This window comes from Gavia stellata, chromosome 33 (assembly GCF_030936135.1).
Source record: "Gavia stellata isolate bGavSte3 chromosome 33, bGavSte3.hap2, whole genome shotgun sequence".
NCBI classification, from domain to species: Eukaryota; Metazoa; Chordata; class Aves; order Gaviiformes; family Gaviidae; genus Gavia; species Gavia stellata.
In genome coordinates, this window is record NC_082626.1 from 3,846,728 (window position 1) to 3,989,494 (window position 142,767).

General features: G+C 46.2%; 5 protein-coding genes across 5 annotated transcripts; all 5 read right to left on the reverse strand.

The window, feature by feature from the left end:
• Positions 1–21,535: 21,535 nt before the first annotated feature.
• Positions 21,536–26,182, reverse strand: LOC132320033 (E3 ubiquitin-protein ligase RBBP6-like). The gene is made up of 7 exons (XM_059832132.1): positions 26,103–26,182; positions 25,025–25,194; positions 24,167–24,270; positions 23,671–23,793; positions 23,449–23,527; positions 23,297–23,354; positions 21,536–22,349 (listed from the first exon to the last, which is right to left on the reverse strand). Exons 1-7 carry the CDS (start codon positions 26,180–26,182, stop codon positions 21,536–21,538), a joined length of 1,428 nt encoding a protein of 475 aa, XP_059688115.1.
• Positions 26,183–26,694: 512 nt separating this feature from the next.
• LOC132320034 (E3 ubiquitin-protein ligase RBBP6-like) lies at positions 26,695–39,100 on the reverse strand. The gene is made up of 6 exons (XM_059832133.1): positions 38,935–39,100; positions 35,206–35,305; positions 32,518–32,554; positions 29,433–29,477; positions 27,111–27,199; positions 26,695–26,701 (listed from the first exon to the last, which is right to left on the reverse strand). Exons 1-6 carry the CDS (start codon positions 39,098–39,100, stop codon positions 26,695–26,697), a joined length of 444 nt encoding a protein of 147 aa, XP_059688116.1.
• Positions 39,101–62,647: 23,547 nt separating this feature from the next.
• Positions 62,648–82,302, reverse strand: LOC132320035 (E3 ubiquitin-protein ligase RBBP6-like). Its single transcript, XM_059832134.1, has 10 exons — positions 82,137–82,302; positions 78,475–78,515; positions 68,615–68,703; positions 67,608–67,721; positions 66,530–66,699; positions 65,672–65,775; positions 65,176–65,298; positions 64,954–65,032; positions 64,802–64,859; positions 62,648–63,461 (listed from the first exon to the last, which is right to left on the reverse strand). The coding sequence occupies exons 1-10, from the start codon at positions 82,300–82,302 to the stop codon at positions 62,648–62,650; spliced, it is 1,758 nt and encodes a 585-aa protein (XP_059688117.1).
• A 30,047-nt stretch (positions 82,303–112,349) lies between these two features.
• LOC132320036 (E3 ubiquitin-protein ligase RBBP6-like) lies at positions 112,350–117,004 on the reverse strand. The gene is made up of 7 exons (XM_059832136.1): positions 116,925–117,004; positions 115,847–116,016; positions 114,989–115,092; positions 114,493–114,615; positions 114,271–114,349; positions 114,119–114,176; positions 112,350–113,163 (listed from the first exon to the last, which is right to left on the reverse strand). The coding sequence occupies exons 1-7, from the start codon at positions 117,002–117,004 to the stop codon at positions 112,350–112,352; spliced, it is 1,428 nt and encodes a 475-aa protein (XP_059688119.1).
• A 512-nt stretch (positions 117,005–117,516) lies between these two features.
• Positions 117,517–130,180, reverse strand: LOC132320037 (E3 ubiquitin-protein ligase RBBP6-like). Its single transcript, XM_059832137.1, has 6 exons — positions 130,015–130,180; positions 126,307–126,406; positions 123,968–124,004; positions 120,255–120,299; positions 117,932–118,020; positions 117,517–117,523 (listed from the first exon to the last, which is right to left on the reverse strand). Exons 1-6 carry the CDS (start codon positions 130,178–130,180, stop codon positions 117,517–117,519), a joined length of 444 nt encoding a protein of 147 aa, XP_059688120.1.
• Between the last annotated feature and the right edge of the window lie 12,587 nt (positions 130,181–142,767).

Consider the following 142,767-nt stretch of genomic DNA (forward strand, 5'->3'; position numbering starts at 1 on the left):
CCACCAGGCAGATGACCCTGTCCTCCCTGTGAGACCCCTCAGGGCAGCTGTACCCAGCTCCAGGCGGCTGGATACGGCCTCTGCTCTATGGGGAGGCGCTTCCCAGGAGCAGGATCTCTCACGAGGGCACTGGGAAACCCTCCTCAGGCCTGGAAGCCTGCAAAACATCTCTGCGCTGCTCCATCTCTCACCAAAACCATGGGTGGAGAGAAGGCTGCTTTGCTGGCCTCCAAGAGAACCAGCTCACCCGGGCTGCTCTGCGGCCACCGGGCGACTTTGCTGTCAGGCGGGTCTCAGCGTTACTCTGCAGCTGGCTCTCACCTCCCTGCAGGACGCTCTCCAGCACACGGTACATCTCCACTTGGTCACCCTGGGGACAAAGATTCGAAGGGAGGGATGGGATAGGGGTTGCTTTGTCCCCATTCCCAGGGTGCCACAAGAGAGACCTGCCACGCTGAAATCAGCTGTGTGTCGTGGACACCACGTACGAGCTGCAGACGTGGGTCAGGACAGCTGTGGGGAGGGGGCAAGACATTCTGTGGTGCCCCCGGCAATAGCAGAAAGCAGAGCTGGAGACAATGGGGGGCAGCCCAGGGCAGCCGGCAGCCGGCGGTGGAGCCCGGCAGGGTGCAGCGCCCCCAGAAATGCCCAGCTCCTTGAGCTTTGGCACCGCACCGGGGCTGCAGCACGCGGCCGGCATCAGCTGGGGATTTGCTGGGGAAACGCAGGAAGGGCTGACCTTGACGCCCCACACACGTACTCGGCCCCAGGATTTGATCACCTGTCTCTCTGCCCACCGCCACCACAGGATCCAGAAAGCAGCACCGCTGGCCCTGCTGCCATCCTGGGCCATCTCTTGACGTTGACTCTTTAACCAGCAGGCCTAAGAAGAGGGAAAAGTGCCCAGAATTAAGCTGGTAGTGCTCGAGGTAGTGCAGGCAGGATGATTTTTGGAGCTGCCTGGTGCTGCCGTGCCAGTATTCTTCCTTCCTCCACTCCCTGCCCTCCTTGTCCCTCTGTCATTCTCCTCCCCTATGGCCATCTCCCATCCCTCTGTCTGTCTCCAGTTCCTCTCCTGCCACCCCACCGCCCTGCCCCACCCCTCTCCGCTGCTCTGTCCACCTCTTCTCCTCCTCTCGACTCCACCGGGGCTCAGGGGCCTGGGCCTGGGCCTGGGCCTGGGCTGGGGCAGCCCCGGGGCAGGCGGCCATGGGCCCTGCGGAGGGGCGGGGCTGGGCAAGGGGACGGTGTCCCTGAGAGGCAGCCAGCAGGAAGGGGTGCCCCGGGGCATGCTGGGAGCCGTAGTCCTGGAGCATGGGGTGGCCAGGCGGCCATGTTCCTTCCCAGCCCATGCTGGGAGCTGCCACTTCCCCACACTTGGCTTCCCCGCAGCCGTGTTCTCTCGGGAGGCACAGCCTCTGCTCCAGCTGTGGCCCGGCTGAGGTGAGGGCTGGGGGCGCCCAGGGCTGGTGGTGGGGAGCTTCAAACCGCCCGGTGCGATAGGGTCCCGGTCAGCTGGAGCCAGGCCCCGCAGGTCAGCCTCGGGAGTGACCGGAGAGCTGGGGAGGGGAAGGAGACGGAGACAGACCCCTCCGGCCACAGTCACCAGGCACCCTGACTCCCAGAACCCCCGGGAGTGGCCCCAGCATGTTTAGTGACTACAAGAATAGGAGCACTGTGGTCCTCTGTTAACTCTTACAGGGCTTTCACTGCAACTGCCCTCTTGCGGGACTGGGAATAGTCAGCTGCCTTGGAAAATTACCAGCCAGATTATTCTTGCTCGAGCCTTCTCTCCCCTGCTAGAAAAGACTTCATTTTGAAATACGTCCTTGCATCAGCAAGATCCAGGAAGTCGGGATCGTTTCCTGATGAATCCAGGCTGCTGCCGTTCAGTGGCAGAGCTGAACACTTCTCCCCACAAGCGCTCGGCCAGTGGTTTTGCAGGGGTGTGTGTTTCCGCGTGTGTTTCTGAGCAGGCATGTGCATGAAACATCAGTGTTTCTCTGTGCTGTAGCTGGGACTGGTGACAGCCGGGTGGGTGGGAACATGTGCCATCAGGGAAGACACTTCCTGCAGCTGCCCTGCCATGTACTGCAGGAGAAAAGAGCTCTTCTGGTCGTGTCCTGCCATCGAGAGCTGCTGAGTGCCTGGGAAGGTGTTGGGTTCCTCCTGCCTGCGGTCGGCACTGGTCCGTACTGGGTAGCCTCCCACAGCAGCCAGTGCTGTACGCCCCTACCAGTTGTCAGGCAAACATCTGCAGCTGGAATGTGTGGCACGTTCCTCTGATTCGTCCATTCTCCACCTCGCGCAGCAGCGCATTTAAGACACTGAACTGTGCTCTTTTTTTGCTGTTAACGTTCAAAAATCTTGCTTTGGGCTGGTCAGCAAGGGTTTTGGAAAACATCGCTGTTGCATTTTGAGAATAAAATAGGTTCCCATGCTTCCCCGTACCTCCCAAACTGTGTAGGATCCAGACCTTTTCCCCCTACCCCACCATGTGTAGCCTGGCTTTGTTCGTTTTGCTGCCTCATACCGAGAATATAGCAAACAGCTGAGAAGCGTGCTGTGTGCTCCAGGCCAAAGAAAGTTTGAAAGGGTCCCAGTTTATTTTATGCAGCCATGCAGCATGGTACATTTTGGCAGGAGCACTGGGATGATGTATCAGCAGTTAGTGAAAATGAGGTGAGACTGGTAGGGGTTTATTTTCAGTGCCCGGTTTGGGAAAGAATATACTCCAATATTCTGAGATACGGAACTATTAGAACAAAGTGAGTGCAAGGTAAGGAGCATTATGCCGCATTTATTCCTAAATGTATGTTTTCATTTCATTCGAACGAGAAAGTAAACCAAGCTTGTAGCTGCAAAAGAATTCAAATAGCTGTCTTTGTTTCCCAGAGTGAGTGTACAAGCGCTGGGGAGCAGTTTGCAGGATTAGAACTTCAGCCTGCTCTGGGTGATAAACCCTCAGGAAAGGAAAGAGAAACCCCACTTTTTTAAATACAGCTCTACTTATCCTAATCTTTCTTCTTGTTAGCTTGTGTTGGCGGTCAGACTCTAAGCACGCGATGGAACCGTTAAGAAATGAAGATATTTAAGGATTATTTCCCATAGGAAATCCTCTTACAAGCATGCACTCTATGGCCCTGTGGATAGTACCATGTCATGACTGGTAATTTTCCTTTTCTTTTCTGGTACAAGGATGTATTTATGAAGGCAAATCCAGGGTACAAGTGGTGCCCCCCCAGCAAACCAACCTGTGAAAACCCAGACATCCGCTGTTACAAAGAGGAAAAAGCTGTAGGCCTTTGCTTCAGATTCCGCAAAAGATTTACCAAGCCCGAGGAAAGTGACAAAAAGTGAAGAAAAGCCACAGCGTGCGTTTGAGATGGCAGGTGAGATTTCCATCCACATTCCTCAAACATAGCAGCCTCATTTTGTTTGAGGACGCAGCGTTGGAATCGAACTGCAAGAGCCCTTTTTTTTTTACTGCACATGGTATACTGTAGTGCAAATACCTTTCACGTCCCAAATTAAATTGCCAAGACTCAAATGAAACCTCTGCATAACAGCCCAGAATTTTCCTTAGTGCGTGATTGCTTTCAAGAGTCGAGTCCAGATAGGTGGCATTTCATAAGCCATATGCCACCTGGGGTCCAGGCTTATCTGCTGTTAGAGATTTTCATTTTCTAGTGAAAAAGGGAAATGCTGATTGTGTGCATGCTTTTTCTCTTTCCTAGATTGTTGTGCTATGTTTAGTAATGTGCTGTTTACAAAAATAATTTATGGGTGTCTATGAAGTTGGAGTTGTTAAGGTTCTTGTGGATGAATGTACCAGTGGAGCTAACTTTGTATTTAAATCAAGGGAAGCGTAATGTAAATTCACTTAAAATGTGCTCTTATACCTTGGAGGGGCAGATTCTGACCTTTTAAACATTAAAAAAAAAAAAATCAAATCGGGGAAGAAGTGGAGGTGGAACGTCTGAACTGGTGAAAGGCAAATAATCTCTCACTGATGTCCACAAATAGCAGAACTGATGCAGTCATGACCTTGAAATACAGAGACATTAATGTTAAATACCGGCAGCTTAAGAACCTAACAGTCAAGGTAGAAAATAATTTTTCCCCCACCACCCTTTTTCTTTTTTTTTTTTTCTTTTTTGCATTTTAAAGTTTCTACTTGTATAAATACTGATGTATTTGAAAGGTTGCCATATCCTATGTAGCTGATGAAGTGTGGCAGATAGGACTTTTCTGCATAGAGAGATGGTAAGCTGGAGAGTGGAAAATGGTTTTATGGAACAAGTGTAAAAGTATAAAATAGGATAAAAAGGCTTGTAAAGCTTTCTGACATGTTAGTGGTATAAAAATCCCTGAATTTACTAAAATCAGAAGAGTAGCTTGATTACAGATTTGAAATGGTAATACTATACTGGCTATCGAGTCCGCACGTTGATTCACAGACACACACGCACGGACACAAAGGTACAGCTGTATGTACAAAGGTACCTGTTAAAAATTCCCCTCAAGTTCCGTGAAATACTCACTTCATACGTCTCAGCATTTCTCAGCTGGCGAGGGTTGAGCCTCGAGGAGGAGAGGGTTTCAGGCCAGGTCCCATCGCCAGCTTTCAGCGGCGGTGCTCCGAACTTTGCAAGCTAGCGAGTGTGTGATTCCAACACTGTTTCCGATGCCATGAGTACCTTAGATGGGCTGTAGGAAATCACCATAGAAGTTGGCAGTCACCATCACTCGTGGTAATACTAGTGTCTCCCACTGTATGTTGAGGACGCGTTTTTCTGTGCAGCTCAGTGAGAAACCTGAAGAAATGCTGCTGCCAGCTTGTACTGTGTGATGGAGCACGGGAGAGAGAGGTGCAGGCTGACCAGGCGCAGCGCAGCTCCTGCTATGTCTTTTAGGCCAGTTTCAACAAATGTAGAGCTGCCTAGACTCGGGAGCAAGCTTTTGTGCATACGGTCTGCCTTTCTGCAGTCCCTTAATTGCCCCAGTAATGTTGCTTTCAATTGAGAGGGCAGACCGGGATGCTCTTCCCTGAGGAGTAACATGCTCCGGTGCCTCCCGTAAACATGTCCCGAGTCTCCTGTGTTGAGATGCACCTGAGAATTGCAGTGTTTCCTCAAGACATATTTGGAAGGAGTCCGGCCCTGTCTGTCTCAAGACCCGGTCCAATTTCTAATTGAAATTGTGTCAGTTGCTCCTGCTTGTGTCTGAAGTCAGTTAGTGAGTTTGGTCAGATTTGCATACTCAAACCTGCCCATGAGATCCTGAATTCCTAAGCTGCTGCTTTGAGGGCCATTAGTTAATGCAAATGGCCTGAAAGCTGTAGTCAGTAAGAATAAGACAATGTTGAGTTGTGCAAATTGCCTTCTAAAGGTGAGCAAATGGATGCCATTTTCTCCTGAAAGTGCTGAAGAAGGGCAGTTTTCACTTGGGGCTGCTCTGCTCCGCTCCGCTCCGCTCCGAAAAGTGACTGGATGGGAAGAGCTGCGCAAGTGCTGCAGCCCTGCTGCCTCTGTGTCTGTGTATATGTGTGTCTGTGTGTGTGTCTGTGTGTGTGTGTGTCTGTGTCTGTGTGTGTCTGTGTGTCTGTGTGTGTCTGTGTGTGTGTTCAGAACTGCCTTTCTCCACCTCGTTGCTTCTCAGTCTGTTGAGCTGCAACTCATCTGTGAATGAACGCGTGCTCTTTCATTCGAGCCCATGTTGCCACATGGCTGAACGGGGTTTCATCTTGTGTCTCTGTGCAGAGTAAAGCTGGGCAAGTGTTAAACCAGGGTGAACTGGAAGGACATGAAAATTCATGAGCAAGCGATGGAAGATGGAAGATGGAAGAAGCCTGGGATCTCTCCAGCCCATGCCAAGGGAATCACAGCACCTTCCGCTTCTTGAGGTATCTTTTCCTTCTTGGGATCTATATCCTGTAACAACAAGGCTGCCGCCTCCACATATTTAGCTTCTGGAATTAAAATCTCTATTTCACCTCCCTTAAATTTAATTTCTGCTTCTAGTTTTTCAAGTAAAACCCTCCCCAGTAACAGTTTTGGAGAATCTGGCAAGTATAAAAATGGGTGGGTGACCCATTGTTTTCCTAATTTCGTTTGTAGGGGTTTAAAGAGTGGCCGAGTTTCAGGAATCCCAGTTGCGCCAATAACATTTCTGGGTTTAATACTTAATTCTCTCTCTGGTGTATTTAAAACAGAGTAAGTAGCCCCCGTGTCCACCAAAAATTGAGTTTTCTCGTTCGCTAGCTTTGCTTTAACCCGAGGTTCCTCTGGGAGAGATTCCTGCGGTTCCCTTCAGTCTTCACTGATTGAGAATAGAGGGTTCGGAGGGGAATTTTGTTTCCGGAAAGGGCGCTCCCGTTTCCAATGCCCCTGCTTTTTTTCAGTTGGCACACTGATTCCTTCCCAAACGGGGTCTAGCCTGCAAAACGTCCCCGGGAGATTCTCCTCGTCCTTGTCCCCTTCTTTGGTATAATCCTTTTTCTTTACCCCGAGCATTTTCTTCTAACAGTGCTATTAATCTGCTGTTTGTTCTTTCCTTCTGACTATCCCTGTTTCTGTATGCAACCCAAGCCACGTCTAATAATTTTCCCAAATGACAGGCATCATTTCCTTGTCATTTTTGTAATTTTCTTCTTACGTCATCCGCGGACTGCCCTATAAACAGGGGAGCTAACTGATTTCTACCTTCCTCTGACTCAGGATCAATAGTAGTATATTTACGGGCGGCTTCCTTTAGTTTATGCATCAAATCAGTGGGGGATTCTTTCCGATCCTGTTTAATTTCGTATAATTTAGACCAACTGATAGCTTTTGGTGATGCCTTTTGAATACTAAACAAGATCCATTTCCGAGACTTTGTCAGAAGCTGTCTATGCCCATCCATGTTTGGATCCCAGTTCGGGTCTGTGGAGGGGAGGTGATTTTCCACCATTCCCTGCAGATTCCCGGAAGCAACTTGTGCTTCTACCTGGGCCCTATCCGCTTTGCGAATCATTTCCCTTTCAGTACTATCAAACAATACTTGCATAATGGCCTCAATATCTTTCCAATCAGGATCCTGTGTCTTAATCGTAATTTCAAAGGCGTTAGCCACCTTATCTGGATCGTCTCTGTAATTCCCAGCTGCCAGCTTCCAATTATTAAGGTCAGTGATCAAAAAGGGAACTCTTTTAAAAGACTTACCTCTTTTTAAAGACTTGGATTTTTTTTCTTGAGTCAAGGTGCTTAATAAATCACTCAGGACAATTACCCGTGGAGTGAATTAACTTTGGTTCTTCATGAACTTCTTTTATGAACACAAAACTGGGTTTGAATCATTGGGAGTAAAGGAGAAGAAGATATTGCAGAACTGCCAGGGGGATCTCTGACTTTAGAATCCCACCGGTAACCCTGGAAGGGAGAGCTGAATTTGCCTGCCTCTTTCCCATATGTCAATCAGACTAATATTTAAAAAGCCTATGAATTCATCGCTGTACTTGTGCACAGTTTCACAGCAATGTGTAGACATTTGAAAGTAGTGCAGCCTCACCTCTTCCCTCATTTATCCCATTCCTTTGCCTTGTGGAGTCCTTTGCAAAGAGGAAAGCATGGTCTGAAAATGAATGGGCTACCAGTTTTTTTTCAAGTGTAACTCAAAACATAGTTCTTAGCTGTTTTTCATCATGTCTCTTATGAATCAAAAAACCCCCCCACAAACTTCCTTTGTGTCGGAATAGTGGCATCAGCAATCTCATCACCCCAACATTCTCAGGTGGTCGTATTAAAAGCAAAATCTTCAGTCCTTTGCGGCTATCTTCCAGGCACGTAGGGGCTCTTAAAGAGAGGTAGTTGCCTTTTAGTGTCCGATGGCCTCCTGGTCAGCCAACTCCTTACCCACATCAGCTTCATCAGCAACAGCCTTCCTCTTCACTAAATGCCTGCAGAATTCATTTAAAAAGTCATCAGCGACCTTTACTCACAGTCCTGAAGAGTAAAGCTGATCCCCACAGGCAGCAGTGCCACGAACTGCATCGCACTGACCCACCAGCACTTCATTTGTTGCAGCTTTTTCAACGTCTGGGCTGATTTGGCTCTTTCTCCAAGGAAACTGCCAAAATGGAAGCTCAGTTAATGCCAGCTGTGGTTATTTTCTTCCCTAGGAGGCAGACACGCATTTTGAAAGTGGCTGGACAGACACCACCAGCCTCATGCTCAGAGCCCACCCACAGAGCCCGTCCTGCTGGAGGGCTGGATCTGCTGGTCGTGACTGCGTGGAGCTTGACTCCAGCAAGCTACCGATGGCTGAAAGCCTCCTTAACATATCTCTCAGGCTCCACCCTTCATGCTTTGATGCCATCAGATGTATGAAACAGCAAAGTTCATGGTCAGGTCTTTTAAATTTAGATTGCAGAAAACCATCATTCAAGATATGTAGGCTTCCTGCCTACTTCAGCTTGGGAAGGGAAAAAAATAAAGACACGTTCTCTGCTCTAGCCCGGGCAGACACTGTTCTTGTAGGCTCCCAAGACGATTGTGGTCTCTCACTTGCTCATAGTCCCGCGGCTGCCAGCACATGACAGGACACCAGGAGGAAAGGTTGTGGCCACGTGGCAGGAAGCAGTGACCCACATGCTTCAGCAAAACCTGTGAGTGGCTGCTTGCAGTGGCACTGCATTCAGGAGCTGGCAGGTTGGGTCACTCCGGCCTCCATTCTGCAGGGCCTTTCCCCTCGGTAGCAAAACCTGCGAGCGGCTGGTGAAGCTGGGAGGGAGCAGCCGGGGCTGTGATGGAAGGTGGCTGTGGGGTCAGCAGGGATAGGGCTTTGGAGACAAAATGACTGGCTACGACATTGCTAGACGGAGCCCACGGGATGGGGTGCAACCTGCAGCGGGTCCATGGGGACAGCATCGCTTGGGATGGGGACAGGGGTGCACGGGGCAGTGGGGCCACCAGAGATGGGAGCATGGGGAGTGCGGGAGACCGGGGCCGTGGGGCTACGGGGAGGGAGAAGGGCACTGGCTGGGCAGCTGTGGTGTGAGAGGAGGGGTGTGGGGGCCATAGGGGCTGTGGGACTCTAGAGTAGGCGGGCAGCTGTGGGGTCATGGGGATCTGCAGGGAGGAAGGGAGGGGGTTTGGGATGGGTCTAGGGGGCTGTGGGTGCTAAGATTTGCCGGCCTGCGTGTAAATGTATCCCCAGCTGCTGGAGCTGGAGTAGTTTCAGACACGCTTACAGGGGTTGGCCCGCACGTAGCTAAATGTTTGCCGAAAAGGTGGAGTAAAAAAACTACCATGGCCTGAGAAGACGGTGGTTCCAGCTGATTACACAGCATCATAAATACTGCGGGGACAGAGGGCGGGAGGGCAGGTGAGGCTGGCACGCAAGGCCCTGGCTTGCATCAGGCAGGCTGGCAGTGCCCAGTGCCTAGCAGATGAGACTGGGCCTGGCCTCCAGGGGCTGCAGGGACTGGCACGCAGGGCAAGCCCCTGTCCCTGCACCCCAACAAAGACGCCCGAGCACATGGAGGTGGAGATAGAAAAGGCTTTATTGGGGGGGGCTGTCAAAAGGGCAGCAGCCCCTCACTGACCGTGGGGAGGATCTTTGCCAGTACATATGCCAGGTGGGTGTAGGTCTCCTCACACAGCACACGCAACAACAGGTGGTAGAAGAGCTCAGGGTCATATGAGGAGATGCAGAACTGGCCCTTGACAGTTCTTCTGTCAAGCTGAAAGCCTGGAGAGGCATCAGCTCAGGTTTGGCCCTTTTGTCCTGGGCTTTCGCTGTACTGGTCAAGTCTGCAGGCAGCAGACGTCTGCCATGCTCCTGCAGAGGCTCACTGCTGAGGAGGGCTGCAGACTCCTCCAGGGCATCCGTGCCTGATAAGATCATGGAGCACATCCTCCTGGAAGACTTATGAAGACATATTGAAGACAGGGAGGTGCTTACAGACAGCCAACATGGCTTCACCAGGGGCAAATTGGGCAGACAGGAGCCAAAATGGACTGAGAGCAGCCGTGCGGAGAAAGACTTGGGAATCCTGGTGGACGAAACCTTGGACTTGAGCCGGCCATGTGCACTTGCAGCCCACAAAGCCAATCGTAACCTGGGCTGCATCCAAAGAAGCGTGGCCAGCAGGTGGAGGGAGGGGATTCTCCGACCTCCGCTCCACTCTCGTGAGACCCCACCTGCAGTACTGCATCCAGCTCTGGGGTCCCCAGTACAAGAAAGACATGGTCCTGTTAGAGCGGATCCAGAGGAGGGCCACAAAAATCATCCAAGGTCTGGAAGACCTCTGCTGTGAAGAAAGGCTGAGAGAGTTGGGGTTGTTCAGCCTGGAGAAGAGAAGGCTCTGGGCAGATTTTCCTGTGTCTTTTCAATATCTAAAGGGGGCTTGGAAGAAAGATGGAGGGAGACTTTTTACCAAGGCCTGTAGTGACAGGACAAGGGGCAATGGTTTTGAACTGAAAGAGCGTAGGTTTAGCTTGGACATAGGGAAGCAATGTTTTACGATGAGGGTGGTGAGAGACTGGAACAGGTTGCCCAGAGGAGTTTTGGCTGCCCCATCACTGGAAGTGTTCAAGGCCAGGTTGGATGGGGCTTTGAGCAACCTGATCTAGTGAAAGATGTCTCTGCCCATGTCAGGAGGGTTGGACTAGATGATCTTTAAAGGTCCCTTCCAAGGCAAACCATTCTATGGTTCGATGACCTGGAGCAGCCCCTACCCAGCTGCTTGCCAGGAGTAGCACACTCCCTTGGTGCCCAGACAGCCATGGGCTAAGGAACATCCCTGGGCAGCCAGGAAGGCAGAGGAGGTGGCGCAGGGCTCATCTGATAAAAGGTGATTGAAATATGGCTTGAGTTGGAAACGTCTGAGAAAGTTCTTACTGCCATGAGTACAATACCGCACTGTTCATCCCAAGTCATCAGTAATTCTTGATTTAAAAATTAGAGCTCTGAAGACAGATGGCATAGCTGACCTGGTTCCATTCACCTTCACTCACATCATGTGGAGCTAACTCACTCATGCCTCTGCGTGCAGTATTTTGTGAAGGCAGTTAGCGCTTGCCAATAAATCTCTCAAGCATGAAAGCAGAGGAGTTTCCTTTGAACCACAGAAGGGCGAGAAATGTATCCTCACCTTGTTGTAAATATTCTGATTCTTTTTAAATCAAAATATGATTATATAGAAAAGGTTAAATATAATTAATAGATAAATAAGATAGGATTGTTAAGTTAGAAACAATAACCATAGGAACCTCACCAGGGAGTCGCCGTTCCATACTGAGGAACTAACAGTAACGAGATGGAACGATGAAGAATTGAATAGAAAAGTTTTGTTTGAGTCTTGTAACAGTGTGACCTGATATGCACCAGTGATGCTGCTTGAAAAGTCCCCCTTTACCCTCCCATCTTGATATGAATATGAAGAATGCCAATCGATAGATACTAATAGAAATAAACATTGATTATTCATAGGCCTGGAAATTGACAGAAACTTATAAGCTAGAAAAGTGATTATTAAAAGATTAAGATTTTATATATATATATATATATTTTCTGTATAAGGGTAACTAGGTATGAGCTATCCCTGATTTAATCATAAACTAGCTATGAACAATGTAGCATTGTGAAGAGGTAGAATTTGCTTGTCAAGAGAATGATCAAGTTGTAGGCCTGGTCAGTAAACCGGGGAAAACTTAAGAAGATTCCAAGAATAGGATTTTGCAACCAACCTGAGCATGCGCAAAGATTGGGTTCAACTAAAGGACACCATGAGGAAGACTATGGACGACCACCAGAGGACCTTAGATGACCACCTGTGTACCTGAAGGCGCATGCGTCACGAGCATTTACATATATTAATGAGTTCTCGGAAATTGTATGAATATGTTAATTGTTTCTTAGAAAATATGATGAATATGTATATTTTGATTGTATATAACTTTGGTAGCGGAGAAGCTAGGCACGCACACTAGGTGGAGCGATCCCCTGTGCGTCCAGCGCTGCAATAAAGAAGTGCCTGCTCACCTACATACATTGTGTAGATGAGTTTTTATATTACAGATTTGTAACAACCTCAGCGTTTTGTTTTCGATTAGGTTTCAAATCCCTGAATTATAAATCAATGTGTTTTGACAGGTTTTAACTGTGATTTTTATCAGTGGCAGGAACAGAGGCGATCATCTCCCTATCTGCTTACAGGAACCTGCATGGGTAAATAACCGGAATACTTCACAGAGTAGCGATCTTCAAATGGTTAATTAAGCCATCATAACAGCTATCTCTATATGTTAGTTTAAATATATATAAATGGCATCCGAATGTCAGGTATACTAATTCTGTTTATTGATATTTCTAAGTACTTGAGTTTGGGGGTTTGCTATCCGAGGCAGTGGCAGGTTTTAAAGACTGCTGTTTTATTCCCTGTGAAACAAATATAACAGCCTTTCTCCTGAGTACTGTAGGGGCACTCCGTTCTTCACGAAGAATAGTTGTTGCCTAAGTAATGTATCTGTAGCTTCTTAGTCTTGGAAAGAACTAGGGAGTGCCCAGCAAGAGGGATCCAGGTCAGGTGAGATGATCCCCACCAGGACTTGGATGTGCCTCATTTTCATGTTAAGAATCATGAAATAATTGCATACACGAGAGTCATCAATGCTATATTTAGACAACGAAAGCCTTGATGCTTGTACATTGTTCAATGGTACTTTTACTCCGCTTTGAACTATGCTCTGTCCATTTGCCATTCTGCTCCTTGGCCCTCAGGAGTGACTCATGGTAGAGGTTTAAGCAAGTCAGGAGAATGCTCATGCCGTTAGAAGACGGAAGCATATGTGAATACGGTAATGCCTGCACCGTGTTTAGCATTTCATTTAAAAGCATGTAAACCAGGATATCCTTAGAGGAGAATTTCCCCCTTTTTTGTCCATTTCCTGTTTCTGTGGTCCTTCTGAAGCAGTGAATTACCAGGAACTAAATGTATGCTTCATGACATGTCCTTTACTTGTCCCTGTGGTGATACCTGCAGAAGGTCTTTACCCTGAGGAAGGAACAAAGAGCAGCATAGAAGCAGAACTATTCCCTGGAGGTTAAAAAGATGTCAAAATCCAATGGCTTGGTTTTAGAAAGGAAACCCACTAAAAGCATACGAAAGAAATGGCCGAGACCATGAAAGCCTCTGTATCTGCTGAGTCTCAGGGAAGGGAAGAAATTCTATTCCAGTATTCGTCAACTGAGCCATGACCCAGTCAGGAATAACCGCCTTTGCCCACTGATGCAGGTTAATGGGCTGAAAACCCCTCACAGCAAATAAAGCTGAGAGTTGATTTGCAACAATAGCTGTGTATTGGACCTGCATAGGTGTTTAAATGCAGGCTGGTTTTAAGTTAAATAGCAAAGTGAAAGTCCTGGCCGCCTCTGGGGCTTCCTGAGGAGCCCTGACATTGGCAAGCAGTACCTCTTAGCTGCCTTGCGAGACGGCACTGACTTTGTGGGTTTGGGGAGATCACTTCTGAGTAGACACCGCCGACCCCCTCAGTTGCCCTCAGACTCCCCCGACCCCCTCAGTTCCCAGCCAGGCACCACCGATTACCTCAGCTCTCCCACATACACCCTTGCTCCCCGCGGTTCCCCTCACCAACAGCCCTGACGCCCTCACTTCCCCCGCAGACACTCCCATCCCCTCCCTTCTCCCAGACTCCTCCGACCCCCTCAGGCACCCAGGTACCCGCTCCCTTGCTGCCCCTCCAGAGACCCTGGCCCTGGCCTGCTCCCCGGCTCAGGGGAATACAGCGATGACTCTTCTGGCAGTAATGCAAGAAATGAACCTTTCAGGAACGTGTAAAGACAATGAGGCCACTCAGAACTTTTGCAAGGTGTATTTGCTATCGGTGGCGGTGAGTTTGTGTTTCTTGATGGAAATACATGAAGTCTTGTAGCTTCTGGGATTGTGTGACTGTGTTGGGGCGGTGCTTAGGGCACTGTGGATGAATCCAAAGCCAATACTTAACAGCCTGGGTTTTTTTCAAGCAAATCATGATGCAAGCGACACTCTCCCATTCTGATAATTTTGATGTTAAAAGAAGTCTTTGACAGAAAGAATGAGCAAGCACAAGGCCCAGAAATTGCAGACTGACCGGGAAAAGGAATGCTTAAACCAGCCTTTGAAGAAGATGTTAAAGCAGGGTAATGTTCACCATTTTGTTACTAATAATGAAGCAAAATCCTCTGCCAGGGAGTGTCTTAACGGGATGCTCAAAACCAAGATGTGGAGCTATTTTACAGCCCAGAACACCTTTTGCTACATTGACGTGCTGTCAGAGTTTATAAAGAGCTTGTCATGCTTTAACCCCAGTGGGCAACTAAGCACCACACAGCCATTCACTCACTCCCCCCACAACGGGATGGGGGAAGAGAGTTGGAAGGGTAAAAGTGAGAAAACTCATGGGTTGAGATAAAAGCAGTTTAATAATGGAAATAAATAAATACAGAAGTTGTAATGAAAAGGAAAATAACAGAGAGAAACAGACCCCAGGAAAGCCAAGTGATGCAAATGAAAACAATTGCTCAGCACCAAAAGACCGATGCCCAGCCAGTCCCTGAGCAGTGGCCCCCCTGCCACCCTCCCCCCTAGTTTTATTGCTGAGCATTATGTCATGTGGTGTGGAATATCCCTTTGGTCAGTTGGGGTCAGCTTTCCTGGCTGTGTCCCTTCCCAATTTCTTGCGCACCCCCAGCCTACTCGCTGGTGGGGTGGTGTGAGAAACAGAAAAAGCCTTGACTCCGTGTAAGCACTGCTCAGTGCTTACTCAGGAAAACATCCCTGTGTTATCAACACTGTTTCCCGCACAAATCCAAAACATAGCCCCATACTAGCTACTACAAAGAAATTTAACTCTATCCCAGTCAAAGCCAGCACAGAGCTGTAACTAGAGTTACCCCAGAGCTGTCAGAGCCAGGCCTGTGGACGTGAACACTTCAGACTCGGCAAGGGTTTGGAAAACTGGAGATGGGGGTGTGTTTGAAATGAAAGGATCTGCGCCTCTGCTCCAAAAGGGAGGCCACGTCAGGGTGTCTAGAACCAACGAGAGATTTGACAAAGGTTATGAACACACGTTCGCAAGGGAAATTTTCATAGTAGCGGAAAATGAGAGAAGGGGACAGATGCCTGCGTATCGCTTAAGAGACGATGGTTGGGAAGCAAGGGGGGGGACATTTTTCTCTAAAGAACTTCAAAAAGTGGATCCTGACAAGGACAAGAGCTGCAAAATTGAGAAGACCATTAGAGCAAAAGGGAAAGGAGGAAAGAAACAGTTGCTGGTGAAGTGGCATGTCTGGCCCCAGAAATTTAGGGTAGGAGCTTCCCAGGTATAGGACATCTCGTGACTGGCAGTGGAGTGGGGGAAGAAGAAGGGTGGCAGACGGGATTTCTACATGATGCTCCCCAGCAATGCCAGAAGCTGCCTGCAAAACACCGGCTCACACTTTCCCCTACAGCTGGTGAGGCCCCGTGGAGCTCTGTGGGAAGTGGAAGGTGAGGCTGGTAGAAACACCATAGCCAAACAGCTGGAATAGCATCAAGCAGGACACCATCTTTGAAATAGCACCGCAGGGCAAGCTGGGAATGGGGAAGATTGCATAGATCCGAACAATACCCTTCTGTACCTGTGCTGCAAGATTGTAAAAGCTGCCAGTCAAACCTTGGAGCTGGTGAGGCTGTGGGTCTCATGAATTACCCACTGGCCTCTATTTTCAGCCAGCTGGATGTTATGCTGGGGGACAGACTGAGAAGGCAGAGCAAAAACTGCTGCCCCTCCTGCACCTTCATTGAGCTGCCTGTCAATCACAGCCCTGATGCGCTGTCCACGCACTTCTCCACAAAGACCCAGCTGGGCAGCAGGAAGATTAGGGGACTGAGGCATCGCTCAGCTCTGACAGCCCAGAGTAGGAGGACTGAAGTATTCGGACCTCTCCGCAGCCATCTGTTCTTTCAAGACAAGATTTTGGTGAATGGTGTGGATGTAAAAAACTTGGGCTGACGTGCAGCAAAGACAGCTTTTTTTTGATGAGCTCTCTGGCAGTTTGTCATAATTTATTCATTTATTCATAAATTAAATAATGCGATTGCTATTCCATCCCTGGGATAAGGACGTTCCCCATTATTGTAATTACTAGCTATAATCCAGTCTTTGCTTCTTTTTCTTTTTCAACTCTGCTATTCCCGGTTGCTCATGACATTTTATCTTTTTTCTTTCCAAAACCATTTGTTTCAACTCATTTTATTTCTCTTGCTCTCTTCTTCCTCGTTCCATCCTCTCACATACCAGTTTCACTACAACATAGTATCAGCTGAACATAACCACCAAAGTTCGTAATCCAAACAATCCCCCAACAAAATATACTTTAATGCTGTGTTAAGTTACATCCACCCCTATTTTCTGTTGCAATTTGACTTTCCCCTTCATTTCGCCCTTTTGTGAGTGGTTATGACTCACATCCATTCCTCACTGCAAGTTGTCAAATTCCTCAATATGCATGGGACCAAGGATCCCAGGAAGATAATCTGAGTTCCCAGTTGGCCATGTTGCAGTTAGGGTAGGTAACCTGAAAGAAAAGACAAATCCAGCTTCATTCCCTTTGGCTATTAGATATTTTGGATATCCACTGCTCGGAAACGAGATGTTCATTACCCTGGTGGTCAAAGCACCTTCCACATGGCACTTCGAAGGAGTGTTTGTAATAAGCAAGGAAAACTTCCTTTTTGCAGGTGGTTAACCTGGACAGTTTGTCCTACAGATAATTGATGATTATCTTTTTTGCCCAAAGTGAAAGTTACACAGGGGCTGCTATCAAAAGCTTTCCAGATCGGACTGCCAGTCATGGTCCGTCAATTGTTTCAGGCAGTGACTGCGTTGTTAAGGTGACGTGGCCACCCGTGAAATGAGGAGGTACTAGTCGAGGCTTTGGACTGACCGGTCCAAGTGCAAAGTGGTACTTGAGTCTTACGAAGTCCATTGCTGTGTTCAATAATACCATTAGACTGGGGATGGTATGGAATGTGGAAAATGCATCAAATTCCTTGGGCTTCAGACAACCTGTGTATATTTTTATTTTTGCAAGTCGGATGGGGGTGGTGCACACTGAATGGGTGAGGGCAGCATATCAGGGGGTGGCATGGCACCCCGTTGCCATTGGATATTGTACTCTGTCAAGCTCCCTGTAAGCCCCGTTCCCACCACGATCCAGGCCTGACATCACAGAATCACAGAATCGCAGAATCACTAAGGTTGGAAAAGACCTGTAAGACCATCAAGTCCAACCATCAACCCAAGACCACCATGCCCACTAAACCATGTCCCACAGTGCCTCATCCACACGTTCCTTGAACGTCTCCAGGGATGGTGACTCCACCATCTCCCTGGGCAGCCTGTTCCAGTGCTTCACCACTCTCAGTAAAGCAATTTTTCCTAATATCCAGCCTAAACCTCCCCTGGCGCAACTTGAGGCCATTTCCTCTTGTCCTGTCGCTGTCACTTGGGAGAAGAGACCAACACCCCCCTCACCACAACCCCCTTTCAGGTAACTGGAGAGAGCTATAAGGTCTCCCCTCAGCCTCCTCTTCTCCAGACTGAACAACTCCAGTTCCCTCAGCCACTCCTCATCAGGCTTGTGCTCCAGATCCCTCACCAGCTTCGCCGCCCTTCTCTGGACACGCTCCAGCACCTCAATGTCCTTCTTGTAGTGAGGGGCCCAAAACTGGACACAGCATTCGAGGTGCGGCCTCACCAGAGCCAAGTACAGGGGCACGATCACCTCCCTACTCCTGCTGGCCACACTGCTTCTGATACAGGCCAGGATGCCGTTGGCCTTCTTGGCCACCTGGGCACACTGCCGGCTCATATTCAGCTGTGCCGGCTCATATTCACATTTTATGTACATTGTCATCTCCTGAATTGTACTGGAGTGTGCCATTCCCTGGGTAAGGGGAGCAGGCTCCCTCATTATTTTGAGGACAGGCAACGGGGTCTGAATTTCAAAGGTTGTGTCTGATGCCATGGGTTCAGTATCTAATAGGGCTGTGTAAGTAGCCAGTAGTGATTTTTCCAAGAGTATATACCATGACCGGGAACCTTGCCACCCCTTTGATCCAAACCCTGCGGGAGTTATTTGGGCATTAGTGGACCACAGTCTCCATTGGCTCAGCACTTGCCTAGCCACCGAAAGGTCCCAACACACTCTCGATCTCTCTCGCCAGAGTCCATCACCGAAATTCAAAATGTCCAGCGACTGCTCCAACACAGAAGGTGCCAGCTCTGCAAGCGGTTTCTGGCCTTCACCTTCCCTTGGCAGACCAGTCTGTCACCTAAATTGAAAATGTTTATAATGTTCCCAACATTCTCTCGCACTCTCTCCAGACCCCATCAACTTCAAACCCCAACAAATTCAAAAAGTCCAGCGACTGTCCTGTCACGGATGGTGCCAGGACAGAAAGCTGTTGCTGGCCCTCACCTTCCCTGGGTAGCCCTTTCACAGCCAACCAACACTGCGGTTCAGCGCTTGCTTTGCCTCCTAACAGTCACAAGGTGCTCTCTCTCTCTCTCTCTCAATCTTATAAGAGCCCAGCCCTGAAACTGAAAATGTCCAGCAACTGCTCCCACGTAGAAGGTGCCAGCACTGAAAGCTGTTGCTGGCCCTCACCTTCCTCTGGTAACCTCTTAAATGAACCACCAACTCTTGGGCTCCGTGCTTGCCTGGACTCTTAAAGGTCCCAATATCCTCTCGCTCTCCTGCTCACTCTCTCCAGAGCCCATCACTGAAATTGCAAAAGTCCAGCCATTGCTCCTACTCTAAAGGTGCCAGCACTGAAAGCTGTTGCTGGCCCTCAGCTTTGTTGCGTTTAAGGGAATGTACTTTCAAAATTTGTCTGTCAGAGTCCCAGGACTTTCACTGAGCAGATCCACAAATATTGAAATCAGTTACTTTATTGAGAGCGACAGAAACAGATTCAAAATTGCCGTTGACAAATTCACTAACTACAATAGTGCTCCTAGTTAAGGTTAATATTGCTAGAAAACTTGATAGTGATACAACAACCCGGGGATAACTTTCACCCAGAGGGTGAGAGGCGTAGCGTGTACCCAGAGAGGCGTCCCTGCCTGGGGTGGAGGAAGAGAATGCAGTCCGTCGACTGGTCCGTCAGGTATCGAGGTTCTTCTCTCCCACTTTAACAATCATTTTCTCTGTCTTTTGTCCCCAAAACTACAAGGTTCCCACCCCACCCCCCCCGCATATGTGACGTGTAGCATGATGTGGGTGGAGAGACGAGTGCTATAGTCATACATACGTTTAGCATGACCTCTATAATCTTCACTAGCATATGCAGGGGGGTGAGTTGTAATGTGCATTTCACCGGTAATGAGGCAAAAGTCAGTTATCGGACACGAAGCCTTTTGAAGAAACAAAGAACCATTCATGTTTTTCTTATCTTGCTATCTTTGCTGACCACAAGCAGGGCTGTCCTGGCTCCACAGGGCCCCCTCCTTATCTGCACCCTCTGTTAGCCAGGGTGCAACAACACACAAGGCTAAACAACAATTACTATGACCCATGCAGTTTTCTACAGCCCAGCTGCAGGTCACTTGAGCGTGTTTACAATCCTCCTCGCCAATCTTCCGTTATTTTCCCATGCTGCCCATGCTAACTTTTAGCAAATTGAGCTCAGGAAACCAGCTGGCATGGAGCTCTAGATGTTTTCTCTCAAAGCCATTTTTGTGACTGTGGTGTAAGCATGCCAAAAGGCCCACATCTTCATATCGTATTCTGCTGCTTGCAAAAATAGCCCTGTAGTTCTGTGTGTGCTACTGTCATGCAGAAAGCTAACCACGTAAATACCTGTTTGCAGGACTGCACAGTAGCTGCAGAACCTCATTTCATTTCTAGCCAGCGTTCTCCTGAAAATGAGCTGAGCGTTACCTGGGACAGCTCTTGAACACAGGACTGGGAGGAAACAGAAGGGATATGAAATGAATTAAAGGTATTATTAAAGACAAATGCAGGGAATTAAACTAGTTTAGCCCTGTCCCTTTGCACAGCAGAACCAAGGCCTGGTTTGGAGCATCCGTATGGCTATACCTTGTCAGTGGAAGCAATGGGGTGCTGTTCCTCTTGAAGGAGGTGCAGGAGGACCCCTATCAGCACCCAGCTGAGCTATATGGTTGTTGAAGCATGGACTCCGTTCTCCTCTGGAGTTCAGTGCAACGGGTCGCATGGGTGAAGCCTTTGTATGATTTCCTCCAAGTTAGGTTTTATGTCAGCTTCAATAATAACCCATAAAGAAGTCAATGAAAGGATTTCTCCTGCCAACGTCCGCTAAGACTGCTGGAGAAGAAAAAAGAAGCTCTTCCCTTCAACACCCACCCTCCACTCCCAACTCCCCCCTCCCCCCCCCCAAAAAAAAAAAAGAAAATTCTCATTCACTCTTCACCCTTAATCCTTCCTTCTTCAAAGCTGTACGGCAGCCATGTTACGATGAAGTGATAAAGAGCTTACTTTGGAGCTAGAGGAGGAAAAAACCATAGAGGACTCTCAAGTCTCATTCCAAGGATTGAGAAACCTTAAAACATGGAGAGGGAACATCCTTGCTGCGCCCTGAGTTTGTCAGCCACCTTCTGCTCTTTCTTAGTCAAACACGCCAATATGCTATACTCCTGCAACTAAACTGTTGCATATTTTCGGAGGTTTATGTCTTGAATAACTATTGTTTCTTTTGATTTTTACCTTCCCAGCTTTTTTCTGATCTTTACCTTCTGGAGCTCTTTGATGCATTCAATACGAGAGAGAAAGCAAATGTAAAAGGGGGCTGTCTACTGTATTGACCAATCAAGTTCATTTCCAGTGACCTGACATGCCTTGTAATAGACAACACATCTAACTCAAAACATAACAAATCAGGTTTCTTTCTATTGTATGTTGTTTTATTGTTTGAAATCATGTCTGAGTATTTTTATTACATGTAAAAACCAAAGTGACTTGTATTACTAAGATTAAAGGCATTCTAAACTCAGTCAAACTAGAATTAAACGGCACTGTCAAAGTACTATCTAATACAGCAAATCCCCAGATGAGAATTAACAAATAGTGTTGGACTACAACTAAACCATTCCATTAATCCATAATCAACGCTTATGGATTCCCAAATAAGAAATCTGGAGAGAAAGCTGCCCTTTTAATTATACATGGTCTCAGTCAGCGCAGTAAGCTTATCTGAACATCTTGCTGTTAGCCCAGCTGAGCTACTTGAAAGTCACAGTTGCAGTCCTTGGTGCTTCTACTTAATTGGACTGTTACGGGGCAGATGTTTTTGTGTGATTTCTCTTGCTCTCTTTACAAAAAATAAGTTTTACAGCAGAGCGCTGCTCTGGAAAGGCTGGCAGCTCTAGCTAAACACTGAGAAAAACTAATTGATGCTGTGTGCTTTTTTCCAACATGAAGAGCATGCACAAGTTCAAAAATGTTTTGCAAGAGATAATATGAAGATGAATTAAGAACAGAAACGCATTAAGGTTGGCTGCTCCTCCTTCACTTTTTTCACAGCAGGTTCCATTGGAGGGGATTTGTCACCATCGGTGTTCACCTTCTCCTGGGAGGCTTTTGCTGGTTTTCTTATATTGTCTGTCTTAGGAGGAACAGCCACCTCTACTTTCCGCTTTGTCTTGTCAGTTTTTGCTTCTGGCCTATCATTCTCTTTTTTCTCCTTTTCAGGTGCTGCTTTGAAAGCCATAGAACCTGCTTCCATAGGCTCACCTCGCACAGGGGTGGTATCATCTCTGCTTGGGAGCATGAACAGAGAGTCCATTTTCACGTCTTCTGCTGTAAGTGGCTCTCTTGGTTTTCTCATTCCTTCTAACCACTCAGCATTGGGAAATCCTCCATTCTCATCCCCTTTTCTTCTCTTCCGGTGCTTTTTGTCTTTATTTCCTTTGTCACCTCCCAGTCGATGTTCCACCTCCTTCTCTTTTGATTTTGTAGGATCTTTGATGCCATGCCTCTCTCTTCCAGAAGTTTTTCCAGGGTAACTTCCAGCTGTATTACACTTTTGGTGGCTCTGCCCACCAGGATAATCCTGCCTCCGTCCCTGAGCATATGGTGAATTCTCTCGTCTGGTCCCAGGTGGACCAAACCTGTCTGGAGAAAAGTAGCCTCTTCTTGCATACGGCGGCGATCGTGAGTAGGAGCGAGAAGGGGAACGACTAAATGACCGAGAGTAGGAGCGAGAGCGGGAAGAACCGGATCTTGACTTGGAGTAGGTATACAAACTTGTAGAGGAAGATGAAGCACTACAGGGAGACTTGGGCCTTAAAAACACACACAGACAAAAAAGATAAGTTAATTCAAAACAGTCACTCTCCCCATTTTTTTTCCTCCCAAATTTGGTTTGTTTTCTTTTTTCCTCTCCACATGCTTACGTCAAAGGTTCTTTCAGCTGCTGGCATAACGCTACTGCAAATTGCAGAACTTGCAAAAGTTTCTGCTTACAAGACAGAGCAGCTGCTGCTTTGTTAATGTAAAATCATACAGGAAGGGTAAGTCTATTTCCACTCACTTCTATCACATGATCACTCTCCCACAGCTATTGATTGATTTACGGTGGTGTAGCCGGGCCTCTACTGGCACGTGAACGCGCACATTTTTCACTACTCCGCAGCTACATGCAGTGCAAATCATTTTTGTTGCAGTAAGATGCAACTTGACACTGCAATAATAGATACCACAGACTCCTCTCTCTCCAACTGAGAGAAAGCAGCTTGGCTATTTGAGATGACTAAATAGAAGAAATTCAAAATTGCCATAAAACGACAGCGTTGACTCTTCCAGTACTTTGCTCAATCAGTATCAACTAAGTTGTTAAAAAAAAGAATGTTGGAGGTTGACTTCTATTGGGAAATCAAGTTCTTCATCCCTGTTCAGCTAGTAATCAAAAGGCTGGCTTTCCACCTGACCCTTTAATTGTATTTCATTTTCATATGTAATTATGGTTTCCTCAAAAAGCGTTGATTTTTCAGAATCCTCTTTTCGGTCATGTACTGGAGTTCTATTTTCAATAATCTTACCGCAAGCACAGATCCCCTTTGTTAAAGCCAATTCAAATGAAGCCATTTAAAAATGAATTACCACTTGTACTCTCCACAACGACCTGTGCATACGTTTTGCATTATAAACCAGCTGTTGTGTAAGCTATGTTTTACGGCCTCATTTAACAGGTTACAAGTCGTAATATATTGAATTTCTGTGGAATACTTACAGTTCCCAGCCCGGTCTGCCACCTGCTGAGCGAATTGTACTGGCACTCATTGGGCGACCTTTTGGAGTGGGGAGAGGGAAAAGAAAAAAAATCCCACTCAGTTTCTCTGAAGATCATCTTTTTAAAGAAATTCTACAGTTATAGTTACTTACCGGTGGTGGGTATTGATTGTCCTTGGGGGCCCAGAAGGCTTGGTAATGCTGGTTGTCTTGGTACAGGAACCTGATAGCCCTTGTGAATCAATGCAAACAGTCGGAAAATAAGCTCTACTAAAATACAAGAATCACTGCATATCTTGAAATAAAACTCACGTTCTCTTCCAACAAACTGCTGGCTGACAGAGAGGAAGATTTAGAAAGTTCAGCGGCACTCACCAGAGCAGAAGGAGGTGTAACAGTCAGGAGCGGTGGTGGAGGTGGTGGCGGCTGCTGTGGCTCCTGAATCTGCTGACGGAGCCTCTTTGTGTAGCCAGTTCCATTTTTGAAGTTGTTCACAGCCTAGAGGCAGAAAAACATTGACAAAAAGGTAATAGGAAACTTCAGTAGAGGGACGAACAAAGGCCTGCACAGAGTAAAATTGCTTGTGTCTTCCTGTAAATGCTATCAAGCCTAAAAGAAATGGACGTACAGATATATGAACACATCACATTAAACCCTGATACTAATGATTGGTAACTCGGAGTATCTGTATTTAAAGTACTTCAGTGTTAGCTCCAAACTTGAAAGTGAGGCAATCATGTTAAACAAAAGTGGGACCTGAACTTGCCAGATTGTCTCTTCCCTTTCAGCTTTTAAGCTCTTTTTCTTCCCTTTCAGCTTTTTACAAATAGCCTTTTCTTACAAACAGTTTCTGTGAAAGGCATCGTGTTACCTTGCGTAGGAACAGGTTGGCAATTAAAGCGTCAGGAGAAACATCGGTTTGATGACACGCTGGGCAGGTATGCTCCTCAGAGTCCAGTAATGCTGTTCTAATACCTGTGAATCATTAGAATCATCAGAATAGTTTTAGCCAAACTAAGGCAATTTGGGGGGTTCTAGCCAAGTATAAAAACACGTATATGATTAATGGGTGAATATGGTCTTGAATTGAGAGCATGAAGCTCTCCATGTTCAGTAATGTAAATAACTTCTAGTATGCAGCAAATCACTCCAGAGTTTTGAAATTTCACTGTTGTAACATTTGAAGTCGTAGAGTAGGCTGTGTCTTGATGTTTCGACTAGTCTTTGTTCCGCTACCTAGTACAATGAGAAGTCACCAACCTCAAGGCTCCTGAATAAAACACATCTCAAAAAAGCATTAGGAGGTTTGAGTTCTGAAGGTCTTAAGCAACTGTCCCGTGGAGAAGAATGTGGATTAAATGCCTAACTAAATGCCCTTTGTGGCAGACCACAGTGAGTCACCAGAGTTGGCTATCTAATTTTGTATGAGAGAAAGGGCTGTCGACAAACTAAATGCATTCGATATCTAATACTGTAACCACCTGCACAATTACGCACTCTTCTCATACTCGTCCTTCCACATGTAAAGAGGATTTACCTGGATATGTAAAAAGGGAAAAAAGGTTTCTGCCTTTTTTTTTCCCTTTATGCAAGAGGAGTCCTTTCCTATTCAGGGGATACTCAAGTATTAAGTAGAACTGGCAACAAAGTAATGGCGTTATCTCCTACTTCTGCTTTCAGAAGATCAGACGTGATGTTTTGAAATAACAAACATGGGAGTAACACTTACATTCGTCACAAAAACTGTTTCCACAGCAGGGAATAACAGCTGCATCAGTCATTAGCTCTTTACAAATGGGACATGACAACTCATCTGGAATGGGATCATCGGAGGAGGAGGAGGAGGGCTCCTCTGGTGAAAAGGGAGGCTTTTCCTTCTTTCCTCTAGCATAAGCTTCCCTAGAGGGCAGGTGGGGAAGGAAAAAGAAACCAGTCAGAGATGGGTAAAGGAAAACTCTTCCAAGCTTTTATCAAAGGGCAGATAATAGATGGAACTCTGCTCACTCCACATTTGGCTTCTAAAAAGTTGGCATTTAGTTTAAACTACTTTCCTATAGCCACAATACTGGAAGAGGGAGGGGGGAACACTTTTCCTTCTGCAGAACTCTCCCATTCATTGGGATCAACTAAGAGATGAGCTCAGACTAGAAAAATCATTTTTTGACAGCTAGAAATCAGGTGAAGTGAATCCCACCACTCCTTTGCCAGAGGCTACATGTAAATGGCAGGCTCAGGATGAAGTTAGTCTCCGAATAATTACGTTTTATAAATGGAAGAAGTCTACGGTGCAGCTTCTACAAAAGGAGATCCACGACAGAAAAGCAGAAGTGCGACCAAGTGCATTTTCAAACAGCCACTCTTGTCAGCACACAGTAGTATTTTCTTAGTTTAGAGCAACAGGAAAACCTCAGTCTGTTTCACACATGGCATTTGACAAGAGTCAGAGGGGGAGGAAATCTCAGTCCAGCAGCTCTGTGTTAAATTTTGCAAGAAGCCTTTGAAACATAAAAGAGAAGCAAAACGAGCTTTCCAAGAGAATGACTCCTCTGTGAACACGACTGAAACGTTTTGCAGAAATACAGATTCTTAGCACACCACAAGTTGAACCAACTTCCAGGGGCACGAACAGTAGGACCACCCTATGTGAGTACTAGAAAGTATCACCGATTTTAAGGTTAAGACACAATGACAATGCTTCCTCCCCCCTAACTACAGAGGCTGGCCAACTTGGTTGCATTGCCACTCAGGCATTTACGCATGGTTTCACTCGTTCACTTTTTGGTCAGTCCAACTAATGCCATACTTACGCATTAATAGTTGGTATTGCGTATTTCCCAGTGCTTGTCAGCATAGCACCCTTTGTGTTGGGATCTTGCACCTCCATCATGAAACTCCTTGGAATTCCTGTGCTCTTTTTAAGTCTGGGAGCAGACTCAAAATTTTTGTTCTGTTAAGAAAAGCCATGCAGACATATCTCATCTGATGACCCGCACTTAAAATGACATTTCAGTGATTATTTTACGCAGCAAAGCCTTTCATCCTCTCCTTTTGCCTAGCGTAAGGGTTGCTCAGCTGAAATACTGATTTTCCTAAAGGAGTATCGTCAGCATGTTCCAAAGGCTGGAGCAGTGTTTTGAACTCAGTCGACATTCTTTGGCTTAACTTCAGGTTCCTTCAGGGTGAAATATCCCTCAGCTCAACCAGAGACTCATGCAGTTAACACACGCAAATATTCAATAGATGGGGTCAACAGAAACATCTTGGTTTTATACAAAATACAGAAAATGATGAACTGTCATTAAAACCACAGTTAAAACCACAAAAATTCCCTGTAATATTGAAATACATAAAAATATGCATGAAAGTTCACAGAGAAAGATCTATGGACATATTTAATGTCTATGACCTAGAAAAAAGAAAATTTCACATTTGTAATTCCAGGTCTCCCTTGAATTTTGAAGGGCTTTGCAACATTGCCATATAAAGTGCATTTCACCCCAAGAGAAACAACTCTTCATATGCGTGTTCATGTATTTGTTACCTAACTGCCAAGGTAAAAAAAAAAACAAAACTAAGACCAGAAGTCCCCCACAATCTTACCCCATTTGTCGGGCAGTCCTTTATATAGTGGCCAGGGTTTCCACAACGAAAGCAAGTATATGACGGTGGAGGTGGACCCAAGGGTTTCTTCATGTAACTAAACGTTTTTGGGGAGAAAAAGAAGAAGATATGCATGTGTCTCTTGTGTTAAAACAAACATCTCTACCATTTTCCCATCAGCTTCAAAGAACAGATTTGACATTATCAGCACTTACCTGGTTGGTTCATATCCACAGCAAGACTGCATCATCATAGCTTTTATTTTGTCTTCTTCGGAAGCATTGGCTTCAGCCAGATTGGTGGTCTGTTTAAGAGGTAATTATTGGATGCACACATTAGAACCACATTTAAGCCCACACAGCCAAAGACAGCACCACTCACCCAGTCCTGTAAAGAGCAGCACAACGCTCGCTGAGGTCGCATGAAAACAGCTGCTTAGGCTCTGTTTGGACCTTACCTAAAGACCTGTCTAATCGATCCCATTTTCTTCCAAGTGGACTGAAGCTATGTGTAGAAAAAATTAGACTATCCACTGCCTTTAAACTGATTTTTAAGCTCCAGACTATTTGAAGGAGAAGATGTCCACTGTACATTTAATTGAGAAAGATGTACGCAAATATCACTAGTTACATTTTGCAGCATTAAAAGGACACACAACTGAAGAGCCGGAGAGGTTGTTTCTCCTTGCTGAAAGCCAGCTTCAGACACAGAAGCCTTAGAAGGAATCAAACTTTTTATAACCCCTCAGCAAGACAAAAGATTCTTCTCTAACTTCTCTATGTTAAATGATTAAACTACAGTAAGCAGAACCTGCAGTTTTTTCCAGCTGACTGTGTCCTTTTAACGTACAAATTGTAATCCAAACCTTATGCAGAACTAGATCTTCCAATTATTGATGGCAGCTGATTGTTTTTAAGTAGTATTTGTTCAAATGTTTTTATCACACACTAGTCCAGGTACAAGCAGGCTCTAAGGGAGTGACTGTAAATGATGTGGACTTTCAAGCACCTATCATTCCGACCAACCACTCATGTTTTTCTTCTTCTATGCATGCATTCACAAAAGCAACCAACTACTTTCAACATTTTATTAAATGGGTGTTTCATACAGACAGTAACATTGACCAGATCGACATCTCTGAACGCGCTTCCATTAACGTTTATAAAAACTTTACAGATACTTGACTAGTTTGTGTGAACCCAAACGGTTTACAAAACACATCCAAACCCCACAAAACGTTCCCAGGAATAGAGCAAAAGTCAAAGATGGCATTTAATACATACTAAGAGTCAAAAAGAAAAGTTTTTACAACACATTGCCTCCATGCTAAGCCAGTCTGCACAAAAGAGGTTAGAGGAAGTAACAGTCTGGAGCTGCTTTATGCTATGTCCCTGCATTTTTCTGATATACTTAAATTTTCTCGAAAGCTTACATGTGTACACCACTTGGACAGTTTTCCACATTTTAGAGTAAAACTTCACAGGAGTTTACGGAAACAAGGACACGTTTAGGGACAGCACTAATGGAGACCAATTTCTTTTGCTGGCTACCTTCCCAAGGAATTTTCTTGTTTGTGTTTGGTTTGTTGTTTTTTTTTGCCAAATGGACCCAACTTAATTTCTGCAGTGAGAGATGGAAGAAGGTAGCAGTGGGAAGAGCTTTCTCCTTCTCGGAAATGAACTCCAGCCTTTCTTTTCAGAACAAAGAACTAGCTCCTCTGCATTAGGCCCTGCCTTCTCTCATCTTTGTAACTTTAAAGACTAGTCATTTCATTGGCTAGCACTGTGCCTTTTCACAAAGTGCCACCACTAGTGCTTTCCCAGAGAAAGTTACACATTGTTGAGCAAAAAATGCAGGCAGTTCCATGGCAAAACATGGCATTACAACAGTTTCAGAAGGTCACATCTGCTAATATGCCACACGTACCCCTTGGTCTAGTCCTATAAACAGTTAGGTATATTTACACAATTGACACAGCCTGCGTTCAAAGTAAGTCTATTGTGTTGTCCACTCTCTAGCTACTCTGATTTATGAAATCGTGCAGCATTCAAAGAATGGATCTATAACTATAATGACTAGAAATTGAAAAATAGCCATGCAATTGTCCACGTTCCGGAAACGCCTCTAATTTGGCTGCTGCAAACCCCCTGAAATGTCCGTAACTCAGAGCCAACTAAACTCTTCTGTGAAAATTGTGTGAGTTTCCAGTGCAAAATTAACGAAAGGCATGAAAAATGGTAAACAGCTTCTGAAGTGCTGCTTCTTTGTGTCTTGAAGACGAGTAATACTGCAACATTACGTTGAGGCTGCTAAGGTACTCCCCTTCTATCTTCCCAAACTGGCGACTACTCTTCACAGGATAGTATCAAAATACACACACACTTTAAAGTTAAAAGAAATACTTTAAATTCTTAAAAACTACATTCAAGCTTTGCTCACATTACAACAGTTATCCAGCTACAGATCACAGTATAAGATTTAAAAAGACGAAGCAAACCCTTTTTTTTTTAAAGTATTTGACAAGACTCTCGAGATACCTTAATAAGCTGGGCCAGAGGAATCGGTGCGGAAGAGTCATCAATCTGTTCAGAAAAAATTAAACACACGTTCAAGTTCTACAATCAAAACATAGCAATAGTTAACCTCTACTGTAGCCTGAAAGTCTGCACTATATCCTCTGAGTGTCACGGAAAGAGGCATTTCCAACCTAGTGTAATTTGTATTTGTTCCAAACAAAGTCCAAACCTATGACAGCTTAAGAGTGCCTATGTGGTTAATGAGGAGAAACAACAATAACCAAACCTGCTGGAGATCAACTTACTGCTCCAGAGTATCTCAGAGAGGGACCCTTGTCAAATGCTTACAACTGCTGAGAAGTCAAAGGGCTAAGGAAGCTGCCAATTTTCAGCAAAAAAAAGGATTTGAAAAAAAATTTAAGTTTATTTGAGAAGGAAGCATCACTACAGGAAACTTATTTTCAGGGTAGTTTGTAAATTAATCAGTGAACGTCTCCTCATTTAGAAATGCACATGGTTATGCTTTTTATGAACACAGTCTAGTTGCCGGTGAAAATGAAGCACAGGCAGATCAGCCCTGAAACACGAACTCTGCCCCTCCTGTCAGTAAGTTTAGAAACGCCAAACTCACCATACCCCACAAAACCCCAATAAAAATGCCAACCCAAAACATCAGCCATAGCAGTAACCCACCACTTTGTCTAGAAAAAAAAGAAACTGCTCAAAGTATTGAAATAAAGGTGTTTACCATGACAGAGTAGCCTATAAAAACTGATTTCTTGTATTTTATTAGACCACAGGCCATACTCTCCAAATTGGTTATGGAACTGTAAGAATTTAATATTATTCTCCTTGCTACCAGTCCAAAAGCAATTTCTAAGGATGATGAAAACATGGACTCAGAGTACAATCCTCTAATTTTTTTCTCCATTGCAGCCACACTCCTCCCTCCCTGCTGCCTACTGGAACAGCTTGCAGGAATGAAGTCCTCAGGCCACGGGGTAGTAATGGACTGCAGTGTCTAGTGAGAACTAATACCAAAGGGCAGTTTTGCCACAAGTGAAAAGGGTAACTCTTCTCTTGTTCCTTTTCCAGCATATTGAATTACATTCTGCCACCAACAGCACTTCAGCTTACACTAGTAAAACATTATCAGAAAGACACGGGAATCACTGCTTACGATGTCTGAAGTTGTTCAAAAACATGGAAAAAATTTCACCATGTAAACTGAAGAGCTCCGCACGCCACTCTTCTTTACTTGTGGGAAAACAGGCCTATGTTCTCTCCTGGCAGGCACAACCACTGTCACGTGGTGCTTTTTCAGCAGCAAACAAGAAATGAGGAAAGCTCTCGACTGGAGTCTAGCATTAAACAGTCTAATATTGACCAGTAACTGAAACAGAGCAGTTAATAAACTATTAATTAGTTCTTCTGGTTTTTAGGAAGCGGTTATTATATGGCCTGCAGGCAACAGTCTCATTTCTTAACGGAGGTGATAGCACTCCTTTCTACTAAACAGCTATCAAAAGCAGCAAATAGATAATTAATGTACTATTTAGTACGTTTGCCCAACGGCCACCTTCCAATCAGCCGACATTCTTGTGTCTTTTTTTTTTCCCTTTAAATGTCTACTGGAGTATTTCCTGCCAGTCCCTCCAGTCAGTCAAGTAGAAACAACATCTCCATGAAACGTGTATACAGCCCTAAGGTAATACTGCAGAAGAACTGGGGGGGAAAAAACCCCAAACACCAAAAACTAAACCCAAAACCCCAGACTCGACAGTCAATGTATTAACTCCCATTTCAAACAGAAGACTAAACAGAAACTAACACAAAGCAAGTGGGAAAGGGGACAGAACAGAGGACAAAAAGGCTAATTTCACTGCTGGGGTGCTACATTTAAATTACAGTGGTTTCCTAAAACCCGACAGCTTGGCTAAACTAAAAATTCAGCCAGGAAGGATCCCAGTTGTGCTCAACAGCGCTAAAACGATGGGCACGACTCTCTGCATTTCTGCAGCCTCTAAGGACAAATACCAACTAGAGATCCTTGCAGCTACTGACATAGTAATGCTAAACCAAAAAGGATCCCCTTTCTTGCCTTGGCTGTAGTAACAGTAGGCCAGCAGCACAAATTTGGAAGTGTACAACAACAACAGCTAACAAAACAGCAAGACAATGAAGGAAGAGTTAAAGTATCAGCTTTTGTGCAGCCTTTTTAAAAATACCTTAACTAAACTTCATTTTGCTGCCTTACTGTTCAACAGTAATTGGCAAGCTTTCCAGTGATTTATTCCCACCACAGTAAGATCCAGGTTCTGCTTTGAAATACCTACAGAAATACGTGTATTAAAAAACCAACCAAACAAAACAAACCCCCCACCCTTCAGACCAAGACCTGAGCTAGCTTTAAGAATAAAGCTCATTGTGCCTCCAAGCCTAGAAGCACCTGAGGCTGCCGTGCTTTGACAGTGAGAGAGAGAGAGAGGACTTGTAAAGAGAGATGCAAGGCTTCCACCCTCCCTGTGGCTACCCACAACCCATGTCAGGTACAGTCAGAGCAAACAAGAAGGGAATGTTTTTGCCTGGTCTTTCATTTACTTTAATTAGTTCTAACAAACACTAAGTCTTCCCTCCCACTCCAGGAGTCTTCCTTTTTCTGTGGTTTTTTGGTGGTTTTTTTTTTTTTTTTTTTTTGAGACATCTATGTTAGCTTATGGTAAGATGCTACTTAGAAAGGTAACACAGACATGCCAGGGAGCACACGAGGCACCATGTTCAACTGTGCAAACCTTGAGCCTACACGATCTAAAAATTATCCTACGTTACCTGCACAGTACACAGTCATTCAGGAAATATTCTGGCATATTCAATGTGAAACACAATGCATTACTAGGCACAAAGACCAAGATTCACATTAGAACTGTGCAAACGATGGCATGACTCAGTTATTACTATGCTGAATCCAATACATGGTATTCACAACATATACTATGGTTTACTGGAAAATATATTAAGTTAATGTTTGGAAAATTAATACAAGGCTACATTGTTGAGAATTAAGTGCAGTGTGGAGAAAAAAGTCTGAGATGGTGTTTTTACATACTGCTTTTGGTGTTCCACTCACTGGCTCAGTTCGACTTCTAGAAGAAGAAATCAAGGAGATGAGAACTTAAAGCACTTGTACCCAACATCAAGCAGTGAAAACACGTTATAAAACCTGAACATCAAAACATTCTGTTCTGATAGGCTAGTGAATGGGGAAATTTCTTCCTATACATAAACTCGTCTCTCTCTTTTGATAACATTCAATGCATTAAACACCACCCCCCCACCCCCCAAATCCCACGTCTACTTTGTCTGAAATCACTCGAAGACTTAGAGATCGAGAACACAACAGTGCAAGAGGAAGTCTTCAGACATTTTGTCTCTGCTGCGTTAAGTTTTGTGTTCTTAAATGCTCAACCCTCAAGATAATGAAGGTAACTTTAGCCAATCCCTATATCCCGCCCTAGTCTTACAAATAGCTACCAGAGAGAGTACTTTAGTTTCTAAGAAAGAACAGCGGTAGTCGAGACCCTTTGAAGCGCTAGTTTACTTAAGAGAAAAAAATCAGTCATCTGACAAAGAAATAACAACAGTGTCAGCAGCACAGTCTTCAGAACAGTGTTTCTTTGTGGCAGCCCAAGCACTGTGTTCAGATATCTACCGTACTTAGCCATGAAAGTGCCAAAATACTACATGGGTTACATATGCTACATTGACTAAAAATAGTAGTAGAAATGTCACCTGAAAGCAGTTCCTAGGGTTTTGTGTGCTTTAGGAGCCCTGTGACAAAAAAAAAAAAAAGGTCTTAATTGCCAGAATTTGCTTTAAGAAAATCTTGTAAATGCTACAATATCTTAGGAAATACTTATTACATTTGAAACCTTGCTGAGCTTCCACATACTCCTTGATCTGTATCTGCATGCTGCTCATCAGGAATCAGACATGCAACCACTGATATCGTTAACAAACCATTCACACATCATCCAAAGTGTCCCATGAGCAGAGGCAATTCAAAGGCTGCTGTGGAACTGATGTCCAAATAGAAAGGCTCATGCTTCCTGCCACTGCTAGACCACCACCGGGCTCGCAGTTAGAGCCATGTACCTCCTGAAGATGAGCAAGTTCGAGGAGATACTTTAGATTGCCACACAAGGGTTTCTTCATCCACTGACCCTGAAGAACATACTCCAAGGCGAGTAACGCATTTTGAAGGCCTCGCCACCATTACAGCACACATTCATCATTCCCAAACGTTAACCACTCTACCAGTTGTTTCTGCAATGTTTCCAGCTGAAGGAATAGAAAGCTAATCTGCCTGGTTAATTTTCAACGTTAGAACAGCAGTGCCATTCCTTCCTTACCCCCACATCCAGCTACTTCTTTGATCTTTGAGGCTAGCAGCACCTATCCTCTCGTTTTAGGGCAGCGTTACAATAGCAGGAGAGGGTGACATCCAACCAGTAAGGGAGGATGCACTGACAAGACAGCACTAAGCATCCGTATTTCGATTAACCCCCCCCAAACAAGGCCACGTTTATAAGCACAACGCTGTGGCGTCCCGAATTACTAGGCAGTGCCTGAAAGCACTGCAGCAGCTACTGCAGTAATATGCCCAAAGTTTACATGCAGAGCCACATAAAATCAGGGGTTTTTGCTTGCAAATGCTTCATGGGCACCAGCACGCTGCTGCAGTGTTTCTTCAAGACACACTGTAACTCATCAGTCTACTTGATTTATGAGAACCAACGTTAGAAAGACATGGCAAAACCACAAGCTAATAATAGCTACTGATTGTGGTGGAGAGGCGTACCTTTAAGGCGGCTGGAAAACATGGCCATTCAAACAATGCTAATGTAGCTGATACAGAACGGGACTGTATGAATACATACATGACATGCATTTGAAGAGCTGTAATTTTAATCAGTACACCCGATTCTCTGTCCTCCGTAAATCTTAGGAACACAGAATTAAAACCTGGAGCACAGATACCAGCTTAGGGTAAAAACAGACAAAGAAAGACAACCAGTAACATTTAGGAACGTGCGGAACTGCTTACTGAGTTTCAAGTTTGGAAAGGATTAACTGTTCCTTCATCGTGCTCGCACAAAAGGCAATACACTTTAGGATATTGTTGTTCTTCTCTTGCCTGAAACAGGCACTGTCTTTAGGAAACGAATAGGAATCACTTGTGAACGGAAATTCTTGTTTGCCTGGCTGGCCAGCTGGCAACCCTTGGTCTTTCCTCTATAGCTAGTATGCAGAACCCCCAGATTTGGGGCGTAAGAATACCTGCCATATCCCGCCCCCCTCCCCCAAATGCAAGAAATAGTTAAACACTCAGAATCAGACTCTTCTGAGACGGGAACAAATTACAAGTTTACACTACAGTGCGTATCTCTCTTTACTATAAAAGCAATAAAAGCAAACACATATAATAAGGAATCTCTCCACCTAGAGGGAACAGGATCTACAACTTGGATCTCAGAACAGTCAACCCCAGGAACAAACCCCACAGAATCATCTTACAAGTTACCATTGTTGGAGTTCGAACCCCGTGCCCCAGCAGGCCAACAAATGTAAGTCTACTTTGGGACAGATGCGCTAAAATCTACCCCCTGACAACAAAACTTAACAGCAGCTTTAACAAGAAAGATACAAGCGGAATGCCTCTGTAAACTAGTATCTGTAAAAAAAGTCAACACACTGAAACCCCTAACAAAGAATACAATGCTTTATGGATACTTACAGAACAAAGGTTTTGCTGGTAGCTTTAACTCCTCCCACAGGGATTCTTCTAACAATTACCGATGAGTTCTTAGGAATCAGGGCATGATCATCTGTGTATTCTGAAAACAACATAAAGACAGACATAAACCAACATAAATTCAGGTTTGAGACTCAAACACAAGCAGCAAAATCTCCCTCATTTTTTAAAATAGTTTGAATGCCAACAGCAAAATGGTCTCAAAGGTCACTAAAGGAGAGTCTGCTAATGCACGAGGTTCTTTCCTCATCTAGCTTAGGTTGCTTGGGCTTCCGTTAGGCTACAAAACCAATAGACCTCTGGAGAAAAACAAACCACAGCAAAGTCTCACCTGCATAAACCAGATTCTAAAGCCTGCCTAGCTTGCCCTGCAGCAAACCAGGCACTTAGCTAAAGCACGAAAACTCTGCGCCGTCGCTTTCATAGCTCTTAACTGAAAACGCTTCACCTGTGCTGCTAGTGCTCCAGACTGACAGAACACAGAAGAGAGCCTGCCATGGCTGCCTATTTCTTGGGGCTTAATCCATCAACAACCACACTTCTCAGCTGCTCAGTGCTTTGCATTTCAATGGAAACAGCACTGACGCCCAGACAAACAATGGTAGATCACGCCAGCTGCAGTTCTGGAAGCAGAAAGCAGCTGTTTCTACCTGCTGAACGGAGTCATACGGAGTATTCCTTCTGGTCCAGACCACAAATCACCAGATTAAGACCAGTCCAGAGTCTCATGTTTGTTTTGTTTGGGTTTTAATTTTGCCTGATAAGCAGAATAGCAGAAAAGCAGAATAGCACATTCTCCAAGTGTTTGGAGTCAGAATGTTACAGGGCAGGCAAGAGTACTCAAGAAACCTGAGTTCTGGAGTTTGCAGTTCTTCCACTATAATGTGAGAACATCTATTGTAAAAGACAGGTCAAGAAATCCAGATCAAATTAAAAGGAGGCAAGTTTAAATGCATCATTCTTGAGTATAGGCTTTTTGAAGGGAATTCTGCCTTTATAGAACTTGCCTCTGCAGTAAGCATGGAAGAGGACACCCCCCCACACCCCCCCGCACCTTTTAAAATAGGTCCCAACCATCCATTTTGCCTCCCCAGCATCTTAAAGAGAGTCCATCACATCAGTTTTTTCCACTGGTATTTAAAATCCTGTTTCCTTTTAGCTTATATTAGCATTGCTTCTATTACTAGATTGCCATGATGAAAAGTAACAATTAGGGAACTGTAAAAGCTTAGAGTGCTCGGCAAAATCTGAACAAGTAGGCCACCTTCACTCAAGGTTCACTTTGTTCTTTCCATGATCATTTCAGCCTTTAGTCAGGACTCCTGCACAGGCAACGTTATAAAACCCCAATACTTTATGTCCACGTGCAAGAATGCCAAACATCCCATTTAGGCAGAATATCCGGGTCTAGTGTTTCCCTTTATCTTCTGAAGGTGAGTTTAAGCATCTACATCTGCTTAACAAAAACTGAAATTCACGGTCACGCAGAGAAACCAGAAATTGGGCATACATATACATGGCACTGAAATGTATTCTCTAGCTTTGCTCTGAAAACCACTGGGGGATTTTTGCCTTTTCACATGGAAAACACCCTTAGGAAAGCTTCAATAAGCATCAGTGTCACTCATATACGCAGTGTTAAGATTTTATACTCATTTTACAACGGCCAAAGGGCAACACAACCTGCCTAGAGGAGGATCTTGTCACTGTCAAACAAGAGGGATGCTCTTTAAAGCAGGGAAGATACTCCTGCTTTAACTTCACCTTTAGGCAACACCACATTTAACAGAACCTAGTGAGGCAGATACTTTTCCTTCAGTGGATTCGGATTACGTATGAAAACAAAGCAACAGACTTTGTAAAACTGGTATTATGGATATAGAGTAACACTTTGGGGGGGAACATACTTACGAGCATAAGTTTTTGTTCTAAAACTTTATAACAGAATGCTATATGACTTGGTAACAGTTTCTGCTATAACAGAATCCACATGTTTGGCCTATTTCGAAACATTTCTCCTTCTGGTGATAATAATTGGTCTCCATCACAGTTTATTACCATCCACCATTCTGGTTTTAAGGCTCTGTTTGACACAGACCCAGCTATTACAGGAGTGACGTCAGCCAGTTGGCCATTCAGCCCGCTAGCATTTGTGAAGCTGAAAGGACATCAGCATCTGAAGACAAAATTCAGAGACCCTCTGCAGCAAAGCCCTTCAAGCCAATTAAACACTGTTCAAAAGCTCTTGACAATTGTATTCAATGCTACTAGAGAAATTCAAGACTTCTGAAACATATCACTACCTACGCATGTCATGCAATCCAATGGCATCCCTAAGACCCCTAACATTGTGCTGTGAAGTCTCTTCGCAACCATTCTCCTGAAAATAGTTTTAATGTCTGTAGATACACAGCGAGCTTTCGGTCCAACCACTCTAAAGGGTAGGGCTGAAGTTACGGTCCCCACAGCATACATATTATCCTGTTTAAGCTTTAATACATCACACAGGAAGAGGAAAAAACCACCTGTACACATTTTAAAGAAAAGACGGTTGTAAGAGTGTCACAGAACCAGAGGAAAAAGACAAGAAATTTCATGTTTAAGGAATGAAAACACTTGACAAGTCTTTTTGTTTCCGAAAAGTCACAACCCAAGGTATTTAATCCCATTCAAACTCACCAAGATGGCAGACTACCAAACTGAAATGTCATACTAAGTAATACAAAACCATTATCACCTCCGAGAATCAAGCACCATTTACTAGATTTAAAAGAATATATGCCTTCTCTAAGAACATTTCTTATGTATATTGACCATAAATGTTCTGCCATAAAACTTCAGTACTGCCCTGATGTGGTTAACACGTAGTAGCAGGAGAAAAAGACACGGGTAGAAAGGGATGATGAAAATGATGCTCAGTAGCATCTGAATGGCAATGTCTTTGGCGTAGAAAAGAAGGTATATTAACAAGAAATTCCAAAGCATAATTTAGATACAGAGAACACTCATGGGCAAGTGTCCTCAAGGCTTTAAAGGCTCTGTATAGCTTATAACTCACAGATTCACTCTTGATCCAAAACGTGGCAGGGAGCAGTTTCTGTAACAGCCACAAAACCAGTTTTCCAATGTAGTGGAGTAAAACAAGTCGAAGACAAAATTAAGTCACCAAACCCACTTTTTGTCTTCCAATTAGCCATCTGTTCCATTTCTATCACTTTCAGCTTCCTCCACCAGATTTCAAAGAAATCTGGCAAGTTTGTTATTACAAGTTATCCTCCCACATTTCCTTATCATTCTACCTAGAAGAATTCCAGGAAACCAAAACGTTTGTAAGCACTACATGTCGCACATCAAGCACACATTCTTTGCCGCCTAGCTCCGCCTCTAAAACACAGATCTGAAGGTTGTTGTCAGAACAGCAACTACGAAAGAACAGCAACTATGAAAGAACAGCTCTGTGAGGCCCCCAACACAAGTCACAGCTACCGATCGTGGCCGAATCGCATTATGGCTTCCCGGCCCACTTAAACCCCGGTGCCGCTTGCCCTCCTGGTCCCCCTGCACGCCGGCGGGATGGGTCCCAGGCTGAGACACGCTACGTGGGGACGAGCCACAAAGTGTGGGTCCCGCAGGCCACGGCCGCCGTGGGGCCATCTGCGACGATGCCAGCCGCACGGTCCCCAAGGCCCCACGCCCGCTGCCTCCACGCACCTTCTTCGGTCTGGGCGTTGGTGATCTGCAGGTCGCAGTTGGCCGCCTTCAGCTTTTCACGGCCCATGATCCGGCGCTTGAGGTCGCACAGGGAGATGTGGAAGCCGCCAAAGGTGACTGTGTCATAGCTCAACTTGGAGAAGAACTTGTAGTGGACACAAGACATGGTCAGGGCCAGGCGGTGCCCGCTCCGCGACGGCGTCTACCACGGCAGATGGCGTTGCGACCTCTGCGCCCGTTAGGGCCCACGGCGGCTCGGGGAAGGGCCCACCCAGGGGGTCGGAGCAAGCAACACAGGCTGAGCTTGAGCTCCTCCTCGCAGCCCAGGCAGACAACAGGGAGAGGACCCTGCAGCCCCCGGCTTGTCCTCCGCTCCCTCCCTCGCACACAGCGCTTCCAGGCCTGACCGCTCGCTATGGCGACGCCGGAGCCCCTGCCTCAACATTCCGCAGAGGGGTTTCCCGGCCGACAACTGCACGGGGCGTGGCTAGCACATCACTGCGCATGCACAATGGCACACCGCGCCCACCCACACCCCCCTCCTCATGCGACCCAGCGCATTATGACTAAAGGCCCACCTAAGGTGACCGAGGCGGCCCCGCCATCTTCTTCCTAACGCCAAGCACCCCGAGGGGAGAGCTATCACCGGTCGGGGTCACCGCCTGTCAGCCCCGGGCCTGTCACTGCCCCAGCCCGCTGGTGTCCCTGCTGTCCCCCGGCCTGTCACCGCCTGGTGTCCTGTAACCCCCCAGGCCTGTCACCGCCTGGTCTCCCTCCTGTCACCCCCCAGGCTGTCACCACCCGCTGTCCCCTCCTCTCAGCAGCCAGCCAGGGCAAGACAGCCTGGGGGAGATGCAGCGGGCTTTGCTCAGTCATCACAGCTGCTGCTGCCACAGCCCTAGCGGTGGAATATGGAGTATACGTATTCTTTCCATCATTCGGCCATAGCCACAGTCCAAACTACAGCAGCAGAGGCAAATAAGCCCGACTGTTGCATATGCACTAAAAGCACATGCTTTACCAGAAATCAACTCTCCTGGGCATCAGTCCCACTGAATTCTCAGTGGTACAAGGATGGGCATCTACGTTACGAATTTTCCCTGAAGAAAGGAAGCATACCGCCCTTCCGCCAAGAAGGGTTTGTTGCTGGATCTGTTCCATAGATCTGTTCCTATGCCTAAAGGCTATTGGTATTCCCCCACAGATTCTTCCAAAACCTTACTATATTCCACATCCAGTGAGTGTGGAAGGGAGATGCTGCAGAAGCCCTTACAGAAATCCTATTGCAATAAGCCATCACGCTGTAGAGTTCTTCCTGGAGGGAGTTTATCAGGCCCTGCAGACTCCGAGACAATGTGGATATTCGCAGATAGAGTAACTTGGTATTCGGCAGGAAGCCATAATATTAAAAGTTTGGTTGTCGCTACAGGCCGATAGGCTCAGAGTCATCTACCCTGCATCTGAACCTTACAGCATTACCTATCAACCAAATCCGGCACAGGCTAACCCTTTAACAGGAAATAATTTACACGATTCAGATTTATTTGAAGATTCTACTACCCTATTTGCACAACGACCAGGGCAATATTAGATAGGTGGAGAAAGGGCATTCGAGGATTTACCCTCAACCTGAGCTGAAAAGTGTATTCTAAGTGCATTAACACCCCCCGCACAGGTTAGAACCAGTATCTCTTCTGCCTCTGTAGCTCCTGGCTACTGCTATCTAGGGGAAAAAGTGTTACAGCCCTCTGATAGAATGTGGCACCGAGTTCCACCCATCTGTAACAGCTTTTATCCCACGGTTAGGGGGTGCAGAACTAGAAAGAGCTACTGCAAATGCATCAAGAGAATTAGAAAAAGCCACTAATGAAAGCGCAGGTAGTATTACAGCCCTACAGGAAGAAAGCAAATTATTATCACCAGTGGTAACATAGACTCGATTAGCCCTAGACCACCTTTTAGAAGTCCAGGACAGAGTATGTGCATTATTGCCTAACAGCTGCTGGAGTTTTATGTAAATCAAGACCAGAAAAGGGAAACTGACAGAAACAAGATAAAGACTCATTTAAAAATATTACATGAAGTAAGGCAGGGATCTCCCCTAAATCTATTTGGGTGGCTAACCTCTTGGCTCCCAGGCTTAGGTGGAGGACTGTGAACTAAAAGGATTTGGGTTGTGTATCCACTCTCCTGTTTTGCTTTGTAATTATACATGTGTGTTTACACTGTTGTGTTACCTTATGAACTCGACTTACGACTTAATGAATAGTGTAGTGTGTCCCTGATGGTCAAAAGAAAAGGAGGGACTGTTAGGGAAATCTCATTGCCTAACTATTGTACAAAATAGTCTTTAGAGTATGAAATTGTATGACCTTTCTTAAGATGTATCTAGTCGACATTGTGTACTGCACAGCCATGGTTCCGTCAGCATGACTGAAGGACCCCAGCTCATTGCGTGGAGGAGAAGGAGAGCCCCCACCCTGAAGAAGAAAGGGTATCCCTGGACTGCCCAGATGACGCCAGCATCCCAGCCCCTCCGACACCTCTGGGAAACCCTCCCATGATGTGGCATCAGAGATAAGGAACTGCAGCGAGACCGACTTCAGGGATGTCTCGATTGAGGAAGAAGCAGGTGGATGATGATGCGATAGATTTAGAGTTGCTTTGCAAAACAACAGTATATGGGTGTGTTCAGTAGCCATTGGTCAAATCATGTTGTACCTGAATCCTTGAAATAGCATAAGAACCAGGTGTAAAACCACATTCGGGGTGCCCCAATTTGACTGGGACACCTCATGTGCATGAATTGAGAATGCCTCTTGCAATTCTAAACTTTGTGTCCTAGCCTCTCTCCTCGGACGGCACGGGCCAGTTGCAAACTTTTCGTGACAACATCCCTCTCTCCATTCTGACAATTATCCTCCAAGGCCAAGAATTGCCCCTGGGGTTGGCCCAGAAGCCCACCGTTCAGCAGTGGACCCTTTACCTCCATCATCGCGCTGTCCTCCCAGGAAATGATTGTTCACAAAGGGCTCCCACTGAAACCATACCTCAAATAGGACTGCCGCAAGAATATGAGAGCGATGCACCATCCTCTCCTATGCAAGACGCTCCCTCTTTCGACCCCAGTCATACTTTCAGAGTGTGGTTTACAGACAGAAGTGCCCACTTGAAAAATGGTCTTTGGTTCGGTAAAGCCACAGCCATTTCTGCGGATGGAAAAGCAGAGTTAACTGAGGAAATAAAAGGTTCCGCCCAATGAGCTGAGTCCCCGGCCATCACCCGAGCCTTTGAAGCTGGAGCCAGCACAGTTTATACTGACTCCGACGCTGTATGGGCTGGAGCCACCCAGTGCCTTGGGAATGGGCAAGAGCTGCTGCACTCCCTTCAGAGAAGATGCAGGCAGGGATACATCTCTGCTTGTGCCTTGCCTGGGAGAACCAGGATAACAGCAGTGGCCTGGAGCCTAACCTGGTATTTGGGCCCTGCGTTGCTGCTGTCCAAGTACTTAAGAAAGGTGATTAACAATTGAACTTGTGACCGGTAACCCCTGCTCCTGACTCCTGGTAATATGGTTAGCATAACGAAGGCCATTTCATGAGGCAAACGGCCATGCTCTGTGACCGTGCTGGTCACCTAGCAGTCCCCCTTCCCCTCCTCAACAGGCCCTGAAGGTCCTGTGCACCAGGCAGACTTCTTCTCCCCCTCCCTATCTGCCTCAAGGTTCCTGGGCGCCAGGCTGACTTCTTCCTTCCTTACGGGCCTTGAAGGTCCCAGGCACCCGGCCAACCAGGTTGTGATGACCCCGTCACAACCCAGGGAGGCGCAGCAGCACACAGAGCACCATCTAGAAAATCAAGCAGCACTTCTTCCCTCTTCTCCTCCAAGGGCTAATTTGTGGAGGAAATGACAAATGCCCCCTTCCCCTCCTGTGGGGCAGAGGTTTTCTGCCTTGATACAACACATAAAATTCTACGGGAATGGCGTGAACCTCACCGAGTTGCCTGGCTCTTCCACCTGCCCTACACACCCAAAACTAACAGCGCTTAAATAACAATGCTTTAATAATGGGCAGGTACCCACCAGATGCCCAGTGGCATGAGCTCATTCTCCTGCTCTCTCCAACCCACAAACCCTTTAAAACCCCCAATGGCAGCCTGTCGTTTTTCCCACGCTGACATGAGAAAAGGGCATATGGCAACCCATTTCTAAACGGGGAATCCCTTTCTCTATCACTGAGTCCCAGGCACCCAACCAACCAGCTTGTGATCATCCCGTGACAGAGAATTAAGAGGAGGACAAACAGGAGGAGGAGAAAAAGAAGGAAGACAAAACAGGATGAAGCAGAGGACGGCAGAAGGAGGACGAACGGGATGAAGAGGGTGAGGAACATAGAAAGACAATGAGAACAAGGAGGAAGAAGAGAAAGAAAAGAAGGAAGAGGAAGCACATGAGGAGGAGGAAGAGGAGGGGAAAGAAGAGGTGGAGGAGGAACACAAGGAACACTCAGAAGAGGAACAGGTGGCACAACAGGTGACACAAGAGCAGGAGGAAGAATAGGAAGAGAAAAGGATGAGCCGGAGGAGGAACCAAAGACAGAAGAACATGCTATAGAAAAGGAGGAGGGGACAAACATGATAAGGAAGTTAAAAAAGGAGGAGAAAAAGGAGGAGGAGGAGGAGGAGGAGGAGGAGGAGGTAGAGGGGCAGCAGGAGGAGAAGGAGGAGGGAAAAGGAGAAGGAGAATGAAGAGGAACGGGAATATGAGGAGGAGGAAGACGAAAAAAAAGAAGGGGAGGATGACATACGGGGTGAAAAGGAACAGAACAAAGAGGAGGCGGTGGAGGAGGAGGTGGGGAAAGACAAGAAGGAGGAGGAGAAACAAGAAGAGGATGAGCAACGTTTTAGGTTGGACTCGATGATCTTACAGGTCTTTTCCAACCGTACTGATTCTGTGATTCTGTGAAGAGGATGAATAGGAGAATAAAGACGACTAACAGGAGAAGAAGGATTAGGATGAAGTTGTGGAGGAGGAGTGGGAGGAAGGGGGAGGAAGGGGAGGAGGATGAGGACAACTACAGCAAGAACAAGCAGTAGGAGAGACAGAAGGAGGACAGGAAGGCTAAAAGAATGACAATGAAGAGGAGTAGGAACAGGAGGTGGAGGAAGATGATCAGGAAGAGGAAGAGGGGGAGGAGAAGAGGAAGCACTGCAAGCTAAACGCTCCAAGGCGCACAGACAGCAATGTACAAGGGCATGCAGTGAAAGGACAAGGGGTAATGGCTTTAAGCTGAAAGAAGGTAGATTTAGATTAGCTATTAGGAAGAAATTCTTTACCATGAGGGTGGTGAGACACTGAACCAGGTTTCCCAGAGAAGTTGTGGATGCCCCAACCTTCGACATGTTCAAGGCCAGGTTGGACGGGGCTTTGAGCAACCTGGTCTAGGGGAAGGTGTCTCTGCCCATGGCAGGGGGTTGGAGCTAGATGATCTCAAGGTCCCTTCCAACCTAAAGCATTCTATGATTCTCTGATTCTATGAAATGACAAATAAACATACCTGGGAACAAGTCCCCATGGTCACCTTTTTTCTCCTTTTTCCCTTCCAGGTGATGCTGGTCAAGCCCAGGCACCTGCAGCCACTCGCTCTACACAAGTCCCCTGATGCTGGATAGCCGATACACGTTTAATAAAACAAGGTACTGCCAGAGGTTTTGTCTGTTCACCTTGAGCTGGGGAGAAGGTGTGTAAGTGGGTGAGGACAATCTGCGTTATCCCTTTAATTTTTATACCTCAGCAAAAACACTGCAAGATTTGGACTGCAGGAGAACACTGAAATCAAAGGGTGAGTGACCAAGAAGGCTCCAACCACACATTTCCACCCGACTGCCCTAAACAAAACAGAGTTTGGATCCTGATTGCTCACTGCGGCCTGGAATAGTCCCATGCCTCATGTGAAAACTCCTGCGTGCGTGGCTGAGGACAGACACAATCCACACAGAGAGCGATCGGAGCTCAACCCTGCACTTTCTTTGGTCCTATGGCTGGCAACAAAAAGGGGTTTTAGCTAGTGTGTACGTCTGCTGCCGTCTTTCGTGATCCAACACATGAACTGCAAGACAAGAAAAGTGCAAGCAAATCCATTCAGCCAAACCTCTGAATAGTTACGCTGACCTTTACTTAGCTATATATTTTCTCTTCCTTTGATATATAACTAAACACATTCCCTCCTACCCACAGTCTTTCCTCCCAGCCTCACAGCTCTCCTACAGAAGAAACATGAGCTATAGAAGCTACAAAAGAAAAAAACCCCTGATTTGGTGAACACCAAAACACCCATGACTTCCTCAAACCCTTCATTGCCCCATCTGAGAGTCAAGGGACAGGATCTCCTAATAGCTCTTTCACAGGCACTGCCCTGAAACCCCTCCACACTGCTTCTCTATTAGTGCACAAGGAAGACTTTCATTTTTAAGTGTATGTTGACAGATTCTCAAATTACACAAGTACTTTTGAACAAGGACAAGCCCTGTGCCTCGCATCTGGCAACCAACAGGGATGGGGACCCAGCAGCACAGACCAGTGCCATGCACAAAGCACCACCCTACGCACAGGGAAAGCACGACAAGCCAGGTGCCCAAGAATGCCGAAAAAGGGCTCCTCACATCAGTCCTCTGTATGACCCGGTTAGTTCTTTTAGTCACACACAGAAATCGGAAGGGATTTCTTCTTCTTTTGCTGAGGTACCCTTTTAAGTAGATATTGCCAAAGAATGCAAAGAACACCCCAAGAAGTGAAAGTGGGTACTTACATCCTCACTAGATGCGTATCACTGAAATGTTTCTCACATTCTCTTCTCTACTCTAGAGGGTCCCCACTTAAGATGCATTCCAGTTAGGTTACCGTGAAGCATACACCACTGCCAGACCTTTCTCTAGGCTGAAGGCTGACAGCAGGGTACAAGGACAGTCCTTTCTGGACATCTCCCTCCTGGGTAGAAATACTAGAGACTTCCTGTAAGGACAGAAACACAAAGAGCTACAATAAGCTTTTTAAATCAAACACAGCAAATAAAAAGCAAGCAAAAAAAAAAAAAAAATTGACAGAAAAACCTCTGAGGCACTCATGAGGAATAAAAGGTCTCCTGTTAATTCCACTACCCCTCACTAAACAGACAAGTGGCTTAAAGAGATGCCTGCAAAGAAACTGGGGATGGGAGATAACCATGATAACTCTAGTACAAGTGACCAACGTGGAAAAAGCAGCACTGACCCTTCTCCTGCTCCCCCTACGAGCTCCTCACTGGCCCCGTGAAGAAAAGGCCAAACCACGGATGATTGAACCAGACCTCAGAAGAAGCTGCCCCCCCCAAATTCAAAATGATCAAGAAATCCATTTGAAATACGGATTCACATCCACTATCATGGATGATGAACCTTGCCCTAAGCACACGTGGTGCCTTCAGAGGGGAGCTAAGGACTGCATGAAGTCACCGCCACGAGCAGATGTTCAAACCCAAAGCACCCAGAACATGCAGACAAACCTCCACCATCTTTTCAGCAACGTTTCAAGTCATGCGATACTCGGTCCAGGACTTCACAAAATGTCTCTAAACTTAACAATAGCAGCCTCTTTGCAGCTTTCTTACTCAAAAGCAAAAACCAAAGAGCCACGGACCCTTGGGGATACTCTTGTCCTTCCGTGTGGCTGGTGTCTTCCCATGGCTCTTCCTCACGGCAGGAGAAATGACCATGCATTTGGAAGTCCACATAAATTCAGAAGTACACGTAGCCCTCTGGCAGTCATTCCCTATGGGCCAGAAGTCCTCTCACCCCTCCCCAGAACTGCCTGTTAGTCGTCTGGCAGTCATTCTCCATGGACCGCAAGTCCTCCATACCTACCTACCTACCTGCCTACCTACCTACCTACCAACTCGCAAGAAATGAGTCGAACTGCACCAGAAGTGACACTGCCCGACCTGCAGTAGATATATTAGACCAGAAATGATGGTTTCAAGACAGAAAACACAGCACAATCCACCAGAACAACGAAAACACAACCAGAAGAAACATGGTACACAAACCAAAGGCCCCTATCCAAACCCTAAATGTCAAACAAACTGAAAAAAGGACTCGCCGCAAAAAAAGACCGTGCAGAATAACCTAACCCCAGGAACCCAGGGCCAACAAACCCAGATTCTGTCCGTAATTATAACACGCTTTAATCCTAACTCACTTAAAATCTGGAACCGCATAATCCTGTCACCCCATAACCATGGCACATTGTAGCCAAAGCCACCAGGACATCCCCAGCGTCCATCTTCTCCCCCTGAAAAATGCTCCCGGGAAGAAAGCTTGAGGCACTCAGAAGCTTTGAACTGGCCAGCCATGGCCACGGCGCTTCAGCTCATCATTTCTGTGCCACAGCCACCAGGCAGATGACCCTGTCCTCCCTGTGAGACCCCTCAGGGCAGCTGTACCCAGCTCCAGGCGGCTGGATACGGCCTCTGCTCTATGGGGAGGCGCTTCCCAGGAGCAGGATCTCTCACGAGGGCACTGGGAAACCCTCCTCAGGCCTGGAAGCCTGCAAAACATCTCTGCGCTGCTCCATCTCTCACCAAAACCATGGGTGGAGAGAAGGCTGCTTTGCTGGCCTCCAAGAGAACCAGCTCACCTGGGCTGCTCCGCGGCCACCGGGCGACTTTGCTGTCAGGCGGGTCTCAGCGTTACTCTGCAGCTGGCTCTCACCTCCCTGCAGGACGCTCTCCAGCACACGGTACATCTCCACTTGCTCACCCTGGGGACAAAGATTCGAAGGGAGGGATGGGATAGGGGTTGCTTTGTCCCCATTCCCAGGGTGCCACAAGAGAGACCTGCCACGCTGAAATCAGCTGTGTGTCGTGGACACCACGTACGAGCTGCAGACGTGGGTCAGGACAGCTGTGGGGAGGGGGCAAGACATTCTGTGGTGCCCCCGGCAATAGCAGAAAGCAGAGCTGGAGACAATGGGGGGCAGCCCAGGGCAGCCGGCAGCCGGCGGTGGAGCCCGGCAGGGTGCAGCGCCCCCAGAAATGCCCAGCTCCTTGAGCTTTGGCACCGCACCGGGGCTGCAGCACGCGGCCGGCATCAGCTGGGGATTTGCTGGGGAAACGCAGGAAGGGCTGACCTTGACGCCCCACACACGTACTCGGCCCCAGGATTTGATCACCTGTCTCTCTGCCCACCGCCACCACAGGATCCAGAAAGCAGCACCGCTGGCCCTGCTGCCATCCTGGGCCATCTCTTGACGTTGACTCTTTAACCAGCAGGCCTAAGAAGAGGGAAAAGTGCCCAGAATTAAGCTGGTAGTGCTCGAGGTAGTGCAGGCAGGATGGTTTTTGGAGCTGCCTGGTGCTGCCGTGCCAGTATTCTTCCTTCCTCCACTCCCTGCCCTCCTTGTCCCTCTGTCATTCTCCTCCCCTATGGCCATCTCCCATCCCTCTGTCTGTCTCCAGTTCCTCTCCTGCCACCCCACCGCCCTGCCCCACCCCTCTCCGCTGCTCTGTCCACCTCTTCTCCTCCTCTCGACTCCACCGGGGCTCAGGGGCCTGGGCCTGGGCCTGGGCCTGGGCTGGGGCAGCCCCGGGGCAGGCGGCCATGGGCCCTGCGGAGGGGCGGGGCTGGGCAAGGGGACGGTGTCCCTGAGAGGCAGCCAGCAGGAAGGGGTGCCCCGGGGCATGCTGGGAGCCGTAGTCCTGGAGCATGGGGTGGCCAGGCGGCCATGTTCCTTCCCAGCCCATGCTGGGAGCTGCCACTTCCCCACACTTGGCTTCCCCGCAGCCGTGTTCTCTCGGGAGGCACAGCCTCTGCTCCAGCTGTGGCCCGGCTGAGGTGAGGGCTGGGGGCGCCCAGGGCTGGTGGTGGGGAGCTTCAAACCGCCCGGTGCGATAGGGTCCCGGTCAGCTGGAGCCAGGCCCCGCAGGTCAGCCTCGGGAGTGACCGGAGAGCTGGGGAGGGGAAGGAGACGGAGACAGACCCCTCCGGCCACAGTCACCAGGCACCCTGACTCCCAGAACCCCCGGGAGTGGCCCCAGCATGTTTAGTGACTACAAGAATAGGAGCAGTGTGGTCCTCTGTTAACTCTTACAGGGCTTTCACTGCAACTGCCCTCTTGAGGGACTGGGAATAGTCAGCTGCCTTGGAAAATTACCAGCCAGATTATTCTTGCTCGAGCCTTCTCTCCCCTGCTAGAAAAGACTTCATTTTGAAATACGTCCTTGCATCAGCAAGATCCAGGAAGTCGGGATCGTTTCCTGATGAATTCAGGCTGCTGCCGTTCAGTGGCAGAGCTGAACACTTCTCCCCACAAGCGCTCGGCCAGTGGTTTTGCAGGGGTGTGTGTTTCCGCGTGTGTTTCTGAGCAGGCATGTGCATGAAACATCAGTGTTTCTCTGTGCTGTAGCTGGGACTGGTGACAGCCGGGTGGGTGGGAACATGTACCATCAGGGAAGACACTTCCTGCAGCTGCCCTGCCATGTACTGCAGGAGAAAAGAGCTCTTCTGGTCGTGTCCTGCCATCGAGAGCTGCTGAGTGCCTGGGAAGGTGTTGGGTTCCTCCTGCCTGCGGTCGGCACTGGTCCGTACTGGGTAGCCTCCCACAGCAGCCAGTGCTGTACGCCCCTACCAGTTGTCAGGCAAACATCTGCAGCTGGAATGTGTGGCACGTTCCTCTGATTCGTCCATTCTCCACCTCGCGCAGCAGCGCATTTAAGACACTGAACTGTGCTCTTTTTTTGCTGTTAACGTTCAAAAATCTTGCTTTGGGCTGGTCAGCAAGGGTTTTGGAAAACATCGCTGTTGCATTTTGAGAATAAAATAGGTTCCCATGGGATTATTTCCCATAGGAAATCCTCTTACAAGCATGCACTCTATGGCCCTGTGGATAGTACCATGTCATGACTGGTAATTTTCCTTTTCTTTTCTGGTACAAGGATGTATTTATGAAGGCAAATCCAGGGTACAAGTGGTGCCCCCCCAGCAAACCAACCTGTGAAAACCCAGACATCCGCTGTTACAAAGAGGAAAAAGCTGTAGGCCTTTGCTTCAGACTCCGCAAAAGATTTACCAAGCCCGAGGAAAGTGACAAAAAGTGAAGAAAAGCCACAGCGTGCGTTTGAGATGGCAGGTGAGATTTCCATCCACATTCCTCAAACATAGCAGCCTCATTTTGTTTGAGGACGCAGCGTTGGAATCGAACTGCAAGAGCCCTTTTTTTTTTACTGCACATGGTATACTGTAGTGCAAATACCTTTCACGTCCCAAATTAAATTGCCAAGACTCTAGTGAAACCTCTGCATAACAGCCCAGAATTTTCCTTAGTGCGTGATTGCTTGCAAGAGTCGAGTCCAGATAGGTGGCATTTCATAAGCCATATGCCACCTGGGGTCCAGGCTTATCTGCTGTTAGAGATTTTCATTTTCTAGTGAAAAAGGGAAATGCTGATTGTGTGTATGCTTTTTCTCTTTCCTAGATTGTTGCGCTATGTTTAGTAATGTGCTGTTTACAAAAATAATTTATGGGTGTCTATGAAGTTGGAGTTGTTAAGGTTCTTGTGGATGAATGTACCAGTGGAGCTAACTTTGTATTTAAATCAAGGGAAGCGTAATGTAATTTCACTTAAAATGTGCTCTTATACCTTGGAGGGGCAGATTCTGACCTTTTAAACATTAAAAAAAAAAAAATCAAATCGGGGAAGAAGTGGAGGTGGAACGTCTGAACTGGTGAAAGGCAAATAATCTCTCACTGATGTCCACAAATAGCAGAACTGATGCAGTCATGACCTTGAAATACAGAGACATTAATGTTAAATACCGGCAGCTTAAGAACCTAACAGTCAAGGTAGAAAGTAATTTTTTCCCCACCACCCTTTTTCTTTTTTTTTTTTTCTTTTTTGCATTTTAAAGTTTCTACTTGTATAAATACTGATGTATTTGAAAGGTTGCCATATCCTATGTAGCTGATGAAGTGTGGCAGATAGGACTTTTCTGCATAGAGAGATGGTAAGCTGGAGAGTGGAAAATGGTTTTATGGAACAAGTGTAAAAGTATAAAATAGGATAAAAAGGCTTGTAAAGCTTTCTGACATTTTAGTGGTATAAAAATCCCTGAATTTACTAAAATCAGAAGAGTAGCTTGATTACAGATTTGAAATGGTAATACTATACTGGCTATCGAGTCCGCATGTTGATTCACAGACGCACACGCACGGACACAAAGGTACAGCTGTATGTACAAAGGTACCTGTTAAAAATTCCCCTCAAGTTCCGTGAAATACTCACTTCATACGTCTCAGCATTTCTCAGCTGGTGAGGGTTGAGCCTCGAGGAGGAGAGGGTTTCAGGCCAGGTCCCATCGCCAGCTTTCAGTGGCGGTGCTCCGAACTTTGCAAGCTAGCGAGTGTGTGATTCCAACACTGTTTCCGATGCCATGAGTACCTTAGATGGGCTGTAGGAAATCACCATAGAAGTTGGCAGTCACCATCACTCGTGGTAATACTAGTGTCTCCCACTGTATGTTGAGGATGCGTTTTTCTGTGCAGCTCAGTGAGAAACCTGCAGAAATGCTGCTGCCAGCTTGTACTGTGTGATGGAGCACGGGAGAGAGAGGTGCAGGCTGACCAGGCGCAGCGCAGCTCCTGCTATGTCTTTTAGGCCAGTTTCAACAACTGTAGAGCTGCCTAGACTCGGGAGCAAGCTTTTGTGCATACGGTCTGCCTTTCTGCAGTCCCTTAATTGCCCCAGTAATGTTGCTTTCAATTGCGAGGGCAGACCGGGATGCTCTTCCCTGAGGAGTAACATGCTCCGGTGCCTCCCGTAAACATGTCCCGAGTCTCCTGTGTTGAGATGCACCTGAGAATTGCAGTGTTTCCTCAAGACATATTTGGAAGGAGTCAGGCCCTGTCTGTCTCAAGACCCGGTCCAGACTGCCCAGATCTAATTGAAATTGTGTCAGTTGCTCCTGCTTGTGTCTGAAGTCAGTTAGTGAGTTTGGTCAGATTTGCATACTCAAACCTGCCCATGAGATCCTGAATTCCTAAGCTGCTGCTTTGAGGGCCATTAGTTAATGCAAATGGCCTGAAAGCTGTAGTCAGTAAGAATAAGACAATGTTGAGTTGTGCAAATTGCCTTCTAAAGGTGAGCAAATGGATGCCATTTTCTCCTGAAAGTGCTGAAGAAGGGCAGTTTTCACTTGGGGCTGCTCTGCTCCGCTCCGCTCCGCTCCGAAAAGTGACTGGATGGGAAGAGCTGCCCAAGTGCTGCAGCCCTGCTGCCTCTGTGTCTGTGTATATGTGTGTCTGTGTGTGTGTCTGTGTGTGTGTGTGTCTGTGTCTGTGTGTGTCTGTGTGTCTGTGTGTGTGTGTGTGTGTGTTCAGAACTGCCTTTCTCCACCTCGTTGCTTCTCAGTCTGTTGAGCTGCAACTCATCTGTGAATGAACGCGTGCTCTTTCATTCGAGCCCATGTTGCCACATGGCTGAACGGGGTTTCATCTTGTGTCTCTGTGCAGAGTAAAGCTGGGCAAGTGTTAAACCAGGGAGAACTGGAAGGACATGAAAATTCATGAGCAAGCGATGGAAGATGGAAGATGGAAGAAGCCTGGGATCTCTCCAGCCCATGCCAAGGGAATCACAGCACCTTCCGCTTCTCGAGGTATCTTTTCCTTCTTGGGATCTATATCCTGTAACAACAAGGCTGCCGCCTCCACATATTTAGCTTCTGGAATTAAAATCTCTATTTCACCTCCCTTAAATTTAATTTCTGCTTCTAGTTTTTCAAGTAAAACCCTCCCCAGTAACAGTTTTGGAGAATCTGGCAAGTATAAAAATGGGTGGGTGACCCATTGTTTTCCTAATTTCGTTTGTAGGGGTTTAAAGAGTGGCCGAGTTTCAGGAATCCCAGTTGCGCCAATAACATTTCTGGTTTTAATACTTAATTCTCTCTCTAGTGTATTTAAAACAGAGTAAGTAGCCCCCGTGTCCACCAAAAATTGAGTTTTCTCGTTCGCTAGCTTTGCTTTAACCCGAGGTTCCTCTGGGAGAGATTCCTGCGGTTCCCTTCAGTCTTCACTGATTGAGAAGAGAGGGTTCGGAGGGGAATTTTGTTTCCGGAAAGGGCGCTCCCGTTTCCAATGCCCCTGCTTTTTTTCAGTTGGCACACTGATTCCTTCCCAAACGGGGTCTAGCCTGCAAAACGTCCCCGGGAGATTCTCCTCATCCTTGTCCCCTTCTTTGGTATAATCCTTTTTCTTTACCCCGAGCATTTTCTTCTAACACTGCTATTAATCTGCTGTTTGTTCTTTCCTTCTGACTATCCCTGTTTCTGTATGCAACCCAAGCCACGTCTAATAATTTTCCCAAATGACAGGCATCATTTCCTTGTCGTTTTTGTAATTTTCTTCTTACGTCATCCGCGGACTGCCCTATAAACAGGGGAGCTAACTGATTTCTACCTTCCTCTGACTCGGGATCAATAGTAGTATATTTACGGGCAGCTTGAACTATGCTCTGTCCATTTGCCATTCTGCTCCTCGGCCCTCAGGAGTGACTCATGGTAGAGGTTTAAGCAAGTCAGGAAAATGCTCATGCCGTTAGAAGACGGAAGCATATGTGAATACGGTAATGCCTGCACCATGTTTAGCATTTCATTTAAAAGCATGTAAACCAGGATATCCTTAGAGGAGAATTTCCCCCTTTTTTGTCCATTTCCTGTTTCTGTGGTCCTTCTGAAGCAGTGAATTACCAGGAACTAAATGTATGCTTCATGACATGTCCTTTACTTGTCCCTGTGGTGATACCTGCAGAAGGTCTTTACCCTGAGGAAGGAACAAAGAGCAGCATAGAAGCAGAACTATTCCCTGGAGGTTAAAAAGATGTCAAAATCCAATGGCTTGGTTTTAGAAAGGAAACCCACTAAAAGCATACGAAAGAAATGGCCGAGACCATGAAAGCCTCTGTATCTGCTGAGTCTCAGGGAAGGGAAGAAATTCTATTCCAGTATTCGTCAACTGAGCCATGACCCAGTCAGGAATAACCGCCTTCGCCCACTGACGCAGGTTCATGGGCTGAAAACCCCTCACAGCAAATAAAGCTGAGAGTTGATTTGCAACAATAGCTGTGTATTGGACCTGCATAGGTGTTTAAATGCAGGCTGGTTTTAAGTTAAATAGCAAAGTGAAAGTCCTGGCCGCCTCTGGGGCTTCCTGAGGAGCCCTGACATTGGCAAGCAGTACCTCTTAGCTGCCTTGCGAGACGGCACTGACTTTGTGGGTTTGGGGAGATCACTTCTGAGTAGACACCGCCGACCCCCTCAGTTGCCCTCAGACTCCCCCGACCCCCTCAGTTCCCAGCCAGGCACCACCGATTACCTCAGCTCTCCCACATACACCCTTGCTCCCCGCGGTTCCCCTCACCAACAGCCCTGACGCCCTCACTTCCCCCGCAGACACTCCCATCCCCTCCCTTCTCCCAGACTCCTCCGACCCCCTCAGGCACCCAGGTACCCGCTCCCTTGCTGCCCCTCCAGAGACCCTGGCCCTGGCCTGCTCCCCGGCTCAGGGGAATACAGCGATGACTCTTCTGGCAGTAATGCAAGAAATGAACCTTTCAGGAACGTGTAAAGACAATGAGGCCACTCAGAACTTTTGCAAGGTGTATTTGCTATCGGTGGCGGTGAGTTTGTGTTTCTTGATGGAAATACATGAAGTCTTGTAGCTTCTGGGATTGTGTGACTGTGTTGGGGCGGTGCTTAGGGCACTGTGAATGAATCCAAAGCCAATACTTAACAGCCTGGGTCTTTTTCAAGCAAATCATGATGCAAGCGACACTCTCCCATTCTGATAATTTTGATGTTAAAAGAAGTCTTTGACAGAAAGAATGAGCAAGCACAAGGCCCAGAAATTGCAGACTGACTGGGAAAAGGAATGCTTAAACCAGCCTTTGAAGAAGATGTTAAAGCAGGGTAATGTTCACCATTTTGTTACTAATAATGAAGCAAAATCCTCTGCCAGGGAGTGTCTTAACGGGGTGCTCAAAACCAAGATGTGGAGCTATTTTACAGCCCAGAACACCTTTTGCTACATTGACGTGCTGTCAGAGTTTATAAAGAGCTTGTCATGCTTTAACCCCAGTGGGCAACTAAGCACCACACAGCCATTCACTCACTCCCCCCACAACGGGATGGGGGAAGAGAGTTGGAAGGGTAAAAGTGAGAAAACTCATGGGTTGAGATAAAAGCAGTTTAATAATGGAAATAAATAAATAAATAAATTGTAATGAAAAGGAAAATAACAGAGAGAAACAGACCCCAGGAAAGCCAAGTGATGCAAATGAAAACAATTGCTCAGCACCAAAAGACCGATGCCCAGCCAGTCCCCGAGCAGTGGCCCCCCTGCCACCCTCCCCCCTAGTTTTATTGCTGAGCATTATGTCATGTGGTGTGGAATATCCCTTTGGTCAGTTGGGGTCAGCTTTCCTGGCTGTGTCCCTTCCCAATTTCTTGCGCACCCCCAGCCTACTCGCTGGTGGGGTGGTGTGAGAAACAGAAAAAGCCTTGACTCCGTGTAAGCACTGCTCAGTGCTTACTCAGGAAAACATCCCTGTGTTATCAACACTGTTTCCCGCACAAATCCAAAACATAGCCCCATACTAGCTACTACAAAGAAATTTAACTCTATCCCAGTCAAAGCCAGCACAGAGCTGTAACTAGAGTTACCCCAGAGCTGTCAGAGCCAGGCCTGTGGACGTGAACACTTCAGACTCGGCAAGGGTTTGGAAAACTGGAGATGGGGGTGTGTTTGAAATGAAAGGATCTGCGCCTCTGCTCCAAAAGGGAGGCCACGTCAGGGTGTCTAGAACCAACGAGAGATTTGACAAAGGTTATGAACACACGTTCGCAAGGGAAATTTTCATAGTAGCGGAAAATGAGAGAAGGGGACAGATGCCTGCGTATCGCTTAAGAGACGATGGTTGGGAAGCAACGGGGGGGACATTTTTCTCTAAAGAACTTCAAAAAGTGGATCCTGACAAGGACAAGAGCTGCAAAATTGAGAAGACCATTAGAGCAAAAGGGAAAGGAGGAAAGAAACAGTTGCTGGTGAAGTGGCATGTCTGGCCCCAGAAATTTAGGGTAGGAGCTTCCCAGGTATAGGACATCTCGTGACTGGCAGTGGAGTGGGGGAAGAAGAAGGGTGGCAGACGGGATTTCTACATGATGCTCCCCAGCAATGCCAGAAGCTGCCTGCAAAACACCGGCTCACACTTTCCCCTACAGCTGGTGAGGCCCCGTGGAGCTCTGTGGGAAGTGGAAGGTGAGGCTGGTAGAAACACCATAGCCAAACAGCTGGAATAGCATCAAGCAGGACACCATCTTTGAAATAGCACCGCAGGGCAAGACAGGGCAGTAGACTTTGCAGAAAGGCTATTATCCGTCCCTCTCCATGTTGATGGAAGGTATGATCCATCTCATTAACCCCCACCACAAAGCTCCAGCTGTCAACTCTCCGGCAGTGAGTCTGGCCTATGATCCCATCACAAGGAAAGGAAAGCTCAAAATGGATCAGAAACCTTACACTTTTTCTACGACTGGGCATCTGGCACATCTGGTGTCTTCTCCGGGTGTTGCTGCTAAGAAATTATCCTTTGTGGCAGACACCACTGGAGGGTTTAACTCACTCTACTTCTACGTGGATCTTGTAGAGCACCAGCTTGTCGAGGGCTCTGCGGTTCCTGTATTGTGCTGGGTTCCGACCAGCCATAATAATGGCCAGATCATGACAGTGATGTAGGGTAAGCCACACTAACTTGCTGATAAATTGCCAGCACATTGGCACAATCAGCCTTGAAATAAAGACTGGCCAGAACAAGCACGCCTTATTTCACTTTCGGAAGGTGACCGTGGAGTTGCATCTCTGTGCCCCGGTACTTTTTCATAGCTGGGAATGGGGAAGATTGCATAGATCCGAACAATACCCTTCTGTACCTCTGCTGCAAGATTGTAAAAGCTGCCAGTCAAACCTTGGAGCTGGTGAGGCTGTGGGTCTCATGAATTACCCACTGGCCTCTATTTTCAGCCAGCTGGATGTTATGCTGGGGGACAGACTGAGAAGGCAGAGCAAAAACTGCTGCCCCTCCTGCACCTTCATTGAGCTGCCTGTCAATCACAGCCCTGATGCGCTGTCCACGCACTTCTCCACAAAGACCCAGCTGGGCAGCAGGAAGATTAGGGGACTGAGGCATCGCTCAGCTCTGACAGCCCAGAGTAGGAGGACTGAAGTATTCGGACCTCTCCGCAGCCATCTGTTCTTTCAAGACAAGATTTTGGTGAATGGTGTGGATGTAAAAAACTTGGGCTGACGTGCAGCAAAGACAGCTTTTTTTGATGAGCTCTCTGGCAGTTTGTCATAATTTATTCATTTATTCATAAATTAAATAATGCGATTGCTATTCCATCCCTGGGATAAGGACGTTCCCCATTATTGTAATTACTAGCTATAATCCAGTCTTTGCTTCTTTTTCTTTTTCAACTCTGCTATTCCCGGTTGCTCATGACATTTTATCTTTTTTCTTTCCAAAACCATTTGTTTCAACTCATTTTATTTCTCTTGCTCTCTTCTTCCTCGTTCCATCCTCTCACATACCAGTTTCACTACAACATAGTATCAGCTGAACATAACCACCAAAGTTCGTAATCCAAACAATCCCCCAACAAAATATACTTTAATGCTGTGTTAAGTTACATCCACCTCTATTTCCTGTTGCAATTTGACTTTCCCCTTCATTTCGCCCTTTTGTGAGTGGTTATGACTCACATCCATTCCTCACTGCAAGTTGTCAAATTCCTCAATATGCATGGGACCAAGGATCCCAGGAAGATTATCTGAGTTGGCCATGTTGCAGTTAGGGTAGGTAACCTGAAAGAAAAGACAAATCCAGCTTCATTCCCTTTGGCTATTAGATATTTTGGATATCCACTGCTCGGAAACGAGATGTTCATTACCCTGGTGGTCAAAGCACCTTCCACATGGCACTTCGAAGGAGTGTTTGTAATAAGCAAGGAAAACTTCCTTTTTGCAGGTGGTTAACCTGGACAGTTTGTCCTACAGATAATTGATGATTATCTTTTTTGCCCAAAGTGAAAGTTACACAGGGGCTGCTATCAAAAGCTTTCCAGATCGGACTGCCAGTCATGGTCCGTCAATTGTTTCAGGCAGTGACTGCGTTGTTAAGGTGACGTGGCCACCCGTGAAATGAGGAGGTACTAGTCGAGGCTTTGGACTCACCGGTCCAAGTGCAAAGTGGTACTTGAGTCTTACGAAGTCCATTGCTGTGTTCAATAATACCATTAGACTGGGGATGGTACGGAATGTGGAAAAGGCATCAAATTCCTTGGGCTTCAGACAACCTGTGTATATTTTTATTTTTGCAAGTCGGATGGGGGTGGTGCACACTGAATGGGTGAGGGCAGCATATCAGGGGGTGGCATGGCACCCCGTTGCCATTGGATATTGTACTCTGTCAAGCTCCCTGTAAGCCCCGTTCCCACCACGATCCAGGCCTGACATCACAGAATCACAGAATCGCAGAATCACTAAGGTTGGAAAAGACCTGTAAGACCATCAAGTCCAACCATCAACCCAAGACCACCATGCCCACTAAACCATGTCCCACAGTGCCTCATCCACACGTTCCTTGAACGTCTCCAGGGATGGTGACTCCACCATCTCCCTGGGCAGCCTGTTCCAGTGCTTCACCACTCTCAGTAAGGAAATTTTTCCTAATATCCAGCCTAAACCTCCCCTGGCGCAACTTGAGGCCATTTCATCTTGTCCTGTCGCTAGTCACTTGGGAGAAGAGACCAACACCCCCCTCACCACAACCCCCATTCAGGTAACTGGAGAGAGCTATAAGGTCTCCCCTCAGCCTCCTCTTCTCCAGACTGAACAACTCCAGTTCCCTCAGCCACTCCTCATCAGGCTTGTGCTCCAGATCCCTCACAAGCTTCGCCGCCCTTCTCTGGACACGCTCCAGCACCTCAATGTCCTTGTAGTGAGGGGCCCAAAACTGAACACAGCATTCGAGGTGCGACCTCACCAGCGCTGAGTACAGGGGCACGATCACCTCTCTACTCCTGCTGGCCACACTATTTCTGATACAGGCCAGGATGCCGTTGGCCTTCTTGGCCACCTGGGCACACTGCCGGCTCATATTCAGCTGTGCCGGCTCATATTCACATGCTATGTACATTGTCATCTCCTGAATTGTACTGGAGTGTGCCATTCCCTGGGTAAGGGGAGCAGGCTCCCTCATTATTTTGAGGACAGGCAACGGGGTCTGAATTTCAAAGGTTGTGTCTGATGCCATGGGTTCAGTATCTAATAGGGCTGTGTAAGTAGCCAGTAGTGATTTTTCCAAGAGTATATACCGTGACCGGGAACCTTGCCACCCCTTTGACCCAAACCCTGCGGGAGTTATTTGGGCATTAGTGGACCACAGTCTCCATTGGCTCAGCACTTGCCTAGCCACCGAAAGGTCCCAACACACTCTCGATCTCTCTCGCCAGAGTCCATCACCGAAATTCATAATGTCCAGCGACTGCTCCAACACAGAAGGTGCCAGCTCTGCAAGCGGTTTCTGGCCTTCATCTTCCCTTGGCAGACCAGTCTGTCACCTAAATTGAAAATGTTTATAATGTTCCCAACATTCTCTCGCACTCTCTCCAGACCCCATCAACTAAATTCAAAAAGTCCAGCGACTGTCCTGTCACGGATGGTGCCAGGACTGAAAAGCTGTTGCTGGCCCTCACCTTCCCTGGGTAGGCCTTTCACAGCCAACCAACACTGCGGTTCAGCGCTTGCTTTGCCTCCTAACAGTCACAAGGTGCTCTCTCTCTCTCTCTCTCAATCTTGTAAGAGCCCAGCCCTGAAACTGAAAATGTCCAGCAACTGCTCCCACGTAGAAGGTGCCAGCACTGAAAGCTGTTGCTGGCCCTCACCTTCCTCTGGTAACCTCTTAAATGAACCACCAACTCTTGGGCTCCGTGCTTGCCTGGACTCTTAAAGGTCCCAATATCCTCTCGCTCTCCTGCTCACTCCTACCCCCTCCGTATCTGCACCCTGTGTTAGCCAGGCGAGTCTCCACTCCCCCGGGTCGCACAAGAGATAGCAAGGGCAGTCTTAACAGCTCTTTGTGTACAGGAATCCCACCTCATTATCCAAATTCCACACGCCCTATAGACTTCTTTTGCTTAATACTATGTGGTTAGCAACAAAACTGATTTTGGAATGTTTGTCAGGCAACCCTTGCAAGATACAAGAACTATATACATTAACCACTCTGTGTTTCTTAGGCTTATGGGAACTATATACATTAACCATTCTGTTTTTCTTAGGCTTATGGTTAACAAGGGTATGTAGGACAGGTCGTCACATTTCATCATGAGAACCTAGCATTGTTCCATATTGACACGAATCAGATGAACACATTTCACATATGTTTAGCATGACCTCTATAATCTTCACTAGCATATGCAGGGGGGTGAGTTGTAGTGTGCATTTCACCGGTAATGAGGCAAAAGTCAGTTATCGGACACGAAGCCTTTTGAAGAAACAAAGAACCATTCAGGTTTTTGTTATCTTGCTATCTTTGCTGACCACAAGCAGGGCTGTCCTGGCTCCACAGGGCCCCCTCCTTATCTGCACCCTCTGTTAGCCAGGGTGCAACAACACACAAGGCTAAACAACAATTACTATGACCCATGCAGTTTTCTACAGCCCAGCTGCAGGTCACTTGAGCGTATTTACAATCCTCCTCGCCAATATTCCGTTATTTTCCCATGCTGCCCATGCTAACTTTTAGCAAATTGAGCTCAGGAAACCAGCTGGCACAGAGCTCTAGATGTTTTCTCTCAAAGCCATTTTTGTGACTGTGGTGTAAGCATGCCAAAAGGCCCACATCTTCATATCGTATTCTGCTGCTTGCAAAAATAGCCCTGTAGTTCTGTGTGTGCTACTGTCATGCAGAAAGCTAACCACGTAAATACCTGTTTGCAGGACTGCACAGTAGCTGCAGAACCTCATTTCATTTCTAGCCAGCGTTCTCCTGAAAATGAGCTGAGCGTTACCTGGGACAGCTCTTGAACACAGGACTGGGAGGAAACAGAAGGGATATGAAATGAATTAAAGGTATTATTAAAGACAAATGCAGGGAATTAAACTAGTTTAGCCCTGTCCCTTTGCACAGCAGAACCAAGGCCTGGTTTGGAGCACCCGTATGGCTATACCTTGTCAGTGGAAGCAATGGGGTGCTGTTCCTCTTGAAGGAGGTGCAGGAGGACCCCTATCAGCACCCAGCTGAGCTATATGGTTGTTGAAGCATGGACTCCGTTCTCCTCTGGAGTTCAGTGCAACGGGTCGCGTGGGTGAAGCCTTTGTATGATTTCCTCCAAGTTAGGTTTTATGTCAGCTTCAATAATAACCCATAAAGAAGTCAATGAAAGGATTTCTCCTGCCAACATCCGCTAAGACTGCTGGAGAAGAAAAAAGAAGCTCTTCCCTTCAACACCCACCCTCCACTCCCAACTCCCCCCTCCCCCCCCCAAAAAAAAAAAAGAAAATTCTCATTCACTCTTCACCCTTAATCCTTCCTTCTTCAAAGCTGTACGGCAGCCATGTTACGATGAAGTGATAAAGAGCTTACTTTGGAGCTAGAGGAGGAAAAAACCATAGAGGACTCTCAAGTCTCATTCCAAGGATTGAGAAACCTTAAAACATGGAGAGGGAACATCCTTGCTGCGCCCTGAGTTTGTCAGCCACCTTCTGCTCTTTCTTAGTCAAACACGCCAATATGCTATACTCCTGCAACTAAACTGTTGCATATTTTCGGAGGCTTATGTCTTGAATAACTATTGTTTCTTTTTATTTTTACCTTCCCAGCTTTTTTCTGATCTTTACTTTCTGGAGCTCTTTGATGCATTCAATACAAGAGAGAAAGCAAATGTAAAAGGGGGCTGTCTACTGTATTGACCAATCAAGTTCATTTCCAGTGACCTGGCATGCCTTGTAATAGACAACACATCTAACTCAAAACATAACAAATCAGGTTTCTTTCTATTGTATGTTGTTTTATTGTTTGAAATCATGTCTGAGTATTTTTATTACATGTAAAAACCAAAGTGACTTGTATTACTAAGATTAAAGCCATTCTAAACTCAGTCAAACTAGAATTAAACGGCACTGTCAAAGTACTATCTAATACAGCAAATCCCCAGATGAGAATTAACAAATAGTGTTGGACTACAACTAAACCATTCCATTAATCCATAATCAACGCTTATGGATTCCCAAATAAGAAATCTGGAGAGAAAGCTGCCCTTTTAATTATACATGGTCTCAGTCAGCGCACTAAGCTTATCTGAACATCTCGCTGTTAGCCCAGCTCAGCTACTTGAAAGTCACAGCTGCAGTCCTTGGTGCTTCTACTTAATTGGGCTGTTATGGGGCAGATGTTTTCGTGTGATTTCTCTTGCTCTCTTTACAAAAAATAAGTTTTACAGCAGAGCGCTGCTCTGGAAAGGCTGGCAGCTCTAGCTAAACACTGAGAAAAGCTAATTGATGCTGTGTGCTTTTTTCCAACATGAAGAGCATGCACAAGTTCAAAACTGTTTTGCAAGAGAGAATATGAAGATGAATTAAGAACAGAAACGCATTAAGGTTGGCTGCTCCTCCTTCACTTTTTTCACAGCAGGTTCCATTGGAGGGGATTTGTCACCATCGGTGTTCACCTTCTCCTGGGAGGCTTTTGCTGGTTTTCTTATATTGTCTGTCTTAGGAGGAACAGCCACCTCTACTTTCCGCTTTGTCTTGTCAGTTTTTGCTTCTGGCCTATCCTTCTCTTTTTTCTCCTTTTCAGGTGCTGCTTTGAAAGCCATAGAACCTGCTTCCATAGGCTCACCTCGCACAGGGGTGGCATCATCTCTGCTTGGGAGCATGAACAGAGAGTCCATTTTCACGTCTTCTGCTGTAAGTGGCTCTCTTGGTTTTCTCATTCCTTCTAACCACTCAGCATTGGGAAATCCTCCATTCTCATCCCCTTTTCTTCTCTTCCGGTGCTTTTTGTCTTTATTTCCTTTGTCACCTCCCAGTCGATGTTCCACCTCCTTCTCTTTTGATTTTGTAGGATCTTTGATGCCATGCCTCTCTCTTCCAGAAGTTTTTCCAGGGTAATTTCCAGCTGTATTACACTTTTGGTGGCTCTGCCCACCATGATAATCCTGCCTCCGTCCCCGAGCATATGGTGAATTCTCTCGTCTGGTCCCAGGTGGACCAAACCTGTCTGGAGAAAAGTAGCCTCTTCTTGCATACAGCGGCGATCGTGAGTAGGAGCGAGAAGGGGACCGACTAAATGACCGAGAGTAGGAGCGAGAGCGGGAAGAACCGGATCTTGACTTGGAGTAGGTATACAAACTTGTAGAGGAAGATGAAGCACTACAGGGAGACTTGGGCCTTAAAAACACCACAACACACACAGACAAAAAAGATAAGTTAATTCAAAACAGTCACTCTCCCCATTTTTTTTCCTCCCAAATTTGGTTTGTTTTCTTTTTTCCTCTCCACATGCTTACGTCAAAGGTTCTTTCAGCTGCTGGCATAACGCTACTGCAAATTGCAGAACTTGCAAAAGTTTCTGCTTACAAGACAGAGCAGCTGCTGCTTTGTTACTGTAAAATCATACAGGAAGGGTAAGTCTATTTCCACTCACTTCTATCACATGATCGATCTCCCACAGCTATTGATTGATTTACGGTGGTGTAGCCGGGCCTCTACTGGCACGTGAACGCGCACATTTTTCACTACTCCGCAGCTACATGCAGTGCAAATCATTTTTGTTGCAGTAAGATGCAAAAAGAGCAAGTCTTAATGGCTACAGTGCACTATCACTATCACTTCCATCTCCCATGTGCCGAGTGCCCACCGCTCCTCTGCGGTGATATACTCCTTGATATGCTTAATACTTCCCACTTCTGATCTTCAAAGTACTGCACAGATATGAACTAATCTTCTCTCAAACTTCTTTTAACTTCTTCCACATACGCTTCCTCTGTTGTTGGCTCATGATGATGTGTTTGGCCTGTTCTTGTCCCTGACTTGTTCTTTGCTTGCTTACGGAATGTGAGATTTCAGACAGTCTGTGGGATGGATCCTGGTTTTTGTTTTATCTTTCAGATTTTATAAACACAATACACCCTGACCAGCTATCTATAACAAATATATACCAAAAGGAAGGACTAACTTGACACTGCAATAATAGATACCACAGACTCCTCTCTCTCCAACTGAGAGAAAGCAGCTTGGCTATTTGAGATGACTAAATAGAAGAAATTCAAAATTGCCATAAAATGACAGCGTTGACTCTTCCAGTACTTTGCTCAATCAGTATCAACTAAGTTGTTAAAAAAAAGAATGTTGGAGGGTGACTTCTATTGGGAAATCAAGTTCTTCATCCCTGTTCAGCTAGTAATCAAAAGGCTGGCTTTCCACCTGACCCTTTAATTGTATTTCATTTTCATATGTAATTATGGTTTCCTCACAAAGCGTTGATTTTTCAGAGTCCTCTTTTCGGTCACGTACTGGAGTTCTATTTTCAATCATCTTACCGCAAGCACAGATCCCCTTTGTTAAAGCCAATTCAAATGAAGCCATTTAAAAATGAATTACCACTTGTACTCTCCACAACGACCTGTGCATACGTTTTGCATTATAAACCAGCTGTTGTGTAAGCTGTTTTACGGCCTCATTTAACAGGTTACAAGTCGTAATATATTGAATTTCTGTGGAATACTTACAGCTCCCAGCCCGGTCTGCCACCTGCTGAGCGAATTGTACTGGCACTCATTGGGCGACCTTTTGGAGTGGGGAGAGGGAAAAGAAAAAAAATCCCACTCAGTTTCTCTGAAGATCATCTTTTTAAAGAAATTCTACAGTTATAGTTACTTACCGGTGGTGGGTATTGATTGTCCTTGGGGGCCCAGAAGGCTTGGTAATGCTGGTTGTCTTGGTACAGGAACCTGATAGCCCTTGTGAATCAATGCAAACAGTCGGAAAATAAGCTCTACTAAAATACAAGAATCACTGCATATCTTGAAATAAAACTCACGTTCTCTTCCAACAAACTGCTGGCTGACAGAGAGGAAGATTTAGAAAGTTCAGCGGCACTCACCAGAGCAGCAGGAGGTGTAACAGTCAGGAGCGGTGGTGGAGGTGGCGGCGGCTGCTGTGGCTCCTGAATCTGCTGACGGAGCCTCTTTGTGTAGCCAGTTCCATTTTTGAAGTTGTTCACAGCCTAGAGGCAGAAAAACATTGACAAAAAGCTAATAGGAAACTTCAGTAGAGGGACGAACAAAGGCCTGCACAGAGTAAAATTGCTTGTGTCTTCCTGTAAATGCTATCAAGCCTAAAAGAAATGGATGTACAGATATATGAACACATCACATTAAACCCTGATACTAATGATTGGTAACTCGGAGTATCTGTATTTAAAGTACTTCAGTGTTAGCTCCAAACTTGAAAGTGAGGCAATCACGTTAAACAAAAGTGGGACCTGAACTTGCCAGATTGTCTCTTCCCTTTCAGCTTTTAAGCTCTTTTTCTTCCCTTTCAGCTTTTTACAAATTGCCTTTTCTTACAAACAGTTTCTGTGAAAGGCATCGTGTTACCTTGCGTAGGAACAGGTTGGCAATTAAAGCGTCAGGAGAAACATCGGTTTGATAACACGCTGGGCAGGTATGCTCCTCAGAGTCCAGTAATGCTGTTCTAATACCTGTGAATCATTAGAATCATCAGAATAGTTTTAGCCAAACTAAGGCAATTTGGGGGGTTCTAGCCAAGTATAAAAACACGTATATGATTAATGGGTGAATATGGTCTTGAATTGAGAGCATGAAGCTCTCCATGTTCAGTAATGTAAATAACTTCTAGTATGCAGCAAATCACTCCAGAGTTTTGAAATTTCACTGTTGTAACATTTGAAGTCGTAGAGTAGGCTGTGTCTTGATGTTTCGACTAGTCTTTGTTCCGCTACCTAGTACAATGAGAAGTCCCCAACCTCAAGGCTCCTGAATAAAACACATCTCAAAAAAGCATTAGTAGGTTTGAGTTCTGAAGGTCTTAAGCAACTGTCCCATGGAGAAGAATGTGGATTAAATGCCTAACTAAATGCCCTTTGTGGCAGACCACAGTGAGTCACCAGAGTTGGCTATCTAATTTTGTATGAGAGAAAGGGCTGTCGACAAACTAAATGCATTCGATATCTAATACTGTAACCACCTGCACAATTACGCACTCTTCTCATACTCGTCCTTCCACATGTAAAGAGGATTTACCTGGATATGTAAAAAGGGAAAAAAGGTTTCTGCCTTTTTTTTTCCCTTTATGCAAGAGGAGTCCTTTCCTATTCAGGGGATACTCAAGTATTAAGTAGAACTGGCAACAAAGTAATGGCGTTATCTCCTACTTCTGCTTTCAGAAGATCAGACGTGATGTTTTGAAATAACAAACATGGGAGTAACACTTACATTCGTCACAAAAACTGTTTCCACAGCAGGGAATAACAGCTGCATCAGTCATTAGCTCTTTACAAATGGGACATGACAACTCATCTGGAATGGGATCATCGGAGGAGGAGGAGGAGGGCTCCTCTGGTGAAAAGGGAGGCTTTTCCTTCTTTCCTCTAGCATAAGCTTCCCTAGAGGGCAGGTGGGGAAGGAAAAAGAAACCAGTCAGAGATGGGTAAAGGAAAACTCTTCCAAGCTTTTATCAAAGGGCAGATAATAGATGGAACTCTGCTCACTCCACATTTGGCTTCTAAAAAGTCGGCATTTAGTTTAAACTACTTTCCTATAGCCACAATACTGGAAGAGGGAGGGGGGAACACTTTTCCTTCTGCAGAACTCTCCCATTCATTGGGATCAACTAAGAGATGAGCTCAGACTACAAAAATCATTTTTTGACAGCTAGAAATCAGGTGAAGTGAATCCCACCACTCCTTTGCCAGAGGCTAAATGTAAATGGCAGGCTCAGGATGAAGTTAGTCTCCGAATAATTACGTTTTATAAATGGAAGAAGTCTACGGTGCAGCTTCTACAAAAGGAGATCCACGACAGAAAAGCAGAAGTGCGGCCAAGTGCATTTTCAAACAGCCACTCTTGTCAGCACACAGTAGTATTTTCTTAGTTTAGAGCAACAGGAAAACCTCAGTCTGTTTCACACATGGCATTTGACAAGAGTCTGAGGGGGAGGAAATCTCAGTCCAGCAGCTCTGTGTTAAATTTTGCAAGAAGCCTTTGAAACATAAAAGAGAAGCAAAACGAGCTTTCCAAGAGAACGACTCCTCTGTGAACACGACTGAAATGTTTTGCAGAAATACAGATTCTTAGCACACCACAAGTTGAACCAACTTTCAGGGGCACGAACAGTAGGACCACTCTATGTGAGTTCTAGAAAGTATCACCGATTTTAAGGTTAAGACACAATGACAATGCTTCCTCCCCCGTAACTACAGAGGCTGGCCAACTTGGTTGCATTGCCACTCAGGCATTCACGCATGGTTTCGCTCGTTCACTTTTTGGTCAGTCCAACTAATGCCATACTTACGCATTAATAGTTGGTATTGCGTATTTTCCAGTGCTTGTCAGCATAGCACCCTTTGTGTTGGGATCTTGCACCTCCATCATGAAACTCCTTGGAATTCCTGTGCTCTTTTTAAGTCTGGGAGCAGACTCAAAATTTTTGTTCTGTTAAGAAAAGCCATGCAGACATATCTCATCTGATGACCCGCACTTAAAATGACATTTCAGTGATTATTTTACGCAGCAAAGCCTTTCATCCTCTCCTTTTGCCTAGCGTAAGGGTTGCTCAGCTGAAATACTGATTTTCCTAAATGAGTATCGTCAGGATGTTCCAAAGGCTGGAGCAGTGTTTTGAACTCAGTCGACATTCTTTGGCTTAACTTCAGGTTCCTCCAGGGTGAAATATCCCTCAGCTCAACCAGAGACTCGTGCAGTTAACACACGCAAATATTCAATAGATGGGGTCAACAGAAACATCTTGGTTTTATACAAAATACAGAAAATGGTGAACTGTCATTAAAACCACAGTTAAAACCACAAAAATTCCCAGTAATATTGAAATACATAAAAATATGCATGAAAGTTCACAGAGAAAGATCTATGGACATATTTAATGTCTATGACCTAGAAAAAAGAAAATTTCACATTTGTAATTCCAAGTCTCCCTTGAATTTTGAAGGGCTTTGCAACATTGCCATATAAAGTGCATTTCACCCCAAGAGAAACAACTCTTCATATGCGTGTTCATTTATTTGTTACCTAACTGCCAAGGTAAAAAAAAAACAAAACTAAGACCAGAAGTCCCCCACAATCTTACCCCATTTGTCGGGCAGTCCTTTATATAGTGGCCAGGGTTTCCACAACGAAAGCAAGTATATGACGGTGGAGGTGGACCCAAGGGTTTCTTCATGTAACTAAACGGTTTTGGGGAGAAAAAGAAGAAGATATGCATGTGTCTCTTGTGTTAAAACAAACATCTCTACCATTTTCCCATCAGCTTCAAAGAACAGATTTGACATTATCAGCACTTACCTGGTTGGATCATATCCACAGCAAGACTGCATCATCATAGCTTTTATTTTGTCTTCTTCGGAAGCATTGGCTTCAGCCAGATTGGTGGTCTGTTTAAGAGGTAATTATTGGATGCACACATTAGAACCACATTTAAGCCCACACAGCCAAAGACAGCACCACTCACCCAGTCCTGTAAAGAGCAGCACAACGCTCGCTGAGGTCGCATGAAAACAGCTGCTTAGGCTCTGTTTGGACCTTACCTAAAGACCTGTCTAATCGATCCCATTTTCTTCCAAGCGGACTGAAGCTATGTGTAGAAAAAATTAGACTATCCACTGCCTTTAAACTGATTTTTAAGCTCCAGACTATTTGAAGGAGAAGATGTCCACTGTACATTTAATTGAGAAAGATGTATGCAAATATCACTAGTTACATTTTGCAGCATTAAAAGGACACACAACTGAAGAGCCGGAGAGGTTGTTTCTCCTTGCTGAAAGCCAGCTTCAGACACAGAAGCCTTAGAAGGAATCAAGCTTTTTATAACCCCTCAGCAAGACAAAAGATTCTTCTCTAACTTCTCTATGTTAAATGATTAATCTACAGTAAGCAGAACCTGCAGTTTTTTCCAGCTGACTGTGTCCTTTTAACGTACAAATTGTAATCCAAACCTTATGCAGAACTAGATCTTCCAATTATTGACGGCAGCTGATTGTTTTTAAGTAGTATTTGTTCAAATGTTTTTATCACACACTAGTCCAGGTACAAGCAGGCTCTAAGGGAGTGACTGTAAATGATGTGGACTTTCAAGCACCTATCATTCCGACCAACCACTCATGTTTTTCTTCTTCTATGCATGCATTCACAAAAGCAACCAACTACTTTCAACATTTTATTAAATGGGTGTTTCATACAGACAGTAACATTGTCCAGATCGACATCTCTGAGAGCGCTTCCATTAACGTTTACAGAAAACTTTACAGATACTTGACTAGTTTGTGTGAACCCAAACGGTTTACAAAACACATCCAAACCCCACAAAACGTTCCCAGGAATAGAGCAAAAGTCAAAGATGGCATTTAATACATACTAAGAGTCAAAAAGAAAAGTTTTTACAACACATTGCCTCCATGCTAAGCCAGTCTGCACAAAAGAGGTTAGAGGAAGTAACAGTCTGGAGCTGCTTTATGCTATGTCCCTGCATTTTTCTGATATACTTAAATTTTCTCGAAAGCTTACATGTGTACACCACTTGGACAGTTTTCCACATTTTAGAGTAAAACTTCACAGGAGTTTACGGAAACAAGGACACGTTTAGGGACAGCACTAATGGAGACCAATTTCTTTTGCTGGCTACCTTCCCAAGGAATTTTCTTGTTTGTGTTTGGTTTGTTGTTTTTTTTTGCCAAATGGACCCAACTTAATTTCTGCAGTGAGAGATGGAAGAAGGTAGCAGTGGGAAGAGCTTTCTCCTTCTCGGAACTGAACTCCAGCCTTTCTTTTCAGAACAAAGAACTAGCTCCTCTGCATTAGGCCCTGCCTTCTCTCATCTTTGTAACTTTAAAGACTAGTCATTTCATTGGCTAGCACTGTGCCTTTTCACAAAGTGCCACCACTAGTGCTTTCCCAGAGAAAGTTACACATTGTTGAGCAAAAAATGCAGGCAGTTCCATGGCAAAACATGGCATTACAACAGTTTCAGAAGGTCACATCTGCTAATATGCCACACGTACCCCTTGGTCTAGTCCTATAAACAGTTAGGTATATTTACACAATTGACACAGCCTGCGTTCAAACAAAGTCTATTGTGTTGTCCACTCTCTAGCTACTCTGATTTATGAAATCATGCAGCATTCAAAGAATGGATCTATAACTATAATGACTAGAAATTGAAAAATAGCCATGCAATTGTCCACGTTCCAGAAACGCCTCTAATTTGGCTGCTGCAAACCCCCTGAAATGTCCGTAACTTAGAGCCAACTAAACTCTTCTGTGAAAATTGTGTGAGTTTCCAGTGCAAAATTAACGAAAGGTATGAAAAATGGTAAACAGCTTCTGAAGTGCTGCTTCTTTGTGTCTTGAAGACGAGTAATACTGCAACATTACGTTGAGGCTGCTAAGGTACTCCCCTTCTATCTTCCCAAACTGGCGACTACTCTTCACAGGATAGTATCAAAATACACACACACTTTGAAGTTAAAAGAAATACTTTAAATTCTTAAAAACTACATTCAAGCTTTGCTCACATTACAACAGTTATCCAGCTACAGATCACAGTATAAGATTTAAAAAGACGAAGCAAACCCTTTTTTTTTTAAAGTATTTGACAAGACTCTCGAGATACCTTAATAAGCTGGGCCAGAGGAATCGGTGCGGAAGAGTCATCAATCTGTTCAGAAAAAATTAAACACACGTTCAAGTTCTACAATCAAAACATAGCAATAGTTAACCTCTACTGTAGCCTGAAAGTCTGCACTATATCCTCTGAGTGTCACGGAAAGAGGCATTTCCAACCTAGTGTAATTTGTATTTGCTCAAAACAAAGTCCAAACCTATGACAGCTTAAGAGTGCCTATGTGGTTAATGAGGAGAAACAACAATAACCAAACCTGCTGGAGATCAACTTACTGCTCCAGAGTATCTCAGAGAGGGACCCTTGTCAAATGCTTACAACTGCTTAGAAGTCAAAGGGCTAAGGAAGCTGCCAATTTTCAGCAAAAAAAAGGATTTGAAAAAAAATTTAAGTTTATTTGAGAAGGAAGCATCACTACAGGAAACTTATTTTCAGGGTAGTTTGGAAATTAATCAGTGAACGTCTCCTCATTTATAAATGCACATGGTTATGCTTTTTATGAACGCAGTCTAGTTGCCGGTGAAAATGAAGCACAGGCAGATCAGCCCTGAAACACGAACTCTGCCCCTCCTGTCAGTAAGTTTAGAAACGCCAAACTCACCATACCCCACAAAACCCCAATAAAAATGCCAACCCAAAACATCAGCCATAGCAGTAACCCACCACTTTGTCTAGAAAAAAAAGAAACTGCTCAAAGTATTGAAATAAAGGTGTTTACCATGACAGAGTAGCCTATAAAAACTGATTTCTTGTATTTTATTAGACCACAGGCCATACTCTCCAAATTGGTTATGGAACTGTGAGAATTTAATATTATTCTCCCTGCTACCAGTCCAAAAGCAATTTCTAAGGATGATGAAAACATGGACTCAGAGCACAATCCTGTCATTTTTTTCTCCATTGCAGCCACACTCCTCCCTCCCTGCTGCCTACTGGAACAGCTTGCAGGAATGAAGTCCTCAGGCCACGGGGTAGTAATGGACTGCAGTGTCTAGTGAGAACTAATACCGAAGGGCAGTTTTGCCACAAGTGAAAAGGGTAACTCTTCTCTTGTTCCTTTTCCAGCATATTGAATTACATTCTGCCACCAACAGCACTTCAGCTTACACTAGTAAAACATTATCAGAAAGACACCGGAATCACTGCTTACGATGTCTGAAGTTGTTCAAAAACATGGAAAAAATTTCACCATGTAAACTGAACAGCTCCGCATGCCACTCTTCTTTACTTGTGGGAAAACAGGCCTATGTTCTCTCCTGGCAGGCACAACCACTGTCACGTGGTGCTTTTTCAGCAGCAAACAAGAAATGAGGAAAGCTCTCGACTGGAGTCTAGCATTAAACAGTCTAATATTGACCAGTAACTGAAACAGAGCAGTTAATCAACTATTAATTAGTTCTTCTGGTTTTTAGGAAGCGGTTATTATATGGCCTGCAGGCAACAGTCTCATTTCTTAACAGAGGTGATAGCACTCCTTTCTACTAAACAGCTATCAAAAGCAGCAAATAGATAATTAATGTACTATTTAGTACGTTTGCCCAACGGCCACCTTCCAATCACCCGACATTCTTGTGTCTTTTTTTTTTCCCTTTAAATGTCTACTGGAGTATTTCCTGCCAGTCCCTCCAGTTAGTCAAGTAGAAACAACATCTCCATGAAACGTGTATACAGCCCTAAGGTAATACTGCAGAAGAACTGGGGGGGGAAAAACCCCAAACACCAAAAACTAAACCCAAAACCCCAGACTCGACAGTCAATGTATTAACTCCCATTTCAAACAGAAGACTAAACAGAAACTAACACAAAGCAAGTGGGAAAGGGGACAGAACAGAGGACGAAAAGGCTAATTTCACTGCTGGGGTGCTACATTTAAATTACAGTGGTTTCCTAAAACCCGACAGCTTGGCTAAACTAAAAATTCAGCCAGGAAGGATCCCAGTTGTGCTCAACAGCACTAAAACGATGGGCACGACTCTCTGCATTTCTGCAGCCTCTAAGGACAAATTCCAACTAGAGATCCTTGCAGTTACTGACATAGTAATGCTAAACCAAAAAGGATCCCCTTTCTTGCCTTGGCTGTAGTAACAGTAGGCCAGCAGCACAAATTTGGAAGTGTACAACAACAACAGCTAACATAACAGCAAGACAATGAAGGAAGAGTTAAAGTATCAGCTTTGTGCAGCCTTTTTAAAAATACCTTAACTAAACTTCATTTTGCTGCCTTACTGTTCAACAATAATTGGCAAGCTTTCCAGTGATTTATTCCCACCACAGTAAGGTCCAGGTTCTGCTTTGAAATACCTACAGAAATACGTGTATTAAAAAACCAACCAAAGAAAACAAACCCCCCACCCTTCAGACCAAGACCTGAGCTAGCTTTAAGAATAAAGCTCATTGTGCCTCCAAGCCTAGAAGCACCTGAGGCTGCCGTGCTTTGACAGTGAGAGAGAGAGAGAGGACTTGTAAAGAGAGATGCAAGGCTTCCACCCTCCCTGTGGCTACCCACAACCCATGTCAGGTACAGTCAGAGCAAACAAGAAGGGAATGTTTTTGCCTGGTCTTTCATTTACTTTAATTAGTTCTAACAAACACTAAGTCTTCCCTCCCACTCCAGGAGTCTTCCTTTTTCTGTGTTTTTTTGGTTTGGGTTTTTTTTTTTTTTTTTTTTGAGACATCTATGTTAGCTTATGGTAAGATGCTACTTAGAAAGGTAACACAGACATGCCAGGGAGCACACGAGGCTAATGTTTATAACAATAACAATAACAACAACAACAACAACAATAATAATAATAATAATAATAATGTTTGAACATGAGAGTTGTGTTTATACACATGCTAGTAAGCAAAGAGGAAAACAACTGTTTTCAGGAAATAAAACCCCATCAGAATTAGACCAAATACTCTAAACGTGGTTTACATAAATGCATTACTTTAACTGCTAGGGTCACTGGGCCAGTTAAACTAACTCAAAATCACAATGAGAGGCATTCATGTCCAAAAAGGAATTTGAACCAATCAGTGATAGAATTATGGATGTCAGATTTAGACGTAGTGGTTTTAGACCTACCTACAAAAAGTTTTCAATTTTAAGTTGATTGCCTACCATTCCACGAGCATCAGAGGCTGTATTCTTCACAGAACACAGACCCAGAGTTCATGAATTTCTAGATTAAGTTACCCTAACACCTTATCAAGTGATCAGATCCAATGATCCAGGGTTAGTGTAATGCCTCACACCGTTCCAGTGAAGAAAAAGCAGAATGTGAAAATGGCAAAAAATACACTCCAAACACCTTTTATTGCAAGAAACAAAAAGCACACAACAACCTATACCAACATCCAGATTACTAGCTGTCGACAGACAGCTGTAGAACATGGCACCATGTTCAACTGTGCAAACCTTGAGCCTACACGATCTAAAAATTGTCATACGTTACCTGCACAGTACACAGTCATTCAGGAAATATTCTGGCATATTCAATGTGAAACACAATGCATTACTAGGCACAAATAGCAAGATTCACATTAGAACTGTGCAAACGATGGCATGACTCAGTTATTACTATGCTGAATCCAATACGTGGTATTCACAACATATACTATGGTTTACTGGAAAAGATATTAAGTTAATGTTTGGAAAATTAATACAAGGCTACATTGTTGAGAATTAAGTGCAGTGTGGAGAAAAAAGTCTGAGATGGTGTTTTTACATACTGCTTTTGGTGTTCCACTCACTGGCTCAGTTCGACTTCTAGAAGAAGAAATCAAGGAGATGAGAACTTAAAGCACTTGTACCCAACATCAAGCAGTGAAAACACATTATAAAACCTGAACATCAAAACATTCTGTTCTGATAGGCTAGTGAATGGGGAAATTTCTTCCTATACATAAACTCGTCTCTCTCTTTTGATAACATTCAATGCATTAAACACCACCCCCCCACCCCCCAAATCCCACGTCTACTTTGTCTGAAATCACTCTAAGACTTAGAGATCGAGAACACAACAGTGCAAGAGGAAGTCTACAGACATTTTGTCTCTGCTGCGTTAAGTTCTGTGTTCTTAAATGCTCAACCCTCAAGATAATGAAGGTAACTTTAGCCAATCCCTATATCCCGCCCTAGTCTTACAAATAGCTACCAGAGAGAGTACTTTAGTTTCTAAGAAAGAACAGGGGTAGTCGAGACCCTTTGAAGTGCTAGTTTACTTAAGAGAAAAAATCAGTCATCTGACAAAGAAATAACAACAGTTTTAGCAGCACAGTCTTTAGAACAGTGTTTCTTTGTGGCAGCCCAAGCACTGTGTTCAGATATCTACCGTACTTAGCCATGAAAGTGCCAAAATACTACATGGGTTACATATGCTACATTGACTAAAAATAGTAGTAGAAATGTCACCTGAAAGCAGTTCCCAGGGTTTTGTGCGCTTTAGGAGCCCTGTGACAAAAAAAAAAAAGGTCTTAATTGCCAGAATTTGCTTTAAGAAAATCTTGTAAATGCTACAATATCTTGGGAAATACTTATTACATTTGAAACCTTGCTGAGCTTCCACATACTCCTTGATCTGTATCTGCATGCTGCTCATCAGGAATCAGACATGCAACCACTGATATCGTTAACAAACCATTCACACATCATCCAAAGTGTCCCATGAGCAGAGGCAATTCAAAGGCTGCTGTGGAACTGATGTCCAAATAGAAAGGCTCATGCTTCCTGCCACTGCTAGACCACCACCGGGCTCGCAGTTAGAGCCATGTACCTCCTGAAGATGAGCAAGTTCGAGGAGATACTTTAGATTGCCACACAAGGGTTTCTTCATCCACTGACCCTGAAGAACATACTCCAAGGCGAGTAACGCATTTTGAAGGCCTCTCCACCATTACAGCACACATTCATCATTCCCAAACGTTAACCACTCTACCAGTTGTTTCTGCAATGTTTCCAGCTGAAGGAATAGAAAGCCAATCTGCCTGGTTAATTTTCAACGTTAGAACAGCAGTGCCATTCCTTCCTTACCCCCACATCCAGCTACTTATTTGATCTTTGAGGCTAGCAGCACCTATCCTCTCGTTTTAGGGCAGCGTTACAATAGCAGGAGAGGGTGACATCCAACCAGTAAGGGAGGATGCACTGACAAGACAGCACTAAGCATCCGTATTTCGATTAACCCCCCCCAAACAAGGCCACGTTTATAAGCACAACGCTGTGGCGTCCCGAATTACTAGGCAGTGCCTGAAAGCACTGCAGCAGCTACTGCAGTAATATGCCCAAAGTTTACATGCAGAGCCACATAAAATCAGGGGTTTTTGCTTGCAAATGCTTCATGGGCACCAGCACGCTGCTGCAGTGTTTCTTCAAGACACACTGTAACTCATCAGTCTACTTGATTTATGAGAACCAACGTTAGAAAGACATGGCAAAACCACAAGCTAATAATAGCTACTGATTGTGGTGGAGAGGCGTACCTTTAAGGCGGCTGGAAAACATGGCCATTCAAACAATGCTAATGTAGCTGATACAGAACGGGACTGTATGAATACATACATGACATGCATTTGAAGAGCTGTAATTTTAATCAGTACACCCGATTCTCTGTCCTCCGTAAATCTTAGGAACACAGAATTAAAACCTGGAGCACAGATACCAGCTTAGGGTAAAAACAGACAAAGAAAGACAACCAGTAACATTTAGGAACGTGCGGAACTGCTTACTGAGTTTCAAGTTTGGAAAGGATTAACTGTTCCTTCATCGTGCTCGCACAAAAGGCAATACACTTTAGGATATTGTTGTTCTTCTCTTGCCTGAAACAGGCACTGTCTTTAGGAAACGAATAGGAATCACTTGTGAATGGAAATTCTTGTTTGCCTGGCTGGCCAGCTGGCAACCCTTGGTCTTTCCTCTATAGCTAGTATGCAGAACCCCCAGATTTGGGGCGTAAGAATACCTGCCATATCCCGCCCCCCTCCCCCAAATGCAAGAAATAGTTAAACACTCAGAATCAGACTCTTCTGAGACGGGAACAAATTACAAGTTTACACTACAGTGCGTATCTCTCTTTACTATAAAAGCAATAAAAGCAAACACATATAATAAGGAATCTCTCCACCTAGAGGGAACAGGATCTACAACTTGGATCTCAGAACAGTCAACCCCAGGAACAAACCCCACAGAATCATCTTACAAGTTACCATTGTTGGAGTTCGAACCCCGTGCCCCAGCAGGCCAAAAAATGTAAGTCTACTTTGGGACAGATGCGCTAAAATCTACCCCCTGACAACAAAACTTAACAGCAGCTTTAACAAGAAAGATACAAGCGGAATGCCTCTGTAAACTAGTATCTGTAAAAAAAGTCAACACACTGAAACCCCTAACAAAGAATACAATGCTTTATGGATACTTACAGAACAAAGGTTTTGCTGGTAGCTTTAACTTGTTTAATATCTTCATTGATGATCTGGATGAGGGGATAGAGTGCTCCCTCAGCAAGTTTGCAGATGACACCAAGTTGGGAGGGACTGTTGATCTGCTTGAGGGTAGGAAGGCTCTGCAGAGGGATCTGGACAGGCTGGATCGATGGGCTGAGGCCAACCGGATGAAGTTCAATAAGGCCAAGTGCCGGGTTCTACACTTTGGCCACAACAACCCCAGGCAACGCTACAGGCTTGGGGACGAGTGGCTGGAAAGTTCCCCCGCAGAAAAGGACCTGGGGGTGTTGATCGACACCCGGCTGAATATGAGCCAGCAGTGTGCCCAGGTGGCCAAGAAGGCCAACGGCATCCTGGCTTGCATCAGAAATGGTGTGGCCAGCAGGAGCAGGGAGGTGATCATGCCTCTGTACTCGGCTCTGGTGAGGCCGCACCTCGAATACTGTGTTCAGTTTTGGGCCCCTCACTACAAGAAGGACATTGAGGTGCTGGAGCGTGTCCAGAGAAGGGCGACGAAGCTGGTGAGGGGTCTGGAACACAAGTCTTATGAGGAGCGGCTGAGGGAGCTGGGGTTGTTTAGCCTGGAGAAGAGGAGGCTGAGGGGAGACCTTATCGCTCTCTACAACTACCTGAAAGGGGGTTGCAGAGAGGTGGGTGTTGGTCTCTTCTCCCAAGTGACTAGTGACAGGACTAGAGGAAATGGCCTCAAGTTGCGACAGGGGAGGTTCAGGCTAGACATTAGGAAAAAGTTCTTCACTGAGAGAGTGGTGAAACACTGGAATAGGCTGCCCAGGGAGGTGGTAGAGTCACCCTCCCTGGAGGTATTCAAGGAGCGTGTGGATGTGGCATTGTGGGATGTAGCTTGATGGACATGGTGCTGTGTGGTGTTGGGTGGGTTGTGGCTTGTTATTGTTGTTGTGTGGCGTGGGTTTTGTGGTTGTGGGGTTTTTTTTTGTTTTTTTTTTTGTTTTTTTTTTTTTTTTTCCCCACCCCACCCCCCCCCAGGTTGGACTCGATGATCTTACAGGTCTTTTCCAACCGTACTGATTCTGTGATTCTGTGATTCTGTAACTCCTCCCACAGGGATTCTTCTAACAATTACCGATGAGTTCTTAGGAATCAGGGCATGATCATCTGTGTATTCTGAAAACAACATAAAGACAGACATAAACCAACATAAATTCAGGTTTGAGAATCAAACACAAGCAGCAAAATCTCCCTCATTTTTTAAAATAGTTTGAATGCCAACAGCAAAATGGTCTCAAAGGTCACTAAAGGAGAGTCTGCTAATGCACGAGGTTCTTTCCTCATCTAGCTTAGGTTGCTTGGGCTTCCGTTAGGCTACAAAACCAATAGACCTCTGGAGAAAAACAAACCACAGCAAAGTCTCACCTGCATAAACCAGATTCTAAAGCCTGCCTAGCTTGCCCTGCAGCAAACCAGGCACTTAGCTAAAGCACGAAAACTCTGCGCCGTCGCTTTCATAGCTCTTAACTGAAAATGCTTCACCTGTGCTGCTAGTGCTCCAGACTGACAGAACACAGAAGAGAGCCTGCCATGGCTGCCTATTTCTTGGGGCTTAATCCATCAACAACCACACTTCTCAGCTGCTCAGTGCTTTGCATTTCAATGGAAACAGCACTGACGCCCAGACAAACAATGGTAGATCACGCCAGCTGCAGTTCTGGAAGCCGAAAGCAGCTGTTTCTACCTGCTGAACGGAGTCATACGGAGTATTCCTTCTGGTCCAGACCACAAATCACCAGATTAAGACCAGTCCAGAGTCTCATGTTTGTTTTGTTTGGGTTTTAATTTTGCCTGATAAGCAGAATAGCAGAAAAGCAGAATAGCACATTCTCCAAGTGTTTGGAGTCAGAATGTTACAGGGCAGGCAAGAGTACTCAAGAGTTCTGGAGTTTGCAGTTCTTCCACTATATTGTGAGAACATCTATTGTAAAAGACAGGTCAAGAAATCCAGATCAAATTAAAAGGAGGCAAGTTTAAATGCATCATTCTCGAGTATAGGCTTTTTGAAGGGAATTCTGCCTTTATAGAACTTGCCTCTGCAGTAAGCATGGAAGAGGACACCCCCCCACACCCCCCCGCACCTTTTAAAATAGGTCCCAACCATCCATTTTGCCTCCCCAGCATCTTAAAGAGAGTCCATCACATCAGTTTTTTCCATTGGTATTTAAAATCCTGTTTCCTTTTAGCTTATATTAGCATTGCTTCTATTACTAGATTGCCATGATGAAAAGTAACAATTACTGAACTGTAAAAGCTTAGAGTGCTCGGCAAAATCTGAACAAGTAGGCCACCTTCACTCAAGGTTCACTTTGTTCTTTCCACGATCATTTCAGCCTTTAGTCAGGACTCCTGCACAGGCAACGTTATAAAACCCCAATACTTTATGTCCACGTGCAAGAATGCCAAACATCCCATTTAGGCAGAATATCCGGGTCTAGTGTTTCCCTTTATCTTCTGAAGGTGAGTTTAAGCATCTACATCTGCTTTACAAAAACTGAAATTCACGGTCACGCAGAGAAACCAGAAATTGGGCATACATATACATGGCACTGAAATGTATTCTCTAGCTTTGCTCTGAAAACCACTGGGGGATTTTTGCCTTTTCACATGGAAAACACCCTTAGGAAAGCTTCAATAAGCATCAGTGTCACTCTTATACGCAGTGTTAAGATTTTATACTCATTTTACAACGGCCAAAGGGCAACACAACCTGCCTAGAGGAGGATCTTGTCACTGTCAAACAAGAGGGATGCTCTTTAAAGCAGGGAAGAGACTCCTGCTTTAACTTCACCTTTAGGCAACACCACATTTAACAGAACCTAGTGAGGCAGATACTTTTCCTTCAGTGGATTCTGATTACGTATGAAAACAAAGCAACAGACTTTGTAAAACTGGTATTATGGATATAGAGTAACACTTTGGGGGGGAACATACTTACGAGCATAAGTTTTTGTTCTAAAACTTTATAACAGAATGCTATATGACTTGATAACAGTTTCTGCTATAACAGAATCCACATGTTTGGCCTATTTCGAAACATTTCTCCTTCTGGTGATAATAATTGGTCTCCATCACAGTTTATTACCATCCACCATTCTGGTTTTAAGGCTCTGTTTGACACAGACCCAGCTATTACAGGAGTGACGTCAGCCAGTTGGCCATTCAGCCCGCTAGCATTTGTGAAGCTGAAAGGACATCAGCATCTGAAGACAAAATTCAGAGACCCTCTGCAGCAAAGCCCTTCAAGCCAATTAAACACTGTTCAAAAGCTCTTGACAATTGTATTCAATGCTACTAGAGAAATTCAAGACTTCTGAAACATATCACTACCTACGCATGTCATGCAATCCAATGGCATCCCTAAGACCCCTAACATTGTGCTGTGAAGTCTCTTCGCAACCATTCTCCTGAAAATAGTTTTAATGTCTGTAGATACACAGGAGCTTTCGATCCGACCACTCTAAAGGGTAGGGCTGAAGTTACGGTCCCCACAGCATACATATTATCCTGTTTAAGCTTTAATACATCACACAGGAAGAGGAAAAAAACACCTGTACACATTTTAAAGAAAAGATGGTTGTAAGAGTGTCACAGAACCAGAGGAAAAAGACAAGAAATTTCATGTTTAAGGAATGAAAACACTTGACAAGTCTTTTTGTTTCCGAAAAGTCACAACCCAAGGTATTTAATCCCATTCAAACTCACCAAGATGGCAGACTACCAAACTGAAATGTCATACTAAGTAATACAAAACCATTATCACCTCCAAGAATCAAGCACCATTTACTAGATTTAAAAGAATATATGCCTTCTCTAAGAACATTTCTTATGTATATTGACCATAAATGTTCTGCCATAAAACTTCAGTACTGCCCTGATGTGGTTAACACGTAGTAGCAGGAGAAAAAGACACGGGTAGAAAGGGATGATGAAAATGATGCTCAGTAGCATCTGAATGGCAATGTCTTTGGTGTAGAAAAGAAGGTATATTAACAAGAAATTCCAAAGCATAATTTAGATACAGAGAACACTCATGGGCAAGTGTCCTCAAGGCTTTAAAGGCTCTGTATAGCTTATAACTCACAGATTCACTCTTGATCCAAAACGTGGCAGGGAGCAGTTTCTGTAACAGCCACAAAACCAGTTTTCCAATGTAGTGGAGTATAACAAGTCGAAGACAAAATTAAGTCACCAAACCCACTTTTTGTCTTCCAATTAGCCATCTGTTCCATTTCTATCACTTTCAGCTTCCTCCACCAGATTTCAAAGAAATCTGGCAAGTTTGTTATTACAAGTTATCCTCCCACATTTCCTTATCATTCTACCTAGAAGAATTCCAGGAAACCAAAACGTTTGTAAGCACTACATGTCGCACATCAAGCACACATTCTTCGCCACCTAGCTCCGCCTCTAAAACACAGATCTGAAGGTTGTTGTCAGAACAGCAACTACGAAAGAACAGCAACTATGAAAGAACAGCTCTGTGAGGCCCCCAACACAAGTCACAGCTACCGATCGTGGCCGAATCGCATTATGGCTTCCCGGCCCACTTAAACCCCGGTGCCGCTTGCCCTCCTGGTCCCCCTGCACGCCGGCGGGATGGGTCCCAGGCTGAGACACGCTACGTGGGGACAAGCCACAAAGTGTGGGTCCCGCAGGCCACGGCTGCCGTGGGGCCATCTGCGACGATGCCAGCCGCACGGTCCCCAAGGCCCCACGCCCGCTGCCTCCACGCACCTTCTTTGGTCTGGGCGTTGGTGATCTGCAGGTCGCAGTTGGCCGCCTTCAGCTTTTCACGGCCCATGATCCGGCGCTTGAGGTCGCACAGGGAGATGTGGAGGCCGCCAAAGGTGACTGTGTCATAGCTCAACTTGGAGAAGAACTTGTAGTGGACACAAGACATGGTCAGGGCCAGGCGGTGCCCGCTCCGCGACGGCGTCTACCACGGCAGATGGCGTTGCGACCTCTGCGCCCGTTAGGGCCCACGGCGGCTCGGGGAAGGGCCCACCGAGGGGGTCGGAGCAAGCAACACAGGCTGAGCTTGAGCTCCTCCTCGCAGCCCAGGCAGACAACAGGGAGAGGACCCTGCAGCCCCCGGCTTGTCCTCCGCTCCCTCCCTCGCACACAGCGCTTCCAGGCCTGACCGCTCGCTATGGCGACGCCGGAGCCCCTGCCTCAACATTCCGCAGAGGGGTTTCCCGGCCGACAACTGCACGGGGCGTGGCTAGCACATCACTGCGCATGCACAATGGCACACCGCGCCCACCCACACCCCCCTCCTCATGCGACCCAGCGCATTATGACTAAAGGCCCACCTAACGTGACCGAGGCGGCCCCGCCATCTTCTTCCTAACGCCAAGCACCGCGAGGGGAGAGCTATCACCGGTCGGGGTCACCGCCTGTCAGCCCCGGGCCTGTCACTGCCCCAGCCCGCTGGTGTCCCTGCTGTCCCCCGGCCTGTCACCGCCTGGTGTCCTGTAACCCCCCAGGCCTGTCACCGCCTGGTCTCCCTCCTGTCACCCCCCAGGCTGTCACCACCTGCTGTCCCCTCCTCTCAGCAGCCAGCCAGGGCAAGACAGCCTGGGGGAGATGCAGCGGGCTTTGCCCTGTGGCGCTCGGCTGCCCACGCCGCAGGGCCAGCGAAGGGAGGGGACATCTCTGGGTGTTTGAGCGGATCTTGGTGCATTTAGGGCAAGTTCAGTCAAAGAAGCCAGTGACCATTTAAGTTTGCTGCCATAAACCAATGTACTTCCCAACCGTGGCCCAACCACAGTTGCTTGAACGCTGGAGACGAGGACTAAAGAGTAAGGAACAAACCATTAGCGTTAGGAGGTGCCCCAGGACAATACTTCTTGCTTTCTCAATCATCACAGCTGCTGCTGCCACAGCCCTAGCGGTGGAATATGGAGTATACGTATTCTTTCCATCATTCGGCCATAGCCACAGTCCAAACTACAGCAGCAGAGGCAAATAAGCCCGACTGTTGCATATGCACTAAAAGCCCATGCTTTGCCAGAAATCAACTCTCCTAGGCATCAGTCCCACTGAATTCTCAGTGGTACAAGGATGGGCATCTACGTTACGAATTTTCCCTGAAGAAAGGAAGCATACCGCCCTTCTGCCAAGAAGGGTTTGTCGCTGGATCTGTTCCATAGATCTGTTCCTATGCCTAAAGGCTATTGGTATTCCCCCACAGATTCTTCCAAAACCTTACTATATACCACATCCAGTGAGTGTGGAAGGGAGATGCTGCAGAAGCCCTTACAGAAATCCTATTGCAATAAGCCATCACGCTGTAGAGTTCTTCCTGGAGGGAGTTTATCAGGCCCTGCAGACTCCGAGACAATGTGGATATTCGCAGACAGAGTAACTTGGTATTTGGCAGGAAGCCATAATGTTAAAAGTTTGGTTGTCGCTACAGGCCGATAGGCTCAGAGTCATCTACCCTGCGTCTGAACCTTACAGCATTACCTATCAACCAAATCCGGCACAGGCTAACCCTTTAACAGGAAATAATTTACATGATTCAGATTTATTTGAAGATTCTACTACCCTATTTGCACAACGACCAGGGCAATATTAGATAGGTGGAGAAAGGGCATTCGAGGATTTACCCTCAACCTGAGCTGAAAAGTGTATTCTAAGTGCATTAACACCCCCCGCACAGGTTAGAACCAGTATCTCTTCTGCCTCTGTAGCTCCTGGCTACTGCTATCTAGGGGAAAAAGTGTTACAGCCCTCTGATAGAATGTGGCACCGAGTTCCACCGATCTGTAACAGCTTTTATCCCACGGTTAGGGGGTGCAGAACTAGAAAGAGCTACTGCAAATGCATCAAGAGAATTAGAAAAAGCCACTAATGAAAGCGCAGGTAGTATTACAGCCCTACAGGAAGAAAGCAAATTATTATCACCAGTGGTAACATAGACTCGATTAGCCCTAGACCACCTTTTAGAAGTCCAGGACAGAGTATGTGCATTATTGCCTAACAGCTGCTGGAGTTTTATGTAAATCAAGACCAGAAAACGGAAACTGACAGAAACAAGATAAAGACTCTTTTAAAAATATTACATGAAGTAAGGCAGGGATCTCCCCTAAATCTATTTGGGTGGCTAACCTCTTGGCTCCCAGGCTTAGGTGGAGGACTGTGAACTAAAAGGATTTGGGTTGTGTATCCACTCTCCTGTTTTGCTTTGTAATTATACATGTGTGTTTACACTGTTGTGTTACCTTATGAACTCGACTTACGACTTAATGAATAGTGTAGTGTGTCCCTGATGGTCAAAAGAAAAGGAGGGACTGTTAGGGAAATCTCATTGCCTAACTATTGTACAAAATAGTCTTTAGAGTATGAAATTGTATGACCTTTCTTAAGATGTATCTAGTCGACATTGTGTACTGCACAGCCATGGTTCCGTCAGCATGACTGAAGGACCCCAGCTCATTGCGTGGAGGAGAAGGAGAGCCCCCACCCTGAAGAAGAAAGGGTATCCCTGGACTGCCCAGATGACGCCAGCATCCCAGCCCCTCCGACACCTCTGGGAAACCCTCCCATGATGTGGCATCAGAGATAAGGAACTGCAGCGAGACCGACTTCAGGGATGTCTCGATTGAGGAAGAAGCAGGTGGATGATGATGCGATAGATTTAGAGTTGCTTTGCAAAACAACAGTATATAGGTGTGTTCAGTAGCCATTGGTCAAATCATGTTGTACCTGAATCCTTGAAATAGCATAAGAACCAGGTGTAAAACCACATTCGGGGTGCCCCAATTTGACTGGGACACCTCATGTGCCTGAACTGAGAATGCCTCTTGCAATTCTAAACTTTGTGTCCTAGCCTCTCTCCTCGGACGGCACGGGCCAGTTGCAAACTTTTCGTGACAACATCCCTCTCTCCATTCTGACAATTATCCTCCAAGGCCAAGAATTGCCCCTGGGGTTGGCCCAGAAGCCCACCGTTCAGCAGTGGACCCTTTACCTCCATCATCGCGCTGTCCTCCCAGGAAATGATTGTTCACAAAGGGCTCCCACTGAAACCATACCTCAAATAGGACTGCCGCAAGAATATCAGAGCGATGCACCATCCTCTCCTATGCAAGATGCTCCCTCTTTCGACCCCAGTCATACTTTCAGAGTGTGGTTTACAGACAGAAGTGCCCACTTGAAAAATGGTCTTTGGTTCGGTAAAGCCACAGCCATTTCTGCGGATGGAAAAGCAGAGTTAACTGAGGAAATAAAAGGTTCCGCCCAATGAGCTGAGTCCCCGGCCATCACCCGAGCCTTTGAAGCTGGAGCCAGCACAGGTTATACTGACTCCGACGCTGTATGGGCTGGAGCCACCCAGTGCCTTGGGAATGGGCAAGAGCTGCTGCACTCCCTTCAGAGAAGATGCAGGCAGGGATACATCTCTGCTTGTGCCTTGCCTGGGAGAACCAGGATAACAGCAGTGGCCTGGAGCCTAACCTGGTATTTGGGCCCTGCGTTGCTGCTGTCCAAGTACTTAAGAAAGGCGATTAACAATTGAACTTGTGACCGGTAACCCCTGCTCCTGACTCCTGGTAATATGGTTAGCATAACGAAGGCCATTTCATGAGGCAAACGGCCATGCTCTGTGACCGTGCTGGTCACCTAGCAGTCCCCCTTCCCCTCCTCAACAGGCCCTGAAGGTCCTGTGCACCAGGCAGACTTCTTCTCCCCCTCCCTATCTGCCTCAAGGTTCCTGGGCGCCAGGCTGACTTCTTCCTTCCTTACGGGCCTTGAAGGTCCCAGGCACCCGGCCAACCAGGTTGTGATGACCCCGTCACAACCCAGGGAGGCGCAGCAGCACACAGAGCACCATCTAGAAAATCAAGCAGCACTTCTTCCCTCTTCTCCTCCAAGGGCTAATTTGTGGAGGAAATGACAAATGCCCCCTTCCCCTCCTGTGGGGCAGAGGTTTTCTGCCTTGATACAACACATAAAATTCTACGGGAATGGCGTGAACCTCACCGAGTTGCCTGGCTCTTCCACCTGCCCTACACACCCAAAACTAACAGCGCTTAAATAACAATGCTTTAATAATGGGCAGGTACCCACCAGATGCCCAGTGGCATGAGCTCATTCTCCTGCTCTCTCCAACCCACAAACCCTTTAAAACCCCCAATGGCAGCCTGTCGTTTTTCCCACGCTGACATGAGAAAAGGGCCTATGGCAACCCATTTCTAAACGGGGAATCCCTTTCTCTATCACTGAGTCCCAGGCACCCAACCAACCAGCTTGTGATCATCCCGTGACAGAGAATTAAGAGGAGGACAAACAGGAGGAGGAGAAAAAGAAGGAAGACAAACAGGATGAAGCAGAGGACGGCAGAAGGAGGACGAACGGGATGAAGAGGGTGAGGAACATAGAAAGACAATGAGAACAAGGAGGAAGAAGAGAAAGAAAAGAAGGAAGAGGAAGCACATGAGGAGGAGGAAGAGGAGGGGAAAGAAGAGGTGGAGGAGGAACACAAGGAACACTCAGAAGAGGAACAGGTGGCACAACAGGTCACACAAGAGCAGGAGGAAGAATAGGAAGAGAAAAGGATGAGCCGGAGGAGGAACCAAAGACAGAAGAACATGCTATAGAAAAGGAGGAGGGGACAAACATGATAAGGAAGTTAAAAAAGGAGGAGAAAAAGGAGGAGGAGGAGGAGGAGGAGGAGGAGGAGGAGGAGGAGGTAGAGGGGCAGCAGGAGGAGAAGGAGGAGGGAAAAGGAGAAGGAGAATGAAGAGGAACGGGAATATGAGGAGGAGGAAGACGAAAAAAAAGAAGGGGAGGATGACATACGGGGTGAAAAGGAACAGAACAAAGAGGAGGCGGTGGAGGAGGAGGGGGAGAAAGACAAGAAGGAGGAGGAGAAACAAGAAGAGGATGAGCAAGAGGATGAATAGGAGAATAAAGACGACTAACAGGAGAAGAAGGATTAGGATGAAGTTGTGGAGGAGGAGTGGGAGGAAGGGGGAGGAAGGGGAGGAGGATGAGGACAACTACAGCAAGAACAAGCAGTAGGAGAGACAGAAGGAGGACAGGAAGGCTAAAAGAATGACAATGAAGAGGAGTAGGAACAGGAGGTGGAGGAAGATGATCAGGAAGAGGAAGAGGGGGAGGAGAAGAGGAAGCATTGCGAGCTAAACGCTCCAAGGCGCACACACAGCAATGTACAAGGGCATGCAGTGAAAGGACAAGGGGTAATGGCTTTAAGCTGAAAGAGGGTAGATTTAGATTAGCTATTAGGAAGAAATTCTTTACCATGAGGGTGGTGAGACACTGAACCAGGTTTCCCAGAGAAGTTGTGGATGCCCCAACCCTCGACATGTTCAAGGCCAGGTTGGACGGGGCTTTGAGCAACCTGGTCTAGGGGAAGGTGTCTCTGCCCATGGCAGGGGGTTGGAGCTAGATGATCTCAAGGTCCCTTCCAACCTAAAGCATTCTATGATTCTCTGATTCTATGAAATGACAAATAAACATACCTGGGAACAAGTCCCCATGGTCACCTTTTTTCTCCTTTTTCCCTTCCAGGTGACGCTGGTCAAGCCCAGGCACCTGCAGCCACTCGCTCTACACAAGTCCCCTGATGCTGGATAGCCGATACACGTTTAATAAAACAAGGTACCCCCCGAGGTTTTGTCTGTTCACCTTGAGCTGGGGAGAAGGTGTGTATGTGCGTGAGGACAATCTGCGTTATCCCTTTAATTTTTATACCTCAGCAAAAACACTGCAAGATTTGGACTGCAGGAGAACACTGAAATCAAAGGGTGAGTGACCAAGAAGGCTCCAACCACACATTTCCACCCGACTGCCTTAAACAAAACAGAGCTTGGATCCTGATTGCTCACTGCGGCCTGGAATAGTCCCATGCCTCATGTGAAAACTCCTGCGTGCGTGGCTGAGGACAGACACAATCCACACAGAGAGCGATCGGAGCTCAACCCTGCACTTTCTTTGGTCCTATGGCTGGCAACAAAAAGGGGTTTTAGCTAGTGTGTATGTCTGCTGCCGTCTTTCGTGATCCAACACATGAACTGCAAGACAAGAAAAGTGCAAGCAAATCCATTCAGCCAAACCTCTGAATAGTTACGCTGACCTTTACTTAGCTATATATTTTCTCTTCCTTTGATATGTAACTAAACACATTCCCTCCTACCCACAGTCTTTCCTCCCAGCCTCACAGCTCTCCTACAGAAGAAACATGAGCTATAGAAGCTACAAAAGAAAAAAAAACCCTGATTTGGTGAACACCAAAACACCCGTGACTTCCTCAAACCCTTCATTGCCCCATCTGAGAGTCAAGGGACAGGATCTCCTGATAGCTCTTTCACAGGCACTGCCCTGAAACCCCTCCACATTGCTTCTCTACTAGTGCACAAGGAAGACTTTCATTTTTAAGTGTATGTTGACAGATTCTCAAACTACACAAGTACTTTTGAACAAGGACAAGCCCTGTGCCTCGCATCTGGCAACCAACAGGGATGGGGACCCAGCAGCACAGACCAGTGCCATGCACAAAGCACCACCCTACGCACAGGGAAAGCACGACAAGCCAGGTGCCCACGAATGCCGAAAAAGGGCTCCTCACATCAGTCCTCTGTATGACCCGGTTAGTTCTTTTAGTCAGACACAGAAATCGGAAGGGATTTCTTCTTCTTTTGCTGAGGTACCCTTTTAAGTAGATATTGCCAAAGAATGCAAAGAACACCCCAAGAAGTGAAAGTGGGTACTTACATCCTCACTAGATGCGTATCACTGAAATGTTTCTCACATTCTCTTCTCTACTCTAGAGGGTCCCCACTTAAGATGCATTCCAGTTAGGTTACCGTGAAGCATACACCACTGCCAGACCTTTCTCTAGGCTGAAGGCTGACAGCAGGGTACAAGGACAGTCCTTTCCGGACATCTCCCTCCTGGGTAGAATTACTAGAGACTTCCTGTAAGGACAGAAACACAAAGAGCTACAATAAGCTTTTTAAATCAAACACAACAAATAAAAAGCAAGCAAAAAAAAAAAAAAAATTGACAGAAAAACCTCTGAGGCACTCATGAGGAATAAAAGGTCTCCTGTTAAGTCCACTTCCCCTCACTAAACAGACAAGTGGCTTAAAGAGATGCCTGCAAAGAAACTGGGGATGGGAGATAACCATGATAACTCTAGTACAAGTGACTAACGTGGAAAAAGCAGCACTGACCCTTCTCCTGCTCCCCCTACGAGCTCCTCACCGGCCCCGTGAAGAAGAGGCCAAACCACGGATGATTGAACCAGACCTCAGAAGAAGTTGCCCCCCCCAAATTCAAAATGATCAAGAAATCCATTTGAAATACGGATTCACATCCGCTATCGTGGATGATGAACCTTGCCCTAAGCACACGTGGTGCCTTCAGAGGGGAGCTAAGGACTGCATGAAGTCACCGCCACGAGCAGATGTTCAAACCCAAAGCACCCAGAACATGCAGACAAACCTCCACCATCTTTTCAGCAACGTTTCAAGTCATGCGATACTCGGTCCAGGACTTCACAAAATGTCTCTAAACTTAACAATAGCAGCCTCTTTGCAGCTTTCTTACTCAAAAGCAAAAACCAAAGAGCCACGTACCCTTGGGGATACTCTTGTCCTTCCGTGTGGCTGGTGTCTTCCCATGGCTCTTCCTCACGGCAGGAGAAATGACCATGCATTTGGAAGTCCACATAAATTCAGAAGTACACGTAGCCCTCTGGCAGTCATTCCCTATGGGCCAGAAGTCCTCTCACCCCTCCCCAGAACTGCCTGTTAGTCGTCTGGCAGTCATTCTCCATGGACCGCAAGTCCTCCATACCTACCTACCTACCTGCCTACCTACCTACCTACCAACTCGCAAGAAATGAGTCAAACTGCACCAGAAGTGACACTGCCCGACCTGCAGTAGATATATTAGACCAGAAATGATGGTTTCAAGACAGAAAACACAGCACAATCCACCAGAACAGCAAAAACACAACCAGAAGAAACACGGTACACAAACCAAAGGCCCCTATCCAAACCCTACATGTCAAACAAGCTGAAAAAAGGACTCGCCGCAAAAAAAGACCGTGCAGAATAACCCAACCCCAGGAACCCAGGGCCAACAAACCCAGATTCTGTCCGTAATTATAACACGCTTTAATCCTAACTCACTTAAAATCTGGAACCGCATAATCCTGTCACCCCATAACCATGGCACATTGTAGCCAAAGCCACCAGGACATCCCCAGCGTCCATCTTCTCCCCCTGAAAAATGCTCCCGGGAAGAAAGGTTGAGGCACTCAGAAGCTTTGAACTGGCCAGCCATGGCCACAGCCACCAGGCAGATGACCCTGTCCTCCCTGTGAGACCCCTCAGGGCAGCTGTACCCAGCTCCAGGCGGCTGGATACGGCCTCTGCTCTATGGGGAGGCGCTTCCCAGGAGCAGGATCTCTCACGAGGGCACTGGGAAACCCTCCTCAGGCCTGGAAGCCTGCAAAACATCTCTGCGCTGCTCCATCTCTCACCAAAACCATGGGTGGAGAGAAGGCTGCTTTGCTGGCCTCCAAGAGAACCAGCTCACCCGGGCTGCTCTGCGGCCACCGGGCGACTTTGCTGTCAGGCGGGTCTCAGCGTTACTCTGCAGCTGGCTCTCACCTCCCTGCAGGACGCTCTCCAGCACACGGTACATCTCCACTTGGTCACCCTGGGGACAAAGATTCGAAGGGAGGGATGGGATAGGGGTTGCTTTGTCCCCATTCCCAGGGTGCCACAAGAGAGACCTGCCACGCTGAAATCAGCTGTGTGTCGTGGACACCACATACGAGCTGCAGACGTGGGTCAGGACAGCTGTGGGGAGGGGGCAAGACATTCTGTGGTGCCCCCGGCAATAGCAGAAAGCAGAGCTGGAGACAATGGGGGGCAGCCCAGGGCAGCCGGCAGCCGGCGGTGGAGCCCGGCAGGGTGCAGCGCCCCCAGAAATGCCCAGCTCCTTGAGCTTTGGCACCGCACCGGGGCTGCAGCACGCGGCCGGCATCAGCTGGGGATTTGCTGGGGAAACGCAGGAAGGGCTGACCTTGACGCCCCACACACGTACTCGGCCCCAGGATTTGATCACCTGTCTCTCTGCCCACCGCCACCACAGGATCCAGAAAGCAGCACCGCTGGCCCTGCTGCCATCCTGGGCCATCTCTTGACGTTGACTCTTTAACCAGCAGGCCTAAGAAGAGGGAAAAGTGCCCAGAATTAAGCTGGTAGTGCTCGAGGTAGTGCAGGCAGGATGGTTTTTTGAGCTGCCTGGTGCTGCCGTGCCAGTATTCTTCCTTCCTCCACTCCCTGCCCTCCTTGTCCCTCTGTCATTCTCCTCCCCTATGGCCATCTCCCATCCCTCTGTCTGTCTCCAGTTCCTCTCCTGCCACCCCACCGCCCTGCCCCACCCCTCTCCGCTGCTCTGTCCACCTCTTCTCCTCCTCTCGACTCCACCGGGGCTCAGGGGCCTGGGCCTGGGCCTGGGCCTGGGCTGGGGCAGCCCCGGGGCAGGCGGCCATGGGCCCTGCGGAGGGGCGGGGCTGGGCAAGGGGACGGTGTCCCTGAGAGGCAGCCAGCAGGAAGGGGTGCCCCGGGGCATGCTGGGAGCCGTAGTCCTGGAGCATGGGGTGGCCAGGCGGCCATGTTCCTTCCCAGCCCATGCTGGGAGCTGCCACTTCCCCACACTTGGCTTCCCCGCAGCCGTGTTCTCTCGGGAGGCACAGCCTCTGCTCCAGCTGTGGCCCGGCTGAGGTGAGGGCTGGGGGCGCCCAGGGCTGGTGGTGGGGAGCTTCAAACCGCCCGGTGCGATAGGGTCCCGGTCAGCTGGAGCCAGGCCCCGCAGGTCAGCCTCGGGAGTGACCGGAGAGCTGGGGAGGGGAAGGAGACGGAGACAGACCCCTCCGGCCACAGTCACCAGGCACCCTGACTCCCAGAACCCCCGGGAGTGGCCCCAGCATGTTTAGTGACTACAAGAATAGGAGCACTGTGGTCCTCTGTTAACTCTTACAGGGCTTTCACTGCAACTGCCCTCTTGAGGGACTGGGAATAGTCAGCTGCCTTGGAAAATTACCAGCCAGATTATTCTTGCTCGAGCCTTCTCTCCCCTGCTAGAAAAGACTTCATTTTGAAATACGTCCTTGCATCAGCAAGATCCAGGAAGTCGGGATCGTTTCCTGATGAATCCAGGCTGCTGCCGTTCAGTGGCAGAGCTGAACACTTCTCCCCACAAGCGCTCGGCCAGTGGTTTTGCAGGGGTGTGTGTTTCCGCGTGTGTTTCTGAGCAGGCATGTGCATGAAACATCAGTGTTTCTCTGTGCTGTAGCTGGGACTGGTGACAGCCGGGTGGGTGGGAACATGTGCCATCAGGGAAGACACTTCCTGCAGCTGCCCTGCCATGTACTGCAGGAGAAAAGAGCTCTTCTGGTCGTGTCCTGCCATCGAGAGCTGCTGAGTGCCTGGGAAGGTGTTGGGTTCCTCCTGCCTGCGGTCGGCACTGGTCCGTACTGGGTAGCCTCCCACAGCAGCCAGTGCTGTACGCCCCTACCAGTTGTCAGGCAAACATCTGGAGCTGGAATGTGTGGCACGTTCCTCTGATTCGTCCATTCTCCACCTCGCGCAGCAGCGCATTTAAGACACTGAACTGTGCTCTTTTTTTGCTGTTAACGTTCAAAAATCTTGCTTTGGGCTGGTCAGCAAGGGTTTTGGAAAACATCGCTGTTGCATTTTGAGAATAAAATAGGTTCCCATGGGATTATTTCCCATAGGAAATCCTCTTACAAGCATGCACTCTATGGCCCTGTGGATAGTACCATGTCATGACTGGTAATTTTCCTTTTCTTTTCTGGTACAAGGATGTATTTATGAAGGCAAATCCAGGGTACAAGTGGTGCCCCCCCAGCAAACCAACCTGTGAAAACCCAGACATCCGCTGTTACAAAGAGGAAAAAGCTGTAGGCCTTTGCTTCAGACTCCGCAAAAGATTTACCAAGCCCGAGGAAAGTGACAAAAAGTGAAGAAAAGCCACAGCGTACGTTTGAGATGGCAGGTGAGATTTCCATCCGCATTCCTCAAACATAGCAGCCTCATTTTGTTTGAGGACGCAGCGTTGGAATCGAACTGCAAGAGCCCTTTTTTTTTTACTGCACATGGTATACTGTAGTGCAAATACCTTTCACGTCCCAAATTAAATTGCCAAGACTCTAGTGAAACCTCTGCATAACAGCCCAGAATTTTCCTTAGTGCGTGATTGCTTTCAAGAGTCGAGTCCAGATAGGTGGCATTTCATAAGCCATATGCCACCTGGGGTCCAGGCTTATCTGCTGTTAGAGATTTTCATTTTCTAGTGAAAAAGGGAAATGCTGATTGTGTGCATGCTTTTTCTCTTTCCTAGATTGTTGCGCTATGTTTAGTAATGTGCTGTTTACAAAAATAATTTATGGGTGTCTATGAAGTTGGAGTTGTTAAGGTTCTTGTGGATGAATGTACCAGTGGAGCTAACTTTGTATTTAAATCAAGGGAAGCGTAATGTAAATTCACTTAAAATGTGCTCTTATACCTTGGAGGGGCAGATTCTGACCTTTTAAACATTAAAAAAAAAAAAATCAAATCGGGGAAGAAGTGGAGGTGGAACGTCTGAACTGGTGAAAGGCAAATAATCTCTCACTGATGTCCACAAATAGCAGAACTGATGCAGTCATGACCTTGAAATACAGAGACATTAATGTTAAATACCGGCAGCTTAAGAACCTAACAGTCAAGGTAGAAAATAATTTTTCCCCCACCACCCTTTTTCTTTTTTTTTTTTTTCTTTTTTGCATTTTAAAGTTTCTACTTGTATAAATACTGATGTATTTGAAAGGTTGCCATATCCTATGTAGCTGATGAAGTGTGGCAGATAGGACTTTTCTGCATAGAGAGATGGTAAGCTGGAGAGTGGAAAATGGTTTTATGGAACAAGTGTAAAAGTATAAAATAGGATAAAAAGGCTTGTAAAGCTTTCTGACATTTTAGTGGTATAAAAATCCCTGAATTTACTAAAATCAGAAGAGTGGCTTGATTACAGATTTGAAATGGTAATACTATACTTGCTATCGAGTCCGCACGTTGATTCACAGACGCACACGCACGGACACAAAGGTACAGCTGTATGTACAAAGGTACCTGTTAAAAATTCCCCTCAAGTTCCGTGAAATACTCACTTCATACGTCTCAGCATTTCTCAGCTGGTGAGGGTTGAGCCTTGAGGAGGAGAGGGTTTCAGGCCAGGTCCCATCGCCAGCTTTCAGCGGCGGTGCTCCGAACTTTGCAAGCTGGCGAGTGTGTGATTCCAACACTGTTTCCGATGCCATGAGTACCTTAGATGGGCTGTAGGAAATCACCATAGAAGTTGGCAGTCACCATCACTCGTGGTAATACTAGTGTCTCCCACTGTATGTTGAGGACGCGTTTTTCTGTGCAGCTCAGTGAGAAACCTGAAGAAATGCTGCTGCCAGCTTGTACTGTGTGATGGAGCACGGGAGAGAGAGGTGCAGGCTGACCAGGCGCAGCGCAGCTCCTGCTATGTCTTTTAGGCCAGTTTCAACAACTGTAGAGCTGCCTAGACTCGAGAGCAAGCTTTTGTGCATACAGTCTGCCTTTCTGCAGTCCCTTAATTGCCCCAGTAATGTTGCTTTCAATTGCGAGGGCAGACCGGGATGCTCTTCCCTGAGGAGTAACATGCTCCGGTGCCTCCCGTAAACATGTCCCGAGTCTCCTGTGTTGAGATGCACCTGAGAATTGCAGGGTTTCCTCAAGACATATTTGGAAGGAGTCCGGCCCTGTCTGTCTCAAGACCCGGTCCAATTTCTAATTGAAATTGTGTCAGTTGCTCCTGCTGTGTCTGAAGTCAGTTAGTGAGTTTGGTCAGATTTGCATACTCAAACCTGCCCATGAGATCCTGAATTCCTAAACTGCTGCTTTGAGGGCCATTAGTTAATGCAAATGGCCTGAAAGCTGTAGTCAGTAAGAATAAGACAATGTTGAGTTGTGCAAATTGCCTTCTAAAGGTGAGCAAATGGGTGCCATTTTCTCCTGAAAGTGCTGAAGAAGGGCAGTTTTCACTTGGGGCTGCTCTGCTCCACTCCGCTCCGCTCCGAAAAGTGACTGGATGGGAAGAGCTGCCCAAGTGCTGCAGCCCTGCTGCCTCTGTGTCTGTGTATGTGTGTGTGTGTCTGTGTGTGTGTCTGTGTGTGTGTGTGTTTGTGTCTGTGTCTGTGTGTGTCTGTGTGTCTGTGTGTGTGTGTGTTTGTGTCTGTCTCTGTGTGTGTCTGTGTGTCTGTGTGTGTGTGTGTGTGTGTTCAGAACTGCCTTTCTCCACCTCGCTGCTTCTCAGTCTGTTGAGCTGCAACTCATCTGTGAATGAACGCGTGCTCTTTCATTCGAGCCCATGTTGCCACATGGCTGAACGGGGTTTCATCTTGTGTCTCTGTGCAGAGTAAAGCTGGGCAAGTGTTAAACCAGGGAGAACTGGAAGGACATGAAAATTCATGAGCAAGCGATGGAAGATGGAAGATGGAAGAACCATGGGATCTCTCCAGCCCATGCCAAGGGAATCACAGCACCTTCCGCTTCTCGAGGTATCTTTTCCTTCTTGGGATCTATATCCTGTAACAACAAGGCTGCCGCCTCCACATATTTAGTTTCTGGAATTAAAATCTCTATTTCACCTCCCTTAAATTTAATTTCTGCTTCTAGTTTTTCAAGTAAAACCCTCCCCAGTAACAGTTTTGGAGAATCTGGCAAGTATAAAAATGGGTGGGTGACCCATTGTTTTCCTAATTTCGTTTGTAGGGGTTTAAAGAGTGGCAGAGTTTCAGGAATCCCAGTTGCGCCAATAACATTTCTGGTTTTAATACTTAATTCTCTCTCTAGTGTATTTAAAACAGAGTAAGTAGCCCCCGTGTCCACCAAAAATTGAGTTTTCTCGTTCGCTAGCTTTGCTTTAACCCGAGGTTCCTCTGGGAGAGATTCCTGCGGTTCCCTTCAGTCTTCACTGATTGAGAATAGAGGCTTCGGAGGGGAATTTTGTTTCCGGAAAGGGCGCTCCCGTTTCCAATGCCCCTGCTTTTTTTCAGTTGGCACACTGATTCCTTCCCAAACGGGGTCTAGCCTGCAAAACATCCCCGGGAGATTCTCCTCGCCCTTGTCCCCTTCTTTGGTATAATCCTTTTTCTTTACCCCGAACATTTTCTTCTAACACTGCTATTAATCTGCTGTTTGTTCTTTCCTTCTCACTATCCCTGTTTCTGTATGCAACCCAAGCCATGTCTAATAATTTTCCCAAATGACAGGCATAATTTCCTTGTCATTTTTGTAATTTTCTTCTTACGTCATCCACGGACTGCCCTATAAACAGGGGAGCTAACTGATTTCTACCTTCCTCTGACTCGGGATCAATAGTAGTATATTTACGGGCGGCTTCCTTTAGTTTATGCATCAAATCAGTGGGGGATTCTTTCCGATCCTGTTTAATTTCGTATCATTTAGACCAACTGATAGCTTTTGGTGATGCATTTTGAATACTAAACAAGATCCATTTCCGAGACTTTGTCAGAAGCTGTCTATGCCCATCCATGTTTGGATCCCAGTTCGGGTCTGTGGAGGGGAGGTGATTTTCCACCATTCCCTGCAGATTCCCGGAAGCAACTTGTGCTTCTACTTGGGCCCTATCCGCTTTGCGAATCATTTCCCTTTCAGTACTATCAAACAATACTTGCGTAATGGCCTCAATATCTTTCCAATCAGGATCCTGTGTCTTAATCGTAATTTCAAAGGCGTTAGCCACCTTATCCGCATCGCCTCTGTAATTCCCAGCTGCCAGCTTCCAATTATTAAGGTCAGTGATCAAAAAGGGAACTCTTTTAAAAGACTTACCTCTTTTTAAAGACTTGGGTTTTTTTTCTTGAGTCAAGGTGCTTAATAAATCACTCAGGACAATTACCCGTGGAGTGAATTAACTTTGGTTCTTCATGAACTTCTTTTATGAATACAAAACTGGGTTTGAATCATTGGGAGTAAAGGAGAAGAAGATATTGCAGAACTGCCAGGGGGATCTCTGACTTTAGAATCCCACCGGTAACCCTGGAAGGGAGAGCTGAATTTGCCTGCCTCTTTCCCATATGTCAATCAGACTAATATTTAAAAAGCCTATGAATTCATCGCTGTACTTGTGCACAGTTTCACAGCAATGTGTAGACATTTGAAAGTAGTGCAGCCTCACCTCTTCCCTCATTTATCCCATTCCTTTGCCTTGTGGAGTCCTTTGCAAAGAGGAAAGCATGGTCTGAAAATGAATGGGCTACCAGTTTTTTTTCAAGTGTAACTCAAAACATAGTTCTTAGCTGTTTTTCATCATGTCTCTTATGAATCAAACCCCCCCCCCACAAACTTCCTTTGTGTCGGAATAGTGGCATCAGCAATCTCATCACACCAACATTCTCAGGTGGTCGTATTAAAAGCAAAATCTTCAGTCCTTTGCAGCTATCTTCCAGGCACGTAGGGGCTCTTAAAGAGAGGTAGTTGCCTTTTAGTGTCCGATGGCCTCCTGGTCAGCCAACTCCTTACCCACATCAGCTTCATCAGCAACAGCCTTCCTCTTCACTAAATGCCTGCAGAATTCATTTAAAAAGTCATCAGCGACCTTTACTCACAGTCCTGAAGAGTAAAGCTGATCCCCACAGGCAGCAGTGCCACGAACTGCATCGCACTGACCCACCAGCACTTCATTTGTTGCAGCTTTTTCAACGTCTGGGCTGATTTGGCTCTTTCTCCAACGAAACTGCCAAAATGGAAGCTCAGTTAATGCCAGCTGTGGTTATTTTCTTCCCTAGGAGGCAGACACGCATTTTGAAAGTGGCTGGACAGACACCACCAGCCTCATGCTCAGAGCCCACCCACAGAGCCCGTCCTGCTGGAGGGCTGGATCTGCTGGTCGTGACTGCGTGGAGCTTGACTCCAGCAAGCTACCGATGGCTGAAAGCCTCCTTAACATATCTCTCAGGCTCCAGCCTTCATGCTTTGATGCCATCAGGTGTATGAAACAGCAAAGTTCATGGTCAGGTCTTTTAAATTTAGATTGCAGAAAACCATCATTCAAGATATGTAGGCTTCCTGCCTACTTCAGCTTGGGAAGGGAAAAAAATAAAGACACGTTCTCTGCTCTAGCCCGGGCAGACACTGTTCTTGTAGGCTCCCAAGACGATTGTGGTCTCTCACTTGCTCATAGTCCCGCGGCTGCCGGCACATGACAGGACACCAGGAGGAAAGGTTGTGGCCACGTGGCAGGAAACAGTGACCCACATGCTTCAGCAAAACCTGTGAGTGGCTGCTTGCAGTGGCACTGCATTCAGGAGCTGGCAGGTTGGGTCACTCCGGCCTCCATTCTGCAGGGCCGTTCCCCTCGGTAGCAAAACCTGCGAGTGGCTGGAGAAGCTGGGAGGGAGCAGCCGGGGCTGTGATGGAAGGTGGCTGTGGGGTCAGCAGGGATAGGGCTTTGGAGACAAAATGACTGGCTACGACATTGCTAGACGGAGCCCACGGGATGGGGTGCAACCTGCAGCGGGTCCATGGGGACAGCATCGCTTGGGATGGGGACAGGGGTGCACGGGGCAGTGGGGCCACCAGAGATGGGAGCATGGGGAGTGCGGGAGACCGGGGCCGTGGGGCTACAGGGAGGGAGAAGGGCACTGGCTGGGCAGCTGTGGTGTGAGAGGAGGGGTGTGGGGGCCATAGGGGCTGTGGGACACTAGAGTAGGCGGGCAGCTGTGGGGTCATGGGGATCTGCAGGGAGGAAGGGAGGGGGTTTGGGATGGGTCTAGGGGGCTGTGGGTGCTAAGATTTGCCGGCCTGCGTGTAAATGTATCCCCGGCTGCTGGAGCTAGAGTAGTTTCCGACACGCTTACAGGGGTTGGCCCGCACGTAGCTAAATGTTTGCCGAAAAGGTGGAGTAAAAAAACTACCATGGCCTGAGAAGACGGTGGTTCCAGCTGATTACACAGCATCATAAATACTGCGGGGACAGAGGGCGGGAGGGCAGGTGAGGCTGGCACGCAAGGCCCTGGCTTGCATCAGGCAGGCTGGCAGTGCCCAGTGCCTAGCAGATGAGACTGGGCCTGGCCTCCAGGGGCTGCAGGGACTGGCACGCAGGGCAAGCCCCTGTCCCTGCACCCCAACAAAGACGCCCGAGCACATGGAGGTGGAGATAGAAAAGGCTTTATTGGGGGGGGCTGTCAAAAGGGCAGCAGCCCCTCACTGACCGTGGGGAGGATCTTTGCCAGTACATATGCCAGGTGGGTGTAGATCTCCTCACACAGCACACGCAACAACAGGTGGTAGAAGAGCTCAGGGTCATATGAGGAGATGCAGAACTGGCCCTTGACAGTTCTTCTGTCAAGCTGAAAGCCTGGAGAGGCATCAGCTCAGGTTTGGCCCTTTTGTCCTGGGCTTTCGCTGTACTGGTCAAGTCTGCAGGCAGCAGACGTCTGCCATGCTCCTGCAGAGGCTCACTGCTGAGGAGGGCTGCAGACTCCTCCAGGGCATCCGTGCCTGATAAGATCATGGAGCACATCCTCCTGGAAGACTTATGAAGACATATTGAAGACAGGGAGGTGCTTACAGACAGCCAACATGGCTTCACCAGGGGCAAATTGGGCAGACAGGAGCCAAAATGGACTGAGAGCAGCCGTGCGGAGAAAGACTTGGGAATCCTGGTGGACGAAACCTTGGACTTGAGCCGGCCATGTGCACTTGCAGCCCACAAAGCCAATCGTAACCTGGGCTGCATCCAAAGAAGCGTGGCCAGCAGGTGGAGGGAGGGGATTCTCCGACCTCCGCTCCACTCTCGTGAGACCCCACCTGCAGTACTGCATCCAGCTCTGGGGTCCCCAGTACAAGAAAGACATGGTCCTGTTAGAGCGGATCCAGAGGAGGGCCACAAAAATCATCCAAGGTCTGGAAGACCTCTGCTGTGAAGAAAGGCTGAGAGAGTTGGGGTTGTTCAGCCTGGAGAAGAGAAGGCTCTGGGCAGATTTTCCTGTGTCTTTTCAATATCTAAAGGGGGCTTGGAAGAAAGATGGAGGGAGACTTTTTACCAAGGCCTGTAGTGACAGGACAAGGGGCAATGGTTTTGAACTGAAAGAGCGTAGGTTTAGCTTGGACATAGGGAAGCAATGTTTTACGATGAGGGTGGTGAGAGACTGGAACAGGTTGCCCAGAGGAGTTTTGGCTGCCCCATCACTGGAAGTGTTCAAGGCCAGGTTGGATGGGGCTTTGAGCAACCTGATCTAGTGAAAGATGTCTCTGCCCATGTCAGGAGGGTTGGACTAGATGATCTTTAAAGGTCCCTTCCAAGGCAAACCATTCTATGGTTCGATGACCTGGAGCAGCCCCTACCCAGCTGCTTGCCAGGAGTAGCACACTCCCTTGGTGCCCAGACAGCCATGGGCTAAGGAACATCCCTGGGCAGCCAGGAAGGCAGAGGAGGTGGCACAGGGCTCATCTGATAAAAGGTGATTGAAATATGGCTTGAGTTGGAAACGTCTGAGAAAGTTCTTACTGCCATGAGTAGAATACCGCACTGTTCATCCCAAGTCATCAGTAATTCTTGATTTAAAAATTAGAGCTCTGAAGACAGATGGCATAGCTGACCTGGTTCCATTCACCTTCACTCACATCATGTGGAGCTAACTCACTCATGCCTCTGCGTGCAGTATTTTGTGAAGGCAGTTAGCGCTTGCCAATAAATCTCTCAAGCATGAAAGCAGAGGAGTTTCCTTTGAACCACAGAAGGGCGAGAAATGTATCCTCACCTTGTTGTAAATATTCTGATTCTTTTTAAATCAAAATATGATTATATAGAAAAGGTTAAATATAATTAATAGATAAATAAGATAGGATTGTTAAGTTAGAAACAATAACCATAGGAACCTCACCAGGGAGTCGCCGTTCCATACTGAGGAACTAACAGTAACGAGATGGAACGATGAAGAATTGAATAGAAAAGTTTTGTTTGAGTCTTGTAACAGTGTGACCTGATATGCACCAGTGATGCTGCTTGAAAAGTCCCCCTTTACCCTCCCATCTTGATATGAATATGAAGAATGCCAATCGATAGATACTAATAGAAATAAACATTGATTATTCATAGGCCTGGAAATTGACAGAAACTTATAAGCTAGAAAAGTGATTATTAAAAGATTAAGATTTTTTATATATATATATATATTTTCTGTATAAGGGTAACTAGGTATGAGCTATCCCTGATTTAATCATAAACTAGCTATGAACAATGTAGCATTGTGAAGAGGTAGAATTTGCTTGTCAAGAGAATGATCAAGTTGTAGGCCTGGTCAGTAAACCGGGGAAAACTTAAGAAGATTCCAAGAATAGGATTTTGCAACCAACCTGAGCATGCGCAAAGATTGGGTTCAACTAAAGGACACCATGAGGAAGACTATGGACGACCACCAGAGGACCTTAGATGACCACCTGTGTACCTGAAGGCGCATGCGTCACGAGCATTTACATATATTAATGAGTTCTCGGAAATTGTATGAATATGTTAATTGTTTCTTAGAAAATATGATGAATATGTATATTTTGATTGTATATAACTTTGGTAGCGGAGAAGCTAGGCACGCACACTAGGTGGAGCGATCCCCTGTGCGTCCAGCGCTGCAATAAAGAAGTGCCTGCTCACCTACATACATTGTGTAGATGAGTTTTTATATTACAGATTTGTAACAACCTCAGCGTTTTGTTTTCGATTAGGTTTCAAATCCCTGAATTATAAATCAATGTGTTTTGACAGGTTTTAACTGTGATTTTTATCAGTGGCAGGAACAGAGGCGATCATCTCCCTATCTGCTTACAGGAACCTGCATGGGTAAATAACCGGAATACTTCACAGAGTAGCGATCTTCAAATGGTTAATTAAGCCATCATAACAGCTATCTCTATATGTTAGTTTAAATATATATAAATGGCATCCGAATGTCAGGTATACTAATTCTGTTTATTGATATTTCTAAGTACTTGAGTTTGGGGGTTTGCTATCCGAGGCAGTGGCAGGTTTTAAAGACTGCTGTTTTATTCCCTGTGAAACAAATATAACAGCCTTTCTCCTGAGTACTGTAGGGGCACTCCGTTCTTCACGAAGAATAGTTGTTGCCTAAGTAATGTATCTGTAGCTTCTTAGTCTTGGAAAGAACTAGGGAGTGCCCAGCAAGAGGGATCCAGGTCAGGTGAGATGATCCCCACCAGGACTTGGATGTGCCTCATTTTCATGTTAAGAATCATGAAATAATTGCATACACGAGAGTCATCAATGCTATATTTAGACAACGAAAGCCTTGATGCTTGTACATTGTTCAATGGTACTTTTACTCCGCTTTGAACTATGCTCTGTCCATTTGCCATTCTGCTCCTTGGCCCTCAGGAGTGACTCATGGTAGAGGTTTAAGCAAGTCAGGAGAATGCTCATGCCGTTAGAAGACGGAAGCATATGTGAATACGGTAATGCCTGCACCGTGTTTAGCATTTCATTTAAAAGCATGTAAACCAGGATATCCTTAGAGGAGAATTTCCCCCTTTTTTGTCCATTTCCTGTTTCTGTGGTCCTTCTGAAGCAGTGAATTACCAGGAACTAAATGTATGCTTCATGACATGTCCTTTACTTGTCCCTGTGGTGATACCTGCAGAAGGTCTTTACCCTGAGGAAGGAACAAAGAGCAGCATAGAAGCAGAACTATTCCCTGGAGGTTAAAAAGATGTCAAAATCCAATGGCTTGGTTTTAGAAAGGAAACCCACTAAAAGCATACGAAAGAAATGGCCGAGACCATGAAAGCCTCTGTATCTGCTGAGTCTCAGGGAAGGGAAGAAATTCTATTCCAGTATTCGTCAACTGAGCCATGACCCAGTCAGGAATAACCGCCTTTGCCCACTGATGCAGGTTAATGGGCTGAAAACCCCTCACAGCAAATAAAGCTGAGAGTTGATTTGCAACAATAGCTGTGTATTGGACCTGCATAGGTGTTTAAATGCAGGCTGGTTTTAAGTTAAATAGCAAAGTGAAAGTCCTGGCCGCCTCTGGGGCTTCCTGAGGAGCCCTGACATTGGCAAGCAGTACCTCTTAGCTGCCTTGCGAGACGGCACTGACTTTGTGGGTTTGGGGAGATCACTTCTGAGTAGACACCGCCGACCCCCTCAGTTGCCCTCAGACTCCCCCGACCCCCTCAGTTCCCAGCCAGGCACCACCGATTACCTCAGCTCTCCCACATACACCCTTGCTCCCCGCGGTTCCCCTCACCAACAGCCCTGACGCCCTCACTTCCCCCGCAGACACTCCCATCCCCTCCCTTCTCCCAGACTCCTCCGACCCCCTCAGGCACCCAGGTACCCGCTCCCTTGCTGCCCCTCCAGAGACCCTGGCCCTGGCCTGCTCCCCGGCTCAGGGGAATACCGCGATGACTCTTCTGGCAGTAATGCAAGAAATGAACCTTTCAGGAACGTGTAAAGACAATGAGGCCACTCAGAACTTTTGCAAGGTGTATTTGCTATCGGTGGCGGTGAGTTTGTGTTTCTTGATGGAAATACATGAAGTCTTGTAGCTTCTGGGATTGTGTGACTGTGTTGGGGCGGTGCTTAGGGCACTGTGAATGAATCCAAAGCCAATACTTAACAGCCTGGGTTTTTTTCAAGCAAATCATGATGCAAGCGACACTCTCCCATTCTGATAATTTTGATGTTAAAAGAAGTCTTTGACAGAAAGAATGAGCAAGCACAAGGCCCAGAAATTGCAGACTGACCAGGAAAAGGAATGCTTAAACCAGCCTTTGAAGAAGATGTTAAAGCAGGGTAATGTTCACCATTTTGTTACTAATAATGAAGCAAAATCCTCTGCCAGGGAGTGTCTTAACGGGGTGCTCAAAACCAAGATGTGGAGCTATTTTACAGCCCAGAACACCTTTTGCTACATTGACGTGCTGTCAGAGTTTATAAAGAGCTTGTCATGCTTTAACCCCAGTGGGCAACTAAGCACCACACAGCCATTCACTCACTCCCCCCACAACGGGATGGGGGAAGAGAGTTGGAAGGGTAAAAGTGAGAAAACTCATGGGATGAGATAAAAGCAGTTTAATAATGGAAATAAATAAATAAATAAATTGTAATGAAAAGGAAAATAACAGAGAGAAACAGACCCCAGGAAAGCCAAGTGATGCAAATGAAAACAATTGCTCAGCACCAAAAGACCGATGCCCAGCCAGTCCCCGAGCAGTGGCCCCCCTGCCACCCTCCCCCCTAGTTTTATTGCTGAGCATTATGTCATGTGGTGTGGAATATCCCTTTGGTCAGTTGGGGTCAGCTTTCCTGGCTGTGTCCCTTCCCAATTTCTTGCGCACCCCCAGCCTACTCGCTGGTGGGGTGGTGTGAGAAACAGAAAAAGCCTTGACTCCGTGTAAGCACTGCTCAGTGCTTACTCAGGAAAACATCCCTGTGTTATCAACACTGTTTCCCGCACAAATCCAAAACATAGCCCCATACTAGCTACTACAAAGAAATTTAACTCTATCCCAGTCAAAGCCAGCACAGAGCTGTAACTAGAGTTACCCCAGAGCTGTCAGAGCCAGGCCTGTGGACGTGAACACTTCAGACTCGGCAAGGGTTTGGAAAAGTGGAGATGGGGGTGTGTTTGAAATGAAAGGATCTGTGCCTCTGCTCCAAAAGGGAGACCACGTCAGGGTGTCTAGAACCAATGAGAGATTTGACAAAGGTTATGAACACACGTTCGCAAGGGAAATTTTCATAGTAGCGGAAAATGAGAGAAGGGGACAGATGCCTGCGTATCGCTTAAGAGACGATGGTTGGGAAGCAAGGGGGGGGACATTTTTCTCTAAAGAACTTCAAAAAGTGGATCCTGACAAGGACAAGAGCTGCAAAATTGAGAAGACCATTAGAGCAAAAGGGAAAGGAGGAAAGAAACAGTTGCTGGTGAAGTGGCATGTCTGGCCCCAGAAATTTAGGGTAGGAGCTTCCCAGGTATAGGACATCTCGTGACTGGCAGTGGAGTGGGGGAAGAAGAAGGGTGGCAGACGGGATTTCTACATGATGCTCCCCAGCAATGCCAGAAGCTGCCTGCAAAACACCGGCTCACACTTTCCCCTACAGCTGGTGAGGCCCCGTGGAGCTCTGTGGGAAGTGGAAGGTGAGGCTGGTAGAAACACCATAGCCAAACAGCTGGAATAGCATCAAGCAGGACACCATCTTTGAAATAGCACCGCAGGGCAAGCTGGGAATGGGGAAGATTGCATAGATCCGAACAATACCCTTCTGTACCTGTGCTGCAAGATTGTAAAAGCTGCCAGTCAAACCTTGGAGCTGGTGAGGCTGTGGGTCTCATGAATTACCCACTGGCCTCTATTTTCAGCCAGCTGGATGTTATGCTGGGGGACAGACTGAGAAGGCAGAGCAAAAACTGCTGCCCCTCCTGCACCTTCATTGAGCTGCCTGTCAATCACAGCCCTGATGCGCTGTCCACGCACTTCTCCACAAAGACCCAGCTGGGCAGCAGGAAGATTAGGGGACTGAGGCATCGCTCAGCTCTGACAGCCCAGAGTAGGAGGACTGAAGTATTCGGACCTCTCCGCAGCCATCTGTTCTTTCAAGACAAGATTTTGGTGAATGGTGTGGATGTAAAAAACTTGGGCTGACGTGCAGCAAAGACAGCTTTTTTTTGATGAGCTCTCTGGCAGTTTGTCATAATTTATTCATTTATTCATAAATTAAATAATGCGATTGCTATTCCATCCCTGGGATAAGGACGTTCCCCATTATTGTAATTACTAGCTATAATCCAGTCTTTGCTTCTTTTTCTTTTTCAACTCTGCTATTCCCGGTTGCTCATGACATTTTATCTTTTTTCTTTCCAAAACCATTTGTTTCAACTCATTTTATTTCTCTTGCTCTCTTCTTCCTCGTTCCATCCTCTCACATACCAGTTTCACTACAACATAGTATCAGCTGAACATAACCACCAAAGTTCGTAATCCAAACAATCCCCCAACAAAATATACTTTAATGCTGTGTTAAGTTACATCCACCTCTATTTTCTGTTGCAATGTGACTTTCCCCTTCATTTCGCCCTTTTGTGAGTAGTTATGACTCACATCCATTCCTCACTGCAAGTTGTCAAATTCCTCAATATGCATGGGACCAAGGATCCCAGGAAGATAATCTGAGTTCCCAGTTGGCCATGTTGCAGTTAGGGTAGGTAACCTGAAAGAAAAGACAAATCCAGCTTCATTCCCTTTGGCTATTAGATATTTTGGATATCCACTGCTCGGAAACGAGATGTTCATTACCCTGGTGGTCAAAGCACCTTCCACATGGCACTTTGAAGGAGTGTTTGTAATAAGCAAGGAAAACTTCTTTTTTGCAGGTGGTTAACCTGGACAGTTTGTCCTACAGATAATTGATGATTATCTTTTTTGCCCAAAGTGAAAGTTACACAGGGGCTGCTATCAAAAGCTTTCCAGATCGGACTGCCAGTCATGGTCCGTCAATTGTTTCAGGCAGTGACTGCGTTGTTAAGGTGACGTGGCCACCCGTGAAATGAGGAGGTACTAGTCGAGGCTTTGGACTCACCGGTCCAAGTGCAAAGTGGTACTTGAGTCTTACGAAGTCCATTGCTGTGTTCAATAATACCATTAGACTGGGGATGGTACGGAATGTGGAAAAGGCATCAAATTCCTTGGGCTTCAGACAACCTGTGTATATTTTTATTTTTGCAAGTCGGATGGGGGTGGTGCACACTGAATGGGTGAGGGCAGCATATCAGGGGGTGGCATGGCACCCCGTTGCCATTGGATATTGTACTCTGTCAAGCTCCCTGTACGCCCCGTTTCCACCACGATCCAGGCCTGACATCACAGAATCACAGAATCGCAGAATCACTAAGGTTGGAAAAGACCTGTAAGACCATCAAGTCCAACCATCAACCCAAGACCACCATGCCCACTAAACCATGTCCCGCAATGCCACGCCCACACGTCCCTTGAACGCCTCCAGCCATGGTGACTCCGCCATCTCCCTGGGCAGCCTGTTCCAGTGCTTCACCACTCTCAGTAAAGCAATTTTTCCTAATATCCAGCCTAAACCTCCCCTGGCGCAACTTGAGGCCATTTCATCTTGTCCTGTCGCTAGTCACTTGGGAGAAGAGACCAACACCCACCTCACCACAACCCCCTTTCAGGTCATTGGAGAGAGCTATAAGGTCTCCCCTCAGCCTCCTCTTCTCCAGACTGAACAACTCCAGTTCCCTCAGCCACTCCTCATCAGGCTTGTGCTCCAGATCCCTCACAAGCTTCGCCGCCCTTCTCTGGACATGCTCCAGCACCTCAATGTCCTTCTTGTAGTGAGGGGCCCAAAAGTGAACACAGTATTCGAGGTGCGGCCTCACCAGCGCTGAGTACAGGGGCACGATCACCTCTCTACTCCTGCTGGCCACGCTATTTCTGATACAGGCCAGGATGCCGTTGGCCTTCTTGGCCACCTGGGCACACTGCCAGCTCATATTCAGCTGTGCCGGCTCATATTCACATGCTATGTACATTGTCATCTCCTGAATTGTACTGGAGTGTGCCATTCCCTGGGTAAGGGGAGCAGGCTCCCTCATTATTTTGAGGACAGGCAACGGGGTCTGAATTTCAAAGGTTGTGTCTGATGCCATGGGTTCAGTATCGAATAGGGCTGTGTAAGTAGCCAGTAGTGATTTTTCCAAGAGTATATACCGTGACCGGGAACCTTGCCACCCCTTTGATCCAAACCCTGCGGGAGTTATTTGGGCATTAGTGGACCACAGTCTCCATTGGCTCAGCACTTGCCTAGCCACTGAAAGGTCCCAACACACTCTCGATCTCTCTCGCCAGAGTCCATCACCGAAATTCAAAATGTCCAGCGACTGCTCCAACACAGAAGGTGCCAGCTCTGCAAGCGGTTTCTGGCCTTCACCTTCCCTTGGCAGACCAGTCTGTCACCTAAATTGAAAATGTTTATAATGTTCCCAACATTCTCTCGCACTCTCTCCAGACCCCATCAACTAAATTCAAAAAGTCCAGCGACTGTCCTGTCACGGATGGTGCCAGGACTGAAAAGCTGTTGCTGGCCCTCACCTTCCCCTGGCAGCCCTTTCACAGCCCCACCAACATTCGGGCTCTGTGCTTGCTTACCCTTTAATTGTCCCAAAATGTGGAGGAATGGCTTAGTAACAAGGGACACAATCTGATTCCCATGAGCAACCCAGTCTTTGATGAGGGGGAAGGCTCAGAGGAAACCGTTAACTGTCCTTGAAAGCCTGTTGTGATAAGAGACAGTGGAATGGTAAACAAGAAGAAGGAACTACATCTGCGAAGAGGAGAACACTCGCCGCCTTGGCGCGTGAACAGAGGCTGTAAGCCAATTATACAATTGTTGCGGACGCGTGTTCTTGGCATCTGTCTATATATACTCTGTAAGCTTGAATAAAGGGGAGAACGACTATATTCATATTGAGATTCCATCGTTACTCCGGGTCCGTCTCCCACTCCAACACCAAAACTCTCTCCACTCTCACCAGAGTCCGTCAGCTGAATTGAAAACGTCCAGGCACTGCTCCCACATGGCAGGTGCCAGGAATGAAAGCTGTTCCCGGCTCTCACGTTCCCTTGGCAGCCCTTTACGAGCCCTTCTAAATACTGGGCTCTATGCTTGAATAACCACCTAACGGTGCCCTCACTCTCTCTATCACTCTCACCAGACACCAGCTCCAGAACTGAAAACATCCAGCGACTTTGCCAAAATGGAAGGAGGCAGCACTGTAAGCTGTTGCTAACGTTCACGTTCCCTTGGCAGCACTTTAACAGCCCAAGAAAGACTGGGGCTCTGCCATTGCCTAGAGACCTAATGAACCCTCACTCTTTCTCTCACTTTTGCCAGAGCACAGCTCTAGAATTGAAAACGTCCAGCCACTGCTCCCACGCAGAAGGAGGCAGCACTGAAAGCTGTTGCTGGCCCTCACCTTCCTCTGGTAACCTCTTAAATGAACCACCAACTCTTGGGCTCTGTGCTTGCCTGGACTCTTAAAGGTCCCAATATCCTCTCGCTCTCCTGCTCACTCTCTCCAGAGCCCATCACTGAAATTGCAAAAGTCCAGCCATTGCTCCTACTCTAAAGGTGCCAGCACTGAAAGCTGTTGCTGGCCCTCAGCTTTGTTGCGTTTAAGGGAATGTACTTTCAAAATTTGTCTGTCAGAGTCCCAGGACTTTCACTGAGCAGATCCACAAATATTGAAATCAGTTACTTTATTGAGAGCGACAGAAACAGATTCAAAATTGCCGTTGATAAATTCACTAACTACAATAGTGCTCCTAGTTAAGGTTAATATTGCTAGAAAACTTGATAGTGATACAACAACCCGGGGATAACTTTCACCCAGAGGGTGAGAGGCGTAGCGTGTACCCAGAGAGGCGTCCCTGCCTGGGGTGGAGGAAGAGAATGCAGTCCGTCGACTGGTCCGTCAGGTATCGAGGTTCTTCTCTCCCACTTTAACAATCATTTTCTCTGTCTTTTGTCCCCAAAACTACAAGGTTCCCACCCCACCCCCCCCGCCTATGTGACGTGTAGCATGATGTGGGTGGAGAGACGAGTGCTATAGTCATATATATGTTTAGCATGACCTCTGTAATCTTCACTAGCATATGCAGGGGGGTGAGTTGTAACGTGCATTTCACCGGTAATGAGGCAAAAGTCAGTTATCGGACACGAAGCCTTTTGAAGAAACAAAGAACCATTCATGTTTTTGTTATCTTGCTATCTTTGCTGACCACAAACAGGGCTGTCCTGGCTCCACAGGGCCCCCTCCTTATCTGCACCCTCTGTTAGCCAGGGTGCAACAACACACAAGGCTAAACAACAATTACTATGACCCATGCAGTTTTCTACAGCCCAGCTGCAGGTCACTTGAGCGTGTTTACAATCCTCCTCGCCAATCTTCCGTTATTTTCCCATGCTGCCCATGCTAACTTTTAGCAAATTGAGCTCAGGAAACCAGCTGGCATGGAGCTCTAGATGTTTTCTCTCAAAGCCATTTTTGTGACTGTGGTGTAAGCATGCCAAAAGGCCCACATCTTCATATCGTATTCTGCTGCTTGCAAAAATAGCCCTGTAGTTCTGTGTGTGCTACTGTCATGCAGAAAGCTAACCACGTAAATACCTGTTTGCAGGACTGCACAGTAGCTGCAGAACCTCATTTCATTTCTAGCCAGCGTTCTCCTGAAAATGAGCTGAGCGTTACCTGGGACAGCTCTTGAACACAGGACTGGGAGGAAACAGAAGGGATATGAAATGAATTAAAGGTATTATTAAAGACAAATGCAGGGAATTAAACTAGTTTAGCCCTGTCCCTTTGCACAGCAGAACCAAGGCCTGGTTTGGAGCATCCGTATGGCTATACCTTGTCAGTGGAAGCAATGGGGTGCTGTTCCTCTTGAAGGAGGTGCAGGAGGACCCCTATCAGCACCTAGCTGAGCTATATGGTTGTTGAAGCATGGACTCCGTTCTCCTCTGGAGTTCAGTGCAACGGGTCGCGTGGGTGAAGCCTTTGTATGATTTCCTCCAAGTTAGGTTTTATGTCAGCTTCAATAATAACCCATAAAGAAGTCAATGAAAGGATTTCTCCTGCCAACGTCCGCTAAGACTGCTGGAGAAGAAAAAAGAAGCTCTTCCCTTCAACACCCACCCTCCACTCCCAACTCCCCCCTCCCCACCCCCCCCCAAATAAAAAGAAAATTCTCATTCACTCTTCACCCTTAATCCTTCCTTCTTCAAAGCTGTACGGCAGCCATGTTACGATGAAGTGATAAAGAGCTTACTTTGGAGCTAGAGGAGGAAAAAACCATAGAGGACTCTCAAGTCTCATTCCAAGGATTGAGAAACCTTAAAACATGGAGAGGGAACATCCTTGCTGCGCCCTGAGTTTGTCAGCCACCTTCTGCTCTTTCTTAGTCAAACACGCCAATATGCTATACTCCTGTAACTAAACTGTTGCATATTTTCGGAGGTTTATGTCTTGAATAACTATTGTTTCTTTTTATTTTTACCTTCCCAGCTTTTTTCTGATCTTTACCTTCTGGAGCTCTTTGATGCATTCAATACGAGAGAGAAAGCAAATGTAAAAGGGGGCTGTCTACTGTATTGACCAATCAAGTTCATTTCCAGTGACCTGACATGCCTTGTAATAGACAACACATCTAACTCAAAACATAACAAATCAGGTTTCTTTCTATTGTATGTTGTTTTATTGTTTGAAATCATGTCTGAGTATTTTTATTACATGTAAAAACCAAAGTGACTTGTATTACTAAGATTAAAGCCATTCTAAACTCAGTCAAACTAGAATTAAACGGCACTGTCGAAGTACTATCTAATACAGCAAATCCCCAGATGAGAATTAACAAATAGTGTTGGACTACAACTAAACCATTCCATTAATCCATAATCAACGCTTATGGATAACCAAATAAGAAATCTGGAGAGAAAGCTGCCCTTTTAATTATACATGGTCTCAGTCAGCGCAGTAAGCTTATCTGAACATCTCGCTGTTAGCCCAGCTGAGCTACTTGAAAGTCACAGTTGCAGTCCTTGGTGCTTCTACTTAATTGGACTGTTACGGGGCAGATGTTTTCGTGTGATTTCTCTTGCTCTCTTTACAAAAAATAAGTTTTACAGCAGAGCGCTGCTCTGGAAAGGCTGGCAGCTCTAGCTAAACACTGAGAAAAGCTAATTGATGCTGTGTGCTTTTTTCCAACATGAAGAGCATGCGCAAGTTCAAAAATGTTTTGCAAGAGATAATATGAAGATGAATTAAGAACAGAAACGCATTAAGGTTGGCTGCTCCTCCTTCACTTTTTTCACAGCAGGTTCCATTGGAGGGGATTTGTCACCATCGGTGTTCACCTTCTCCTGGGAGGCTTTTGCTGGTTTTCTTATATTGTCTGTCTTAGGAGGAACAGCCACCTCTACTTTCCGCTTTGTCTTGTCAGTTTTTGCTTCTGGCCTATCCTTCTCTTTTTTCTCCTTTTCAGGTGCTGCTTTGAAAGCCATAGAACCTGCTTCCATAGGCTCATCTCGCACAGGGGTGGCATCATCTCTGCTTGGGAGCATGAACAGAGAGTCCATTTTCACGTCTTCTGCTGTAAGTGGCTCTCTTGGTTTTCTCATTCCTTCTAACCACTCAGCATTGGGAAATCCTCCATTCTCATCCCCTTTTCTTCTCTTCCCGTGCTTTTTGTCTTTATTTCCTTTGTCACCTCCCAGTCGATGTTCCACCTCCTTCTCTTTTGATTTTGTAGGATCTTTGATGCCATGCCTCTCTCTTCCAGAAGTTTTTCCAGGGTAATTTCCATCTGTATTACACTTTTGGTGGCTCTGCCCACCAGGATAATCCTGCCTCCGTCCCCGAGCATATGGTGAATTCTCTCGTCTGGTCCCAGGTGGACCAAACCTGTCTGGAGAAAAGTAGCCTCTTCTTGCATACGGCGGCGATCGTGAGTAGGAGCGAGAAGGGGAACGACTAAATGACCGAGAGTAGGAGCGAGAGCGGGAAGAACCGGATCTTGACTTGGAGTAGGTATACAAACTTGTAGAGGAAGATGAAGCACTACAGGGAGACTTGGGCCTTAAAAACACCACAACACACACAGACAAAAAAGATAAGTTAATTCAAAACAGTCACTCTCCCCATTTTTTTTCCTCCCAAATTTGGTTTGTTTTCTTTTTTCCTCTCCACATGCTTACGTCAAAGGTTCTTTCAGCTGCTGGCATAACGCTACTGCAAATTGCAGAACTTGCAAAAGTTTCTGCTTACAAGACAGAGCAGCTGCTGCTTTGTTAGTGTAAAATCATACAGGAAGGGTAAGTCTATTTCCACTCACTTCTATCACATGATCGATCTCCCACAGCTATTGATTGATTTACGGTGGTGTAGCCGGGCCTCTACTGGCACGTGAACGCGCACATTTTTCACTACTCCGCAGCTACATGCAGTGCAAATCATTTTTGTTGCAGTAAGATGCAACTTGACACTGCAATAATAGATACCACAGACTCCTCTCTCTCCAACTGAGAGAAAGCAGCTTGGCTATTTGAGATGACTAAATAGAAGAAATTCAAAATTGCCATAAAATGACAGCGTTGACTCTTCCAGTACTTTGCTCAATCAGTATCAACTAAGTTGTTAAAAAAAAGAATGTTGGAGGGTGACTTCTATTGGGAAATCAAGTTCTTCATCCCTGTTCAGCTAGTAATCAAAATGCTGGCTTTCCACCTGACCCTTTAATTGTATTTCATTTTCATATGTAATTATGGTTTCCTCAAAAAGCGTTGATTTTTCAGAGTCCTCTTTTCAGTCACGTACTGGAGTTCTATTTTCAATCATCTTACCGCAAGCACAGATCCCCTTTGTTAAAGCCAATTCAAATGAAGCCATTTAAAAATGAATTACCACTTGTACTCTCCACAACGACCTGTGCATACATTTTGCATTATAAACCAGCTGTTGTGTAAGCTATGTTTTACGGCCTCATTTAACAGGTTACAAGTCGTAATATATTGAATTTCTGTGGAATACTTACAGTTCCCAGCCCGGTCTGCCACCTGCTGAGCGAATTGTACTGGCACTCATTGGGCGACCTTTTGGAGTGGGGAGAGGGAAAAGAAAAAAAATCCCACTCAGTTTCTCTGAAGATCATCTTTTTAAAGAAATTCTACAGTTACAGTTACTTACCGGTGGTGGGTATTGATTGTCCTTGGGGGCCCAGAAGGCTTGGTAATGCTGGTTGCCTTGGTACAGGAACCTGATAGCCCTTGTGAATCAATGCAAACAGTCGGAAAATAAGCTCTACTAAAATACAAGAATCACTGCATATCTTGAAATAAAACTCACGTTCTCTTCCAACAAACTGCTGGCTGACAGAGAGGAAGATTTAGAAAGTTCAGCGGCACTCACCAGAGCAGCAGGAGGTGTAACAGTCAGGAGCGGTGGTGGAGGTGGTGGCGGCTGCTGTGGCTCCTGAATCTGCTGACGGAGCCTCTTTGTGTAGCCAGTTCCATTTTTGAAGTTGTTCACGGCCTAGAGGCAGAAAAACATTGACAAAAAGGTAATAGGAAACTTCAGTAGAGGGACGAACAAAGGCCTGCACAGAGTAAAATTGCTTGTGTCTTCCTGTAAATGCTATCAAGCCTAAAAGAAATGGACGTAGAGATATATGAACACATCACATTAAACCCTGATACTAATGATTGGTAACTCGGAGTATCTGTATTTAAAGTACTTCAGTGTTAGCTCCAAACTTGAAAGTGAGGCAATCATGTTAAACAAAAGTGGGACCTGAACTTGCCAGATTGTCTCTTCCCTTTCAGCTTTTAAGCTCTTTTTCTTCCCTTTCAGCTTTTTACAAGTAGCCTTTTCTTACAAACAGTTTCTGTGAAAGGCATCGTGTTACCTTGCGTAGGAACAGGTTGGCAATTAAAGCGTCAGGAGAAACATCGGTTTGATGACACGCTGGGCAGGTATGCTCCTCAGAGTCCAGTAATGCTGTTCTAATACCTGTGAATCATTAGAATCATCAGAATAGTTTTAGCCAAACTAAGGCAATTTGAGGGGTTCTAGCCAAGTATAAAAACACGTATATGATTAATGGGTGAATATGGTCTTGAATTGAGAGCATGAAGCTCTCCATGTTCAGTAATGTAAATAACTTCTAGTATGCAGCAAATCACTCCAGAGTTTTGAAATTTCACTGTTGTAACATTTGAAGTCGTAGAGTAGGCTGTGTCTTGATGTTTCGACTAGTCTTTGTTCCGCTACCTAGTACAATGAGAAGTCACCAACCTCAAGGTTCCTGAATAAAACACATCTCAAAAAAGCATTAGTAGGTTTGAGTTCTGAAGGTCTTAAGCAACTGTCCCGTGGAGAAGAATGTGGATTAAATGCCTAACTAAATGCCCTTTGTGGCAGACCACAGTGAGTCACCAGAGTTGGCTATGTAATTTTGTATGAGAGAAAGGGCTGTCGACAAACTAAATGCATTCGATATCTAATACTGTAACCACCTGCACAATTACGCACTCTTCTCATACTCGTCCTTCCGCATGTAAAGAGGATTTAACTGGATATGTAAAAAGGGAAAAAAGGTTTCTGCCTTTTTTTTTCCCTTTATGCAAGAGGAGTCCTTTCCTATTCAGGGGATACTCAAGTATTAAGTAGAACTGGCAACAAAGTAATGGCGTTATCTCCTACTTCTGCTTTCAGAAGATCAGACGTGATGTTTTGAAATAACAAACATGGGAGTAACACTTACATTCGTCACAAAAACTGTTTCCACAGCAGGGAATAACAGCTGCATCAGTCATTAGCTCTTTACAAACGGGACATGACAACTCATCTGGAATGGGATCATCGGAGGAGGAGGAGGAGGGCTCCTCTGGTGAAAAGGGAGGCTTTTCCTTCTTTCCTCTAGCATAAGCTTCCCTAGAGGGCAGGTGGGGAAGGAAAAAGAAACCAGTCAGAGATGGGTAAAGGAAAACTCTTCCAAGCTTTTATCAAAGGGCAGATAATAGATGGAACTCTGCTCACTCCACATTTGGCTTCTAAAAAGTCGGCATTTAGTTTAAACTACTTTCCTATAGCCACAATACTGGAAGAGGGAGGGGGGAACACTTTTCCTTCTGCAGAACTCTCCCATTCATTGGGATCAACTAAGAGATGAGCTCAGACTAGAAAAATCATTTTTTGACAGCTAGAAATCAGGTGAAGTGAATCCCACCACTCCTTTGCCAGACGCTAAATGTAAATGGCAGGCTCAGGATGAAGTTAGTCTCCGAATAATTACGTTTTATAAATGGAAGAAGTCTACGGTGCAGCTTCTACAAAAGGAGATCCACGACAGAAAAGCAGAAGTGCGGCCAAGTGCATTTTCAAACAGCCACTCTTGTCAGCACACAGTAGTATTTTCTTAGTTTAGAGCAACAGGAAAACCTCAGTCTGTTTCACACATGGCATTTGACAAGAGTCTGAGGGGGAGGAAATCTCAGTCCAGCAGCTCTGTGTTAAATTTTGCAAGAAGCCTTTGAAACATAAAAGAGAAGCAAAACGAGCTTTCCAAGAGAACGACTCCTCTGTGAACACGACTGAAATGTTTTGCAGAAATACAGATTCTTAGCACACCACAAGTTGAACCAACTTTCAGGGGCACGAACAGTAGGACCACTCTATGTGAGTTCTAGAAAGTATCACCGATTTTAAGGTTAAGACACAATGACAATGCTTCCTCCCCCGTAACTACAGAGGCTGGCCAACTTGGTTGCATTGCCACTCAGGCATTCACGCATGGTTTCGCTCGTTCACTTTTTGGTCAGTCCAACTAATGCCATACTTACGCATTAATAGTTGGTATTGCGTATTTTCCAGTGCTTGTCAGCATAGCACCCTTTGTGTTGGGATCTTGCACCTCCATCATGAAACTCCTTGGAATTCCTGTGCTCTTTTTAAGTCTGGGAGCAGACTCAAAATTTTTGTTCTGTTAAGAAAAGCCATGCAGACATATCTCATCTGATGACCCGCACTTAAAATGACATTTCAGTGATTATTTTACGCAGCAAAGCCTTTCATCCTCTCCTTTTGCCTAGCGTAAGGGTTGCTCAGCTGAAATACTGATTTTCCTAAATGAGTATCGTCAGGATGTTCCAAAGGCTGGAGCAGTGTTTTGAACTCAGTCGACATTCTTTGGCTTAACTTCAGGTTCCTCCAGGGTGAAATATCCCTCAGCTCAACCAGAGACTCGTGCAGTTAACACACGCAAATATTCAATAGATGGGGTCAACAGAAACATCTTGGTTTTATACAAAATACAGAAAATGGTGAACTGTCATTAAAACCACAGTTAAAACCACAAAAATTCCCAGTAATATTGAAATACATAAAAATATGCATGAAAGTTCACAGAGAAAGATCTATGGACATATTTAATGTCTATGACCTAGAAAAAAGAAAATTTCACATTTGTAATTCCAAGTCTCCCTTGAATTTTGAAGGGCTTTGCAACATTGCCATATAAAGTGCATTTCACCCCAAGAGAAACAACTCTTCATATGCGTGTTCATTTATTTGTTACCTAACTGCCAAGGTAAAAAAAAAACAAAACTAAGACCAGAAGTCCCCCACAATCTTACCCCATTTGTCGGGCAGTCCTTTATATAGTGGCCAGGGTTTCCACAACGAAAGCAAGTATATGACGGTGGAGGTGGACCCAAGGGTTTCTTCATGTAACTAAACGGTTTTGGGGAGAAAAAGAAGAAGATATGCATGTGTCTCTTGTGTTAAAACAAACATCTCTACCATTTTCCCATCAGCTTCAAAGAACAGATTTGACATTATCAGCACTTACCTGGTTGGATCATATCCACAGCAAGACTGCATCATCATAGCTTTTATTTTGTCTTCTTCGGAAGCATTGGCTTCAGCCAGATTGGTGGTCTGTTTAAGAGGTAATTATTGGATGCACACATTAGAACCACATTTAAGCCCACACAGCCAAAGACAGCACCACTCACCCAGTCCTGTAAAGAGCAGCACAACGCTCGCTGAGGTCGCATGAAAACAGCTGCTTAGGCTCTGTTTGGACCTTACCTAAAGACCTGTCTAATCGATCCCATTTTCTTCCAAGCGGACTGAAGCTATGTGTAGAAAAAATTAGACTATCCACTGCCTTTAAACTGATTTTTAAGCTCCAGACTATTTGAAGGAGAAGATGTCCACTGTACATTTAATTGAGAAAGATGTATGCAAATATCACTAGTTACATTTTGCAGCATTAAAAGGACACACAACTGAAGAGCCGGAGAGGTTGTTTCTCCTTGCTGAAAGCCAGCTTCAGACACAGAAGCCTTAGAAGGAATCAAGCTTTTTATAACCCCTCAGCAAGACAAAAGATTCTTCTCTAACTTCTCTATGTTAAATGATTAATCTACAGTAAGCAGAACCTGCAGTTTTTTCCAGCTGACTGTGTCCTTTTAACGTACAAATTGTAATCCAAACCTTATGCAGAACTAGATCTTCCAATTATTGACGGCAGCTGATTGTTTTTAAGTAGTATTTGTTCAAATGTTTTTATCACACACTAGTCCAGGTACAAGCAGGCTCTAAGGGAGTGACTGTAAATGATGTGGACTTTCAAGCACCTATCATTCCGACCAACCACTCATGTTTTTCTTCTTCTATGCATGCATTCACAAAAGCAACCAACTACTTTCAACATTTTATTAAATGGGTGTTTCATACAGACAGTAACATTGTCCAGATCGACATCTCTGAGAGCGCTTCCATTAACGTTTACAGAAAACTTTACAGATACTTGACTAGTTTGTGTGAACCCAAACGGTTTACAAAACACATCCAAACCCCACAAAACGTTCCCAGGAATAGAGCAAAAGTCAAAGATGGCATTTAATACATACTAAGAGTCAAAAAGAAAAGTTTTTACAACACATTGCCTCCATGCTAAGCCAGTCTGCACAAAAGAGGTTAGAGGAAGTAACAGTCTGGAGCTGCTTTATGCTATGTCCCTGCATTTTTCTGATATACTTAAATTTTCTCGAAAGCTTACATGTGTACACCACTTGGACAGTTTTCCACATTTTAGAGTAAAACTTCACAGGAGTTTACGGAAACAAGGACACGTTTAGGGACAGCACTAATGGAGACCAATTTCTTTTGCTGGCTACCTTCCCAAGGAATTTTCTTGTTTGTGTTTGGTTTGTTGGTTTTTTTTGCCAAATGGACCCAACTTAATTTCTGCAGTGAGAGATGGAAGAAGGTAGCAGTGGGAAGAGCTTTCTCCTTCTCGGAAATGAACTCCAGCCTTTCTTTTCAGAACAAAGAACTAGCTCCTCTGCATTAGGCCCTGCCTTCTCTCATCTTTGTAACTTTAAAGACTAGTCATTTCATTGGCTAGCACTGTGCCTTTTCACAAAGTGCCACCACTAGTGCTTTCCCAGAGAAAGTTACACATTGTTGAGCAAAAAATGCAGGCAGTTCCATGGCAAAACATGGCATTACAACAGTTTCAGAAGGTCACATCTGCTAATATGCCACACGTACCCCTTGGTCTAGTCCTATAAACAGTTAGGTATATTTACACAATTGACACAGCCTGCGTTCAAACAAAGTCTATTGTGTTGTCCACTCTCTAGCTACTCTGATTTATGAAATCATGCAGCATTCAAAGAATGGATCTATAACTATAATGACTAGAAATTGAAAAATAGCCATGCAATTGTCCACGTTCCAGAAACGCCTCTAATTTGGCTGCTGCAAACCCCCTGAAATGTCCGTAACTTAGAGCCAACTAAACTCTTCTGTGAAAATTGTGTGAGTTTCCAGTGCAAAATTAACGAAAGGTATGAAAAATGGTAAACAGCTTCTGAAGTGCTGCTTCTTTGTGTCTTGAAGACGAGTAATACTGCAACATTACGTTGAGGCTGCTAAGGTACTCCCCTTCTATCTTCCCAAACTGGCGACTACTCTTCACAGGATAGTATCAAAATACACACACACTTTGAAGTTAAAAGAAATACTTTAAATTCTTAAAAACTACATTCAAGCTTTGCTCACATTACAACAGTTATCCAGCTACAGATCACAGTATAAGATTTAAAAAGACGAAGCAAACCCTTTTTTTTTTAAAGTATTTGACAAGACTCTCGAGATACCTTAATAAGCTGGGCCAGAGGAATCGGTGCGGAAGAGTCATCAATCTGTTCAGAAAAAATTAAACACACGTTCAAGTTCTACAATCAAAACATAGCAATAGTTAACCTCTACTGTAGCCTGAAAGTCTGCACTATATCCTCTGAGTGTCACGGAAAGAGGCATTTCCAACCTAGTGTAATTTGTATTTGCTCAAAACAAAGTCCAAACCTATGACAGCTTAAGAGTGCCTATGTGGTTAATGAGGAGAAACAACAATAACCAAACCTGCTGGAGATCAACTTACTGCTCCAGAGTATCTCAGAGAGGGACCCTTGTCAAATGCTTACAACTGCTTAGAAGTCAAAGGGCTAAGGAAGCTGCCAATTTTCAGCAAAAAAAAGGATTTGAAAAAAAATTTAAGTTTATTTGAGAAGGAAGCATCACTACAGGAAACTTATTTTCAGGGTAGTTTGGAAATTAATCAGTGAACGTCTCCTCATTTATAAATGCACATGGTTATGCTTTTTATGAACGCAGTCTAGTTGCCGGTGAAAATGAAGCACAGGCAGATCAGCCCTGAAACACGAACTCTGCCCCTCCTGTCAGTAAGTTTAGAAACGCCAAACTCACCATACCCCACAAAACCCCAATAAAAATGCCAACCCAAAACATCAGCCATAGCAGTAACCCACCACTTTGTCTAGAAAAAAAAGAAACTGCTCAAAGTATTGAAATAAAGGTGTTTACCATGACAGAGTAGCCTATAAAAACTGATTTCTTGTATTTTATTAGACCACAGGCCATACTCTCCAAATTGGTTATGGAACTGTGAGAATTTAATATTATTCTCCCTGCTACCAGTCCAAAAGCAATTTCTAAGGATGATGAAAACATGGACTCAGAGCACAATCCTGTCATTTTTTTCTCCATTGCAGCCACACTCCTCCCTCCCTGCTGCCTACTGGAACAGCTTGCAGGAATGAAGTCCTCAGGCCACGGGGTAGTAATGGACTGCAGTGTCTAGTGAGAACTAATACCGAAGGGCAGTTTTGCCACAAGTGAAAAGGGTAACTCTTCTCTTGTTCCTTTTCCAGCATATTGAATTACATTCTGCCACCAACAGCACTTCAGCTTACACTAGTAAAACATTATCAGAAAGACACCGGAATCACTGCTTACGATGTCTGAAGTTGTTCAAAAACATGGAAAAAATTTCACCATGTAAACTGAACAGCTCCGCATGCCACTCTTCTTTACTTGTGGGAAAACAGGCCTATGTTCTCTCCTGGCAGGCACAACCACTGTCACGTGGTGCTTTTTCAGCAGCAAACAAGAAATGAGGAAAGCTCTCGACTGGAGTCTAGCATTAAACAGTCTAATATTGACCAGTAACTGAAACAGAGCAGTTAATCAACTATTAATTAGTTCTTCTGGTTTTTAGGAAGCGGTTATTATATGGCCTGCAGGCAACAGTCTCATTTCTTAACAGAGGTGATAGCACTCCTTTCTACTAAACAGCTATCAAAAGTAGCAAATAGATAATTAATGTACTATTTAGTACGTTTGCCCAACGGCCACCTTCCAATCACCCGACATTCTTGTGTCTTTTTTTTTTCCCTTTAAATGTCTACTGGAGTATTTCCTGCCAGTCCCTCCAGTTAGTCAAGTAGAAACAACATCTCCATGAAACGTGTATACAGCCCTAAGGTAATACTGCAGAAGAACTGGGGGGGGAAAAACCCCAAACACCAAAAACTAAACCCAAAACCCCAGACTCGACAGTCAATGTATTAACTCCCATTTCAAACAGAAGACTAAACAGAAACTAACACAAAGCAAGTGGGAAAGGGGACAGAACAGAGGACGAAAAGGCTAATTTCACTGCTGGGGTGCTACATTTAAATTACAGTGGTTTCCTAAAACCCGACAGCTTGGCTAAACTAAAAATTCAGCCAGGAAGGATCCCAGTTGTGCTCAACAGCACTAAAACGATGGGCACGACTCTCTGCATTTCTGCAGCCTCTAAGGACAAATTCCAACTAGAGATCCTTGCAGTTACTGACATAGTAATGCTAAACCAAAAAGGATCCCCTTTCTTGCCTTGGCTGTAGTAACAGTAGGCCAGCAGCACAAATTTGGAAGTGTACAACAACAACAGCTAACATAACAGCAAGACAATGAAGGAAGAGTTAAAGTATCAGCTTTTGTGCAGCCTTTTTAAAAATACCTTAACTAAACTTCATTTTGCTGCCTTACTGTTCAACAATAATTGGCAAGCTTTCCAGTGATTTATTCCCACCACAGTAAGATCCAGGTTCTGCTTTGAAATACCTACAGAAATATGTGTATTAAAAAACCAACCAAACAAAACAAACCCCCCACCCTTCAGACCAAGACCTGAGCTAGCTTTAAGAATAAAGCTCATTGTGCCTCCAAGCCTAGAAGCACCTGAGGCTGCCGTGCTTTGACAGTGAGAGAGAGAGAGAGGACTTGTAAAGAGAGATGCAAGGCTTCCACCCTCCCTGTGGCTACCCACAACCCATGTCAGGTACAGTCAGAGCAAACAAGAAGGGAATGTTTTTGCCTGGTCTTTCATTTACTTTAATTAGTTCTAACAAACACTAAGTCTTCCCTCCCACTCCAGGAGTCTTCCTTTTTCTGGGTTTTTTTGGGTTTTTTTTTTTTTTTTTGAGACATCTATGTTAGCTTATGGTAAGATGCTACTTAGAAAGGTAACACAGACATGCCAGGGAGCACACGAGGCTAATGTTTATAACAATAACAATAACAACAACAACAACAACAACAACAATAATAATAATGTTTGAACATGAGAGTTGTGTTTATACACATGCTAGTAAGCAAAGAGGAAAACAACTGTTTTCAGGAAATAAAACCCCATCAGAATTAGACCAAATACTCTAAACGTGGTTTACATAAATGCATTACTTTAACTGCTAGGGTCACTGGGCCAGTTAAACTAACTCAAAATCACAATGAGAGGCATTCATGTCCAAAAAGGAATTTGAACCAATCAGTGATAGAATTATGGATGTCAGATTTAGACGTAGTGGTTTTAGACCTACCTACAAAAAGTTTTCAATTTTAAGTTGATTGCCTACCATTCCACGAGCATCAGAGGCTGTATTCTTCACACAACACAGACCCAGAGTTCATGAATTTCTAGATTAAGTTACCCTAACACCTTATCAAGTGATCAGATCCAATGATCCAGGGTTAGTGTAATGCCTCACACCGTTCCAGTGAAGAAAAAGCAGAATGTGAAAATGGCAAAAAATACACTCCAAACACCTTTTATTGCAAGAAACAAAAAGCACACAACAACCTATACAAACATCCAGATTACTAGCTGTCGACAGACAGCTGTAGAACATGGCACCATGTTCAACTGTGCAAACCTTGAGCCTACACGATCTAAAAATTATCATACGTTACCTGCACAGTACACAGTCATTCAGGAAATATTCTGGCATATTCAATGTGAAACACAATGCATTACTAGGCACAAAGACCAAGATTCACATTAGAACTGTGCAAACGATGGCATGACTCAGTTATTACTATGCTGAATCCAATACGTGGTATTCACAACATATAGTATGGTTTACTGGAAAAGATATTAAGTTAATGTTTGGAAAATTAATACAAGGCTACATTGTTGAGAATTAAGTGCAGTGTGGAGAAAAAAGTCTGAGATGGTGTTTTTACATACTGCTTTTGGTGTTCCACTCACTGGCTCAGTTCGACTTCTAGAAGAAGAAATCAAGGAGATGAGAACTTAAAGCACTTGTACCCAACATCAAGCAGTGAAAACACGTTATAAAACCTGAACATCAAAACATTCTGTTCTGATAGGCTAGTGAATGGGGAAATTTCTTCCTATACATAAACTCGTCTCTCTCTTTTGATAACATTCAATGCATTAAACACCACCCCCCCACCCCCCAAATCCCACGTCTACTTTGTCTGAAATCACTCGAAGACTTAGAGATCGAGAACACAACAGTGCAAGAGGAAGTCTTCAGACATTTTGTCTCTGCTGCGTTAAGTTTTGTGTTCTTAAATGCTCAACCCTCAAGATAATGAAGGTAACTTTAGCCAATCCCTATATCCCGCCCTAGTCTTACAAATAGCTACCAGAGAGAGTACTTTAGTTTCTAAGAAAGAACAGGGGTAGTCGAGACCCTTTGAAGCGCTAGTTTACTTAAGAGAAAAAAATCAGTCATCTGACAAAGAAATAACAACAGTGTCAGCAGCACAGTCTTCAGAACAGTGTTTCTTTGTGGCAGCCCAAGCACTGTGTTCAGATATCTACCGTACTTAGCCATGAAAGTGCCAAAATACTACATGGGTTACCTATGCTACATTGACTAAAAATAGTAGTAGACATGTCACCTGAAAGCAGTTCCCAGGGTTTTGTGTGCTTTAGGAGCCCTGTGACAAAAAAAAAAAAAAAAAGGTTTCTTCATCCACTGACCCTGAAGAACATACTCCAAGGCGAGTAACGCATTTTGAAGGCCTCTCCACCATTACAACACACATTCATCATTCCCAAACGTTAACCACTCTACCAGTTGTTTCTGCAATGTTTCCAGCTGAAGGAATAGAAAGCTAATCTGCCTGGTTAATTTTCAATGTTAGAACAGCAGTGCCATTCCTTCCTTACCCCCACATCCAGCTACTTCTTTGATCTTTGAGGCTAGCAGCACCTATCCTCTCGTTTTAGGGCAGCGTTACAATAGCAGGAGAGGGTGACATCCAACCAGTAAGGGAGGATGCACTGACAAGACAGCACTAAGCATCCGTATTTCGATTAACCCCCCCCAAACAAGGCCACGTTTTTAAGCACAACGCTGTGGCGTCCCGAATTACTAGGCAGTGCCTGAAAGCACTGCAGCAGCTACTGCAGTAATATGCCCAAAGTTTACATGCAGAGCCACATAAAATCAGGGGTTTTTGCTTGCAAATGCTTCATGGGCACCAGCACGCTGCTGCAGTGTTTCTTCAAGACACACTGTAACTCATCAGTCTACTTGATTTATGAGAACCAACGTTAGAAAGACATGGCAAAACCACAAGCTAATAATAGCTACTGATTGTGGTGGAGAGGCGTACCTTTAAGGCGGCTGGAAAACATGGCCATTCAAACAATGCTAATGTAGCTGATACAGAACGGGACTGTATGAATACATACATGACATGCATTTGAAGAGCTGTAATTTTAATCAGTACACCCGATTCTCTGTCCTCCGTAAATCTTAGGAACACAGAATTAAAACCTGGAGCACAGATACCAGCTTAGGGTAAAAACAGACAAAGAAAGACAACCAGTAACATTTAGGAACGTGCGGAACTGCTTACTGAGTTTCAAGTTTGGAAAGGATTAACTGTTCCTTCATCGTGCTCGCACAAAAGGCAATACACTTTAGGATATTGTTGTTCTTCTCTTGCCTGAAACAGGCACTGTCTTTAGGAAACGAATAGGAATCACTTGTGAACGGAAATTCTTGTTTGCCTGGCTGGCCAGCTGGCAACCCTTGGTCTTTCCTCTATAGCTAGTATGCAGAACCCCCAGATTTGGGGCGTAAGAATACCTGCCATATCCCGCCCCCCTCCCCCAAATGCAAGAAATAGTTAAACACTCAGAATCAGACTCTTCTGAGACGGGAACAAATTACAAGTTTACACTACAGTGCGTATCTCTCTTTACTATAAAAGCAATAAAAGCAAACACATATAATAAGGAATCTCTCCACCTAGAGGGAACAGGATCTACAACTTGGATCTCAGAACAGTCAACCCCAGGAACAAACCCCACAGAATCATCTTACAAGTTACCATTGTTGGAGTTCGAACCCCGTGCCCCAGCAGGCCAAAAAATGTAAGTCTACTTTGGGACAGATGCGCTAAAATCTACCCCCTGACAACAAAACTTAACAGCAGCTTTAACAAGAAAGATACAAGCGGAATGCCTCTGTAAACTAGTATCTGTAAAAAAAGTCAACACACTGAAACCCCTAACAAAGAATACAATGCTTTATGGATACTTACAGAACAAAGGTTTTGCTGGTAGCTTTAACTCCTCCCACAGGGATTCTTCTAACAATTACCGATGAGTTCTTAGGAATCAGGGCATGATCATCTGTGTATTCTGAAAACAACATAAAGACAGACATAAACCAACATAAATTCAGGTTTGAGACTCAAACACAAGCAGCAAAATCTCCCTCATTTTTTAAAATAGTTTGAATGCCAACAGCAAAATGGTCTCAAAGGTCACTAAAGGAGAGTCTGCTAATGCACGAGGTTCTTTCCTCATCTAGCTTAGGTTGCTTTGGCTTCCGTTAGGCTACAAAACCAATAGACCTCTGGAGAAAAACAAACCACAGCAAAGTCTCACCTGCATAAACCAGATTCTAAAGCCTGCCTAGCTTGCCCTGCAGCAAACCAGGCACTTAGCTAAAGCACGAAAACTCTGCGCCGTCGCTTTCATAGCTCTTAACTGAAAACGCTTCACCTGTGCTGCTAGTGCTCCAGACTGACAGAACACAGAAGAGAGCCTGCCATGGCTGCCTATTTCTTGGGGCTTAATCCATCAACAACCACACTTCTCAGCTGCTCAGTGCTTTGCATTTCAATGGAAACAGCACTGACGCCCAGACAAACAATGGTAGATCACGCCAGCTGCAGTTCTGGAAGCCGAAAGCAGCTGTTTCTACCTGCTGAACGGAGTCATACGGAGTATTCCTTCTGGTCCAGACCACAAATCACCAGATTAAGACCAGTCCAGAGTCTCATGTTTGTTCTGTTTGGGTTTTAATTTTGCCTGATAAGCAGAATAGCACATTCTCCAAGTGTTTGGAGTCAGAATGTTACAGGGCAGGCAAGAGTACTCAAGAAACCTGAGTTCTGGAGTTTGCAGTTCTTCCACTATATTGTGAGAACATCTATTGTAAAAGACAGGTCAAGAAATCCAGATCAAATTAAAAGGAGGCAAGTTTAAATGCATCATTCTCGAGTATAGGCTTTTTGAAGGGAATTCTGCCTTTATAGAACTTGCCTCTGCAGTAAGCATGGAAGAGGACACCCCCCCACACCCCCCCGCACCTTTTAAAATAGGTCCCAACCATCCATTTTGCCTCCCCAGCATCTTAAAGAGAGTCCATCACATCAGTTTTTTCCACTGGTATTTAAAATCCTGTTTCCTTTTAGCTTACATTAGCATTGCTTCTATTACTAGATTGCCATGATGAAAAGTAACAATTACTGAACTGTAAAAGCTTAGAGTGCTCGGCAAAATCTGAACAAGTAGGCCACCTTCACTCAAGGATCACTTTGTTCTTTCCACGATCATTTCAGCCTTTAGTCAGGACTCCTGCACAGGCAATGTTATAAAACCCCAATACTTTATGTCCACGTGCAAGAATGCCAAACATCCCATTTAGGCAGAATATCCGGGTCTAGTGTTTCCCTTTATCTTCTGAAGGTGAGTTTAAGCATCTACATCTGCTTAACAAAAACTGAAATTCACAGTCACGCATAGAAACCAGAAATTGGGCATACATATACACGGCACTGAAATGTATTCTCTAGCTTTGCTCTGAAAACCACTGGGGGATTTTTGCCTTTTCACATGGAAAACACCCTTAGGAAAGCTTCAATAAGCATCAGTGTCACTCATATACGCAGTGTAAGATTTTATACTCATTTTACAACGGCCAAAGGGCAACACAACCTGCCTAGAGGAGGATCTTGTCACTGTCAAACAAGAGGGATGCTCTTTAAAGCAGGGAAGAGACTCCTGCTTTAACTTCACCTCTAGGCAACACCACATTTAACAGAACCTAGTGAGGCAGATACTTTTCCTTCAGTGGATTCGGATTACGTATGAAAACAAAGCAACAGACTTTGTAAAACTGGTATTATGGATATAGAGTAACACTTTGGGGGGGAACATACTTACATAAGTTTTTGTTCTAAAACTTTATAACAGAATGCTATATGACTTGGTAACAGTTTCTGCTATAACAGAATCCACATGTTTGGCCTACTTCGAAACATTTCTCCTTCTGGTGATAATAATTGGTCTCCATCACAGTTTATTACCATCCACCATTCTGGTTTTAAGGCTCTGTTTGACACAGACCCAGCTATTACAGGAGTGACGTCAGCCAGTTGGCCATTCAGCCCGCTAGCATTTGTGAAGCTGAAAGGACATCAGCATCTGAAGACAAAATTCAGAGACCCTCTGCAGCAAAGCCCTTCAAGCCAATTAAACACTGTTCAAAAGCTCTTGACAATTGTATTCAATGCTACTAGAGAAATTCAAGACTTCTGAAACATATCACTACCTACGCATGTCATGCAATCCAATGGCATCCCTAAGACCCCTAACATTGTGCTGTGAAGTCTCTTCGCAACCATTCTCCTGAAAATAGTTCTAATGTCTGTAGATACACAGCGAGCTTTCGGTCCGACCACTCTAAAGGCTAGGGCTGAAGTTACGGTCCCCACAGCATACATATTATCCTGTTTAAGCTTTAATACATCACACAGGAAGAGGAAAAAAACACCTGTACACATTTTAAAGAAAAGACGGTTGTAAGAGTGTCACAGAACCAGAGGAAAAAGACAAGAAATTTCATGTTTAAGGAATGAAAACACTTGACAAGTCTTTTTGTTTCCGAAAAGTCACAACCCAAGGTATTTAATCCCATTCAAACTCACCAAGATGGCAGACTACCAAACTGAAATGTCATACTAAGTAATACAAAACCATTATCACCTCCGAGAATCAAGCACCATTTACTAGATTTAAAAGAATATATGCCTTCTCTAAGAACATTTCTTATGTATATTGACCATAAATGTTCTGCCATAAAACTTCAGTACTGCCCTGATGTGGTTAACACGTAGTAGCAGGAGAAAAAGACACGGGTAGAAAGGGATGATGAAAATGATGCTCAGTAGCATCTGAATGGCAATGTCTTTGGTGTAGAAAAGAAGGTATATTAACAAGAAATTCCAAAGCGTAATTTAGATACAGAGAACACTCATGGGCAAGTGTCCTCAAGGCTTTAAAGGCTCTGTATAGCTTATAACTCACAGATTCACTCTTGATCCAAAATGTGGCAGGGAGCAGTTTCTGTAACAGCCACAAAACCAGTTTTCCAATGTAGTGGAGTAAAACAAGTCGAAGACAAAATTAAGTCACCAAACCCACTTTTTGTCTTCCAATTAGCCATCTGTTCCATTTCTATCACTTTCAGCTTCCTCCACCAGATTTCAAAGAAATCTGGCAAGTTTGTTATTACAAGTTATCCTCCCACATTTCCTTATCATTCTACCTAGAAGAATTCCAGGAAACCAAAACGTTTGTAAGCACTACATGTCGCACATCAAGCACACATTCTTCGCCGCCTAGCTCCGCCTCTAAAACACAGATCTGAAGGTTGTTGTCAGAACAGCAACTACGAAAGAACAGCAACTATGAAAGAACAGCTCTGTGAGGCCCCCAACACAAGTCACAGCTACCGATCGTGGCCGAATCGCATTATGGCTTCCCGGCCCACTTAAACCCCGGTGCTGCTTGCCCTCCTGGTCCCCCTGCACGCCGGCGGGATGGGTCCCAGGCTGAGACACGCTACGTGGGGACGAGCCACAAAGTGTGGGTCCCGCAGGCCACGGCCGCCGTGGGGCCATCTGCGACGATGCCAGCCGCACGGTCCCCAAGGCCCCACGCCCGCTGCCTCCACGCACCTTCTTTGGTCTGGGCGTTGGTGATCTGCAGGTCGCAGTTGGCCGCCTTCAGCTTTTCACGGCCCATGATCCGGCGCTTGAGGTCGCACAGGGAGATGTGGAGGCCGCCAAAGGTGACTGTGTCATAGCTCAACTTGGAGAAGAACTTGTAGTGGACACAAGACATGGTCAGGGCCAGGCGGTGCCCGCTCCGCGACGGCGTCTACCACGGCAGATGGCGTTGCGACCTCTGCGCCCGTTAGGGCCCACGGCGGCTCGGGGAAGGGCCCACCGAGGGGGTCGGAGCAAGCAACACAGGCTGAGCTTGAGCTCCTCCTCGCAGCCCAGGCAGACAACAGGGAGAGGACCCTGCAGCCCCCGGCTTGTCCTCCGCTCCCTCCCTCGCACACAGCGCTTCCAGGCCTGACCGCTCGCTATGGCGACGCCGGAGCCCCTGCCTCAACATTCCGCAGAGGGGTTTCCCGGCCGACAACTGCACGGGGCGTGGCTAGCACATCACTGCGCATGCACAATGGCACACCGCGCCCACCCACACCCCCCTCCTCATGCGACCCAGCGCATTATGACTAAAGGCCCACCTAAGGTGACCGAGGCGGCCCCGCCATCTTCTTCCTAACGCCAAGCACCCCGAGGGGAGAGCTATCACCGGTCGGGGTCACCGCCTGTCAGCCCCGGGCCTGTCACTGCCCCAGCCAGCTACTGCAAATGCGTCAAGAGAATTAGAAAAAGCCACTAATGAAAGCGCAGGTAGTATTACAGCCCTACAGGAAGAAAGCAAATTATTATCACCAGTGGTAACATAGACTCGATTAGCCCTAGACCACCTTTTAGAAGTCCAGGACAGAGTATGTGCATTATTGCCTAACAGCTGCTGGAGTTTTATGTAAATCAAGACCAGAAAACGGAAACTGACAGAAACAAGATAAAGACTCATTTAAAAATATTACATGAAGTAAGGCAGGGATCTCCCCTAAATCTATTTGGGTGGCTAACCTCTTGGCTCCCAGGCTTAGGTGGAGGACTGTGAACTAAAAGGATTTGGGTTGTGTATCCACTCTCCTGTTTTGCTTTGTAATTATACATGTGTGTTTACACTGTTGTGTTACCTTATGAACTCGACTTACGACTTAATGAATAGTGTAGTGTGTCCCTGATGGTCAAAAGAAAAGGAGGGACTGTTAGGGAAATCTCATTCCCTAACTATTGTACAAAATAGTCTTTAGAGTATGAAATTGTATGACCTTTCTTAAGATGTATCTAGTCGACATTGTGTACTGCACAGCCATGGTTCCGTCAGCATGACTGAAGGACCCCAGCTCATTGCGTGGAGGAGAAGGAGAGCCCCCACCCTGAAGAAGAAAGGGTATCCCTGGACTGCCCAGATGACGCCAGCATCCCAGCCCCTCCGACACCTCTGGGAAACCCTCCCATGATCAACAGTATATGGGTGTGTTCAGTAGCCATTGGTCAATCATGTTGTACCTGAATTCTTGAAATAGCGTAAGAACCAGGTGTAAAACCACATTGGGGGTGCCCCAATTTGACTGGGACACCTCATGTGCATGAATTGAGAATGCCTCTTGCAATTCTAAACTTTGTGTCCTAGCCTCTCTCCTCGGACGGCACGGGCCAGTTGCAAACTTTTCGTGACAACATCCCTCTCCCCATTCTGACAATTATCCTCCAAGGCCAAGAATTGCCCCTGGGGTTGGCCCAGAAGCCCACCGTTCAGCAGTGGACCCTTTACCTCCATCATCGCGCTGTCCTTCCAGGAAATGATTGTTCACAAAGGGCTCCCACTGAAACCATACCTCAAATAGGACTGCCGCAAGAATATGAGAGCGATGCACCATCCTCTCCTATGCAAGATGCTCCCTCTTTCGACCCCAGTCATACTTTCAGAGTGTGGTTCACAGACAGAAGTGCCCACTTGAAAAATGGTCTTTGGTTCGGTAAAGCCACAGCCATTTCTGCGGATGGAAAAGCAGAGTTAACTGAGGAAATAAAAGGTTCCGCCCAATGAGCTGAGTCCCCGGCCATCACCCGAGCCTTTGAAGCTGGAGCCAGCACAGCTTATACTGACTCCGATGCTGTATGGGCTGCAGCCACCCAGTGCCTTGGGAATGGGCAAGAGCTGCTGCACTCCCTTCAGAGAAGATGCAGGCAGGGATACATCTCTGCTTGTGCCTTGCCTGGGAGAACCAGGATAACAGCAGTGGCCTGGAGCCTAACCTGGTATTTGGGCCCTGCGTTGCTGCTGTCCAAGTACTTAAGAAAGGCGATTAACAATTGAACTTGTGACCGGTAACCCCTGCTCCTGACTCCTGGTAATATGGTTAGCATAACGAAGGCCATTTCATGAGGCAAACGGCCATGCTCTGTGACCGTGCTGGTCACCTAGCAGTCCCCCTTCCCCTCCTCAACAGGCCCTGAAGGTCCTGTGCACCAGGCAGACTTCTTCTCCCCCTCCCTATCTGCCTCAAGGTGCCTGGGCGCCAGGCTGCCTTCTTCCTTCCTTACGGGCCTTGAAGGTCCCAGGCACCCGGCCAACCAGGTTGTGATGACCCCGTCACAACCCAGGGAGGCGCAGCAGCACACAGAGCACCATCTAGAAAATCAAGCAGCACTTCTTCCCTCTTCTCCTCCAAGGGCTAATTTGTGGAGGAAATGACAAATGCCCCCTTCCCCTCCTGTGGGGCAGAGGTTTTCTGCCTTGATACAACACATAAAATTCTACGGGAATGGCGTGAACCTCACCGAGTTGCCTGGCTCTTCCACCTGCCCTACACACCCAAAACTAACAGCGCTTAAATAACAATGCTTTAATAATGGGCAGGTACCCACCAGATGCCCAGTGGCATGAGCTCATTCTCCTGCTCTCTCCAACCCACAAACCCTTTAAAACCCCCAATGGCAGCCTGTCGTTTTTCCCACGCTGACATGAGAAAAGGGCATATGGCAACCCATTTCTAAACGGGGAATCCCTTTCTCTATCACTGAGTCCCAGGCACCCAACCAACCAGCTTGTGATCATCCCGTGACAGAGAATTAAGAGGAGGACAAACAGGAGGAGGAGAAAAAGAAGGAAGACAAACAGGATGAAGCAGAGGACGGCAGAAGGAGGACGAAGGGGATGAAGAGGGTGAGGAACATAGAAAGACAATGAGAACAAGGAGGAAGAAGAGAAAGAAAAGAAGGAAGAGGAAGCACATGAGGAGGAGGAAGAGGAGGGGAAAGAAGAGGTGGAGGAGGAACACAAGGAACACTCAGAAGAGGAACAGGTGGCACAACAGGTCACACAAGAGCAGGAGGAAGAATAGGAAGAGAAAAGGATGAGCCGGAGGAGGAACCAAAGACAGAAGAACATGCTATAGAAAAGGAGGAGGGGACAAACATGATAAGGAAGTTAAAAAAGGAGGAGAAAAAGGAGGAGGAGGAGGAGGAGGAGGAGGTAGAGGGGCAGCAGGAGGAGAAGGAGGAGGGAAAAGGAGAAGGAGAATGAAGAGGAACGGGAATATGAGGAGGAGGAAGACGAAAAAAAAGAAGGGGAGGATGACATACGGGGTGAAAAGGAACAGAACAAAGAGGAGGCGGTGGAGGAGGAGGTGGAGAAAGACAAGAAGGAGGAGGAGAAACAAGAAGAGGATGAGCAAGAGGATGAATAGGAGAATAAAGACGACTAACAGGAGAAGAAGGATTAGGATGAAGTTGTGGAGGAGGAGTGGGAGGAAGGGGGAGGAAGGGGAGGAGGATGAGGACAACTACAGCAAGAACAAGCAGTAGGAGAGACAGAAGGAGGACAGGAAGGCTAAAAGAATGACAATGAAGAGGAGTAGGAACAGGAGGTGGAGGAAGATGATCAGGAAGAGGAAGAGGGGGAGGAGAAGAGGAAGCACTGCGAGCTAAACGCTCCAAGGCGCACACACAGCAATGTACAAGGGCATGCAGTGAAAGGACAAGGGGTAATGGCTTTAAGCTGAAAGAGGGTAGATTTAGATTAGCTATTAGGAAGAAATTCTTTACCATGAGGGTGGTGAGACACTGAACCAGATTTCCCAGAGAAGTTGTGGATGCCCCAACCCTCGATATGTTCAAGGCCAGGTTGGACGGGGCTTTGAGCAACCTGGTCTAGGGGAAGGTGTCTCTGCCCATGGCAGGGGGTTGGAGCTAGATGATCTCAAGGTCCCTTCCAACCCAAACCCTTCTATGATTCTCTGATTCTATGAAATGACAAATAAACATACCTGGGAACAAGTCCCCATGGGCACCTTTTTTCTCCTTTTTCCCTTCCAGGTGACGCTGGTCAAGCCCAGGCACCTGCAGCCACTCACTCTACACAAGTCCCCTGATGCTGGATAGCCGATACACGTTTAATAAAACAAGGTACCCCCAGAGGTTTTGTCTGTTCACCTTGAGCTGGGGAGAAGGTGTGTATGTGCGTGAGGACAATCTGCGTTATCCCTTTAATTTTTATACCTCAGCAAAAACACTGCAAGATTTGGACTGCAGGAGAGCACTGAAATCAAAGGGTGAGTGACCAAGAAGGCTCCAACCACACATTTCCACCCGACTGCCTTAAACAAAACAGAGTTTGGATCCTGATTGCTCACTGCGGCCTGGAATAGTCCCATGCCTCATGTGAAAACTCCTGCGTGCGTGGCTGAGGACAGACACAATCCACACAGAGAGCGATCGGAGCTCAACCCTGCACTTTCTTTGGTCCTATGGCTGGCAACAAAAAGGGGTTTTAGCTAGTGTGTACGTCTGCTGCCGTCTTTCGTGATCCAACACATGAACTGCAAGACAAGAAAAGTGCAAGCAAATCCATTCAGCCAAACCTCTGAATAGTTACGCTGACCTTTACTTAGCTATATATTTTCTCTTCCTTTGATATATAACTAAACACATTCCCTCCTACCCACAGTCTTTCCTCCCAGCCTCACAGCTCTCCTACATAAGAAACATAAGCTATAGAAGCTACAAAAGAAAAAAAAACCCTGATTTGGTGAACACCAAAACACCCGTGACTTCCTCAAACCCTTCATTGCCCCATCTGAGAGTCAAGAGACAGGATCTCCTGATAGCTCTTTCACAGGCACTGCCCTGAAACCCCTCCACACTGCTTCTCTACTAGTGCACAAGGAAGACTTTCATTTTTAAGTGTATGTTGACAGATTCTCAAATTACACAAGTAATTTTGAACAAGGACAAGCCCTGTGCCTCGCATCTGGCAACCAACAGGGATGGGGACCCAGCAGCACAGACCAGTGCCATGCACAAAGCACCACCCTACGCACAGGGAAAGCACGACAAGCCAGGTGCCCAAGAATGCTGAAAAAGGGCTCCTCACATCAGTCCTCTGTATGACCCGGTTAGTTCTTTTAGTCAGATACAGAAATCGGAAGGGATTTCTTCTTCTTTTGCTGAGGTACCCTTTTAAGTAGATATTGCCAAAGAAATGCAAAGAACACCCCAAGAAGTGAAAGTGGGTACTTACATCCTCACTAGATGCGTATCACTGAAATGTTTCTCACATTCTCTTCTCTACTCTAGAGGGTCCCCACTTAAGATGCATTCCAGTTAGGTTACCGTTAAGCATACACCACTGCCAGACCTTTCTCTAGGCTGAAGGCTGACAGCAGGGTACAAGGACAGTCCTTTCTGGACATCTCCCTCCTGGATAGAAATACTAGAGACTTCCTGTAAGGACAGAAACACAAAGAGCTACAATAAGCTTTTTAAATCAAACACAGCAAATAAAAAGCAAGCAAAAAAAAAAAAACAATTGACAGAAAAACCTCTGAGGCACTCATGAGGAATAAAAGGTCTCCTGTTAAGTCCACTACCCCTCACTAAACAGACAAGTGGCTTAAAGAGATGCCTGCAAAGAAACTGGGGATGGGAGATAACCATGATAACTCTAGTACAAGTGACCAACGTGGAAAAAGCAGCACTGACCCTTCTCCTGCTCCCCCTACGAGCTCCTCACCAGCCCCGTGAAGAAAAGGCCAAACCACGGATGATTGAACCACACCTCAGAAGAAGCTGCCCCCCCCAAATTCAAAATGATCAAGAAATCCATTTGAAATACGGATTCACATCCACTATCGTGGATGATGAACCTTGCCCTAAGCACATGTGGTGCCTTCAGAGGGGAGCTAAGGACTGCATGAAGTCACCGCCACGAGCAGATGTTCAAACCCAAAGCACCCAGAACATGCAGACAAACCTCCACCATCTTTTCAGCAATGTTTCAAGTCATGCGATACTCGGTCCAGGACTTCACAAAATGTCTCTAAACTTAACAATAGCAGCCTCTTTGCAGCTTTCTTACTCAAAAGCAAAAACCAAAGAGCCACGGACCCTTGGGGATACTCTTGTCCTTCCGTGTGGCTGGTGTCTTCCCATGGCTCTTCCTCACGGCAGGAGAAATGACCATGCATTTGGAAGTCCACATAAATTCAGAAGTACACGTAGCCCTCTGGCAGTCATTCCCTATGGGCCAGAAGTCCTCTCACCCCTCCCCAGAACTGCCTGTTAGTCGTCTGGCAGTCATTCTCCATGGACCGCAAGTCCTCCATACCTACATACCTACCTGCCTACCTACCTACCTACCAACTCGCAAGAAATGAGTCGAACTGCACCAGAAGTGACACTGCCCGACCTGCAGTAGATATATTAGACCAGAAATGATGGTTTCAAGACAGAAAACACAGCACAATCCACCAGAACAGCAAAAACGCAACCAGAAGAAACACGGTACACAAACCAAAGGCCCCTATCCAAACCCTAAATGTCAAACAAGCTGAAAAAAGGACTCGCCGCAAAAAAAGACCGTGCAGAATAACCTAACCCCAGGAACCCAGGGCCAACAAACCCAGATTCTGTCCGTAACTATAACACGCTTTAATCCTAACTCACTTAAAATCTGGAACCACATAATCCTGTCACCCCATAACCATGGCACATTGTAGCCAAAGCCACCAGGACATCCCCAGCGTCCATCTTCTCCCCCTGAAAAATGCTCCCGGGAAGAAAGGTTGAGGCACTCAGAAGCTTTGAACTGGCCAGCCATGGCCACGGGGCTTCAGCTCATCATTTCTGTGCCACAGCCACCAGGCAGATGACCCTGTCCTCCCTGTGAGACCCCTCAGGGCAGCTGTACCCAGCTCCAGGCGGCTGGATACGGCCTCTGCTCTATGGGGAGGCGCTTCCCAGGAGCAGGATCTCTCACGAGGGCACTGGGAAACCCTCCTCAGGCCTGGAAGCCTGCAAAACATCTCTGCGCTGCTCCATCTCTCACCAAAACCATGGGTGGAGAGAAGGCTGCTTTGCTGGCCTCCAAGAGAACCAGCTCACCCGGGCTGCTCTGCGGCCACCGGGCGACTTTGCTGTCAGGCGGGTCTCAGCGTTACTCTGCAGCTGGCTCTCACCTCCCTGCAGGACGCTCTCCAGCACACGGTACATCTCCACTTGGTCACCCTGGGGACAAAGATTCGAAGGGAGGGATGGGATAGGGGTTGCTTTGTCCCCATTCCCAGGGTGCCACAAGAGAGACCTGCCACGCTGAAATCAGCTGTGTGTCGTGGACACCACGTACGAGCTGCAGACGTGGGTCAGGACAGCTGTGGGGAGGGGGCAAGACATTCTGTGGTGCCCCCGGCAATAGCAGAAAGCAGAGCTGGAGACAATGGGGGGCAGCCCAGGGCAGCCGGCAGCCGGCGGTGGAGCCCGGCAGGGTGCAGCGCCCCCAGAAATGCCCAGCTCCTTGAGCTTTGGCACCGCACCGGGGCTGCAGCACGCGGCCGGCATCAGCTGGGGATTTGCTGGGGAAACGCAGGAAGGGCTGACCTTGACGCCCCACACACGTACTCGGCCCCAGGATTTGATCACCTGTCTCTCTGCCCACCGCCACCACAGGATCCAGAAAGCAGCACCGCTGGCCCTGCTGCCATCCTGGGCCATCTCTTGACGTTGACTCTTTAACCAGCAGGCCTAAGAAGAGGGAAAAGTGCCCAGAATTAAGCTGGTAGTGCTCGAGGTAGTGCAGGCAGGATGGTTTTTTGAGCTGCCTGGTGCTGCCGTGCCAGTATTCTTCCTTCCTCCACTCCCTGCCCTCCTTGTCCCTCTGTCATTCTCCTCCCCTATGGCCATCTCCCATCCCTCTGTCTGTCTCCAGTTCCTCTCCTGCCACCCCACCGCCCTGCCCCACCCCTCTCCGCTGCTCTGTCCACCTCTTCTCCTCCTCTCGACTCCACCGGGGCTCAGGGGCCTGGGCCTGGGCCTGGGCCTGGGCTGGGGCAGCCCCGGGGCAGGCGGCCATGGGCCCTGCGGAGGGGCGGGGCTGGGCAAGGGGACGGTGTCCCTGAGAGGCAGCCAGCAGGAAGGGGTGCCCCGGGGCATGCTGGGAGCCGTAGTCCTGGAGCATGGGGTGGCCAGGCGGCCATGTTCCTTCCCAGCCCATGCTGGGAGCTGCCACTTCCCCACACTTGGCTTCCCCGCAGCCGTGTTCTCTCGGGAGGCACAGCCTCTGCTCCAGCTGTGGCCCGGCTGAGGTGAGGGCTGGGGGCGCCCAGGGCTGGTGGTGGGGAGCTTCAAACCGCCCGGTGCGATAGGGTCCCGGTCAGCTGGAGCCAGGCCCCGCAGGTCAGCCTCGGGAGTGACCGGAGAGCTGGGGAGGGGAAGGAGACGGAGACAGACCCCTCCGGCCACAGTCACCAGGCACCCTGACTCCCAGAACCCCCGGGAGTGGCCCCAGCATGTTTAGTGACTACAAGAATAGGAGCACTGTGGTCCTCTGTTAACTCTTACAGGGCTTTCACTGCAACTGCCCTCTTGAGGGACTGGGAATAGTCAGCTGCCTTGGAAAATTACCAGCCAGATTATTCTTGCTCGAGCCTTCTCTCCCCTGCTAGAAAAGACTTCATTTTGAAATACGTCCTTGCATCAGCAAGATCCAGGAAGTCGGGATCGTTTCCTGATGAATCCAGGCTGCTGCCGTTCAGTGGCAGAGCTGAACACTTCTCCCCACAAGCGCTCGGCCAGTGGTTTTGCAGGGGTGTGTGTTTCCGCGTGTGTTTCTGAGCAGGCATGTGCATGAAACATCAGTGTTTCTCTGTGCTGTAGCTGGGACTGGTGACAGCCGGGTGGGTGGGAACATGTGCCATCAGGGAAGACACTTCCTGCAGCTGCCCTGCCATGTACTGCAGGAGAAAAGAGCTCTTCTGGTCGTGTCCTGCCATCGAGAGCTGCTGAGTGCCTGGGAAGGTGTTGGGTTCCTCCTGCCTGCGGTCGGCACTGGTCCGTACTGGGTAGCCTCCCACAGCAGCCAGTGCTGTACGCCCCTACCAGTTGTCAGGCAAACATCTGGAGCTGGAATGTGTGGCACGTTCCTCTGATTCGTCCATTCTCCACCTCGCGCAGCAGCGCATTTAAGACACTGAACTGTGCTCTTTTTTTGCTGTTAACGTTCAAAAATCTTGCTTTGGGCTGGTCAGCAAGGGTTTTGGAAAACATCGCTGTTGCATTTTGAGAATAAAATAGGTTCCCATGGGATTATTTCCCATAGGAAATCCTCTTACAAGCATGCACTCTATGGCCCTGTGGATAGTACCATGTCATGACTGGTAATTTTCCTTTTCTTTTCTGGTACAAGGATGTATTTATGAAGGCAAATCCAGGGTACAAGTGGTGCCCCCCCAGCAAACCAACCTGTGAAAACCCAGACATCCGCTGTTACAAAGAGGAAAAAGCTGTAGGCCTTTGCTTCAGACTCCGCAAAAGATTTACCAAGCCCGAGGAAAGTGACAAAAAGTGAAGAAAAGCCACAGCGTACGTTTGAGATGGCAGGTGAGATTTCCATCCGCATTCCTCAAACATAGCAGCCTCATTTTGTTTGAGGACGCAGCGTTGGAATCGAACTGCAAGAGCCCTTTTTTTTTTACTGCACATGGTATACTGTAGTGCAAATACCTTTCACGTCCCAAATTAAATTGCCAAGACTCTAGTGAAACCTCTGCATAACAGCCCAGAATTTTCCTTAGTGCGTGATTGCTTTCAAGAGTCGAGTCCAGATAGGTGGCATTTCATAAGCCATATGCCACCTGGGGTCCAGGCTTATCTGCTGTTAGAGATTTTCATTTTCTAGTGAAAAAGGGAAATGCTGATTGTGTGCATGCTTTTTCTCTTTCCTAGATTGTTGCGCTATGTTTAGTAATGTGCTGTTTACAAAAATAATTTATGGGTGTCTATGAAGTTGGAGTTGTTAAGGTTCTTGTGGATGAATGTACCAGTGGAGCTAACTTTGTATTTAAATCAAGGGAAGCGTAATGTAAATTCACTTAAAATGTGCTCTTATACCTTGGAGGGGCAGATTCTGACCTTTTAAACATTAAAAAAAAAAAAATCAAATCGGGGAAGAAGTGGAGGTGGAACGTCTGAACTGGTGAAAGGCAAATAATCTCTCACTGATGTCCACAAATAGCAGAACTGATGCAGTCATGACCTTGAAATACAGAGACATTAATGTTAAATACCGGCAGCTTAAGAACCTAACAGTCAAGGTAGAAAATAATTTTTCCCCCACCACCCTTTTTCTTTTTTTTTTTTTTCTTTTTTGCATTTTAAAGTTTCTACTTGTATAAATACTGATGTATTTGAAAGGTTGCCATATCCTATGTAGCTGATGAAGTGTGGCAGATAGGACTTTTCTGCATAGAGAGATGGTAAGCTGGAGAGTGGAAAATGGTTTTATGGAACAAGTGTAAAAGTATAAAATAGGATAAAAAGGCTTGTAAAGCTTTCTGACATTTTAGTGGTATAAAAATCCCTGAATTTACTAAAATCAGAAGAGTGGCTTGATTACAGATTTGAAATGGTAATACTATACTTGCTATCGAGTCCGCACGTTGATTCACAGACGCACACGCACGGACACAAAGGTACAGCTGTATGTACAAAGGTACCTGTTAAAAATTCCCCTCAAGTTCCGTGAAATACTCACTTCATACGTCTCAGCATTTCTCAGCTGGTGAGGGTTGAGCCTTGAGGAGGAGAGGGTTTCAGGCCAGGTCCCATCGCCAGCTTTCAGCGGCGGTGCTCCGAACTTTGCAAGCTGGCGAGTGTGTGATTCCAACACTGTTTCCGATGCCATGAGTACCTTAGATGGGCTGTAGGAAATCACCATAGAAGTTGGCAGTCACCATCACTCGTGGTAATACTAGTGTCTCCCACTGTATGTTGAGGACGCGTTTTTCTGTGCAGCTCAGTGAGAAACCTGAAGAAATGCTGCTGCCAGCTTGTACTGTGTGATGGAGCACGGGAGAGAGAGGTGCAGGCTGACCAGGCGCAGCGCAGCTCCTGCTATGTCTTTTAGGCCAGTTTCAACAACTGTAGAGCTGCCTAGACTCGAGAGCAAGCTTTTGTGCATACAGTCTGCCTTTCTGCAGTCCCTTAATTGCCCCAGTAATGTTGCTTTCAATTGCGAGGGCAGACCGGGATGCTCTTCCCTGAGGAGTAACATGCTCCGGTGCCTCCCGTAAACATGTCCCGAGTCTCCTGTGTTGAGATGCACCTGAGAATTGCAGGGTTTCCTCAAGACATATTTGGAAGGAGTCCGGCCCTGTCTGTCTCAAGACCCGGTCCAATTTCTAATTGAAATTGTGTCAGTTGCTCCTGCTGTGTCTGAAGTCAGTTAGTGAGTTTGGTCAGATTTGCATACTCAAACCTGCCCATGAGATCCTGAATTCCTAAGCTGCTGCTTTGAGGGCCATTAGTTAATGCAAATGGCCTGAAAGCTGTAGTCAGTAAGAATAAGACAATGTTGAGTTGTGCAAATTGCCTTCTAAAGGTGAGCAAATGGGTGCCATTTTCTCCTGAAAGTGCTGAAGAAGGGCAGTTTTCACTTGGGGCTGCTCTGCTCCACTCCGCTCCGCTCCGAAAAGTGACTGGATGGGAAGAGCTGCCCAAGTGCTGCAGCCCTGCTGCCTCTGTGTCTGTGTATGTGTGTGTGTGTCTGTGTGTGTGTCTGTGTGTGTGTGTGTTTGTGTCTGTGTCTGTGTGTGTCTGTGTGTCTGTGTGTGTGTGTGTTTGTGTCTGTCTCTGTGTGTGTCTGTGTGTCTGTGTGTGTGTGTGTGTGTGTTCAGAACTGCCTTTCTCCACCTCGCTGCTTCTCAGTCTGTTGAGCTGCAACTCATCTGTGAATGAACGCGTGCTCTTTCATTCGAGCCCATGTTGCCACATGGCTGAACGGGGTTTCATCTTGTGTCTCTGTGCAGAGTAAAGCTGGGCAAGTGTTAAACCAGGGAGAACTGGAAGGACATGAAAATTCATGAGCAAGCGATGGAAGATGGAAGATGGAAGAACCATGGGATCTCTCCAGCCCATGCCAAGGGAATCACAGCACCTTCCGCTTCTCGAGGTATCTTTTCCTTCTTGGGATCTATATCCTGTAACAACAAGGCTGCCGCCTCCACATATTTAGTTTCTGGAATTAAAATCTCTATTTCACCTCCCTTAAATTTAATTTCTGCTTCTAGTTTTTCAAGTAAAACCCTCCCCAGTAACAGTTTTGGAGAATCTGGCAAGTATAAAAATGGGTGGGTGACCCATTGTTTTCCTAATTTCGTTTGTAGGGGTTTAAAGAGTGGCAGAGTTTCAGGAATCCCAGTTGCGCCAATAACATTTCTGGTTTTAATACTTAATTCTCTCTCTAGTGTATTTAAAACAGAGTAAGTAGCCCCCGTGTCCACCAAA

Bases quoted from the DNA above. Each gene is read 5' to 3' on its own strand.
- LOC132320033 (XM_059832132.1), bottom strand. From the start codon at position 26,182: ATGATGGAGGTGCAAGATCCCAACACAAAGGGTGCTATGCTGACAAGC. The intron at 25,195-26,102 runs GTAAGTATGGCA...CCTGCCCTCTAG, and splicing joins GCAATACCAACTATTAATGC to GGAAGCTTATGCTAGAGGAA. The intron at 23,794-24,166 runs GTAACACGATGC...TTCTGCCTCTAG, and splicing joins CCAACCTGTTCCTACGCAAG to GCTGTGAACAACTTCAAAAA.
- LOC132320034 (XM_059832133.1), bottom strand. From the start codon at position 39,100: ATGTCTTGTGTCCACTACAAGTTCTTCTCCAAGTTGAGCTATGACACA. The intron at 35,306-38,934 runs GTGCGTGGAGGC...TGTTGTTTTCAG, and splicing joins CAACGCCCAGACCGAAGAAG to AATACACAGATGATCATGCC. The intron at 29,478-32,517 runs GTATGTAAAAAC...TTTTCTGAACAG, and splicing joins TGAGTGGAACACCAAAAGCA to ATTGATGACTCTTCCGCACC.
- LOC132320035 (XM_059832134.1), bottom strand. From the start codon at position 82,302: ATGTCTTGTGTCCACTACAAGTTCTTCTCCAAGTTGAGCTATGACACA. The intron at 68,704-78,474 runs GTAATTGTTAGA...CCTCTTAAACAG, and splicing joins TGATTCCTAAGAACTCATCG to ACCACCAATCTGGCTGAAGC. The intron at 65,033-65,175 runs GTGAGTGCCGCT...TTGATTCACAAG, and splicing joins TTACACCTCCTGCTGCTCTG to GGCTATCAGGTTCCTGTACC.
- LOC132320036 (XM_059832136.1), bottom strand. From the start codon at position 117,004: ATGATGGAGGTGCAAGATCCCAACACAAAGGGTGCTATGCTGACAAGC. The intron at 114,350-114,492 runs GTGAGTGCCGCT...TTGATTCACAAG, and splicing joins TTACACCTCCTGCTGCTCTG to GGCTATCAGGTTCCTGTACC. The intron at 114,177-114,270 runs GTAAGTAACTGT...CCACTCCAAAAG, and splicing joins ACAATCAATACCCACCACCG to GTCGCCCAATGAGTGCCAGT.
- LOC132320037 (XM_059832137.1), bottom strand. From the start codon at position 130,180: ATGTCTTGTGTCCACTACAAGTTCTTCTCCAAGTTGAGCTATGACACA. The intron at 126,407-130,014 runs GTGCGTGGAGGC...TGTTGTTTTCAG, and splicing joins CAACGCCCAGACCAAAGAAG to AATACACAGATGATCATGCC. The intron at 120,300-123,967 runs GTATGTAAAAAC...TTTTCTGAACAG, and splicing joins TGAGTGGAACACCAAAAGCA to ATTGATGACTCTTCCGCACC.